This window comes from Schistocerca cancellata, unplaced genomic scaffold, assembly GCF_023864275.1.
Source record: "Schistocerca cancellata isolate TAMUIC-IGC-003103 unplaced genomic scaffold, iqSchCanc2.1 HiC_scaffold_718, whole genome shotgun sequence".
In the NCBI taxonomy this organism is placed as follows: Eukaryota; Metazoa; Arthropoda; class Insecta; order Orthoptera; family Acrididae; genus Schistocerca; species Schistocerca cancellata.
Window position 1 is genome coordinate 7,086,679 of NW_026046729.1, and position 144,179 is coordinate 7,230,857.

The 144,179-nt window shown below is 43.0% G+C and overlaps 1 non-coding gene across 1 annotated transcript; it reads right to left on the reverse strand.

Annotated features, from left to right (window-relative positions):
- Window positions 1-139,449: 139,449 nt before the first annotated feature.
- Trnas-uga (transfer RNA serine (anticodon UGA)) lies at window positions 139,450-139,524 on the reverse strand. Its single transcript has one exon. It is a non-coding gene; the product is annotated as a tRNA-Ser (tRNA).
- Window positions 139,525-144,179: the final 4,655 nt, after the last annotated feature.

Below are 144,179 nucleotides of genomic sequence, written 5' to 3' on the forward strand. Positions count from 1 at the left end.
TGTGTTGTCGAGTGGTGATTCCTAAAGCCGAATTGCTCCGGTCTTAGGGTGTCGTTGGTGATGCAATGCCTAGTGATACGTTTTAGTATTACCTTCTCAACAATCTTGCTGAGCGAGCACAGCAGACTGATGGGTCGGTAATTTTGTGGGAGGGAGTGGTCTTTCCCTGGCTTCCTGAACATCAGGACCTTGGCCGCTTTCCAAAAGTCAGGGAAGTGTTGGTGTGTGAGGATGGCATTCGTTAGGTGTGTGAGGTATTCTACGGCTTTATCCGTGAACTCCTGGAGGACACGGTTTTGAATGCCATCAGGCCCATGGGCTTTTCTAGCGTTGGTGTGCTTGATAGCCCATGTGACTTCATTTGTGCTAGTACGTCTTATTTCGTCGCGCGAGGGCTGGGCTACAAGTCGTGTAACCTCCTGGTCCGTTTCAAGTGTGAATGCTGGGTCTGAAGGAACCAGATTCGGCATGAAGGACGCTGCAAGTGTTGTGGCCATAAGCTCTGCCTTCTCCGTCGCGGAGTAGGCTGGGCCGTCTGGTCCTTGTAACGTGGGAATGTAATGTTTCTCCCTGGTGAAGTGTCTGGCCAGCTGCCACACGCTAGGACGTGTGGTATCCAGCCGAGCGAGTTTCTGTCCCCATTGTTCGTTTCTGAATGTTTGAATTTTATTCCGTATTATGCCCTGGAGTCTGTTGACGTGCAGTTTATAGAACGGGCGCCTGGTACGCTGCCAGTATCTCCGGAGGCGGTTCCTCATTGAGATAAGGCCCAGGATTTCCTGGGGCAGGGCCGTCGAGTGTTGTCTTGGTGTTGTAAATGGAATGGCGTCAGTCATTGCGTCTTGGACGGCAGTTGTGAGAGCCTCCACAGCCTCATCGATTTGCTGTGTGTTGTTAATTTCGTGGGTGTCAGGAATGCGACTATCAAGCGTTTCCTTGAACAGTGTCCAGTTCGCACGCTTGTAGTTAAGCATCCTGCGTGGTTCGATGTCCTGCAGTGTCTCTTCCATGTGCAGTAATACAGGCATGTGGTCTGAGTCCAGATCGTTTTGTACTTTGTGCTGCAGCGGATGGCGCAGTGAAGTCGGCCAGCTTCAACTGCAGCGGTGGGGTGGCTCTTCAGGCACCAGGGGGAGATGGCCTCTGGTGGTGGCGGACCAGTGCACTGCTACTGTATTAACAGTTGAACCATTCATAAGTCATTCATTCAGGTCAAGAGACATAAGAAATAAGAAGGAAAAGAAATTTTTAAGGGAAGGCATCATAGGAGATATTATTCCAATCTGATGTAATGAAAAGGGAATACGCTAAAACTATTAAGTAGAATGAAAGAGTAAGGATGAAAATGACTAAAAGCGATTAGTAAGAGATTAATTCTTAAAAATTACGCACTGTAAAAGAGGTATTTACGGTGACAGATCATTTGATACGTGAGTGAAACGACAAGACTTACGGAAATGATAAAGAGGCACGGGTAACTTCCTAAGTATTCTTACCACATAAGCAGGATTATCTCCAAGTGGACAATGCCAGAGTTGGAGCGTCCCCTTTAAACCCGTTTTCGAAGGGGAAGGTATGAGGTACCCGATATGATATAATAAATGAATGTGAGAGGACGTGTTCGCAGTGCTGGACATTACACAGTGTCTGGGCGGACCTGTGTCTGCGACCTCTGCAGCACTGGTTACTTGGCTTGTTGGTCTCGATACAGAAGGACGAGTTTCAGAGTTCAGAAAGATGACATGATGTGAAGTATAAGCTCTCACTTTTCCTTTTTGGCGGTCAAACCTGACAGCTTCTTGAGCCATTCCCCACTGCAACCTACCTTTCAGGACATCCGAATGCATCCTCATAAAGCTGGTACTCCGTTCACGAAGGATTTAGGCAATAATTATTTATTAGTGCGATTTGTTTGAGATTTGCATTAAATTGTATTTCTTACACACACACACACACACACACACACACACACACACACACACACACACACACACAGTTCAAAGGCGTTCTTTAGAACTGTTTGCAGCCTGTTTGTTAACTTAAGAGGCCAATTTATTGTTGTAACTTTCTAAGACGCTATTTGTTTGGACCGGCTGTAAAGGTGAAACCAACGTCCAATAAGTTATTTAAAGTGATACGTCTCTTGCCGTACTTCTACGTGCGTGCGAGTCCACTTGGTAGTTAGCTTGTGCAAGCTGCCTGCCGCTCTCGCGAACTTAACACACACACACACACAACCAAGCAAGCGACTCTGTGCTCAGACAGAAATACATTCGTACAACTGTTAAACAGTGCCAATCCAGCTGAAGTTTCACTATACATAAAGTAAAATTTAATGCAATTCATGTAATTAAAAGCGACCCAGCTAACATTGCACATTAAAAGAAATGCATAAGTTTCTCGTAACGGTACCTTTGTTACATTGGAAACTGCTTCGCTGCGACTGCAATGCAGTAAACTAAATACCTCTCACGATATGCTTTTAACGTAAAGGATCATTTCATGGGATGGTTGTGGAAAGAAATGGCGGACTGAGAAAAATTTATCTTAAAAATACTTATTTATTTGCTCTCAGCCGGTATTGTTCAAGTAGACATTAGACTCATTTAAATTAATTTCGTCGAAAAATGTAAATAGCAATATACACTCCTGGAAATGGAAAAAAGAACACATTGACACCGGTGTGTCAGACCCACCATACTTGCTCCGGACACTGCGAGAGGGCTGTACAAGCAATGATCACACGCACGGCACAGCGGACACACCAGGAACCGCGGTGTTGGCCGTCGAATGGCGCTAGCTGCGCAGCATTTGTGCACCGCCGCCGTCAGTGTCAGCCAGTTTACCGTGGCATACGGAGCTCCATCGTAGTCTTTAACACTGGTAGCATGCCGCGACAGCGTGGACGTGAACCGTATGTGCAGTTGACGGACTTTGAGCGAGGGTGTATAGTGGGCATGCGGGAGGCCGGGTGGACGTACCGCCGAATTGCTCAACACGTGGGGCGTGAGGTCTCCACAGTACATCGATGTTGTCGCCAGTGGTCGGCGGAAGGTGCACGTGCCCGTCGACCTGGGACCGGACCGCAGCGACGCACGGATGCACGCCAAGACCGTAGGATCCTACGCAGTGCCGTAGGGGACCGCACCGCCACTTCCCAGCAAATTAGGGACACTGTTGCTCCTGGGGTATCGGCGAGGACCATTCGCAACCGTCTCCATGAAGCTGGGCTACGGTCCCGCACACCGTTAGGCCGTCTTCCGCTCACGCCCCAACATCGTGCAGCCCGCCTCCAGTGGTGTCGCGACAGGCGTGAATGGAGGGACGAATGGAGACGTGTCGTCTTCAGCGATGAAAGTCGCTTCTGCCTTGGTGCCAATGATGGTCGTATGCGTGTTTGGCGCCGTGCAGGTGAGCCCCACAATCAGGACTGCATACGACCGAGGCACACAGGGCCAACACCCGGCATCATGGTGTGGGGAGCGATCTCCTACACTGGCCGTACACCACTGGTGATCGTCGAGGGGACACTGAATAGTGCACGGTACATCCAAACCGTCATCGAACCCATCGTTCTACCATTCCTAGACCGGCAAGGGAACTTGCTGTTCCAACAGGACAATGCACGTCCGCATGTATCCCGTGCCACCCAACGTGCTCTAGAAGGTGTAAGTCAACTACCCTGGCCAGCAAGATCTCCGGATCTGTCCCCCATTGAGCATGTTTGGGACTGGATGAAGCGTCGTCTCACGCGGTCTGCACGTCCAGCACGAACGCTGGTCCAACTGAGGCGCCAGGTGGAAATGGCATGGCAAGCCGTTCCACAGGACTACATCCAGCATCTCTACGATCGTCTCCATGGGAGAATAGCAGCCTGCATTGCTGCGAAAGGTGGATATACACTGTACTAGTGCCGACATTGTGCATGGTCTCTTGCCTGTGTCTATGTGCCTGTGGTTCTGTCAGTGTGATCATGTGATGTATCTGACCCCAGGAATGTGTCAATAAAGTTTCCCCTTCCTGGGACAATGAATTCACGGTGATCTTATTTCAATTTCCAGGAGTGTACATACAATCATAAGATTTTTTGAACTAACGTTATGATAATGTCGAGATTTAAAATACTGTATCGGTGCAGAAGGCAGCCGAATACTCTGTGGAACACTGCAGGCTGAGATGCAAACGACTTTCCAAAGTGTGGGCAACTCACAAAAGGAACACATACCGGATAGCGTCGAATTTTGGATCCTAATATGATAGAGTGGTGACGTTAAAAAGCTTTCACAAGTTTTCGAAATACGCCCGCAACTTGTGAGCTATGGTTTGCAGACAGCGCGTGCGCTAAGCTCAACACTTACTACAAAACAGCTAACAGAGGGTCAAATTGAAGCCGGGCACCAAACAACGGCTCTCCGGCGAGGAGACACTAACCGTCGCCGTATGCTCGCCCCAGAAAACGGGCTACTGACTCCCTGCTCTGACACTCTTCTCTAATTTACTGTAGGAGGGGACGAGATCCTACACTGCAGCTGGAAACCTTCCTCTCTCTTCCTGTCAAGAGCGCCCATTACCGAGGTCGAAGAAGGGGCCACCCTTCCCCCGCTAGCTTTTAGGGAAAGGCAGAAATATTATACAGTCAGGTACTTTTCTTCCGAGAAAATGATATAGTAGTATTATGTAGGTTTTTAACAATGTCGGAAACGGAACTTTTTTATGGCAACTAACAAGTCTCCGTTCCTCTTCCAAAATAGTGAAAACACTCCATAGCTCCTCTGTGTAGCCCCCCCCCTTCTCCCCCCCCCCCACCTAAACACACACCAAACGAACTATCGTGTGAGGATCTAGCTTCCTCCATGCAGGGGAAACTTCCAGAATTTTCTCCTCCAGAGCTCTTTGTTCTTTCTTTCAACGAAATAAAAGTAGGCAGTGTACCTGACACGCTATTAGACTGATTTCCAAAACGTTTCCGTTCATCAGTGCATATAACAGGTACTTGAATAATGGACGTGATATAGTGTAACTTTTGAAGGCCTGAACTATGTACTTAAGGCTGCAGCATGACTATAGTATCACATATGTCTTTTCTAAAAGAGAGTCTGTGATCCTAGTACATGACTTAAGAGATTATGTGCAAGTCATCACATTATGACGAAAAACCTTAAAGCAGTATTCCTATACGATGTGTGATCTTAATGCAATAAAAGTAACGTAAAAATATATTTAATCAGAAATGGAGAGGGAAAAAAATAGGATTTTTTCATTCATACGACTATACGAGCTTGAATCGATATTTTTGATTCGTCTACATCTATATCGATACTGTACCCTGTACCACTATTTGTCATTTCCCTCCCTGCTCCACTCGCAAATACAGCGACGCCAACATGACTGTCTGTACGCCTCCACATGTGCCCTAATTTCTCGTATCTTATCTATGTGGTTCTTACGGATGTGCGCGGGAGCAGAATCGTTCGCAGTCTGTTTCAAATGCCGTTTCTCTAAACTTTCTCAGTAGTGTTTCCCGAATTGAAAGCCGCCTTCCCTCCGGGGATTCCCATCTGTGTTCCCGAAGCATCTAAATGATACCTACGTTTTGTTAGAACCTACGGGCAACAAATCTAGCAGCCCGCCTCTTAATTGCTTCGATGTCTTCCTTAAATCCGATCTGGTACGGATTCCAAACACTCGAGCAGTCCTCAAGAATAGGTCGCACGAGCGTCCAATATGTGGTTTCCTTTACAGGTGAACCAGTCTTTAAAAATTCTCCCAATAAACCAAAGTCGACCATTTGACTTGCTTACGACTGTTTTCACTTTCTCATTCCCCATCATTTCGCTTTGCATCGTTACGCCGAGATGTTCAAACGACTTGACTGTGTCAACCAGGACACTAGTAATGCTGTATCCGAACATTACAGGTTTGATCCTCCTACTCATCCTCATTAACGAACATTTTTCCACATTTAGGACTATATTCCATTCACCACACCAACTGGAAATTTTGTCTAAGTCGTATTGCATCGTCCTACAGTCACTAAACTTCAACGCCTTATCCCACACGACGGCATCGTCAGCAAACAATCGCAGACTCCTGCCCACGCTGTCCGCCGAATCATTTACGTATAGAGCACAGCGGCGGTCCTATGACACTTTCCTGGGTCACTCCTGACGATAGCCTTGTCTCTGATGAACACTTTCCGTCGAGGGCAACGTGCTGGTTTCTACGTATTATATAAAAAGGCCTCGAGCCGCTCACATATCTGTGAACTTATTCCATATGTTAGTACCTTGGTTAACAGCCTGCAATGGAGCACCCGGTTAAAGGCTTTGCGGCAATCTGGATATACGGAATCTGCCTGTTGCCCTTCATCCATAGTCCTCAGTATATAATGTGAGAAAAGGGCAAGATGAGTTTCGAAAGAGTATTGCTTTCTGAAACCACGCTGATTCATGGGCATAAGCTGCTTAGCCTCCAGGAAGTTTACTGCATTGGGACTGAGAATGTGTACAAGGATTCTGTTGCAAACAGAAGTTAGATATATTAGTCTGTAATTTCGCGGGTCCGCTCGTTTACCTTTTATACTGGAGTCACCTGCGCTTGTTTCCAGTCGCTTGGGGCTTTGTGCTCGTCGAAAAATTCACGATAAACGAAAACTAGGTAAGGGGCCAATGCCATAGGGTACTCTTTGCAAAAGCGAATTGGTATTATATCCGGATCTGATGATTTATCTGGTTTCAAATCTTTATGTTGCTTGTCTCCGTCAGGTTTTCGTCATAAACGCATTTCTATAAAATGGGCGAAATAATAATATTGACAGGTCTACAACTTAACATTGAGAGGAAACTTTGAAAATTTAGTCCAAAATAACACGAACCTCTTTATGCGGAAAGCTACTTACAAACGTTATTATCCTGCAAAATTACAGTTGATTTAATGTAACTGAAATGGCCGTACGGCGTTTTGGGTCGGGAGACTCCACCTGAGATTTTTGGGCAGCCTGGCGCAAGTGATTTTATTGCACGCCACATGGGCGACGTGCACATCGATGACAATGAAAGTATGATGAAGATGTCACAACACCCAGTCCTCTGTTGGACAGAATCTCCGGCTAGGCCAGGAACAGAACCCAGGGCTCCCTGATCCAGCCACGTTAACCACTGCACCAAGTGCTGCGTAGAGTTCATCTACTAAAAATCATCGTAATGAGGATGTGTGTGTGTTCTTGGATATCACTGCGTTATAAAATGTTGTAACAATTATTCCTTATTTCAGCGGTATTTTTCTCTATTCCACACAGACGTCTCCATACAGATTTGAAACATTAAAAAGTGTTGACAATTAAACCGGATTCTATCATTCTCTGTCTTTTGCTTGTGCCTTTGTACCGCATCTGCACATGCTCGGTGCGGTTATTAACGGGTGAGGCGAGGTCAGCTTAAGGGGTGGTCGGGTGCCCCTCCTGTCGCCACCCTGTCAGCCGCCCCCCTCCCGCCTAACCACCCACCGTGAGGGAATATGTGTAGCTCAACTGTCTGCGTGTAGAGTTAATCATGTGAATCTGAACGGACTTTTTCGAAAAGTTTGTGAATCCAGTACCTGAGGCGGAACTTTCTAGCACATGGGATATGGGAAACCGTCTAAAAACCACATCCAGGTTCGCTGGCTCAGCGACCCTCTTCGGTAATCCACAAAGTGGATCCGATCTAGAGTGGCCAAAGCTACTCTTCCCGAAAGCGACACTCTAAACTCACACGACTGTGTCACTTTGTGGCATTAATATAGAAAGTATAGCTAATTTCATTACTATTAGAAATCAATTATGTGATCCGATGTATCGTACCTTCCTTGTTGCTTTCGTCATCTGTTCGTCGTCTCTTATGAGAGTTGTCTGAGTGAAACAGGTAGCGTCATTATTCGTGCTAAGTAGACCACAAATGTTGATAAGCAGTTGATGTTTCGTATTCGCTGCAGTTGTTCTCAGGTATCAACAAAGATTTTGAAGTTTATTGCAACGAAATGATCATAGTTTGCTCTTTGAGCGTACGAGTATTCACATGATGTAATAGCTGATCGAGCGGTCCACTTACCGTATCCATCGAACTTCGGTAGGAGATATAATCTCAACTGCAAGATGAGTATATAGAAATATGAGGAGTAGAAAATATATCTGCGGAGAGAGGACGTGCATAGGATACGGTCAACATTTTTCACGCATTTCTGAAAATGATTAGATAACCTGACAAAGGGCGCAAAGCCCCTGTGTCCCTGGTGTTGTGCCTAACTTCCGGTCAGTTTGCTACAGTGCTACAGATGCAGTATAATAACACACATTCCGTTGTATTGCGTCGTCATCATTTCGAGAAGGCTCTGCTCTCTGACGCCTTATCAATCAAAAACTTCCTAAAATGTTTTACTGCAGTGTGTAACCAGCAGGAAATCTCAGGATGTCCGTTTACATATGTTTACAACAGTATTCGAATGGTGCCGGTATGAGTGAACTTATAATAAAAAATTAACATGTAGTAAGCCTTGAAAAATGTAGAAAATGGAAAAAAAACTGTTACACTATAATACAGCTGTAAAATTCCAGGCACTCTTTGGAGACATATCTGCTTTAGAGCTCGAATTAACGTAAATAGAACTAATGGAAAGCGAAGACAAAATTTCTGAGAGCGAAAAGAAGGAAATGTAGCAACCTGTAAAGAAGGTTCAGTACTAGCTTTAGGTCTCTGTAAATACGACGGTTGGTCATAAAGTTTTGGTATCACCTCTGAAAAATAAAGTTACGTAGTTAATTTTTTGTGTATTTTCAGGTGCATGCATGCAGTCAACGTACACGGCGAAGTCTGCGCTCCATTGATGAAGTGCAATATCGAGAGATATTTCATTTTCATGTCGCCGAGATCAAGTTACTGCATCAGTGGGCTAATGCTATGGCGATTTACACTACTGGACATTAAAGTTGCTACACCACGACGGTGACGTGCTACAGACGCGAAATTTAACCGACAGGAAGAAGATGCTGTGATATGCAAATGATTAGCTTTTCAGAGCATTCACACAAGGTTGGCGCCGGTGACGACGCCTACAACGTGCTGACATGAGGAAAGTTTCCAACCAATTTCTCATACACAAACAGCAGTTGACCGGCGTTGCGTGGTGAGACGTTGTTGTGATGCCTCGTGTAAGAAGGAGAAATGCGTCTCATAACGTTTTCGACTTTGATAAAGGTCGGATTGTAGCCTATCGCGATTGCGGTTAATCATATCACGACATTGCTGCTCGCGTTGGTCGAGATCCAAATACTGTTAGCAGAATATGGAGTCGGTGGGTTCAGGAGGGCAATACCGAACGCCGTGCTGTATCCCAACGGTCTCGTATCACTAGTAGTCGAAATGACAGACATCTTAACCGCATGGCTGTAACGGTTCGTGCGGCCACGTCTCGATCCCTGAGTCAATATATGGGGACGTTTGCAGGACAACAACCATCTGCACGAACAGTTCGACGACGTTTGCAACAGCATGGACTATCAGCTCGGAGACCATGGCTGCTGTTACCCTTGACGCTGCATCACAGACAGGAGTGCCTGCGATGATGTACTCAACGACGAACCTGGGTGCACAAATGGCAAAACGTAATTTTTTAGGATGAATCCAGGTTCTGTTTACAGCATCATGATGGTCGCATCCGTGTTTGGCGACATAGCGGTGAACGCATATTGGAAGCGTGTATTCGTCATCGCCATACTGGCGTATCACCCGGCGTGATGGTATGGGGTGCCATTGGTTACACGTCTCGGTCACCTCTTGTTCGCATTGACGGCACTTTGAACAGTCGACGTTACATTTCAGATGTGTTACGACCCGTGGCTCTACCCTTCATTCGATCCCCGCGAAGCACTACATTTCAGCTGGATAATGCACGACCACATGTTGCAGGTCCTGTACGGGACTTTCTGGATACAAAAAATGTTCGACTGCTGCTCTGGCCAGTACATCTCCTGATCTCTCACCAATTGAAAACGTCTGGCCAATGGTGGCCGAGCAACTGCCTCGTAGCAATACGCCAGTCACTACTCTTGAAGAACTGTGGTATCGGGTACAAGCTGCATGGACAGCTGTTCCTGTACACGCCATCCAAGCTCTGTTTGACTCAATGCCCAGGCGTATCGTAGCAGCTATTACGGCCAGAGGTGGTTGTTCTGGGTACTGATTTCTCACGATCTATGCATCCAAATTGCGTGAAAATGTAATCACATGTCAGTTCTTGTACAATGTATTTGTCCAATGTATACCAGTTTAACATCTGCATTACTTCTTGTTGTAGCAATTTTAATGGCTAGTTGTGTATGTTGGCTCTTGTAGCGGCGTGCTAGGTTCCTGCGGTGCGGCGATCTCAGAGTGCACACACAGCCTATACCTGTCAGCAAACAAAAGCTTAAAGAAAAAATAAGTCTTTTCAGACGCACCTGATCACTTTCTCACTGCGGGAGTATTTGAAGCGACATGTGGCTCTGATGAAGCGTATTTAGGCGAAACTGAAAGGACAAAAAACGAGAACGGTTGACGAGTTTAAAACAAAAGTGTGAAATGTGATGCAGTGAATCATTAGCAGAACTGCGGTCAGGATGTAAATTCCAACAACAAAGACACCGTGCTCTAGACAAGGAATGAATCATTTTTAGAAGGAAGAGAAGTGGTTGCGACTTTTTAAGTTTTTCAGTAGGAAGACTCTATGACACTTGTGCGGAGTGACGCTTGTACGGAGATGGAATGTGCTGACATTTCTACGGGCCCAGGATACTTCAGGTGGTGGTCAGTGCAGGGTTTGCAGGAGTAGCAGACACCAGGCTGTCCGTCGCTGACTGCGATGTACTGCTGGGGAGGTCGCTTCCTGCACAGAGAACACACACTGTTCACTGTTTCGCCGACAGAAGACTGTGGTGGGTGGCTTCGCCGCATAGGTTTTTAATAGTTTTCACAACGAAACTCCGACTCGAAATCTGGCAGAAAACCCCAAATACCTCCTCTGGTGCGTTAAGTGCGCTAGCGGCAAGACGCAATCAGTACCGTATCTGATGATGATGTCACAGAGCTACTGAACACAGTTTTCCAGACTTCGTTCACCAACGAAGACGAAGTTAAGATTCCAGAATCCGAATCAAGAGAAATTGGCATCATATGTAACTTAGACGTAGATATCCTCGGCGTAGGGAAAGGCAAGGTCTCCAGTCCAGATTGTATACAAGTTACTTTCGGAGTATGCTGACAGAATAGCTCCATACTTGGCAGTCACATACAAACGCTCGATAGTTGAAAAACCCGAACCTAAAGACTGAAGTATTGCACAGGTCACACGAATGTTCGAGAGCGATTTGCTTAGTATAAAATGCATTGTGATTTGGTTTTCTGCATCTCGGCTACATGCATGAAGGGTATGGTATTTTAATTTTTTTCTTCTAATGACTTTCCCAAGACATTACTTAACCTACAACTTTTTACCACAAATTCGGCTCGTCATCATGTAAGTTATTCTAACACATTGCTTGGAAAGGATTACAGTTATTGTGTGCTCGGTTTAAGTCAGATACTGTTCCTCGTCTCCAGTTTGCTGTCCGTTTTTCCTTGCACGTTTGTAGATATTTGTTTTATTTATTAATCGTCAGTTTTCTCCCTGTAATGTACTTTATGAAGTCCAGGCGCGTTTGTCTTTCACATTAAGACATCTTCAGTCGATTTCATATCGACTACTAACGTTTCACTTTTATAAGCGATGCGCATCGATTAAATGACAGTCAACATCGTAATTTTCGCATAGCTATATTATTAATGTTTTTATTTCTCCGACCGAAATAAAAGTTTCCTCTCATCTGGTCATAGGTTAGAGGTTACACTATCACTTCACTCTCACAACATAGAGACATTTTCACGTCACTAACTTTCTGTTTTGCAGTTTTCTTACAATTCATAGAATAATTGTTGTGGAACGCCACTAAAGGTCTCCCATTGACTGCAGATCCTTCTTACGAGATCTGTGAGTGATATCAGTCTCAACTTCGTGTTCACTTAGTGTCTTAGAAAGCTAAGAACGTTTCTTATTAGCCATCCAGAATGATTTGATAGAACTAGCCTTGTCAGCACGTAATAATCAGCTGTTGCAAACAGTATATCAGCTATATATATAAAAGACGTTTAGAGTAAATTAAAGCGCATAATAGAGAACAGTGCCAGTTGCTAATACACTTGTTAACACGTAGATATATAGTTATCGGAATACTTGATTATTTAAATGAATCTGTAAGTACATTGCTTACTAGTTAATTGTGTATACATCCTTACATACATTCACAGTGTACAATTACTTATAGCTAGTTGAAGCAAGTCTTACGTAAGTCTAATTGTATAAACGTAACATCCAATTTTATTGACACACACAGATACATTTCTTTAACATCACTCTCCATAAATTCTCGCTCTCTCAGCAAAGTTCCTAAAACTTCCTTCAATTTGTGTAAGGGAGCCAAATGAGCTGTTTTTGGAGATTTTTTTAAGAATTTAAGGTTCAAATTTTTATGGGTCGTGTGTGTGTGTGTGTGTGTGTGTGTGTGTGTGTGTGTGTGTGTGTGTGTGTGTGTGTGTGGTACAGTAAGTCTACCATTTGGCAATTTTTTGCACTGGGTATATGAACATTATTTCTTAGAGTAATTGTGTTTACGTTTTCTTTATCATAAATTAGACATGTAGATGTAAACGCTGGGGAATATCAACATGTTAAGCGTTCTGATCTGACTTCTGCATGTCTCTCTGGGAGTCATTTAATGACTTTCGTCTGCCAGTCACGAATGTTACCTGACTGGTGCATTTTCCCCACAACAGTATTCTGTATTACAAGTGTGAGTGGAAGGGTGCATACTACGTCTTACTGACATTTAGTCTTTACTTATGTAACGAAAATAAACCTGTTTCTTGTTTGCTGCTTAAGTAATATTTTTGTGTCCATTCCATTAACGATCAGAATTCGAAGTAATTTCGCGTTCATAATTGTTTACATTAGTGATGCCACCATAACGAAGTACATAAGGCAAATGTAGGCTTATTATAGTTCATTTCTGTTCTCTCTGGATTATAGAACGGAGGAACTCATGCCTGCCAGAATGGGTAAAAGGTTTCAGGTACGGTAATTGGATTACTATATTTTTGATTTAGAAGTTACACTTTGGGGAGGGGGGGGGGCGGATATCACAGAAAATGGAAAATAAGACGAAAGGCGTTGTGTGACACACTCATGATCATCCGTTTGAACAGTATTTTACTATTTTGTCTGTAAGTAAAACGTAATTTGTTTGTCATGTACACCTGACCACTCAAATTGGGATTTCTTTTTGTTTCAGTTTTTCTGTGTGTTAATTTTCTTGCAATTATAGATGGTGTCTTATTGGCTATTCTGACTTCTCTGGAGGTTAGCTTGCGATTATTATTTCTGGGATGCTCCGTCCATTTGACTGCTCTGTTTCATACTTTCAGGCTCTCTTGCGTTCCTTTGAACTGACATGTCACTTTCTAAGTCAACTTGTTTGCACAACATACCTGCCATTACATAAGTTCCATTGTAGTTAGTATAGATATGCTTTCATGTGTAAACTTGCGGATTTTGTCGGTTTTGGAATGTATTTCTTTATAGAATTATCTATTGTATATGCTTTGTTTGTACCTTGTGTTTTGGTAATTTTGTGTGCAAGTTTGTGTTTGTAAAATATCGTGTACCATCCTGGTCTGCTCTTACATTTCCCTAATTGTTCTGTGTTACGTTATTCAGTGTGTTAGGGAGGGGGGAGGTGGGTGATTGGTTTGTTTAATGTTACTGTTATTTTTATTTTATTGCTAAGCTTGGTGGCTGTTACTATTCCATACATTGTTGCTGGCTATCTGCTTTATGATGTATAGTTCTTTTTGGTAATTTTCCTTGTTGATTGGCCCTGTGTTGAATCTATGAAGCATGGGTCAAAGTGTTGCTTGGTTTGGGTAGTTGGAGGACTGGTGCATGATTTCATCAGTTGCTGTGGGTTTATATTAAATTTAGAATATGTGCTTGTTTTTTGACTTATCTCTTGAAAGTTAATTTGACTATCATATTCTTTTGCAATTATAAATTTATCTTTATGTACCTCCTAAATGGCCTCAAGTAGTTTTTCAATTTCGGTCTGTGGTTCGTCACTTAGGAAGAGGATGGTGTTCTATATATACAATACAATACGGTTTATTATTTTGCAACTACTTTTATGAAAATGATCTGTCAAACATGATTTATGAAAGGTATTTACTAAGTGTCTAAACTGTTGATCCCATTGGTAACCTATCCCATTTTACATAAAGTTAACTGTTCAAATGGAAGTAGTTTTATTGTGTCGTAGGCATTACTGAAGTGAATATTTTATTAATCTCGTCACCATTGAGTTGGCTGTGTTTTCAGATTTTTGTTGGTGGCCAACCCTCTGGTAACCAGATTAATGAAATACTAACGTCAGTAATGTTGCGATTATTAGTTCTAGTTGAACAGTAAATTCTATTTATTAGAGGGTATCTTACCAAGAAGACCCCATTCCACGAGCTTTAGTAAATATTTTTTGTGAAGCATGTCAAGTAGACAATTTTCACAAAAATAGTTGCAAAGTAGTACAATATATTTTACTGAATCAGATATATGGATGACATCCTCTGCCTACGAAATGAATGACAAACAAAAATTGAGAAACCTCTCACTGACCTTTAACGACGTACATAAAGACAGAAAATTTACAATTGAAACAGAACATAATAATCATAATTTTCTAGACACATCAAAAAATAAGGATGTATTAGAAGTTTGCTGTAAATCCACAATAACTAACATTGTCATTAACATCTCATCGAACCATCCACAAAAACAAGAAGCAATTCGACATTTGTTCTATAGACTCGGCAAATTGCTACTCAACAAAGAAAACTATGAAACGGAACTAGACGTCAGAAAGCAGATAGACACAAACAATGCCTACAGTATTAAAACGTCCACACAGTATGCAATAAGCTGCAGTGCACACCTGTGGAAAAACAAAAGACAAGGTTTCGTTTGTGTGTCAATTGAATTCCCACTTAAGAATTTGAGAATGTTAGTGAAGCTAAGATACGTAATGTCAGTCGATTGCTGCAATTAAATGGCAATGAGAAGAAAGAATTTCAAAAGACCATTTACAACTGCAAACAAAAGAGATTGTGCCTTGAGCAGATGCTGAGCTGCGAGAAATGGGAGAGGAGTGTGCATCTCAGCACTGGTGGGTATTATTCACATTCATTATGAGAAACTGAACTGAAGATTGGATGAGAACTTGGCCGAGTCTAAAAAATATGTACAAATATCTGCTTGTATACTGTTTTTTGAGAAAACGGAAATCCATTGCGAAATTATGCTGGAAAAGATCCGTTGCAGTTACTTTCGTGCAATACCTTTAAATGCAAGGGCCTCATTAATTTTCTACCACTCAGCGGTGCGACTGAGTGACCACACGTCTTGTTATATGTGTGGTGTGGAGGTACCTCCGGTTGTCCCTCCTCCTCCTCCCCCCATGACCACAATCATCTAAGAGCGGCCAGCAAAGCTCTCGCATTGGTCTGGCATGCTGCCAGGATAATTATATCTAGTACCAGCCACAAGAAATCATTACCATGTCACCAAAGGCCAAGTCATATGGGTGAGATTTTGTTTCCTTTCTACCCAACAGGAACAGTATATTTTTGCTTATGCTACTCAGCAAGCCGTGCAAGGAAAGCACGCCAGTGGAGCGTAAACTCACGTCTTTGTGCGTGCAGAGGCAGAGGAGTTCGGATTCCAAGAATAGGCAGGGAGTTGACAGGCATGAGTATTCGGAATAAAACTGCAGGGGGAAAGCATCTCCACCTGTTTTGTTTTTTGATTTTTTTCCTTGCTTCAGCTGATCGTCTGATATACTGTTACTTTTGTCCATACTCGTTCGAATCCGCCTCAGTGTTTCTCTCAGAACCCACGTGCGTCGTAATTGGATGCTCGTAGGTTGTGTGATAACACACTAGGTTCCGATATCCTGATTAACTACGTGTGTTCGTAATTTGCAGATTGTATTTATTAGAAGTAATGTGATAGTGTGGAGTCTGTACCGTTCTCCGTTGGATTCACAAGAGCTTTGATCTTGTCAGCTATCTCGTAATACAAATTTGCCCATGGATGTAGAGTACCATGTTGTGTTTTTGCTTGTTGGCCTTTTTAGTATTTGTTACTCTGTCATTTCGTCCCTGCGTCTATGTACTCTCTCCCGTTCCTTTGACTTGCTGCCTCCGCCATCTCTTGGAAATATAGCGTTCGTGTTCTTTCTTTTGGAACTCTGAAATTTCCGTTATAATTGTGTGTGTACAACATTTACTGCATTGTTCAGTATTCAGCGACACTCGTCTGCCGTGCACTGTCAGTGCTTCAGTACACGCTATACAGCCCAATCTCGTTTTATGTATGTCAGTTGCGAGGTACAATTTGCATTGCCTCTACGAACTGTCAGCTTATTTACATTTGGTAAGTATAGTTTCTACGTCTATTCTTGCGATTGGAAATATCCTGTATATTTTCATTTCGTGCCACTATGTAACCCTCATACCTTTTGTTTGGTACTAAATTGTTCTCATTTGGTAGTTTCTTGTAATTCCACACGCACTTCCTTCCATATCGCGCTGTTTTTCACCATGGACCTTGAATGAGCCTGTATAAATCTGTTGTCGCTACCTGCTTCCTGGTCAGTTTTTTCGGCTTAATACAGTAAACTTACAGCCTGCGCCGTCCTCGTGATATCGAACTTTTACCTGTCTTCCTGCATCCGTCTTTCTTTAGGTATACATGGTCTATTATATATTGCATGATACTTGCTTTTCGCACCCTCGGCAGGCATCGTCAATTTTATAAATGGGACCTGTACTATAGGAGACGCCGGTGGCCATTTGCAGCAACAAGCATCAATACTCAAACTAAGGTTTTATTCGGTGGTTTTGATCAAGTTAGAATTAGAATATTATTATAATGCAGTTTTAATACCACCTTACAGAGTTTGTTAAATGAAATATGCTCATGAGTGGGACATAGACAGGTGATTAACTGAAATACGCGTACCAAATATTATGTGAAATGATAAGGGAATATGGTGTGGCTGGGAAAAGTCACTGTAACATATTTATATAATAACACAATCACATTTATTCAACAAACATTACCATCTCAAATATTCCCTCTCACTTATCACGGAATGCTGGCGTGATACAAATAGTATAATATCTAAGTAAACTTAGTTAAACATCCGGCAAACATGTGCCGTGAATCGACAATGACTACCGCCTGCACATTTCTATCATCATTTAGCCACACACACACACACACACACACACACACACACACACACACACACACACACACTCTATCCATTTTATCTAACAGATAAAAGAGGAAGGTTCCCATACACCAAGTGGGACAACAATGGGAGAGAGCACATGGTTCCAACAGTAACTTTGATTCGGGCAAGTCCCGTCTTCACGTTTAACAAACTCCACGAGTTTCACTGGATATTATGAAGGAACAATTAAATCACACGCATGAATTTACGTAGAAGATCCAGCTCGATCACGAAATGTGATTACGTCGAGCTGAAGCTTCTCTCCAAGAAATGCATGGGGTCTGCGGACCACGTGTTACTAATCTCTCCACAATCAGTAGTCAATAAACACATTTAAACAAAATACACTTTGCATGTATACTTCACACTCACACTGAAATGCAAATTAAGCAATTCTGAGTATTACTCGGCAATGAGCGCCTGTTCACTCCCAAGTGCAGTGAACACAAATTCCCATGAAATTACTTGGCAAAAGAAATCATCTCCCTATCTCTCCTAACCGAGATGATTCTAGGAAATACCATAGTGGCTTTCCTCAGCAGGGAAGCAGCTTCCAAGTTCAAAGTGAACATGGAATTCTAAATCTTCGCTAACTATCGGAGCGATAGAGCAGAGCGTGCTTACTCACCCAGGTCTTCCCAGCAACAACCCCGGTACGTTCTCCCTCGTCCGGGTCCACACATCGTGGCCGCAAGGACTCAGAGATACCGCACACGGTTATTTGCCAACCTAACGAGCGCTAATGACGCCCGTGGAGCTTATGCCTCTGGTCCAGTGCAGTCGCGCTCTACTAGATTCGAGGTTGGCTACACTTCCCCTATGCCTATAGCACACCCACAGCCGACATCTCACGCATACCTCATCATACGTTCGCATTCACACTTTTCAGGCAATTACCATATCTAATATTAAAATGATCGTCTATATTTAAATAACGCTATCTTACTAATTATCATCAGGCTCTTCCCTGAGTGTCGGAAGGGCACTCATGTGTCTTTAGTTGTGGGGTCGAGCCATGTAGCGGCATACTTGGAGCCGTTACATAACCCTCCCCTTCTGACGAAAAAATGGGCAGGAAGTGTCCATGCTTTTGGAAGGGCACTTTCAAGCCTTTTTTTATTTAAACCTAGTGGTCGGAGGTGTGTCATTTATCTGATTATTTACTGAGTTTATTACACATCCTCCTCATCTGTTCCATAGAACATAGTATTCAAATTCAAAACTCAGGCTACAAAATTTAGCATTCAAAACCCTCACACATGGTTATCTTCTTCTGAGAGCATTATGCAGCTATTAACACATAAACATATGGGCCTATGCCCCTCTTAAACATCATCATTGAAACATATACAATTTACCATTAATATTTCAATTTAACACCAATTTTACCTATCATCTAGGCCAAGCATCCGTTTTTGAAATGTAACATGAGTGAAAACTTTAAATTTTTCGACAAACAATCAGTTCTTATATACTAGACATTTAAATCTTTGTGGGCACTTAAATTATTAAAGTCCTGTTGCCAGTGTGTCCCACTTTGAAATATTTCACAAGATCTGTCAAAACACAAATTCTTGAAATTGCACAATTTAAACAAATTCTATAATGAATTGAATTTCATGCAACATATAGATAAGTTGGTATTAAGCTTGTGGGCATTTAAATTCTTAGCGTCTTTTCGCATTTGTATCCCACTTTGAAACATTTGCGAAGCATAGAAAACATCCAAACCTATTAGTAAGAGAAATTTTCAGTAAATCACATTACATCTTTAAGCAATTTCATTCGTTCACTTCTGGATTGACGTGTTAAAGTTTTTTCTTTATCTCTTTCCATATTTACTTTAGTAACTAGCCATAATATATGCAATATCAGTTCTGCTGAAAAGTAAACACACGCGCTACATATTGATTGTACGTGGCTGTTTCAAACACCTTGCACTTCACTATGGGATCGGGGTACTTTGAGGACCACAGTTTTGGGCTACTTGGAGGACAGGGGAGGAAGTTATTCTGCAGGTGTCAGCGACTGCAGGCTCTCCGCCGATCATGTCGGCCGCCACCTTGCATCAGGCCGCTCCCTCACCTTTGTCAGCTCTCCAGGACCCATGTTGCCTCGCGTCGATGGCTGCCTCAGGACGTAGTGGCACGCGTTTCCGCGTCAGGTGGGCGTCGACCTCCAGGGCAGAATAGCATCACCCTAGCAGTCGTCGCCGCGTGCCGCATCGTGAGCGCCCGGACCCGTCTGGCTACCTCTCGTCGATATGTGAGCATATCCGCAATTATTGCCGACAGCCACACTCCTGACGTCACCCCCTCGGTAACGTCACTCGCCTCTCTTCCCATCTGCAGTCCCGGCATGTCCGACTCAAGTGGTGAGTTTGACATGCCTCTCGAATCGGTACTGCGGACGTCGTAGGTGTGGTGGTGACGTTGACACGCCGCTACTGGTGCCACGCCCCTGGCGCACACCGGTTTTCCTTCCTCGATCTGCTGCACCGCGACGCCTGACCTGGATACGCCAAGCTCGCCTCTTGCGGGTGCTGCAGTTCCCATCCCGGGTTTGTTTGTGACGATGTCTACCCGGCGTGGCAGCGCGCCACCTCACGGGTCGTCCATACGGACTGCCCGTTACCATCTGCTGCCGTGCGGCGCCCTCAGAGTTGGGGGTGTGTCACCTGCTGGCGCGGGCGCCCGGCATATGTAGGTCACCGCCGCTCGCTGTTCGTCTGTTCCGTGACTGCGGCCGGCTACCTGGGTAGCCACCGCCTTGTTCCTGCATGTGGGAGGCCCGGTAATCGCCTCCGGCGCGTGTTGACACAGTCGCGGACAACGGCCGTCACTTAGGGAATCCCAAGTGCCGTGCGCTCGCCCGACGTCTAGCCGCTAATTGCTTGCATCGGCGACCCGGTCTCCTCGGCTGCATTCTCCCCTGGTTACTAATCTAAACTCAGGGAAACTTGGCTATACCGATACATTTCGTTTCAGACAAATTTTCCATCACAGTCCCCAACTGTTCTCAGCAATCCATAAGATCTTCCTACATTACTCAGAGTCTATTTCTCTCTCTCCTTCTACTGTGCCTTATGGGCGTTATCCTTCCAATGATATTTTAACATGGCTTTTAATTTAGCCGCCTTTTCATACATGAATCATTATCCTATAAATTTACAATTTTTTATTCCTTATTTGATCCCTCAGTGGCTTTATAATAGGGATATTTTAATCAACATTCAAAAAATGGTTCAAATGGCTCTGAGCACTATGGGACTCAACTGATGTGGTCATAAGTCCCCTAGAACTTAGAACTACTTAAACCTAACTAACCTAAGGACAGCACACAACACCCAGCCATCACGAGGCACAGAAAATCCCTGACCCCGCCGGGAATCGAACCCGGGAACCCGGGCGTGGGAAGCGAGAACGCTACTGAACGACCACGAGATGCGGGCAATCAACATTAATCTACGATATTTTCTTTACTGATGGACAAGAAATGGATGGAACTAGAATTCCATTTGTTTTAGATTATGATCTATAGTATTCTTAGGACTAACTTATCACACTTCCACGTCCTTCAGTCATTCATTTCTCACTCTTCTCACATAAATGCAACATACACACATAGGCACTCTTTACTAGCTACATAGCAAGCATTCCTTGTGACATCACACATTTCACATCCAAAATTTCTCATTTAGGGCAACCTTCCCCTCTAGTTTACAGTCCATGCGCTACTGTAACAGGTATAACAGAGAATTAACTACAAAACATGCACTATTGTAACAACTACGACACATATAATTAACAACCAAAACATGCCTTATAGTAACAAAATCCTACACACACAATTACCGCTACTCCCACTACAACCGGTTTCTACGATAACTTACACCCTTTTTCCTTTGTACACCTCATTTGAGGTTTTTGCATCGTTCCTCTTCATTCTGGTTACCGCTCCTTCCTGTAACACAACAACTTCTGGATACGGATTAATCTTTCTCCTTACATATTTATCTCCTTCTGGAGTAATTTCGCCCTTACTCTCCTCACTTTCATGTGCGACTTGTCTGCTCATTGATCACATGGTACATCTTATTGCTCGGAATACAATTTATCCTAATACATTTTACACACAACATATACAATATACTCCAAATCTATTTTACCTATATTTTATTGTTCCACAGTTTTTATTCAATGAGGGGTTTCCCGTTTGATACGTGATGAAGCCCTCTCGATTTTCTCGTCCTCAGTGTCTGTACTTCTATTGCGTTCGGATGAGGGATACGGCACACACGGTACGGACCATTGTACAGGCTTAGGAACTTCTTGCAGATTCCCTTACCTCTGTTTGACAGTTTGTGTGACTCAACCCACACCTTCTGTCCAATGAAGAATTTTATTTCTCTCGTTTTCTTTTGGTACGCCTTTTGCCTCCGGTCTGCCGCACTCTTGATATTTTCCAGCGCGAGATCAACGACCTCCTTGTGTCTTAGTTGTCTTTCCTTTGGCCAAGGTACGACTTCCCGGATTCGATTAGGGGGCTCCTTATTCTTTAGCACTAACACTGGTGGCAACATCGTGGAGGCATTTGGCAATTCATTTAAGATCTCCTGAAACCCCGCCTTTAGGTGTATGTCCCACGTGTTATGCTTCCCATAACAGTACAGCCTGCACAGCCGCCCTAATTCCTTCATTATTCTCTCGGCGGGGTTAGACGACGGGTGGAACAAGGATATGAAATTCGGCTTTATTTTCCTCCGCCTCAACATCCGCAGCCAATGTTTAGATCGGAATTGCGGTCCGTTATCCTATAGCACTCGTTTCACCGGCCCGACCTCGCGCACCAAATCGTTCGCGAATGCCGCCGCCACCGTTTTCCCCGTTGCTTTCCTCAGCGGAGTAAAGCAAACGAACTTCGACGTCAATTCCACGGCTACAAGAATGAACGCGTAGCCAGATTTCGTTCGAGTTATTGGCCCGAACAAGTCCACCGCGGCGACCTCCCGCAAACTGCTTGGAATGATCGGGTACATCGGTGCAGCAAAAGATGTGGTGGGCGGTTTCGTTCTTTGGCATGGTTTACACACTCTAATTACCCGCTGTATCCTCTTTAGCATGTTATTGAAGTAACAGGCCTCTCGTAACTTCTGGAAGCACTTCCGTGCTCCGAAGTGTCCGTAACTTAAGTGTATATACCACACTAGCTTATTTATTAGCTCCTCAGGTATTACCACCAGCCATCGCGGATCTTCTATGCTCCGTTTCCGGAAGAGGATCCCGTTCTCTATTCGGTAGTACTGCCGAATAGCAGCTTGGGACCTGTCCTTCCACTTCTCTTTCACCTCCTTTAGTATCGGGTCCTTCTCTTGTTCGCGCCCGACATTCTTTAGTGAAATCGTCACAAAGTTTTCGAACGTGACGTTTTTCAGGTAAAGAATACTGAAATTATTCTCGCCTGGGTCACCGTCTATGCCATGTTTTAGGCCTATCGGAGCCCGAGGCAACGCATCTGCTATCAGGTTTTTTTTTTCTCCTGGAATGTATTTAATTGCGAAATCGAACTTCTGTAGATACAGCGCCCAGCGAGCTAACCTGCCGTGGGCCAACTTTGCCGACATCAGAAACTGTTATGCCCGATGGTCGGTGAACACTTTAGTATTTCTCCCATACAGGAAGTACCGAAATTTGCTAAACGCAAAGACGACAGCGAGTCCCTCGAGGTCCGTCACCGAGTAATTTCTCTCTGCCCTCGACAGCACTCTACTCGTGAAAGATACGGGCTTCCATGTCAACATATCCTTCTCGTCTTCCCCTTGGAAGAGAACCGCGCCGAGGCCGTTTATCGAGCTATCAGTCATCAGATAAAATTCCCTACTCAAATCTGGATGCGCGAGAATCGGTGCATTCACCAATGCTTTCTTTAACCTCACGAACTCATTCTGTGCTTGCTCGTCCCAGTACTACATCGTGTTCTTGCCAGTAAGCGCGCAAAGACGTGGCGTGGACAGCACACATAGGTTTACAAATTTCTTAAAGAAATTCGCGACTCTTAAGAATCCTCTTAGTTATCTCTTAGTCGTGGGTTTTGGGAACTCCACAATTCCCTTGATTTTGTCCGTGTCCGTTTGTATCCCGGACGCCGAAACTATATGTCCCAGGAACTTTATCATCTGGCGCCCGAACTGCGACTTTTCCAGGTTTACGCTTATTCCTGCTCTTCGAAGGCGTCTAATAATCGATTTAATACTTCATTATGTTCCTCCCAGGAACTTTCCGAGATTAATACGTCGTCGACGTAGACCGTAATTCTTTCACGCAGGTCTTCCGGAAGGATGCTGTTCAAGCCTCGTATGAACGCCGCCGCCGAAACATTCAACCCGAACGGAAGCCGTTTGAATTGCTAGCAGTTACCGTAGCATAAAAACGTGGTATACTGCCTACACTCTTGATGCAACACGATTTGCCAGTAACTAGCTAGCAGGTCTATGGAGGATAACACCTTCACTCCATGAAACCGTTGCAATAATTGCTCCAGGCTTTCCGGTCTGTCTGTTTCTGCCTTCATTACCGTATTTATTTGCCAAGAATCCAGCACCAACCTCACCGATCCGTCCCTTTTCGGTACTACTAGGAGTGGTGAGTTGTATGTACTCACGGCGCGTTCTATAACGTCCTGTTCTAACATCTTCGCAATCTCCTCCTTGAACTTTTCTTTATGCGCTAGTGGAATCGGGTATGGCCTGACGAAGAACCTTTTATGTTCTCGTATTTGGAATTTGTAATCGAAGTTCCTTATCGCACCCGGTGCGTCTGAGAATATTTTCTCATGGTTCCTCAGAACTAATAATCGTACACGGGCATCCTCTGGCATGCCTCTTACATTGCGCATGCTTTCCTCAATTATTCGCTCGAAGACCTCATCCTTTCCATGCGTGGAGGACGGTAAACTCACGCCATTTACACAGTTTATGAGGATCTCCGGCTCAGGGCGCAATTCCGGGTAAGTGAGAATTCGTAGGCAGCTAGTTTCCGCTCCCGTCCCGTAGGACCCAATTATTGAACTTTAATTCTACGGGGTTTCCATCTCTGTTCAGAGACATGTGCATCCACCCAGGTCTACAATTGCCTGGTGAGCGCTCATAAAATCCATCCCGAGAATCATTTCTGTGTTCATTAGGGGCACAATGAAGAAGTTTGCCTCGAACTCTTCGCCCTGGCATTGGAACGTAACCCTAGTCTGCCACTTTACTTCTACACTTTTCCCGTGTATCGCTCCCTTCACCTTTGTACCTCGCAACGGCAAAGTCGGCAATGTTCCCGTCTCCTCGCATTTCTGGAATGCGGCCTCACTAACGATCGAAACCTGGCTTCCCGTGTCGACTATGCAGTCCAGTGAAATTCCTTTCACCGAGATCGCAATTACTGGGCTCTTTTTTTTGTTTGTGGTTTTAGGGCGCAAAACTTCTAAGGTCATTAGCACCCAGCCCGTGACTTAAGACAGTAAAAAACCGAATTTTAAAACCAGCAGCAATGGGAACAAAGTCAGAAAATTGGAGAAACTAAAAATAGAAGAATGCTTAAAAATCCACTACAGAAAGGGGGTGATTGTCCCCAAAAAAGCTTCAAATGACTGACGTCATTTCACTGTCACTAATAAACTGGAGAACGCGGTCGGCGGAGCGCGTGTCATCTGCTAAAATCGACGATAGATCAGGCGATAGCTGTAGACGGGAGCGTAACGGATTAAAATAGGGGCATTCAATTAAAAGGTGTCTTACCGTCCACAGCTGAGAGCAGTGGGGACAGAGTGGGGGAGGATCGCCGCTTAAAAGATGTCGATGGCTAAAACGACAGTGCCCTATCCGGAGTCTAGCTAAAATTACCTCCTCCCGACGACGCGTTCGGGAGGAAGAGGTCCAAGCGCAAGGAAGGGCTTTCACTTCCCGCAATTTATTACAGCGAAGTGCCGACCAATGCGCATGCCATAAATGAGCAACTTGGCGACATAAACCGCTCCGTAGATCGGTGAAGGGAAGCGACCGAATAGCTGGCCGAGGAAGAGAGACTGCGGCCTTGGCCGCTATATCAGCCGCCTCATTCCCACAGATACCAGCGTGTCCCGGGAGCCAGAGGAACGCCACCGAGACGCCCCTCAGGTGGAGCAAGCGCAGACAGTCCTGAATCCGGTGGACCAGAGGGTGCACAGGGTAAAGAGTTTGGAGACTGAGGAGAGAGCTGAGAGAATCTGAGCAGATAACGTACTGTATCCGCTGATGGCGGCGGATGTAGTGGACAGCCTGGAGAACAGCGTAAAGCTCCGCAGTATAAACCGAACACTGGTCGGGAAGCCGAAAGCGATTTGGGGTGTCGCCAACAATATAGGCACTCCCTACACCTAACGATGTTTTCGAGCCGTCGGTGTAAATAAATGTGGCCTCCGTCATTTCTGCACATAGAGCAGCAAATGCCCGACGATAAACAAGTGTAGGGGTACCATCCTTGGGAAATTGACAAAGGTCACGGAGCAGGCAGATCCGGGGACGGAGCCAAGGCGGTGCTGTACCCCAAGTTGTCAAGAAGGTTTTAGGAAAGCGGAAGGAAAGAGAATGGAGCAGTTGACGGAAGCGGACTCCCGGGGGTAGTAGGGAAGAGGAGCGGCCTGCATACCCTACATCAAAGGAGGCGTCGAAAAAAAGGTCATGGGCTGGATTAGTAGGCATGGAAGACAGATGGCTAGCATAACGACTCAGGAGTACTGCTCGCCGATTGGACAGCGGAGGTTCAGCAGTCTCAGCATAAAGGCTTTCCACAGGGCTAGTGTAAAAAGCTCCAGACACTAAACGTAATCCACGGTGGTGGATAGAGTCGAGACGCCGAAGAATAGACGGCCGAGCAGAGGAGTAGACTATGCTTCCATAATCCAATTTCGAGCGCACCAAGGCGCGATAGAGGCGGAGAAGGACCACTCGGTCCGCTCCCCAGGAGGTACCATTCAGGACACGGAGGGTGTTAAGCGATCGCAGACAGCGAGCCGAAAGATAGGAAACGTGGGAGGACCAGCTTAGTTTTCTGTCAAACATAAGACCCAAGAATTTAGCGACGTCTGAAAACGGAAGGTTGACAGGACCTAGATGTAAGGAGGGCGGAAGAAACTCCTTACGTCGCCAAAAATTGACACAAACGGTCTTACTGGGTGAGAAACGGAAGCCAGTTTCGATGCTCCACGAGTGGAGGCGATCGAGACATCCTTGAAGACGTCGTTCAAGAAGGCTGGTCCGTTGAGAGCTGTAGTAGATCGCAAAATCGTCCACAAAGAGGGAGCCCGAGACATCAGGAGGGAGACAATCCATAATTGGATTTATGGCGATGGCAAACAGTACAACACTCAGCACGGATCCCTGGGGTACCCCGTTTTCTTGGGAGAAAGTACGGGAGAGAGTAGTGTTCACCCGCACCCTAAAAGTGCGCTCTGCCATAAATTCGCGAAGAAAAAGGGGCAGCCGGCCTCGAAAGCCCCAAGAGAACAGTGTGCGTAGGATGCCTATCCTCCAACAGGTATCGTATGCTCTCTCCAGATCAAAAAATATTGCTACCGTTTGGCGTTTCCAGAGAAAATTGTTCATGATATAAGTGGAGAGAGCAACAAGATGGTCAACTGCAGAACGATGCTTTCGGAATCCGCATTGGGCAGGTGTTAAAAGACTGCGGGATTCCAGCCACCAAGCTAAACGGTAATTCACCATACGCTCCAAAACCTTACAGACACTACTCGTGAGAGAAATGGGACGATAGCTAGAGGGGAGATGTTTGTCCTTTCCAGGTTTCGGAACGGGAACGACAATAGCTTCCCGCCACCGTCTGGGAAAGGTACTGTCGGTCCAAATTCGATTATAAAGCCGAAGGAGGTAACGCAGACTATGGGTTGATAAATGCAGCAACATCTGGACATGGATTCCATCCGGTCCTGGGGCGGAGGAGCGAGAAGAAGAGAGGGCATGTTGGAGTTCCCGCATGGAGAAAACAGTATTGTAGCTTTCGTGATTTGGAGAGGAGAAAGCAAGATGTCGCACTTCTGCTGCACGTTTCTTCGGGAGAAACGCTGGCGGGTAATTTGAAGAGCTCGAAATCTCAGCAAAGTGCTGACCCAATGAGTTACAAATTGCGACGGGGTCCACTAAGGTATCATGAGCGACAGTGAGCCCAGAGACCGGGGAGAAACTAGGCGCGCCTGAGAACCGTCGAAGCCGACTCCAAACTTCCGAGGAGGGAGTGAAGGTGTTAAATGAGCTAATAAAGAATTTCCAACTTGCCTTCTTGCTATCGCGGATGACGCGACGGCATCGCGCACGGAGCTGCTTATAGCGGATACAGTTGGCCAAAGTAGGATGGTGACGGAAATTGCGTAGAGCACGTCGCCGCTCACGTAGTGCGTCACGGCATGCCTCGTTCCACCAAGGAACTGGGGGGCGCGGGGGCAATTCGGAGGTGCGTGGTATTGAACGTTCCGCAGCTGTAAGAATAACGTCGGTAATATGTGTGACCTCATCGTCGACGCTGGGAAAGCGACGGTCATCGAATGTCGCGAGAGACGAAAAAAGTGTCCAATCGGCTTGGGCAAATTTCCAGCGTCGCGAGCGCATATATGGCAGTGGTGACTGCAGTCTAAGGACACATGGAAAGTGGTCACTCGAGTGTGTATCATCAAGGGCGAACCATTCGAAGCGCCGAGCTAGCGGAACAGTACCGACCGCAAGGTCCAAATGAGATAAATTTGTCGTGGAGGCAGACAAAAATGTGGGGACCCCAGTGTTGAGGCAAACTAGATCCGCTTGGTGGAAGACGTCTAGCAATAGAGAGCCACGTGGACAAGGATGAGGAGATCCCCAAAGCGGGTGGTGGGCATTGAAGTCCCCAACCAGCAAATAGGGGGGTGGAAGCTGACCAAGAAGATGAAGGAGATCGGCTCGTGCCATTGGTGTAGATGATGGAATGTATACAGTACAAAGAGAGAACGTGTATCCAGAAAGGGAAAGACGGACAGCGACAGCTTGGAAGGAACTGTTTAAGGGGATTGGGTGATAATGGAGAGTATCATGGAGAAGAATCATGAGTCCTCCATGGGCTGGAGTGCCTTCAACAGAGGGGAGGTCATATCGGACGGACTGAAAGTGAGGGAGAACAAAGCGGTCATGGGGACGCAGCTTTGTTTCCTGAATACAGAAGATGACCGGCGAGTAGGAGCGTAAGAGGACCGACAATTCATCCCGATTGGCTCGAATGCCGCGGATATTCCAGTGAACAATGGACATGGAGTGAAAAGAAAATGCAATTACTGGGCTGACAGCCGAAATCCGGTTATCCGTCTGCTCCTCCAGTAATGTTTCCCTAATGTCGTCCTGCCCAATGTACCTTATCTCGCGGTTATTCGTTATCGGGGGTCGACTACGGTTGTCTCCCTCGATTGGCACAGGTCATAATGTTTGATTTCCTCCTGGTTCTGGAGCATTCCTCCGTGGATTGGCCGACCTGATTTCTACGTCGTCTGTGATATTTTCCCTTCTTTCTCCCTGTGGCCTGTTCGCTTCCTTCACCCCTATTTTGTGGTGAATTCGCACGATTCCCGTGGTTGTTCCTACCTTCATCCCGGTTATCGTGCCCGTCGTGCCGGCCATTGTGTCCCTGGGCTTTGTAGTAGCCACGCTTGTTACCATTTTTCCAATTCGCCTTGTATGGCTGGAAACTGGTATTCGCATGCTCCGCTACATGGGAGCTTGTAAGCTTCCGCGTTTTACTGCGGCCGTGACTCGCTCTCCTATTTCTTCTTACGTCCTCTCCTCCTGCGGTCTGTACCCTTTCCGGTATACATTGTCGTATATCATACTCCAATTCTTGTAGGAGTAATTTAAACGACTCTAAATCGTCCTTACAACGCCCGGCTAATATGATATGGCGAAGCTGCGCTAGAAGCTTCATTATACACAGCCTTATCAATTCGCCCGGACTGTAAGGGTTGTACAAGAATTGGTTATTCTGCAACATGTTTTCAAACAGTCTTGCAGGACTCGCGAAACCGGATTGGCTAAGACTCGGCAGCATCATTATCTGGTGTTTGACCCGATCTTGCGCAGCTTCGGACCAACATGCCGAGAGAAATTCACGCTGAAATTCCTTCACCGTTTTACAATTTCTCGCTATGGCTCTCATCCGTACTGCGGGTTCAGCCTCAAGATGCCCGCACATGAACTCTATTTTATACTACTTCCGGCCAACTGGGCGGAAGACAGAATTGGTACTGTTCCAAGAAAGCCCGTGGGTGGATTCCGTTCACAGAATTTCTAAAGACTTCGAACTTCCGTACGGAGAGAAAGTGCTTATAGTCGAAGCCTTCCACTTCCCTCCGGTATGGATCTGCGCACGGTTTTAGGTGTCGTTCCCGACACCTCCCTACATTTCTGCGTTCGCTAGCCTCCTCGTAATCGTCCTCGTGTCCGGAATCGCGTCCCTCGCTTTCGCACGCGCCCTTGTGCACATGGTCCTCCCTCTCGGCATCGCAAGTGAGATTTTCCACGTGGGCCATGCCTTCACATATGTCACTGGTAACTATCCGTTGCCGCCTATTGACTTCGCATTGGCCTTCTTGAAATTTCCGCAATGCCTGTATCTCCTCGTTATCCCTCGAGTTCAGAATTGCAGCACTCTCGCTTCCCTCTGATATTGATAAATTCGCAACCTTCTCCGCGAGTTTTACTATCTCCTCCTTTACTTTTTTTGTCTCCTCGCTATTTATCTATCTTTTCCTCAAGGTCCACAATCGCCCTACTGTTTTCATGAACCTTTTCTTGCGTTGCTTCTACTCGCGCTATTAGCTTTTTCTTTTCGGTAATGCATCGTTCCCTTAAAGTTTGGAGCCCCTTTTCTAATTTTTCTCCGCGGGTTTTCATTTCGATCCTAACTTGTTTTTGTTCCTTTTCGAGGGCGTTTAGTTTACTGCCAACCTCCTCGAATTTTTCATTGACGTCCTTTCGAACCCCTTAGATTTCGGACATCATGCCCTCGAATTTCGCTTTCTACCTTTTATTATATTCTTCCTGCTTTTTATTATTTTCTTCTAATCTGGAATTTACTCCGCTTAAGATCGTTCTCGCGTTCTTTTCCATCATTTTGACCAATTCGGTCATCCACGTGTTACTATTTGTGTCTGCATTGGTCGGCGCATTTTGGATACTCGTTGCATTCTCTAATTCATCTGCGCTCGCGCTCGGGTCCGAAGTCCCGCTATTTGGTGTGGAATTGGCCTGCTCATTTTCCAAGTTCAACATTGCCGTAGCGCCGCTGAATTCTTGGTAATTCCCGTTGCCTGCCTCGTCTCTCTCCGCAGCTACCTGATTGAGGATAACTTCCTCCTCACCCGGCCGGTTTTCCCTAGCACCGCTCCTCGAGCGAGCACGTGTCTCCATTCTGGACACTAGGCTTACGTTTCGGGCTAAGTGCCTAAATAACGGCTTCGCTCGAGGAAAACAGACTTCCTACTTTCGCTGCACGAATCGCGACAAATTCTCATAGCTTAACGTAAGTTAATTTCACACGCAACCTACTACATTTATTTGGTCACACGCAGCCTAATCCGTTTGAAATTCCCCAAAATACATGGATAAATACACACAAAATTGCCCCAAAACTCACAAATAAAATCACAAGCAACGCAGTATATTCAACGCCGTATTCTCAACGCTGGTTCTATTCACAAATAGGAATTGTGAATCCTGTGGAAATTTAATTTTGTTAGCACATCCTAGCTATCTCCCAGCATCACAAAGGGTTCCTAAACTGAACGAGATCCTAGGCTAAAGGGTCGTCATTATGCATGATACTTGCTTTCCGCACCCTCGGCAGGCATCCTCAATTTTATAAACGGGACCTGTACTATAGGAGACGCCGGCGGCGATTTGCAGCAACAAGCATCAATACTCAAACTAAGGTTTTATTCGTTGGTTTTGATCAAGTTAGAAATAGAATATTATTATAATGCAGTTTTAATACCACCTTACAGAGTTTGTTAAATGAAATATGCCCATGAGTGGGACATAGACAGGTGATTAACTGAAATACGCGTACTAAATATTCTGTGAAATAAGGGAATATGGTGTGGCTGGGAGAAGTCACTGTAACATATTTATATAATAACACAATCACATTTATTCAATAAACATTACCATCTCAAATATTCCCTCTCACTTATTATGGAATGCTGGCGTGATACAAATAGTATAATATCTAAGTAAACTTAGTTAAACATCCGGCTAACATGTGCTGTGAATCGACAATGACTACCGCCTGCACATTTCTATCATCATTTAGCCACACACACACACACACACACACACACACACACACACACTCACACACACACACACACACACTCACTCACTCACTCACTAACATTCACTCTATTCATTTTATCTAACAGATAAAAGAGGAAGATTCCCATACACCAAGTGGGACAACAATGGGAGAGAGCACATGTTTCCAGCTGTAACTTCAATTCGGGCAAGTCCCGTCTTCACGTTTAACTAACTCCGCGAGTTTCACTGCATATTATGAAGGAACAATTAAATCACACGCGTGAATTTACGTAGAAGATCCAGCTCGATCACGAAATGTGATTACGTCGAGCTGAAGCTTCTCACCAAGAAATGCACGGGGTCTGCGGACCACGTGTTACCAATCTCTCCACAATCAGTAGTCAATAAACACATTTAAATAATATACACTTTGCATATATACTTCATACTCACACTGAAATGCAAATTAAGCAATTCTGAGTATTACTCGGCAATGAGCGCCTGTTCACTCCCAAGTGCAGTGAACACAAATTCCCATGAAATTACTTGGCAAAAGAAATCATCTCCCTATCTCTCCTAACCGAGATGATTCTAGGAAATACCATAGTGGCTTTCCTCAGCAGGGCAGTTCAAAGTGAACATGGAATTCTAAATATTCGCTAACTATTAGAGCGATAGAGCAGAGCGTGCTTACTCAACCAGGTTTTCCCAGCAACAACCCCGATACGGTCTCACTCGTCCGGGTCCACACATCGTGGCCGCAAGGACTCGGAGATACCGCACACAGTTATTTGCCAACCTAACGAGCGCTAATGACGCGCGTGGAGCTTATGCCTCTGGTCGAGTGCAGTCGCGCTCTACTAGATTCGAGGTTGGCTACACTTCCACTATGCCTATAGCACACCCACAGCCGACATCTCACGCATACCTCATCATACGTTCGCATTCACACTTTGCAGACAATTACCATATCTAATATTAAAATGATCGTCTATATTTAAATAACCCTATCTTACTAATTATCATCAGGCTCTTCCCTGAGTGTCGGAAGGGCACTCAGGTGTCTTTAGTTGTGGGGTCTAGCCATGTAGCGGCATACATGGAGCAGTTACAATATGTGACTATTCTTTCTGCCCTTTCTCTTTCACTAAGCTTCTTCCGTTTTGTCAGAGAGAATTCTATTCTTTCAGCCATGCAGAATGTATTTAATTCTTTCCCTATTTCAGAATTATTTATCTGATCTCTCAGATCACATTCTTTTACTTTCCTTATGTATTTCATTTTAGCCGACTTCGTCCTTCTGTGGTCTTCATTAGTTACTGTCCAGGTCGCATTTCTGCGTGTGAGCACAGGTCCTGCCATTACTACGAAGGAATCTGTGTGTGCCACGCGGCATTAGCCGAGCGGCCTGAGGCGCTGCAGTCGTGGACTGTGCGGCTGATGCTGGCGGAGGTTCGAGTCCTCCCTCCGGCATGGGTGTGTGTTTGTCCTTAGGATAATTTAGGGTAAGTAGTGTGTAAGCTTAGGGACTGATGACCGTAACAGTTTAAGTCCCATGGGATTTCACACACATTATGTCTGTCTTGGCTGATGTTCTAAGTATAGTGCCACTGTTTGTTAGACCTGATATTCTCTGAACTAGAAGTGAATTTATTTTTCAAATGGTACTGAAGCTCAGCAAACTCATGTAGAAAATTCAATTATTTTGTAGAATGTTCGGTCCGTGACGGGTGTTTTCCAATGTTTTGGACAATTGCAGTTGCAGTACCGCAGTAAGCCGTTATTGGGGCCAAAAAAGAATGGCGCTGTGAATCCACATTTTAAGATTGGAATGTGCTATTCTGTTTTTGCTGCTGGAGTGTCGTGCTATTGTACTCTGGCCCTCGGATTCGTATTTGTGGGACGACTTCATACGTGTACCTGCGAACAGAGGCTCAGGTACTTCATTTTTGTTAAGGTAAAAATGTGTCGCTGACCCACAATGGCAGGTCTCTTCAGAGGCTCATCATTATGTTAACATGAACTACAGTGATGGCCAATTTCGTGGATTTTTGTGTCAGTAAGGAAGCATAACGGCTATGCTCATTAAGGTACACGTGTCACTGTAGAGTTAAATACATTTTACTATTAGTGGAATTTAGTCGATGCCTTGCAGTTGTGCTATGAGTATGTGTGGTGTCACCGCCAGACACCACACTTGTTAGGTGGTAGCCTTTAAATCGGCCGCGGTCCGTTAGTATACGTCGGACCCGCGTGTCGCCACTGTCAGTTATTGCAGACCGAGCGCCGCCACACGGCAGGTCTAGACAGATCCTAGCACTCGCCCCAGTTGTACAGACGACTTTGCTAGCGATGCTACACTGACAAATACGCTCTCATTTGCCGAGACGATAGTTAGCATAGCCTTCAGCTACGTCATTTGCTACGACCTAGCAAGGCGCCATTTATCCTTTGCTATGTATCTAATGAAGCATGAACCATCCGACCGATGTACACCAATTATGGATTAAAGTTAAGTATTACATCAACTACGTACTTTATTTATAAGACTCAACTCCTCTAGCAACACGGTTTTGGCTCTTCTGCCAACACATCAGTATGTAACTGCTACTTTTGGTTGATAATGTTACACTGATCTTGTTTTTCATTCGACAGGAGGCAATGGGCCCGCGACCAGACGAAACCTCCGTTCGCAACAGATTCGATAGGAAGGCGTCGAAGCGGCAACGCACTGCAGAGGCCTCAGAAGGCGAAGAGCCAAGGAGGAAGGTCGCTCGTAGGGCGGACAGTCTGCCTCGCTCTGCCGAGTCGCCGAGTGCCGAGGGCTAGGCGGAGGCGGTAGTGGTGCGGCAGGACAGCAGCAGTGCCTACGACCCGCGGCGCCAACAGGTGGAGCAGTACGTGCCGGAGGTCGTGCCCGAGTGGCGGCGCCGCCAATTCCGCGCCTACTGGGCCGACGCCGAGCAGAGCTGCGGGGAGGAGCAGCCGTGGGGGCACCTGGCCAGGGACTGCCCCAGCGACGACAGCCCTTTCGTCGAGGTCTGCCTGCCCGACGACGACGACGAGTCCGTCGCGTCGCTCGTCAGCAGGTGGCGCAGGATGCTCCATAGACCTGCCGCTGGATGCCTGGCTAGTGAGTGCCCGGGTGACGACTGCGGCTGCGTCCCCGTCTTGCTGCCAGACTAGGGCGCGGCCAGCGAGTCTGCTGCCGGGGCTCTCCTCCCAGAGGAAGGCTGGTGGTAGCTGGGAGCGGAGACTACACTGGCTGTACCAGGGCGCCAGGTGAGCCTCTCGCTGCAGTATTTGCCAGAATTAAACATCACATCAATTCCAGAGCGGCGAACAAGATAAAACGCAGAGCCAGCATGGCACTGGTGAGAGAGAGGATTCGAGATATGCGCCACAGGTTAGATGTTGTGGCCAGGGAGCTGTTACACATTCATCTGTACATGGCAGCCTCCTAAACAAGAGAAGATTGGGATTGGGCAGACCGTGCCTCCTGTTCTTTAGCTGAGTGTGCTAGAAGGAATGCCTGCAAAGTTTAACCGCATGAGCAAGAAAGCACAGCAGATGGAAGAGACACGCACGGTGACGAATCTGAGTGGCATACAGTTTGATGATACAACCTTAAAGGTACTCAGCAAGAGTCTCAACTTTGCTACGACCCCTAGAAACGTACCCATTTCAGGTTTCGTCAGTGCAGTAGAGCAAGTTGCAGCCACACTTCCACCTAATGTGGCAGAGGAAGTCCGCCGAGAGACCTGCAGGGCCCTCACCAAGGCCAGGCCGCCGAAATCGAACATCACAACCGAGGAGAGGCTTGCACTCAAGAAACTACGGGAAGACAACAGCATTGTTGTACTACCAGCAGACAAAGGGAACTCCACTGTCATCTTGCAGCGGGTGGATTATGATGACAAAGAACGCCAACTTCTGGAGGACCCTGCATACTGAATTCTGGAGTGTGACCCCACGGACAAGGTGGCCAAGAAGACTAGTGCTCTCTTGAAGGAAACAGGGATGCCCGATAAGATCATCAGACAACTACGGGAAAAAGCGCCAGTGCCACCTAGACTGTATGGTCTACCTAAAGTACACAAGGAGGGCGTGCCCCTACGTCCTATTGTCAGTAATATTGGGGCACCTACGTACACAACAGCCAAGTACTTGAAAGGTCTCCTGTCTCCATATGTGGGGAAATGTATTCACCACATCCGCAACTCAGAAGATTTCCTGCAACGCCTCAAGCAACTGTACATCACAGACTCGGACATCATGGTTAGTTTTGATGTGGTATCGCTGTTCACCAGGGTCCCACTGAAGGACTCACTAGAACTGATTGCAGAGAAATTTGACGGTGCTCTGTTGGACCTGTTCAGTCATACACTGACATCCACGTATTTCCTGTGCAGAAACCAATATTACGAGCAAACTGAAGGTGTAGCTATGGGCAGCTCACTGTCCCCTGTGGTTGCCAACATGTTTATGGAGAGTTTTGAGGAGAGGGCATTGGAGACAGCCGCATTTAAACCCACATGCTTCTTTAGGTATGTGGATGACACCTTCGTGATCTGGCCACATGGGATGGATAGGCTCAATGAGTTTCTTGAACATCTTAACTCATGCCACCCTAATATCAAGTTCACCATGGAACTGGAGAATAATGGCCAGCTGCCATTTCTGGATGTACTAGTCCAGAGGAAAGCAGATGGATCAATTGGCCACAGTGTGTACCGAAAACCAACACACACTGATTTATATCTGCAGGCCAGCAGTTGTCACCACCCTGCACAGAAGAATGGGGTTCTGAAGACTTTGGTCCACAGAGCACGTGCCCTGTCAGACCAAGAGAATCTACCCATAGAGATAGAACGTCTCAAAACAGTTTTCTCCAAGAATGGATACACGGACAGACAAATTGAGAGGGCACTCCGACCAGCCACTATACCACAGGTTCCTGAAGAAGACCAAGATGAAGCAAAGAAGGTGGCATATCTGCCCTATGCTGGTTCTATTTCTGCCAGAATCAGTAGGATCCTCCGTAAACACAATATCAAGTGTGTTTTCTGTCCATCCAACAAGATCAGGGGACTGCTGGGCAGTGTCAAAGACGACCTGGGGTTACGAAAACCAGGGATTTACAATATACCTTGTCAATGTGGCATGTCCTACATTGGCCAGACGACAAGAACTGTGGAGATCAGGTGCAAAGAACATCAGAGGCACACTAGATTAAGACAGGTGACTAAGTCAGCCGTTGCTGAACACTGCCTGGAACTAGATCATGCCATGAACTATGAGGATACCAAGATTCTAGCACAAACACCCAGATTCTGGGACAGTGTTATAAGAGAATCGATAGAGATTAAAATGGCTGACGATCTTATGAATCGTGACACAGGGTACCAGCTAAGCAGACCCTGGGATCCGGCTCTGGAATTGTTAAAGGAGCAACGGGGCCAGCTGCAACACTACACAAACAGAAGAACCAGAGAGATGGAGATGGTAAACGAGCCCCTGACGGACTGCCAGGCGCACCAGACCGAAGATGGAACACCCAGAAGTGGGACTGGTGGGCGCGGACCGCAGAGGGAACATCCAGAGCCGCAGCGGACGAAATACGGAGCGGCAACGCTCCAACAGGTCGTGGTGAGCGGGCGCGGACCGCAGGGGGAACGCTTGGTACTCCAGACCGTAAATGAAAGCCCCAGGAGCGGGTTTAGTGGGCGCGGACCGCATAGGGAACACCTAGAACCGCAGCGGACGGAAAACGGAGCAGCAACGCTCCAACAGGTCGCATGGAATGGGCGCGGACCACAGAGGAAGCGCCTGCAGCCGTTGGTGGAGGGGGAAGGCCATAGGCATAAATACTGGACCAGGTCCACTCGAGGAGCAGTCTCAGGCCGCACCTGATGAAGGTCTCGAGCTACGTGACCTAAATATCGTGCAAGTACGACGCTGATATCCGGCAGAACACCCGACAACCCAAGATGTCATTAGATCGCCGGGAAAGCCTGAAGAGTTACAAGACTGTAACTGACAAACATTTTTCTTAAAATTCAAAAAATATAAAAACCTTCATACCTACACCTTACTTAAGTAAGGGAGTGAAGATTAATACCTAGTTTCACTGTCTATTAAGAACCCTATCCAGATCATGCACATACTACATGCCGATTGAATATGAACTTCGTGTAACAGTAGTAATCATAATGCTGTAGCATGCCTTCGTCTAGAAAGCAGATAGAATAAGAAATATTTTGGAAGCGCTAGTAACAACAACATTTAGCCAAGCTGTACATATGTTCTCACGAGGCTCAGATTCAACAAACCGGCTGTATCAGTAAAAATCGCAGCAATCATTAGCGCGATTATTTTTTGACTTCTAATGCGGTTTAGTGAGGTCAGACCGGCAGTACGTATCTATATTTTATTTCGTCGCCAACGACTTTCATGATGAAATGGAGACGTTTCCTACGTTATAAATGCTACTGCTTTATCAACCAGGACGCTGAGCCTTCCACAATTTTTGTGCCGTTAAAGCTTAAGTTTTTTGCGTTAAATTTGTGTTTCATATAATGGCAAGTTAATTACTGATATGATTTTTACCAATACAGCTCATTTGTTCAAAGGCTCAGTCCTGACGTTGGTGTTAGCTTCCAAGTCTTTCTTATCAATGCTGCTTTCTACATGAATGCACGTGACACAGTGTGTCTAATAGTGTTGTATTCAGCTCGTGTTCAACCCTATCTCGTACGTGAGTGATCTGAATATTGTAAACACTGTCTGTAGTAGGCTATGATGTGATTTTTTAATTGAACGTGCGATTAGCTTATTTCCACTACTTGTCATTGTTAGTCACGTGTAAAACAAACATGGAAAAGCACTACATTGTCTGCATACATCGTCATGTATAAATACCATTTCACACACCTCACATTAAGGTAAAACATTACTGCACAAATATATTAAAACTACATGGTAATTAGCTGCTACTGGCAGTTACCGTGTGGTTGTAAGAAATTTATGCACTAATGTTTTACCTAAATGTTAGGTGTGTAAAGTGTTATTCATAACTGGTGATGTATGCAGACAATGCAGTGCATTTCCATGATGGTTTTACAGCGGCTTGACAAAGCACGTACTCTAAATTAGCTACTCGCATGATTAAACAAAAATCACATTACAGTCTACTACAAACGATGTTTAGCTTTATGAAACATCTGGAGGCTGTGGATCCCCAAACATACAAAATTTGATCCGAATATGATTGCCACTCACTACGGAAACTACCTAGCCATCTTAGTTACGTAAACCCCGGCTAGGCGTTTAAGGATTTTTACATTTTGTTTTGTTTTAATAAACTACGCAAAGTGCGCTTTCTCCATTCTTGATTTTGTTAGGCATTTCTAAGAACATTATTTGTTAAATGATCTCTTATCAACAGTGAAAAAATCATTGTCATTAGAGGATAAAGATAGAGTTGCTTCTGACGTTATGTGACATCCACTGGAAAAATAATTCCCGAGAGGTTCAGCTAAAAATGTTGTATATACTGACTTGTGAACGTTGTTAAATCAGTTTCGATGTATACATTATCTCTATAAAAATATCGATATTTTAAAATGTTTGCACGGTGTTTTTGCAATTGTTTCACTTTTCAGCAATTCGTATGGTAGACTTTTTAAAGAATACAATTAACCAGTATTTCTACTTTGCCACAAGTAAACTTTGTCATGGGTTTTCCCCTAATTCTGATAACATGGTCGGACTTTTTTGTGTCATGGATGATACTGTATTACCTATCACCATTCAGCACTATGGTATGCGAAGAGGCGTCGTCTTGTTGCACCGCTATTAGACGGTTACATCGCGTTCCGTTGACGTCCACCTTCAATCGGCTTTTAATAGTCGCAAAGTCTCTGGGGGGCGACATTGTGTTGCGTGGTCTACTACTTGCCCTAGGTCATCTAATAGAGCTTGAACTTGACGGAGATGTTATGTATGAACTTACAATTAATTGTATCGGACGTGTCAAGGCTGATGCCTACTTGTGAACGTGAGTTTTCCTTGTTATAAGGACCGCTCGGTGTCAGCGCTTTGTCCTCGCGGTGATACCTGTCCATTAGCAGTATGTCGCTGACCCCATTAACATTCACTTTACCTAATTTAACACACGCCAGAGTATTTCATAGTGTATTGCCTCAAGCCTGTGACATATTTTCGCTAAAAAGCAGCGAAATCGAAATTGACGCGTTGGTTGCAGGTATAAATAACTCTCGATTCGAAGTTCCTTTAGCTGTCAACGGCTGGCCCTGGCTTGCAGGACTAAATCACACTGCCGCTCTTTCAGGACCCGACCTGACGTCTGCGTGAGGCACACCGGCTGCACTGCGATGCTCACCATCGTTCTTTGGTTTGTTTGATGTATAAAGGCTCCCCGTGGATCGTCCGTTAAGTTGCTGTTTACGTTTTCCTTTCCATTATTAAATTTGGAATAAACTTCTACAGAGTTGGATTGACCAGCGTTTTTTGCGTTCACATTCGGTTGCACGTATTTCCCCGCAGCCAGTGCTAGTATCAGACTTACGTCCACACAACTGATGCTCAAAACTACGTTCTGTCTCCATTCTCATGTGAGAATTGATGCATGGAATTTTCACTGCTACGGGCGCGTTCATGTGTTGCGTGGGCTCTCCCGGTCCACTTCGTTGTTCCCACACCTTTCCCCTGCCTCAGAGCTTCTGATTTCGATAATTGCGTATTTTGATGATAAATGCTTCAACTGAAAATTTAGCACCTCCTGTTCTTTACAACTGCAGCTTCCGATCCACGTAATTAAGTATAATTAAAAACATAGGCGCTAATAGATCATTATGATGCGCGGTTTATGGAATGCGTCAACGTTTCCCTTTTCGGTATGAAACTGTTTTGCCTGGCGGACATGACTACGTCTAATAACGAACTGTAACAAAATTACTCATACGCCTCCTTTTTACAGGTGCCTGGCATTTTTCCTCTAGACGAAGACTCCCCGGAGCTGACGTGACAAGATCTCCACTTCTGATATCAGTTCACACATTTTTATTACGCATTTTGTTATATTTTATTCATTTTATTACATTTTATTATAAATTTCATTATATTTTATTATATTTTGTTCCATTTTATTAATTTAAATAAAAAAATTTTGTTTGTAACTTTGTATCTCTTATTTGTAATTACACATTTTCATCTTCGATCGTTATGTCTCTACATCGTAACATGAAGTTGATCTGTCTGACCGAATAACGTGCACAAGAATCCGGCTTCCGAGCAGTGGGAGAGTTCATTACAAATTTATATGGATTGCATGTTTTATTTCCACGTAACGTAGAATAGTTTCAACACCTATGACTTTCTAAGTTGTGTTAGTTACCTGTCCGACAACCACGATCGGTTTTAAAGGTGGTTAAGATACATTATTAACTAATTAATGAATATGCACTTCGACGAGTTCAGTCATGTACAAATGCATCAGGCGTGCTACAAATGATTATAACTCACACCTGGAATATGAAGGATCGTCTAGGGTTCCCCATAATATTTTGTATGGACATAGATTTAGTAATCATGGTGTGCACATCGACATTCTCGGATGGTGTCTTATTTAGCGTACTATGACGGCATGTCAGTCTACAACACAGTTCCCGAGCCAAAAGAAATGATCTTGTTATAATTACTGTTTTTCCTGCACCATTTCAGTGCCTACCGATTTTTTCAGTCGACAAAAGACTTACTCAGAGGACATTTCCAAATCACATATAAGCCTATCTTTCATACAGTAAGCTACTATTTTTTTTATTGACGATGTAATAGTTTGTACCTTATTCCTGCTGTTGGCTAACTCGCTTTGTTTTCTATCTACTGAGTCACGCTTTCATGCTACGGCTGCAAGAAGACGTAATTTCCACACATATCCGACACAATACTCTCAGCACAATGTGATTCAAATGTATGTTAGAACACTTAGTTGTTAAAGTGATGTAAGTACCCATGTGGTCACAGGGATGGAATGAACATTACCCATTTGTTCTATGGAATCTGCTGGACGAAACGGAATTTGTCCAGTAGTGAAGTTGTTTGTAATCGTTGAAGTCTGGTATACTGAACTATGTACAATAATTAAAAGTGGTAAACGTCACGACAACGAAAGTCTTTCAGTTAACAGACGTTCTTCATGAATAACATTACCCATCATTACCCAAGGGTACTCGTGTAATTAAAGATAACAAACAGAAAATGAAATTAAGTCAGTAAGTATACACGCACTTTGAGTCTGCACCATACAAGCAAATATCGCTAAGTGTTCAATACGTATTCTATTAGTGTGACAATGACACTAAATAAAAATGAGACTATTTTAACACATTATTTCAGGCGTAATAGTTATGAATCTTGTCTTCAACCTAGATAATTTAACATCGTTCATATTTATTTTGAAAGTTTTTAAGCTACGTTAAGAGATTTTCATTCAGTTTTGTATGTCGTGAACCATTAAGAACCTTCTTACATGATGCATTAGAATACGTGCTATCTTGATGTCATTGCACTTTGTATGTTGCTATATTTTATAAGAAATGTGACATAAGCGTGCTCACGTACAATGTGCGCTCACGTACAGGAAAATTATTGAACACGGAATTGTCACTGATACAATGAACCTTCTTTCCTGAGGAAATTACACTATAACTATCTGGATAATAGTGAAAAATATGTGACATAGACTTTAAAGGTACGTAATTGCTTAATACTGTACAGAAGGCGACAATGAGCGTGATAAAGAATAGAACTTAATCCTACTTTCGGAGTGAGACGTCTGACAAAAAGTTACATCACACTACAATACTAGAGAATATCTGTAGGGCGTCTATGACTTTAAAATGTGTGCTAACCACTGTTTTCGTTTTTAAAGTGAGATTCTGACTACAACAGCCAATGAAATCATTGCGAAGGAGTAGCTGCTCATGGATCACAAATACGTGATGTACTTCAACTTTCTTTCATTACCAGAAAAGGAGCAGAGTGCTGTCCCATTTACATATTTCATTCTATACATGTTACGCGTATCCGATACATGGGTGACTTGTGCAGTATGGATGGGACAGGATTTCACGATTTTTGTGATTTCATGTTTCTTAGGAAAGTTTCACGTCTTACATACCGCTTTGGTTGACGTATTTTTGTATTTGAATACGTAACAGTTAAGACCCGAATGCGTAAACCAAACAATGTCAGTACAAGACCGTCGCAATCTCTCAGAGATAGTAGTTGCATCTCTTTGGTTGAAATAATCTTTGCTGGAAATGATTTGTAAAGGAACGCTGCACACTCAGCCACACCTCTTGTCTCATGTTTGTGCATGATTCCTGTCAGAACACACTGGAGCTGGATGCCGCGATATGCCGAGGGGGCGTATTACCTGCTACTGGAGTGTATGCAAACCCTGGACCCTGTTACAAGTAGTGGTGCGGGACACGTTTAGCTCCAAGCTGGAAGACTTGGAACCGCTTTGTGAACAAGCCAACATTCGTACAATGCACAGCTACAGTTGCGTAACACAGGTTACTCCTAGACTAATCACCGACTGTGTTACAATACACGAACAAATAATTTATACATAGGTAAGTCACTGTTGTGCTTCTGATTTTGCAAGAGTAGAATTTTTCAACCCCTTCAAGAATGTAATCGTCTACCACTAAGAGCAGTGAATTATTGATGCAACACAAATATAAAAATAAATTGTGTGACTGATCGCCCATTTTCGTCAAGGGATTACAGAAGCGTCCGATTCCACCCGCCAGCTTTGACCCCATGACATCAATGGGGCGGAAACGACCATTCTCAGTGTCTCCAATACAGCGCCTATGACGGCACTGCATAAACTCTACAACAAACACGAAATACATATAAATACGACAGTAATATCTCCCTACAAAAATATAATCAAACTAACGCGAAAACCGCGATAAATTGATGGTTTTAGGGTGGAGTCAAGCTAAATACAAGCACGAGCACAAGAAAACACACGACACGATCCCAAACTACACAAGACGACAAAAAAAATTATCAAATTCCTCTACATCCACAAAATCTACACAAATCTATCACTTCCCTTGTCTAGGTAGCTCAACCGCAACTGTCGATCCCTCAAAGAAAACACCAACAACTACAAAAATAGAAATTAACACGTCCGTTGACTTACATAGCTCAACCGCAAATATCGAAGTCACAAAACCAACAACTAAAATAACAATTGGAATCGGATGCTTCCCTGAACGTGTACAGGTCAACCACAGCTGACGATACCAAAAATGAAACACCTATGATAAACAAAACCAATCGCCCAAGACCTCAAAACTCAACAAAACATTATAGCCCGCGAACAATAGACACAAAAAAGAACTACTTACCACCATCAAATTCCGATGCTACACACAAACGTGGTCACACCAGTCAACCACGCAAAACAAACAGAAAAAAGCTTCCCAACCACCTACAACCTACCAATCACCCTCCCCCCACCCCCCACAAAAAAATCTGCCAACAAATAAAAACCAGAAAATAAACGAGACTCAGTCACACATTACAACTCAAGAACAGCTGCAACAAAATAGATCCTCTCCAACATAATGATAATACAAGCTCTCCCCCCCCCCCTCCCAACCCACCCATCTAAATCCACAACCATTACCCACAAACGATCCGCTGCACGTTCTGAAATTTTACAGTGTGTGGAGTAAAAGTTGTTTGATGCTCAGTAAATGATTAAGCATGTACCTACCGAAACTGGACAAGTCTAGTTGTGCAAAAAATTTCAATTTCTATTGTGCCATTTTCTATTTCACGTTACGTACAAGTAGAGTACATACAACCCTACATACGGTATTTTTAGCAGATAACACATTAGGTGGGATGAGAGTTGGACCAGTCACAGGCATATTTTCTCATCAGCCGATAGAGTCTCAGTTCCATGCAACGATGGGAAAGCATAGAATTCAAATACACGAGGAAGATATTCAAGACAAATGATGATTCGCAAACCTCATGTGAAGGTTACAGAGCCGGAGGTGCTTCGCCAGGTATACGTCAGATAGTCTCCCACAGCAGTCGCAGGGTCTGACATCTGCGAGGCTCTGCCGATGGTATCCCAGCTGGCCCACACACGACAGGCGTTTAGCACGGCCGATTTCCAGGGCGGCCTTCTCAACACTGCTGTCGCCAGTTTTCACAAAAAGCACATGCGTGATAGCACACGCGTGACACATCATAGGCGCTACATAATAGTAAGGCAGCACCACGAGATTCGTTTCTAGCAATAAGACTCACACAGACGCTTTAATTAGTCGCAGTAGGAAGCTGGAACGCAAAATTACGGACACGCCTATACTCACGAGGAAGGACAGGAAACTCCTCGGTGGTAGCACAATACAAACAGACGCGAAAGCGCTGCAACTGACGATTCCCAACCGTGACAGGCAGAGGAAAAACACCGTCCCCTGTAGATGGTTGATGATTCGCTGCAGTCCACCAATCATAGACGCAGCAGGACAAATACAAAGGGCCCTACACATGCACCAACCGACAGACCGACAAGCTGGACATGTGCAGGAGTTTTGGACAACAGATCGACCAATTTTTCTCGTTGGGCGGTCGGTCGAGTATGACCACCCGACAGCCAAACACACAACCGACACAGTTGTCTATGTTCGGTGGAAATGAAGTACTGGAAATGGTAAACCAGGTTGTTATTTTCTCAATTCGTTTTCAAGGTGACAAGGAGGCCCCATAATCACTAACGGAAGTCGGTCGAGACGTGTGTAGACCGCACAATAAACTGGTCGGTCAGTCGTTTGGTGTGGGTGTGGGGCTTCTACTTCTACACGGATACTCTGCAAATCACATTTAAGTGCCTGGCAGAGGTTTCATCGAACATCAGAGGGTTGGATCCCCTCAGTCGGCGACGTCAGGTTGCAACGCCTGGGCTACTCTCAGGTTGTAATCTCCGTCTTCGGCGGTTGTGTCCGTCTGTCTGTCTGTCTGTCTGCCTGCCCGCCCGCCGCTTCCTGCTGTAGCTGTTCGTCCGTCCGTCCGTCCGTCCGTCTGTCCGCCTACCTGCTCGCTGTCCGCCGCCGCCGCTACCGCTGCTGCCTGCTGTCCGTCCGTCCGTCTGTTCGCCGCCGTCCGTCTGTTCGTCGCCGCCACAAGCAGGTGGCCGTCCGTCTGTTCGCCGCCGCCGCCGCCAGCCGGTGCCCGCCGGTGCCGCCGCCGCCGTTGCCGCCTGGTCGCCGCCGTCGCCGCCGTCGCCGCCGTCCTGACCCTGGTCTACGGCCGTCTTCGTCTTCATCCGTCTTCGTCTTCATCCGTCTTCGTCTTTGTCTGTCCCCAGTTTCTGTCCTTTCCTATTCGTTCTTTTCGTTATTGTTTCTCCCTACCGTCATGTCCGCCCCCACCACCACTGCCACCGCTACCACCACCGCCATAGTTTATACTTCCCCTTCCGCCGCCTCCACCACTATCACATGGTGTGCCCAGTCCCACCCCCCTCCTTCCATTCCTCCTCTTCTCACTCTCCCTTCGCCCTCACTCTTTGTCGCCCCCTCTCCAGCTTCTTCCTCTCGATCTGATCCTTTCCCCCCACTCCCCCAGCCTGTCACTGCAGCTCCGGCTCGGGTGGTGGCCCGTCGGGCCACTGTCCATGCCCAGCTCTCCCCGTCGCCTTCGCCATCACCGCCGCCACCGCCACCGCCGTCGTCACCGTCGCCTTCGCCTTCACCGTCACGATCTCCGGCGCCGACTCCGGCCCCGGGACCTGCCTCTCCCCGCCACATTCCAGTTGTTCCCATCCCCCACACCTCCTCCACCGCCGTCAAGCGCCCCAGTGGCACACCTGCCTCCTCTGCTTCCAAAAAGGCTCCGCCTCGTCCTCCTTCCCCCACCCATGATGCCATGGATGTCTCCCTGCCCGTCCCTGCCCCTTCATCCTCCTCCTCTACACCCTCCTCCTACCGCTACCTCCTCTCCCGTCCTGATCCCTCTCTCCTTGAAGCCCGGAACCTCACCCTCTTCCTTCGCCCGCATTGTCCTGGTGCCCCCATCTCCCTCCTCACTCCTCGCCGTGATTCAGTGCTAATCTCCTCCCCCAGCCCTACCCTCCACAGACCTCCTTTCCCGCATCCCTGTCACCCGCTTTGGCCCACATGCCTCCCTCACCCCTGCTCCTTCCCCACCTCTCTCCCGCCAACCCCAACCCCCCCGTCGCCCGCCGACCCTTACCGCCGTGATCACTCGGCTCAGTCCGGCGATCACGGAGGAGGAGGTGTTGGCGGAGCTTCAGGCCCATCCCCATCTGGAGGTGCGTGCGGTTTGTCGCATCCACAACGCTGCCGGCCCCAGCCGCCTTATGCGGGTTTTTTCTGAGCACGCCCCCTCCATAGACCGTCTCCTGAAGGAGGGTGCCCTCCTTTTTAACCAATGTTACAAAGTCGACCCCTCCCGTTCCCCTCCTCAATCCCTCCGCTGCCAAAGGTGCTTGCGGTATAATGCGCACCCAACATCTGAGTGCCGCGAGGCCACCACCTGCCCGCACTGTTGGCAAGCCCACTTTTTACGGTAGTGCCCCAATCTCCAATCCCCCCCCTCCTGTAATACCTGTAACCTCCCTCATCCCATGTACTCCCAGAAGTGTAAGGCCCGACCCCCTCCTACCACTCCCGAACTCACCATTCCCGTCTGCCCTCTGGACGCCCCCACCCCTCCCGGCAACTCCCTTCGCCCACCCCCTACCGCTGAGGACATCATCAGATTCCTCACCATCGTCCTTCAGAATGTCCATCCTTTTCAGCGCCTGCACACCCTCCAACAGATCTCCCTCGCCGCCCGTTCCGTTTTCCAGCTCAAAATGTACGCCACCTACTCCAACAACCAGGCCCATTTCACCTTCTCCCGTCTTGACACCCTCGTTTAAATCCCTATCATGGCGCGACAGCACCGTATCCTTTTCAACAACATACGCTCCCTTCCCGCCAACAAAAACCTCTTCCTGCACACCCTTGCCACCCACCGCATGGATGCCTTCCTCCTCAATGAAACCTTCCTGCAACCCCACCACACAGTCCACACTTCGCCCTACCTCCTCCACTGCTCCGATAATCCCCTCCCGATTGCGCGTGGCGGAGTTGCCATTGGGCACCACCGCCAGATCCCCGTTCGGCTCCAACCTCTCCTTCCCGACCCCACCGAACACCTGATCCTTAGTGTCTTCTTCCCCGGCCTTACCGTTACCTGCGCCACCATCTATGTTCACCCCAACGCTCCTCTTCCCTTCGACTTCCTCTCCCACGTCGACCGTACCTTCTCCTCCTACGTGATCGCCACCGACCTCAACATCCATAGTCGTTCCGCCGCCCAGTTACGGCGGTGGCATCGGTTCCTCTCCTCCCTTCAAGGCGACCTCATCCCCATCCCCCAGCACACCCGTCCCAAATCCAACTCCACTCCCGATGTTATTCTCTCCTCCCCCAACCTCCTTGGTCACATAACGGTGGATGTCCTGGAGCCTATTGGTAGTGACCATCTCCCCGTCCTCCTCACCATTTCAGACGGACGTCGCCCCCGACCCGACCTTCGTAATGACCCTCCCCCTAAGTACGTCCATGACTATTCCCGTGCCGACTGGAATGCCTACCGGGATACCCTCTCCCCCCAGGTCGATAGCCACCCTTTCACCTACCACCACCCCGATGATGTCACCCATGCTGCCTCCTTTCTCCAGCAGACCTTGTCTGAGGCCATGGAGGCCCACGTCCCTACTGTCGCCATCCACCCCCACCGTCCTACCTTACCCCCACAGGCCGTCCTCCTCCTCCGTGAATCCCGCCGTCTCTACTGTGCCTTCCTCCACACGCGTGACCCGGACACACTACGACGCCACCGGCAACTCCAACGACACATTCACGTGATTTGCTCGCGGCTAAGAAACGCCGGGACTGGCGACAGACATGCACCCGTTTAAATGCTACCCTACCAATCAACTCGTCCAAGTTCTGGTCAGCCTTCCATCACCTTACCGGAACTAAACCCTCCCCCTACTATCCTCTTCTCCACGATGATCACCCCTTCCCTGACACCCTTAGTAAGGCCAACCACTTTGCCTCCTACCTCTCCGATGTTTTTCCCATACCCGATGACCCCCAGTTCGATTACTCCCTCTTCCCGGATATCCGCGATTGAACTGACACCTCTGTCCCTCCCCTCGCTCCTGGTTTCCAGTACTTGGACAACATTACACACATGGAACTCAATGCCCCTATCACTACACAGGATCTCATTGATACACTCCACACAAAACGCAACACCGCTCCTGGTCACGATCGTGCCACCTACCGTCACCTTCGTGAAGCTCCTGTCTCTTTCCTCTTCACCCTGGCCAGGCTCTACAATGTAGTCCTGTCCACCGGTTACTACCCCGACCTGTGGAAAACCTCCCGTATCCTCATGTTCCTTAAACCTGACAAACCGCCGTCCGCCGTCTCCTCCTACCGTCCTATCAGCCTTACCTCGGTCTTCAGCAAGGTCCTGGAATCTATCCTGACCCGACGCATCCACCAGTATCTCCGCCAGCACCGCCTCCTTCCCGTTACCCAGTGTGGCTTTCGGCCGTCCTTCTCTTCCGACGACCTTCTCCTTCACCTCACTCATCTCCTTTCCGAACAGCTTAATTCCCGTCGCTCCGCAATCTTCCTCTCCCTGGACCTCGAACGTGCCTATGACCGCGTATGGCATTCCGGTCTCCTCTTCAAGCTCCAAACCTTCGCCCTTCCCATTAACTACGTCCGTCTGATCGGCTCCTTTCTCTCCCGCCGTCCTTCCTATGTCACCGTCCATAACACAGATTCCTACACCTTTTTCCCCTCTGCTGATGTGCCCCAAGGCTCCGTCCTCTCCCCCCTTCTGTACCTTTTGTACACGGCGGACATGCCGCAACCATCACCACTCATCCACCTTCTCCAGTTTGCCGATGACACCGCCTTCCTTGCCCTTTCCCCCACCCTGCAGCGCTCCCAACACCTTCTCCAATCCCATCTTGACCGGTTCACCGCTTGGTACAACCAGTGGTTGCTCAAGGTCACTCCCTCCAAAACCCAGGCGATCATTGTAGGCAAAACCACCCCTTCCTTCCGCCTCCTTGATTTCTATCTCACCATCTATGGCCGTCCTATCGCCCTCACTCCCACCCTTAAGTACCTTGGCGTCACCCTCGACCGTCGCCTCTCCTGGACTCCCCACCTCCGGACAATCCAAGCCAAGGCACGCTCCCACCTCAGTCTCCTCAAGCTCCTCTCCGGCCGTACATGGGGTCTGGACCCCTCCACCATCCTCCACACATATAAATCCCTCATCCGCCCTATCCTTTGTTATGCCCATCCAGCTTGGATCTCCGCCCCCCCTCCCTTTTACAAATCCCTCCAAATCCTTGAACGCCATGCTCTCCGCCTCGCTTATCGCATCCGTCTCCCCTCCCCCACGCGGATCCTCTACGATCTCATCCCCTTCCCCCACATTCTCCTCTTCCTTGAAAGGATATGGATCCTGTACACCTCCCGCAAACTCGATCCTCCTCACTCGCTCGTCTCCCCGCTCCTCTCCCACCCCCACCCGCTGCCGCACCTGTATTCCCACGTCCCACCCGGTCTCCATCTCTCCACCCTCCTTACCCTCTCCTGAGGTGGCTTCCGCCAGCTCCCCCTCCCTGATGATGTCCTCCTCCCTTCCATTTACCCCTCCTATCAACTTTGATCCTCCCCCCACTCCCTGTTTCCTTTCCTTTAGGCACCCTCCCTCCCTTCTCTTTCCTTTTTCCCCCGTCCTCCACCCCTCTTCCCCCGGGCTTCCCCTCCCCCCTCCCCCCACTCTCCCCTGCCCATGGCATCTCTGCTCTCCCCTCTCCCTCTCCCACTCCCCCTCCTCCTCGTCCTCTCTTGGCAGGTCCCCGGACTCGCACATGCTCTGTGAACATTCGCGCGCCAGAGATCGTCGCCATCAGTGTCTCGTGTGTGTGCCTTCGTCTGTGTTTAGTGTTCTTTCGTCGTCACGCCTCCTCTGTTCACGTGTTCCGTCGCAGCCGTCCGTGTTTTGTGCGCCGTGTCAACTAGTGTCAGTGATGTTTTTTCGTCAGGCGTGAACGACTCTGTTTTTTTTGTTATTTGGTGTCTACATTGTTATGCCCACCATTTTTGATTGTATTCTCTGTGTCCCCTCTATTTTATTGTAAATCTAAAGGCTGAAGAGCGGCGTCCTCAGCTGCTGACAGCCCACCTTATGTAAGGTGTTAAAAATTACAATAAAGAAAAAAAAAAAAGTTTCATCGAACGATGGCTGCTATGTCGCCGGCGGCGGCTGCAGCAGGACCGCCCGCTTAATGTAGTGTGGCTGGCCTGACCTGACGCTGGAACATCTACATCTACGTGATTACTCTGCTATTCACAATAAAGTGCCTGGCAGAGGGTTCAGTGAACCACCTTCAGAGCTGTCTCTCTACCGTTCCATTCTCGAACGGCACGGGGGATAAACGAGCACTTCAATTTTTCTGTGCGAACCCTGATTTATTTTATCGTGATGATCAATTCTCCCTATGTAGGTGTGTGCCAACAGAATGTTTTCGCAATAGGAGTAGAAAACTGGTGATTGAAACTTCTTGAGAAGATCCCGTCGCAACGAAAAACGCCTTTGTTTTAATGATTGCCTCTACAATTCACGTATAATGTCTGTGACACCTCCCCTATTTCTCAATAATACAAAACGAGCTGCCATTTTTTGTACGTTTTCGATGTTATCCGTCAGTCCCATTTGATGCGGATCCCACACCGCGCAGCAATACTCCAGAATAGGGTGGACAAGCGTGTAAGCAGTCTCTTTAGTAGACCTGTTGCATTTTCTACGTGTTCTGCCAATGAATCGCAGTTTTTGGTTTGCTCTACCCACAGTATTATCTATGTGATCGATCCAATTTAGATTATTTGTAATTGTAATCCCTAAGAATTTAGTTGAATTTACATCCTTCGGATTTGTGTGGCTTATCGCGTAATCGAAATTTAGCTGATTTATTTTAGTACTCATGTGAATAACATCACACTTTTCCTTATTCAGTGTCAATTGCCACTTTCCACACCATACAGATATCTTATGTAAATCATTTTGCAAGTCGTTTTGATAATCTGATGACTTTACAAGGCGGGAAATGACACCATCATCTGCAAACAATCTAAGACAGCTTCTCAGATTGTCTCCTATGTCGTTTACATAGATCAAGAACAATAGAGGGCCTATATGACTTCCTTTGGGAACGCTGGTTATTACTTCTGTTTTATCGATGATTTTCCGTCTATTACTGCGAACTGTGACCTTTCTGACAGGAAATCACAAATCCAGTCACACAACCGAGGCGATATTCAGTGGGCACGCAGTTTGGTTAGAAGACGCTTGTGAGGAACGGTTTCGAAAGCCTTCTGGAAATCTAAAAATATGTAATCATTTTGACATCCCCTGTCGATAGCACGTAACATGGGACACTAGGCGTGCGGCAGAGAAAGTGTTAAGGGCGATCGGAGTTTAACAGACAGTCGACAACAAAGTAACAAGAGACTGGACCCAGACTTGCGTTGGACGGATATGTGAGTACACGAAATATATTCGCAGTTGCGGATATGGACTACCGTCAGCTGTACAATAGTATGATGACAGTGAAAATATATGCCGGACCGGGACTCGGACACGAATTTTGCGCTTATCTCGAAATTTCGCCCTACCATTTGGCTATCCGATCACGACTCACCGCCAGACCCAAACCTCCATATATCGTCAACCATGTGTCCACAATCTGTACTCGTACGTACACCGGGTATGTATATTCCTGTAAAGGAGGGACATTCTAGTCTAAAGTCTGACCGGTGTCGGCGGGTGAAGAAGATATTGCAGTACCTGCATGTCCGATGAAACTTTGCATCGTCATCCACACACTGTAATGTCGTAAGTAGATATGTGAATGGGAATCGGCGGTGGTCGTGTGCAAGTCGCCATTGTTGTAGGACCTCCATTTAATTAGGAAAATCCACGAATATTCTTGTGCCTGCAGCTTAATTACCACCCACACTAAACGCGAGTCCAGCTGAGATGTGACAATGAAAGTACGGTGTAGCAGAAGGTGACGGCAGTGCCCGTGGAAAACGGACCGTGGTGGAGCCCACAGCTCGATGCTTCTTGTGCAACTTGCGCTTGTGGACAGCGTACTCCAGTTGCCCAAATGCTGTGTCTTATACTCTCATTGGGCACACTTTCACATCTGTAAATCCCACTTATGTTCTCCCAAAAGCTATTCACTCTAGTTAGTCTCTTTAACAGAGGAAGTTTCACAGAGATATCGCGCTCAACAAGACATGGCGATGGATGTTTACTCGGGAAAACTGATTCCCTCGACACGAAACTAGAAACCAAAAACGACTGCTGGAGTTAGCAAACTGATTAGAGACAACAGATAGCCGGCCGCTGTGGTCGAGCGGTTCTAGTAGGCGCTTCAGTCCGGAACCGCGCTGCTGCTACGTTCGCCGGTTCGAATCCTGCCTCGGACATGGATGTGTGTGATGTCCTTAGGTTAGTTAGGTTTAAGTATTTCTAAGTCTAGGAGACTGATGACCTCAGATGTTAAGTCCTATAGTGCTAGAGCGATTTTTCTAAATCGATATGGCATTCCTTTAGTGGGTGACAGCGCTCTGCAGATGGCAGAGTGTGTGGATCCGATCACAGATGCCCGTCAGCCTCCTCTGAGAGGAAAAAACAAAGAATCTTTTACTACATTTCGTAAAAGGATTTGTAATTAGACGTCAAATAGATGAATATAATTTCAAACATGTAAAAGAAATTGTAATATCTATCCAAAAGATTGTAACGGGTTTTCGTTTCCTACACTCGAAATCGATAGGATGTTGTTGTAGAGGGTGAGAATGATCTGGAAATAGCAGACTACATGGATCCGCTAGAAGATGCCCGTCAACTTGCTGACAGAGGAAAAAACAAAATCTCTGTCACTGTTTTTCGTATACAGACCTGTAAATTTGACTTCAGATAGGTGAATGTAACATCAAAGCTCTTCAAAAGCCGTAAGTACTCACCTAAAGATAGTGAGAAGTGTTCGGTCCCACATTCCAATTTCAATAGGTGACAGTAATTTCACACACTTAAAAAGTTGTAGCTACTCAGAAAAAGATAGTATGATGTGTTCCGATCACACATTTCAAATTCGAAATCGGTATGGTGCTTTATAGGGGACGATAATGCTCTGCAAATGGCGGGGTACGGGAATCAGTTCGCTGATGCTCGTCAACATGCTGAAAAAAGAATAGACAAAAAATCTAATACTACATTTTGTATTTGGATCAATAACTTTGACATCAAATGGTCGAATGTAATATCAAGGATCTAAAAATGTAGGAAGTACTCTCAAAAGGCCGGCCGGTGTGGCCGAGCGGTTCTAGCCGCTTCAGTCTGGCACCGCGCGACCGCTACGTTCGCAGGTTCGAATCCTGTCTCTGGCTAAGATGTTCAGACATCACAATTCGCGTCTTGAATATTCCTTGATGCCTTACAATCCTGCCTACGTTATCAGCTTATCCCTTCTGGTAGACAGGGTTTACGGTTTTAGCTGTTTCCATTTGTGGCTCTTGAGACATGGTGAATGGCAGTGTTGCAAAACACAAAGCCGAGACGAATGTTTGACAGCTGAGTTTGTGGTGTTGATTAGCTCCAGTGGAGCGTAGAATTCCGACTCAGGCTGTGTGCCCTTTAGGCAGGCAGTGCGTGGGTGGGACAGCGGCACCTGCTGCTACTGGTATCTAATACTACATTTTGTATTTGGATCAATAACTTTGACATCAAATGGTCGAATGTAATATCAAGGATCTAAAAATGTAGGAAGTACTCTCAAAAGGCGGGCCGGTGTGGCAGAGCGGTTCTAGCCGCTTCAGTCTGGCACCGCGCGACCGCTACGTTCGCAGGTTCGAATCCTGTCTCTGGCTAAGATGTTCAGACATCACAATTCGCGTCTTGAATATTCCTTGATGCCTTACAATCCTGCCTACGTTATCAGCTTATCCCTTCTGGTAGACAGGGTTTACAGTTTCAGCTGTTTCCATTTGTGGCTCTTGAGACATGGTGAATGGCAGTGTTGCAAAACACAAAGCCGAGACGAATGTTTGACAGCTGAGTTTGTGGTGTTGATTAGCTCCAGTGGAGCGTAGAATTCCGACTCAGGCTGTGTGCCCTTTAGGCAGGCAGTGCGTGGGTGGGACAGCGGCACCTGCTGCTACTGGTATCTAATACTACATTTTGTATTTGGATCAATAACTTTGACATCAAATGGTCGAATGTAATATCAAGGATCTAAAAATGTAGGAAGTACTCTCAAAAGGCGGGCCGGTGTGGCAGAGCGGTTCTAGCCGCTTCAGTCTGGCACCGCGCGACCGCTACGTTCGCAGGTTCGAATCCTGTCTCTGGCTAAGATGTTCAGACATCACAATTCGCGTCTTGAATATTCCTTGATGCCTTACAATCCTGCCTACGTTATCAGCTTATCCCTTCTGGTAGACAGGGTTTACGGTTTTAGCTGTTTCCATTTGTGGCTCTTGAGACATGGTGAATGGCAGTGTTGCAAAACACAAAGCCGAGACGAATGTTTGACAGCTGAGTTTGTGGTGTTGATTAGCTCCAGTGGAGCGTAGAATTCCGACTCAGGCTGTGTGCCCTTTAGGCAGGCAGTGCGTGGGTGGGACAGCGGCACCTGCTGCTACTGGTATCTAATACTACATTTTGTATTTGGATCAATAACTTTGACATCAAATGGTCGAATGTAATATCAAGGATCTAAAAATGTAGGAAGTACTCTCAAAAGGCGGGCCGGTGTGGCAGAGCGGTTCTAGCCGCTTCAGTCTGGCACCGCGCGACCGCTACGTTCGCAGGTTCGAATCCTGTCTCTGGCTAAGATGTTCAGACATCACAATTCGCGTCTTGAATATTCCTTGATGCCTTACAATCCTGCCTACGTTATCAGCTTATCCCTTCTGGTAGACAGGGTTTACAGTTTCAGCTGTTTCCATTTGTGGCTCTTGAGACATGGTGAATGGCAGTGTTGCAAAACACAAAGCCGAGACGAATGTTTGACAGCTGAGTTTGTGGTGTTGATTAGCTCCAGTGGAGCGTAGAATTCCGACTCAGGCTGTGTGCCCTTTAGGCAGGCAGTGCGTGGGTGGGACAGCGGCACCTGCTGCTACTGGTATCTAATACTACATTTTGTATTTGGATCAATAACTTTGACATCAAATGGTCGAATGTAATATCAAGGATCTAAAAATGTAGGAAGTACTCTCAAAAGGCGGGCCGGTGTGGCAGAGCGGTTCTAGCCGCTTCAGTCTGGCACCGCGCGACCGCTACGTTCGCAGGTTCGAATCCTGTCTCTGGCTAAGATGTTCAGACATCACAATTCGCGTCTTGAATATTCCTTGATGCCTTACAATCCTGCCTACGTTATCAGCTTATCCCTTCTGGTAGACAGGGTTTACGGTTTTAGCTGTTTCCATTTGTGGCTCTTGAGACATGGTGAATGGCAGTGTTGCAAAACACAAAGCCGAGACGAATGTTTGACAGCTGAGTTTGTGGTGTTGATTAGCTCCAGTGGAGCGTAGAATTCCGACTGAGGCTGTGTGCCCTTTAGGCAGGCAGTGCGTGGGTGGGACAGCGGCACCTGCTGCTACTGGTATCTAATACTACATTTTGTATTTGGATCAATAACTTTGACATCAAATGGTCGAATGTAATATCAAGGATCTAAAAATGTAGGAAGTACTCTCAAAAGGCGGGCCGGTGTGGCAGAGCGGTTCTAGCCGCTTCAGTCTGGCACCGCGCGACCGCTACGTTCGCAGGTTCGAATCCTGTCTCTGGCTAAGATGTTCAGACATCACAATTCGCGTCTTGAATATTCCTTGATGCCTTACAATCCTGCCTACGTTATCAGCTTATCCCTTCTGGTAGACAGGGTTTACAGTTTCAGCTGTTTCCATTTGTGGCTCTTGAGACATGGTGAATGGCAGTGTTGCAAAACACAAAGCCGAGACGAATGTTTGACAGCTGAGTTTGTGGTGTTGATTAGCTCCAGTGGAGTGTAGAATTCCGACTCAGGCTGTGTGCCCTTTAGGCAGGCAGTGCGTGGGTGGGACAGCGGCGCCTGCTGCTACTGGTCGGCCGCACGGCCAATGCCGGTGCCCTCCGTCTGACGTCACAGCCGGTCACGTGGCGACCACGCACTCGCCAGCGCTGCCCTGCTGCCATGTAGGTATCCCAGTGGTCTGCAAGATAATGCTGTGTGCAAGGGAGAGAGGATCTATAAACTTGACTTCAAATGGGTGAATCTAACATCACGGATCTAAAAAAGTTGTAAATACTCACCAAAAGACTTCAAATTCTAAATCGTTAAGCCATTCATTGTGGCCGAGCGGTTCTAGGCGCTTCAGTCCGGAACCGTGCTGCTGCTACGGTCACAGGTTTGAATCCTGTCTCGGGCATGGACGTGTGTGATGTCCTTAGGTTAGTTAGGTTTAAGTAGTTCTAAGTTCTAGGGAACTGATGACCTCACATGTAAGTCCCGTAGTGCTCAGAGCCATTTTTACTCCCAAAAGATAGTAAGATGTGTTCGGTCCCGACATTCGGCATTCAAAATTCGAAATCGATTTGGTGTTTCTTTTGTGGGGGACCATGCTCTGTACGTAGCAGAGTTTGTGGGTCCATTCGCAGATGCCAGTCAAGCTGCTGAGAGACGAAAACACAAAGAATCTGTTACAAAATTTTTTAAATGGATGTGTAAATTTGACGTCAAATAGGTGACAGTAATTTCAAACACTTAAAAAACATGTAACTGCTTAGAAAGAGATACTTAGATGTGTTCCGATCCCACATTTCAAATTCGAAATCGAAAAGGAGGTGCTTTTTAGTGGACGCTAATGGGCTATAAATAGCGGAGTTAGTGGATCTATTTGTAGATACCCGTCTACCTGCTGAAAGAGAAAAAGACAAAATATCTGTCTCTACATTATGTATTTGTATCTGTAAATTTGACTTCAAAAATAGTTGAATGTAATATCAAGGATTTTTAAAAGCTATAAGTTCAAATGGCTCTAGTCACTATGGGACTTAACATCTGAGGTCATCAGTCCCCTACATTTAGAACTAGTTAAGGCTAACTAACCTAAGGACATCACACACATCCATGCCTGAGGCAGGATTCGAAACTGCGACCGTAGCAGTCGCGTGGTTCTGGGCTGAAGCGCCTAGAACCACTGGACCACAGCGGCCGGTAAGCCGTAAGTACTCTCCTAAAGAGAGTAAGATGAGTTCGGCCACACATTCCAAATTCGAAATCGATATGGTGTTCTTTTCGGGCCGACAATGCTCTGCACAAACCCAGTGTGTGGATCCATTCGCAGATGCCCATCAACCTGTTGAAAGGAAAAAAGACATATCCAGGGAATAACGAGAAGGGACTCGTTAACCAGAATCGACCTATTGACCTATAAAGGTCAATTCTAGTTACCGATTCCAAGATTTATTATTCTCCAAGTTTTGAAAGGACGTGTTTGTAGTGTTCTTTATAGGATTCTTGTTTTTGGTGTTACTTTTTGTACTACTGTTGTGGCATTAGGTGCCTACAGCACATTCATCGGGAAATGTCATACATGATATCACTCTGTCATTTCTACGTTTCGTTACTTTTCGTGATTTTTATTGGATGTGAATTATGTAAGGATTTAACATTTTTGTCTCGCTCCTATGGTGCCGAAAAATCACGAAAGCTCAAAAATCTTGGAATGGACAACTAGACTCACCTATACAGCTCAAGTACAGAGACAAGATGCAAAAAGTTAAACCGCAAAAGAAATAACGAAACATACTTAATGAAAAGTCAAAAAAATAATTTGACAGCAACGCTCAAAGCGGTCAGCAAGCTACACTTCTGGATACGACACGGGTTGGTGGTGAATAGTATCGTTTGTATTTAGTTGTCATATAGTTTTTAAGTGGGAGCTTATTTAATACCACAAAAATCGAGAATAGCTATAAAATGGCACCGCATTTGTTTTTCTTTAGTATCCTGCGAGGTAAGAAACGGTACATCACAGAACAGTTTATTTACAATTCTATTGAACCTGCAAATATTATCTGAAGGACGTTGTTTTCTTTCAAGAACAAAAAAAGGGCTTGTTTACATTGGAAGACCTCGCCTTTTGCAGAAAGACGTATTTGTTCAACATCTGAAGTCTTCTTCACTCCCAGTCAAATCAGAGGATATGGGTCGTAGGAAACTTGTATGGCATGCAATGTCTGCATTATTTAACGTATGAAATAAGCTGTCACAACTGCATCGAAAGGGAAGACCACACAGACGAGATAATATTACATCGAATGTAATAAAATGTTTCGCAACACAGAAGAATCCAATTCCAGTTGTTGCTACATCTTAGCCACAAACGGCAAGAATCACCAACGCATTCGCTTTTGAAACCAAAATGCTTACATTTACAAAAATATTCGTGCACTGTAAAGTGGAGTGAAGTGTAAGAATGTGCGAATCGTTAGACCTAATACAAAATTACTGCGTGTCAAGGATAGCGCCTATCATAATAACAGAAAATAACAGAAGTATATGGTCCTAACGCATGAGATACGGGTTTATTCTGTCTTTATTTCAGCGGTATAAGGTGCTATTATACGCATACTCTAAACTATTCTCGAAACTATTTCTTCATAGAATAAATTATAGCTTATGGCTCAGAATCAAATGAGATTCCGCTGTTTTCACATTTATTTCATTACTATTCATGTCTCTCGATAATTTTACTAACGCTTGGAGCGCTAAAATATAATAATTATGTACCTATTTCGTAAATTAAGTAGAAGAATAATAGAAAACAAACAACCTTACCGCTGCTTTCTCGTCGCTAGGAGCGCTAGTTCAGTTCCAACCGTCAGACGATAACAAATTTCACAGCAGTATTGTCACGGCCGTGTATGTTAGACTGTGGTTTACGTCGGTTACTAGGGCAACCACAAATAACATTTAATGACAGCCTACTTACCAGTTCCGTCCATACTCTTACATCCTTCGCATCGTTAACTCATTATTTTACACAGGACGTCACCGGTCAAAGCTGATAGGTGGAATCGGACACTAAATCAACACAAAATAGAACTCACGGCTTGAAATTGATCTATAAACGAGTACAAAAATATTATAACATGTATTATTTCTTACCGATGTTCCATGTAAGTCGTGTGTTTCTAGACAACATGCAGCTGTACTAACCATCTCGAGCATTATCTAAGTGAACGAATTCGGCCGGCACTTGGCACAGCAGTTTCGAAGGAAGATTTATAATTTGTAGTAGCGCGGTCTTCCCACAGTTACAAGATTCACAAAATTAATGTTTCTACTACTGCCTTAAATAAACAGTTATAAATAGCTGGACGACTAATTTGCAAAATTAAATTACTGATTCACTGAACATACACGAATGCGACAATTAAAGTTATGCATCCGCAGAAAGTTGCAATCGATTCGATGCCTGTTTTTTTGGCAGAAGTAAGATGCTATTTGCTGGCTCACCGGAGTCTACTGTCACTTCCCCGTGCCCTTACCGCGTTTCACGGTTATTTTTAAGACTGCCACATGGAGACACGAACAGTCGTCTTACTCGTCATTCGGCTCGTCTCGAACCGTTGCTAAGCTACGGCGTGGGCCGTTGAAGAGATCCCTGTATTGTTGATAACTACGTCACGACGCTATTTGTCTTGTTTACGCGAAGAGGGTATGAGGACAGTTACCACGGGAGCGAAGGTTCCATGGACGTAAATGGGCTCTGGCATACTGGTCAACCCCGCCGAAAAGAAGGCACCCGGAGGAAAGAAACGAAAGAAATAAGCAAATATTAAAACAGGAAGAAAAACTGGATAGAAACTGTAAAATCGATCAGTCAAGACTAATCAACTAGGTTAAAGTAGTGCAATCACTTAATTGTTTTTATTTTATTATACACAACTAGTTCCGTAGCACCAATGCATGGTGCAAATCTCCATGCTAATGGAACAAAGCAGTACATCAAATTAACATCAGCAACGTTAATAATAGACAAATTTTACACGAGCTCCTGAGTAACATCAAGCATAATCAAAAAGCTACAAAACTGGAATCTGCTTAATTTTTATCCAGGAACTCTCCGACAGTAGAGAAGTGTAGAGCCATGAAAAATCTTCAGCTTGGACTAGAAAGTACGTAGATTACTGCTAAAATTTATTTTTTATTTATTTATTGTAGTTATTGTGATTTCTTATTGGAAATGAGAAATACTGCACGCTGTTATTCACAAGAATCAAGGAAGTGCGATAGAGATGCATATTGCAATTCTCCACAATATTGAGTGAAGGCTACTAACTCTTGGAATAAGCTCGTGTTGTTGACAACACCTGGCGTAAAAGAAATTATATTTAGAATGGCCAGTCGCAGAATCCACAGAGTCTAGAGCAGGGGTCGACAAGAGTCTCGCGAACTTACACCACACTTTGCCCGAACTGCTCTTTCGTGAGCCGAAAATACTCTGAGAATGGGAGTAGTTACACCAGAATAACGTCGTATGTCATAAGACAATGAAAATAAGCAAAGTAGACTAATTAGGCTATCACTTATTTGAGATTCTATTCCAATGGTAGATACAGCAGCACGAAGTTTTTGAACAAGAGACTGAACGTGGGCCTTCTATGACAGCTTACAATCCATTTGAACAACTAAGAATTTGAAATGTTTAGATTCACTAATCGTATGCCTATTTTCTGTAATCAAATAGTTCAAATGGCTCTGAGCACTGTGGGCTTAACATCTGAGGTATCAGTCCGCTAGAACTTAGAAATACTTAAACCAACTAACCTAAGGACATCACACACATCCGTGCCCGAGACAGGATTCAAACCTGTGACCGTGGCAGTCGCCCGGTCCCGTACCTGTAATCAAAATGTCAGTTTCAGCTCAATTGTGTGTTAGAAACTGTAAGAACTGAGTCTTAGCTTATGTTTGTTGCCTACAAGAAGACTGTGGTAGTCGTCGTGGGGTTGTGACCACTGCGGCTGTGCCGGGGACGGAGCGTCGTTTCTAGGTCCCCGGTTAACTTACAACACAATACAACTCTTGAGAGAACGTCTGTGGCAATTACAGATGTGAAAGTGCGCCAATTGAGTGTATAAGACACAGTACTTGTGCAAGAGGAATAGTTTGTTCGCAACAGAAAATTGCACAATAAACTTCGAGCTGTGGGCTCCTCCCTCATACGTTTTACGCGGGCGCTGCACTTACCTTGTGCTGCACTGTACTATCATACTGCCACATCACAGTTGGATTCGCATTTGGTGTGAGCAGTAATCAATCTGAAGGCTCAAGAATAATCGTGGTTTCCTCAATAAATAGAGGAAATACAGTGAGGGTGCCATGCACGCGGCCACTGCCGATTGCCATTCTATATTCACGAAGATGCAAAGCTGGTACATTTTCCCGATGATACAAGTTTAGCTATTTCACCCAACAGACAAGAATTAACTGGTGAAATTGTAAACGATGTTTTCCAGAAAATCATTAAGTGGTCTCTGCAAATGGGCTCTCATTAAACTTTGACAAAACACAGTATATTCAGTTCCACACAGCAAATGGAATGACACCTTTAATAAATACAGACTTCGATCAGAAATCGGTAGCTAAGGTAGAATATTCAAAATTTCCGGGTGTACGAATTGATGAGGAGTTGAAATGGAAAAAAACACACTGAGGATCTGCTGAAACGTTTGAGTTCAGCTACTTATACTATTAGGGTCATTGCAAATTTTGGCGATATACATTTGAGTAAATTAGCTTACCACGCCAATTTTCATTCTCTACTTTCATATGGTGCCATATTTTGGGGTAACTCATCATTGAGTAAAAGAGTGTTCATTGCACAAAAGCGTGTAATCAGAATAATTGCTGAAGCTCATCCAAGAGCATCCTGCAGACACTTATTTAAAGAGCTAGAGATCTTCACTGTAGCCTTGAGCACAATAAAGAGCTAGGGATCTTCACTGTAGCCTCACTATATATATATATATATATATATATATATATATATATATATATATATATATACTTGTGTCTGTGTATGTGTGGATGGATATGTGTGTGTGTGCAAGTGTATACCCGTCCTTTTTTCCCCCTAAGGTAAGTCTTTCCGCTCCCGGGACTGGAATGACTCCTTACCCTCTCCCTTAAAACCCACATCCTTTCGTCTCTCCCTCTCCTTCCCTCTTTCCTGATGCGGCAACAGTTTGTTGCGAAAGCTTGAATTTTGTGTGTATGTTTGTGTTCGTTTGTGTGTCTGTCGACCTGCCAGCACTTTCATTTGGTAAGTCACATCATGTTTGTTTATATATATATATATATATATATATATATATATATATATATATATATATATATATATAGTGAGGCTACAGTGAAGATCCCTAGCTCTTTAAATATGTGTCTGCAGGATGCTCTTGGATGAGCTTCAGCAATTATTCTGATTACACGCTTTTGTGCAATGAACACTCTTTTACTCAATGATGAGTTACCCCAGAATATGGTACCATACGAAAGCAGAGAATGAAAATAGGCGTGGTAAGCTAATTTACTCAGTAAGACTGCCTTTTAAAAGGTATATATATATATATATATATATATATATATATATATATATATATATATATATATATATATATATTCACTTATGAAATTTGTTATTAACTATCCGAATATTCAAAAGTAATAGCAGTGTACATGGCTACAACACTAGGAGAAAGGATGATCTCCATTACTCAAGGTTAAATCTAACTTTGGCTCAGAAGGGGGTAATTTACGCTGCCACAAGTCTTTGGTCACTTATCTAATAGCATCAAAAGTCTGACAGATAGCCATGTAGCATTTAATAGGAAATTAAAAGAATTTCTTAATGGCAACTCCTTCTGCTCATTAGATGAATTTTTGGATATAGTAAGTGGGTAATTTCCCCAACCCCCACAAAAAATAAAAATAAAAATATAAATAAAAAAATAAAAATAAAAATATTAAGTGTCATGTAATTTTTTGTGTAATGTATTATCTTGTTTCGACACCTTTTATTAACCTGACACGTTCCACATCATTACGAAGTGTCGTATTCATGATCTATGGAACTAGTACAAACGTAATCTAATCTTCTCGTATTTACGATATTGCAGTGGCTATGTTATTCCGAATTACGATGCAAAGTTCTTTTGACCATGCATGCATGTCCGAAGGAACTTCATATCGTAATTCTTAGTAACACTGGCGCTGTAATATCGTATTTATTCGCCGACACTCTGCAAGCGACTTCCAACTGAAATGTCTCCCATGTACGAGAATACACATAAAGCATATAGGAGAACAGGTATGTGGACGGATGTTTGACGACATACGGAAGTTTGGTCATGGCCGTGAGGCGTGCTCAGATCGGCAAATGGCAAAGCGACCGCTTGCGAAAAGCGGAAAATCCGGGTTCGAATCCCGTCCCGGCACAAATTTTCACTGTCGTCATTCCGTTATACAGCTGATGGCAGTCCATAATCGGAACTGCGAATACAGTTCGTGGACTCGCATATTTGTCCAACACAAGCGTGGCTCCCATCTCTTTTGACTTTATTCTCGACGTGTTCAGAGCCCTACACCTCCACCAACCGACCGACCGACCAATTTCTTGTGCTGCCTACACACGAGTCGACCGACTTCGTCCAGTTATAATAATGCCGCAGTGTCACCTCGAAAACAAATTGAGAAAATAACAACCTGGTTTACCATTTCGAGTATTTTGTTTTCCCCCTCACATAGGAAACTGAGTCGGCGATGGACTTCGGTATCAGGTGGTCGTACTCGACCGACCTCCCGACGAGAAAAGTAGGTCTGTCGTGTGGCCCAAACGCATACACATGCCCAGCTTGTCGGTCGGTCGGTTGGTTCATGAGTAACGGATCTTTGTATTTACCTTGCTGCGTCGATGATTGGTGGATTGTAGCGAATCATCAGCCATCTACTGGGGGCGGTCTTCTCCCGTTGTCTGTCAGCGTTGGCAGTCGTTAGTTGCACCGCGTTCGCGTCTCCTTGTAGTATGGTGGCGCCAAGGAGGTGGCTGGCCTATATCGTGAGTGTAGCAGTGTCCATAATTATGAGGCCCAACTTCTTATTCCGATCCACTAATGCGGTTGTTTGTGTCTTACTGCTACGAACTAATCTCACAGTGATAGTGGTTTTCCGGCATCGGCCGATTTACAGCACTGCCTCACTGTTAATGTAAAGGCCACGTTGTGCCACGCATGCGCATATTGTGAAAACTGGCCAGAGCAGTGTTAAGATGAACCCCTGGTAGTCAGCAGTGTTGTGCGTCTGCCGTGTATATACCAGCTGGGATACCATCGGCAGAGCCTCGTAGATGTCGGAGGCTGCGACTGCTGTGGGAGAGTATCTGATGTATACCTGGCGAAGCACCCCCGGCTCTGTAACCTTCACATGAGGTACGCGAGTTACCATGCGCCTTGAATGTATGCCTTCTGTATTTCGATTTTGTGTTTCCCCACCATTACATGTAGTTGAGACCGTGTCGACTGATGCGAAAATATGCCTGGAAGTGATCCAACTCTCATCCCACCTATTAGGAGCGTATAACATACTCAAAACGCCGTATGTAGCTTTGTGTGCACCCCAATTGTACAGAACTTGAAATAGAAAATACCACGCCAAATGTTGAACTTTTCTTGCACATCCAGGCTTATCCTGTTTCATCAGCTACGTGCTCAGTCATATATTGAGTCACAAGTTTTACACCACGCGTCGGGAAATGACATAACGTGCGTCAGATCGATAGGGAACGCAGACAATTACACTGCTGTATCGGTATGACACTCATTTTGGAGCTGAAACGCTTACTTTCGCTAGTTACAGATCTCTTACAATGTTCTTGAAATTTTCGGCAGACGCGATCAACCTTTGAAATATATTTCCTTATGCTTGTTTTCATCTATCAGTCGACTTTTACCACGGCTTTCTCCACAGAGCGGTGGGGAGGGCAGCCGCAGTGGCCGCATTCAGTTCCCAGCTGGCTCACTAGACAAGACGTATGCGCAGTTCTTACCTGCAGGATGGCGACGAAGATTTACATTACGGGCTCCAGGCAGAAATATCAGGTATTTACGCCTGCAGCCGTAACTGCAGTTTCTTGCTTCGGCTGCTGTTTCTATCCTAGTATAATACCACTATGCTCACTCGCCTGTAGATTGTTACGTATTTTGAAGCTTATTTAACAAAGTTTTCCGCATTTCTTACACTTGGTCATCTATCACTACGTTGTTTATCGGTGTTAGTAGGTTCAGGACGTGAATGAGAGGCACCGGTGCTTCCATAGGTTCCTTACTACTCGGTTGACGTCTTTAGGAGTTCAATATACACTCCTGGAAATTGAAATAAGAACACCGTGAATTCATTGTCCCAGGAAGGGGAAACTTTGACACATTCCTGGGGTCAGATACATCACATGATCACACTGACAGAACCACAGGCACATAGACACAGGCAACAGAGCATGCACAATGTCGGCACTAGTACAGTGTATATCCACCTTTCGCAGCAATGCAGGCTGCTATTCCCCCATGGAGACGATCGTAGAGATGCTGGATGTAGTCCTGTGGAACGGCTTGCCATGCCATTTCCACCTGGCGCCTCAGTTGGACCAGCGTTCGTGCTGGACGTGCAGACCGCGTGAGACGACGCTTCATCCAGTCCCAAACATGCTCAATGGGGGACAGATCCGGAGATCTTGCTGGCCAGGGTAGTTGACTTACACCTTCTAGAGCACGTTGGGTGGCACGGGATACATGCGGACGTGCATTGTCCTGTTGGAACAGCAAGTTCCCTTGCCGGTCTAGGAATGGTAGAACGATGGGTTCGATGACGGTTTGGATGTACCGTGCACTATTCAGTGTCCCCTCGACGATCACCAGTGGTGTACGGCCAGTGTAGGAGATCACTCCCCACACCATGATGCCGGGTGTTGGCACTGTGTGCCTTGGTCGTATGCAGTCCTGATTGTGGCGCTCACCTGCACGGCGCCAGACACGCATACGACCATCATTGGCACCAAGGCAGAAGCGACTCTCATCGCTGAAGACGACACGTCTCCATTCGTCCCTCCATTCACGCCTGTCGCGACACCACTGGAGGCGGGCTGCACGATGTTTGGGCGTGAGCGGAAGACGGCCTAACGGTGTGCGGGACCGTAGCCCAGCTTCATGGAGACGGTTGCGAATGGTCCTCGCCGATACCCCAGGAGCAACAATGTCTCTAATTTGCTGGGAAGTGGCGGTGCGGTCTCCTACGGCACTGCGTAGAATCCTACGGTCTTGGCGTGCATCCGTGCGTCGCTGCGGTCCGGTCCCAGGTCGACGGGCACGTGCACCTTCCGCCGACCACTGGCGACAACATCGATGTACTGTGGAGACCTCACGCCCCACGTGTTGAGCAATTCGGCGGTACGTCCACCCGGCCTCCCGCATGCCCACTATACGCTCTCGCTCAAAGTCCGTCAACTGCACATACGGTTCACGTCCACGCTGTCGCGGCATGCTACCAGTGTTGAAGACTGCGATGGAGCTCCGTATGCACGGCAAACTGGCTGACACTGACGGCGGCGGTGCACAAATGCTGCGCAGCTAGCGCCATTCGACGGCCAACACCGCGGTTCCTGGTGTGTCCGCTGTGCCGTGCGTGTGATCATTGCTTGTACAGCCCTCTCGCAGTGTCCGGAGCAAGTATGGTGGGTCTGACACACCGGTGTCAATGTGTTCTTTTTTCCATTTCCAGGAGTGTATTTACGATATGTAGTTCGTTAATATTACCTCCACTTCCTGCAGTCACTCAACTCTCGAGACTTCTGCCTCAAACGGCGTCAAGCAGGAGCAACATCATAGAGCAGAGCACTGTTAAATGTACCGTTCACAAGGCATACATTAAACAGAGCATTCTGGCAGCTCATCACTTGGACCGCTTCCCAGCAACACGATTTTCCCCACCTTGCTCACCCACTCTGTGCCACCGCTGACATGTACACTGCTTCTTACCGCCACACTCTCATCCCACTCAGCTAAAAAAATAATTATACAACTTTTAGTTCCTCATCGTCCACGGCAGGCAAACCTGAATCTGTTTGGGTCACCTGCTCCTGCTCCATGACAATGAAGGTACCTGAAACCACTGTATAACTAAAGTCACATACTGACATTCTTGCCGTTTTATCAACTCATAGTATTGTGGTATTAAACCACACACTTGTCCATTGCCATCGTTTTTGAGTGACATGTTCAGTTAAACTTACGTGATCACTGGAGGATACAGTGGCATTCGTGTTATAAGGCGCTTGAATCTTTGTGTCAAGTGAATGATGCGAGATGATTTCGTACGTCTCTATATGCGTCAGCAACGTTTGTTTCATTAACGGAATCTGTTGCTGTTTCATTTACAATATTCTGCCTATAGTTCTTCAGTGTGCCATGGTGGGTTTTCCTGCTTCGTTTGCATCAGACCGGTAACGTTTGTTGGTTTATTATACAATACATGGTCGTTTTGGAATCTGTTTGCAGCAGCAGCCGAGTTGGCTGTAGAAGTTGCATTTTCTCTGCAACAGATTTACGGAAAGTGGAAACTGTTGGCATCCACATGCCAATAAGCGATGTTTACCTGCTATGTACGTGCAGGGACAGAATTAATGGCTTCATTAGGGAAAAGAGAAGGCATGATAACTGAATGGAATTGAATTGAATTGTGGCCCATCACTAGTTCTAGGGTTGGTTGGTTGGTTTGAGGAAGGAGACCAGACAGCGTGGTCATCGGTCTCATCGGATTAGGGAAGGATGGGAAAGGAAGTCGGCCGTGCCCTTTCAGAGGAACCATCCCGGCATTGGTCTGGAGTGATTTAGGGAAATCACGGAAAACCTAAATCAGGATGGCCGGACGCGGGATTGAACCGTCGTCCTCCCGAATGCGAGTCCAGTGACTAGTTCTAGGGACTGGTTTGTGTAGGGTAACCGGCGTATCCGCTAGTAGCGATCATTTAGGGCACAATAGTCGAAATTTAGTTTCGATAAAGTTTGTTTTTAAGGCACATCGCATGATACAGACTGGGTACAGATAAAAAGTTGGTGTCTTTCTATGTACATTGAAGTGGGCAAGAAGGTGAGGAGGCACAGACGGTGTAACAATGGAATGCAATGGAGGCCTGTTATATTCCTGTGAGATTAATAGTTTGGGCTTGTTCGTCTTGGTATTTTTGGTTCCGAGTGAGGATAGAGGAGACTTGGTACTAAAAGTAAACGCGAAATGGGGTGGTTTCACATCACTATTTACCGTTAAAGAAAACAGGAAGTATTTCTGTACGTATTCTCGTCTCTCTGTGGTGTATGAGGGGACCGATGGGTTTAATTGTGTGTATTCGGTTGATAATCATCGCGTGCAGTACAAAATTCTGATCCGGGTGCAACCAGTAATGCTAATAAGCATTGCACTCTGCAGGTCTCATAACATTAGACTTTAATTTTTCGTGACTGGCTCATGGATGTTAATGTCCCGTCCTCCTAAAACCACAAACTTTTCGCTATGTTCCTATTATTCAGTTTTTTAATTCTGAATAATTTCATTAGGAAGCTACAGTTTCGTCTATGTGCGCTATGGGCGTGTGCATTAACACAACCATGTTTGATTTAAATGAGGTACTTACGTTCGCTGTTTTGAAGACGTAAAGAGTAAAACTCAACCGTGTTATTAATCTCTGTACTTCTGCAGTGATCGCTATTAAAAAGCTAATTTTAGACGCTCTGCGTAACATCGAAATGTTATCCTCATACACATCTAGATTTGTTGCAGAAATAATGTAGGTAAGCTATTTTCTTGATGGCAAGTGCGTTTTAAGACTTAAATAGCATCAGTAATGCAAATGCATAGCTGAAAGATCATTCACGAAACTGAATTATTAGTTCACAAATCAGTAGTTACATCGAACCATATGGAAAAACCGACAAATGTACGATTGGTCACACAAATTTTTATTTGTGTCTGTTGCATTAGTAATTCACTGCTCAGTGGTAGACGATTAAATATTTTTCAACGGTTTAAAAATTCAATTCTTGCAAAATCAGCATCGGGACAGTAACTTAGCGATAAACTATCAGTATTTGTCTTGTACCTCAGTCGGTAGTTACTTGTCTGGTGGTAACCTTAGTTGTAAAAGTCGGCGTGCACTGCACTAAAGTTGGCTTCTTCAAAAAGCTGTTCCAAGTCCTCTATCCGGGAGCTAAACGCGTCCCACACCACTCTGTCCACACAGGGTCCAGGGTTCGCACACAGTCCAGTGGCAGGCAGCACCTCGGGGCGTCCAGCTCCACGTGTTCTGACGGGGGTCCCTCACAAACGTGAGTGCCTAATATTCCTCAATCCAACCAAAAAGATAAATCTACTAAACTGTCGGATTAGGACGTTCTACTGACACAATATCTGGTTGGCACATTCCCTTACGTATTCGAATAAAACCTATGTAACCAAAAGCGCGATGTAAGACACGAAACTTCCCTAAGAAACATAATCAGAGAAATCGTGAAATCCTGTCTCATCCATACTGCACATCTCATACACGTAACGTTTATAGAAATACCTAAACGGGACGTATTATGTCGTTTTTCTCGTATTGCATAAACTAATAAAAGGTGAATCACATCATGGATGCGGGAAGAATTCTTTGTTCCAAGAGATAAATATTAATACTCTGGCCAGTACCATACCATGAGCGAATACTTCTCAATGACGCCTTTGGATGCTGCCAGAACCTTACTTCAGAATCGAAAATACTGGTTAGCATACATCTTAGTAACAGGCGCCCTATACAAATTTTCTAGTGTTTTAGTGTGATGTAAGCTTCTGTCTCGCGTATCAATCAGGAAGTTGGATTAAGTTCTGTTCTTTGTCCCACTCTGTCATCTTCTGTATAATATTAAGCAATTACGTACTTCACTAGGTCTGTCACACATTTTACTATCATCCCGATAGCTAAAGTTCGTAATTACGACTGGAGAGAACGTTAATTGTATCAGTGACACTTGGTCCTGGTACGTGAGAGCTCTTTCCACATTGAAAGCATGTCACATCCCATGTAATTTAACAAGTCACTACGTGACCACTGTCTCAACTTAAACAATTTAGCAAAACGTAAAGTGGAATGTCACCATCATAGCGCATACTCTAGTGAAGCATGTGAGCAGTTCCTTACAGGTTTGTGACGTATAAAGCTGATTAAGTATGTCTGACCATAGCTTAAAAACTTTCAGACCATATGTCAACGATGTCAAATTACGTAGGATTAACATAAGATTGGCTATATTTAAGCTTGAAATAATCTGCTAAAATCCCATTTTATATAGCGTCGTTGTCACATTAGTGTTATTATTTATTCATTCGGTAGCCGTTTTGATACACAGTGGATGCACGTTGTATCTTTACAGATAGGCATTATCTGGTCTTACACACTAAAGATGATGGTACATTGTTTGCATATATGGCTGCAAATTAATACTATAATACAGAAAAGCATCATACATGTTAAAATCACAGGTTTTTATTCATGTTAGTCTATAATCATAAAAGCTTATAATTATACACATTTATTCAAAACTTTGCTTTCATCAATAAATTCCTGCATTGAATAAAATGTATTTTCTGTCAATATTGTCGAATACATTCTTTAAATTCATTTACAGTATCTATTTGCGTAATGAGATTTGGAGAACAGATGCGTTCCTGCAAGTATGTATCTAATCTCTGGCTGGTTCAGTGCTGAATTGCCCTTAGTTTCCAGCAATTTCTGGTTTCATATTGGTGTACTTTTTCATTTATTTGGTAGAAATTACTATGTTCTTTTGTGAGTGTTACGTAGATCTAGACATTGCTGTTAGTATGTTCAGTTCTTTGAATTTTGGTCTGAAAGTTGTAAAACTCTTTTGCATCATCACTCTTTCGATGGACTCTTCCTGTATAATAAGGATTCTATTCATATAATGCACTCCCCCAAAAGCAACAGTTTAATTCTAACGTTTCTTTGGCCTTGTAATTTTAAAACAATGAAATTGGTTTCCTTGCAATTTCATACTAATCTCTTATTGCAAAACCATTTACCATAACAAAACCACTTCAGCATTTAGAGCATGTTCTTCTAAATTTCCACTGCATCAGAATATTGGCATCAGCATAAATGCCAGTTTCATTTTGGATGCCATTTGGAAGATGGTTTACATAAATAAAGAGAAATAATGGCCCAAGCACACTTCTTTCTGGTACACTACGTATAAATTTATTTATATGTGAATTAAAATTTGTCATTTTTATCTTACATTTCCATTTTTTGATGCCTGTTTGTCAAATAGGATATAAACAGGTCACCTGCAGTACCTCTTACCCCATAGAATTCTAATTCCTCCAGAAGTGTTTGACAAGTCGCAAAGTATCCCTATTGTAGTTTCCTCCTTTTCAAAAGCATCTGGCACATGGTCGGTGACATCTTGCGCACCAGTAGTGGTGGACTTAGTTTTTGGTAACCATACTGACTTCTGGATAATTTGTGTGTTGTGAAAAAATTTATAAATCTGTTGCACAGAATACGTTCAAAGATTTCTTCTATTGTGTGTATCTCAGCAGGTGGCGAGCGAGTGCCCGGGTGGCGACTGCTGCTGCGTCCCCGTCCTGCTGCCCGACGAAGGAGCGGCCAGCGAGTCTGCAGGCTCGCCGTACCAGTGGCAAAAGGGCACTCCTTCCGAAGGAGGTCGGCGGCAGCTGAGAGCGGAGACCACTGCGAGTGTACCGGCGCAACAGGTGAGGCTCTCGTGGCATTTGGCTCTACTGCTAGCGTATCACCACATCTACAGGGTGTTTCAAAAATGACCGGTATATTTGAAACGGCAATAAAAACTAAACGAGCAGCGATAGAAATACACCGTTTGTTGCAATATGCTTGGGACAACAGTACATTTTCAGGCAGACAAACTTTCGAAATTACAGTAGTTACAATTTTCAACAACAGATGGCGCTGCGGTCTGGGAAACTCTATAGTAAGATATTTTCCACATATCCACCACGCGTAGCAATAATATGGCGTAGTCTCTGAATGAAATTACCCGAAAACTTTGACAACGTGTCTGGCGGAATGGCTTCACATGCAGATGAGATGTACTGCTTCAGCTGTTCAATTGTTTCTGGATTCTGGCGGTACACCTGGTCTTTCAAGTGTCCCCACAGAAAGAAGTCACAGGGGTTCATGTCTGGCGAATAGGGAGGCCAATCCACGCCGCCTCCTGTATGTTTCGGATAGCCCAAAGCAATCACACTATCATCGAAATATTCATTCAGGAAATTAGACGTCGGCCGTGCGATGTGGCCGGGCACCATCTTGCATAAACCACGAGGTGTTCGCAGTGTCGTCTAAGGCAGTTTGTACCGCCACAAATTCACGAAGAATGTCCAGATAGCGTGATGCAGTAATCGTTTCGGATCTGAAAAATGGGCCAATGATTCCTTTGGAATAAATGGCGGCCCAGACCAGTACTTTTTGAGGATGCAGGGACGACAGGACTGCAACATGGGGCTTTACGGTTCCCCATATGCGCCAGTTGTTTATTGACGAAGCCGTCCAGGTAAAAATAAGCTCCGTCAGTAAACCAAATGCTGCCCACATGCATATCGCCGTCATCAAGCCTGTGCACTGTATCGTTAGCGAATGTCTCTGGTGCAGCAATGGTAGCGGCGCTGAGGGGTTGTCGCGTTTGAATTTTGTATGGATAGAGGTGTAAACTCTGGCGCATGAGACGATACGTGGACGTTGGCGTCATTTGGACCGCAGCTGCAACACGGCGAACGGAAACCCGAGGCCGCTGTCGGATCACCTGCTGCACTAGCTGCGTGTTGCCCTCTGTGGTTGCCGTACGCGGTCGCCCTACCTTTCCAGCACGTTCATCCGTCACGTTCCCAGTCCGTTGAAATTTTTCAAACAGATCCTTTATTGTATCGCTTTTCGGTCCTTTGGTTACATTAAACCTCCGTTGGAAACTTCGTCTTGTAGCAAGAACACTGTGTTCTAGGCGGTGGAATTCCAACACCAGAAAAATCCTCTGTTCTAAGGAATAAACCATGTTGTCTACAGCACACTTGCACGTTGTGAACAGCACACGCTTACAGCAGAAAGACGACGTACAGAATGGCGCACCCACAGACTGCGTTGTCTTCTATATCTTTCACATCACTTGCAGCGCCATCTGTTGTTGAAAATTGTAATTACTGTAATTTCGACAATTTGTCCGCCTGAAAATGTACTGTTGTCCCAAGCATATTGCAACAAACGGTGTATTTCTATCGCTGCTCGTTTAGTTTTTATTGCCGTTTCAAATATACCGGTCATTTTTGAAACACCCTGTACTTCCTCACGTAATACTGTTTGCACTGCTATGGTCTTCACGCAGTGCTGCTTGTCTGTTAACACTGACAGCTCTGTACAAATGCCGCTGCACTGGCTAGTTAAGTGAGTCCTTCTGGCACTGCATTGGGCTTCGTGAAAGTTACTGTCAAATTCGGTATTCTCGGCGAACTATTGACACTGTATATCTCCAATTATTGATTTCGTAGATTTGCGAAATCTAATGTTCCATGTGTCTAGCTATAACTACCATTTCGCGATTAGAATGTGTTAATTTCCGTAGTGCGGTCATAATCGTGTGTGAAATCTTTTTCATATGACTCACCTGTGTACAAACTACAGCTCCGCCAATGTATTGCCATTTTCTACCATGTGTACGCGATATACCGCAATCTGTGTACGTGCATATCGCTATCCCGTGACTTTAGTCATATCACTGTGACAGTGATTGCATAACAGCCAAGGTGAGAAGCAGAAGTGTCTGAAGTTTTTAGCAACAGGTGGCTGATGGCTGTACTAAAAGTAAAACGAAGAGGTGTCTTGCATAATGTTACAGTAATATGTGACCTCTGCGACTGAGCAGAGCACTTTGTTGTCCACAGCGAACCGACGAGGGCTCAGGTTCGTGGTAGTAGAACAAGCGGCAATAGCAGGAGTGCAGCCGGCGGTTGCGCCTCGAGCGGCAGGCGCTGCTGCGGTTTGCCATCCCCAACAGCGCGGGAGAATGCGCCGCACGCTACCAGCACGTCCTCGGTAACAGCCCGGGCTTCTTCAGCAGCCAACCGTCTGCAGAGGTGCCCGCAGTTGCCGCCGCTGCGCATGCGCCTGTCGCTGTAACTGGGCCGTCGTGGCGGTGGGATGACGCCGTGGAGAACCTCTTCAAGCTAACCGTCGAAGACTGAGGAGCAGTGACAGCGCTGTAGAGCTGGCAAAGTAGTTTCGGACGCTGACACAAGCCCAGGCAGCGATTCCTCAGACAGCGAGGCCTCTCCCGGTGACTCAGACGACAGTGAGGACTTCAGCAGCTCCTCTGACAGTGGGTCAAACGACTGTATCTTCAACGAGATGTCTTGCGAAGTTCCCAGAGCCATCAATAGGATGCGTCTGGAGTAAATTTCGTCAGAGGTAAGTGTTATTTCTCTCAGTAACTCTCATCATCATCTCCTTCCATCATCACACAGCTTTTCATTTTTGTCCTGTAATATCTGTTTAGATAGCTTAAACTTACGTTCGATAATCTAACTATGCAGGTTCAAAAAACCCATCTGTGTAAATTTCTTAGATCGTCGCTGAGCAGCGACCACCTGATATTTCAAAGAATACCTTACGCGCCACGGCGCGGAATACGAATTGTTCATAATGTGTATCGATAGAGATATTTTGTTATTTTTTGACAGCTGAAGAATTATAATCCTCTGTTAAGTGTCACGATATTTTTTAAAAGACGATTGACAAATGTATGGCGATGTCCGCAATCACTAATTAGTTATTATAAAATATTACTATGGTGCAGTACTATGCAGGAATTTGTGTGCAGCTAAGATGAAATGTCGAAAATGTTAAAGGACTTTATTTAAAGAAACAGCTAGCAAGGTATAAAATTGAAATGTACCGATCCTATTGTTAGAAATACTAAGATAATTAAATTGGTTATTGTGCTCTCAAACGGTGTAGTGCCTACTTATTACTTAAAATATTTCTATACTAGCCATATTTTATTAACGGCAACAGAAATAACGATGTTTTTATAGTTCTCATACAGCTACTAGGGACAGACTGCATGTCGGCAAACGTCATAGTTAAGGCAGAAGGCGCATTGCTATTTACCTTATTTGTGATGCAAATCCATCTTCTTGTAATGTGTGATGTAGTATAGCAAAGAATTTCCACCTCTGTCTGGCCCTTTAAGTTTCTCTGTGCGTACTTGCTATGTATCATATCCGGCCGTGATCGGACATGATCACGACACAAAGTGGCAATGAGAACTCTGTTCTTAATCTTGAGAACGCTACGCCTTCTGCAAACATTTTCAGGTGAAATATAAACTACAACTTACAGTACTAAAGTTTTTTTGGCAAGTCTTTGCTCTTCCCGCCAAGAAGTGGTGCAAAACTAAACAGATTTCTGAATCTTCACAAGAGAATAGTAACTTGATCTATATATAGTTTTTATAAGAGTCCCCCGTATCTCCTGGGGATTCCTACAGCTTTCGCCAAATCCCAGATACCTGTCGCTATCGTTTTCTATCTTCATATTCTTCCCTGTCTTCCCTTATTTCTTTTTAAGACCTCCTTTAATCCAGATCTGGACAACCTTCAGTCTTCCTCTTGTTCCCTGAGGTTACCTACTATTATATTAGTATCACACGTTCAACTTCTATGTAGTACATATAGCAAAGTCTAGCAGTTCGCGTGGCGACCGTAATTCCTCAGCACGGCACTAGCAACTCGTTCCTCTTACCTTCCGCGCTGTTCCATCTCCTCAACCTTCCCAGTACCCGGACCGCAGCCACCGCACACGCTCCGATGATACACTCGGCACCTCGTGGGTTGTGTTGTGTTGCCAGATGCTATAGTTACTAGATGTTGGAGACAAACGCATATAAGCGTGTCGGATGCCGAAAAATTTGGCCGTCAGCGTGAGCTGCTTCCTTTCGGTCATTGGTGGTCCCCAAAAGATGTTAGAAATAATTTTTCAGTATACTTAAATAGATTAATTTTATTTTTCGTCAGTAACTTTTTCATTCACCCCAGGATCCGGATAACATTTACGAGGGCCATCTTCTATTGCTTGACAAAGGCTGACAGGAACATTTTTATCGGAAAAATTGATTGTTCGTGATTTTAACAGGTCAGACCCATTTTTGGCATTTTTTCCAACTATTTCCCTGAACTGAATTCACAGTAAAATTCTCAGATTTCCCATTCGAGAAGTTCGTAGGCAGATGAATCGCCATGATATTTTTTCTGATTGTCACTTTTCTTTTTGTCGACAAGATATGTTTAGCACTCGCCATTGATTGTTTGAACTTTTACAAGTCAACCGTGCAAAAGAACAGTAGTATTGTCTAAGCCAACGAAAAGACACATGCAGAAATATGCTTGTTTAGACACATCGTCTACAAGGAACGTTGTTTGACGCACTGTTGACGGCTGGGTCGTTACATGCACACCACAAACGCGAATCGGACGAAGACGACTCAATAAATCAGCCGCGGAATTAGATGTAAATCTGGGTGGCCGGCAGATTCGTGCTTTTTAAGTGAAGCTTGTTTGTAATCTATAAACATCGAAATGCAGAGAGATAATGTGTGTCCATATACCCACAACAGCCATAGTAGATCTTCATAAATAAAGACTGATGGAAAACTGTACTTAAACTGCAGTGAACTTAAGACTGAAAAACCAATAACAATTGATCGTAACAGATGTCGAAGATGACTCCAGCAAACGTATTGTGTACTTACTTATTGCTTGATAGTTGTTATTTAACTGGCTCCTCTTTCGTTTACCAGACCTATGTACACTAATGGTTCCCAACCCCAGAATATCTCATGATCACCTTACATTTATTTCTGTTATTTATTTAATTTCTTTCCAAAACTTTTGACCATAATCTGCAATCCGTATTTTAGTAACAGGGTTAACAAATGTAGTGATACAAAACTATAGTGTTTCAAAGAACTTCGAACCCGTAAAAAATTATAGTTTAGTTATTGGTGTTCAAAAAAGCAGTACCTCTATTTTCATTCGATATGTTGTATTTCACATGTGTATAGTGGATTTTTCAAACAGTAGTTGGTATGTTCAGTCAGAGACGTTTTCACATACAAGGGCACAAACACCATGATCATTGTCGTTGCAGTAAGCATTCCAATTGTAAGAGCGGCTGGTGAGAGTCGGGTGTTGACTACGCTACTGAGTCGATAGAAATGGCATGTTCAGCAGAGATAGAGATATAGAGATGGCTGAATTTGCAGTAGTTAACCAGTATCTTTAAATAGCACAAGTAATCATATCTAGTCCTCTAATTCTGATACTAGAGCTCACACTTCGTATCATGTTTGATACTGCATTACTTTACTATCACGTTTCAGCACTGCTGTATGTGAAGTGGCGTCGCCTTGACCTTGCGTTCACTGTGAACGCACCACTATCTGACGGTTATACCTCGTTGCGTTCCTCTCGGTTGACGTCCACCTTGAAGCGGACTTTAACAGTCGCACGTCTCTTGGGCGATCTTGTGTTGCGTAGTCTACTTACTTGCCCTAGTTCGTCGAACGAAATATCAACTTCACAGCGAGGTTTGAATGAATGTATATTGAAAATCACTTGGTCCACAAGTGTCAGGGCTAAATCTAGCTGTGAACATTGTTCTCGTAACAAGGCCCGTTCTGTGTCACCATTTTGTCATGGAGACAATTGTCCGTTAGTAACGTTTAGTTACATAAACTGGATGTAGTTCCCCATTAGCGTTCATTTCACGTAATTTAACAAACGCGTGGGATGCTGACTACAAATACACTCCTGGAAATGGAAAAAAGAACACATTGACACCGGTGTCAGACCCACCATACTTGCTCCGGACACTACGAGAGGGCTGTACAAGCAATGATCACACGCACGGCACAGCGGACACACCAAGAACCGCGGTGTTGGCCGTCGAATGGCGCTAGCTGCGCAGCATTTGTGCACCGCCGCCGCCAGTGTCAGCCAGTTTGCCGTGGCATACGGAGCTCCATCGCAGTCTTTAACACTGGTAGCATGCCGCGACAGCGTGGACGTGAACCGTATGTGCAGTTGACGGACTTTGAGCGAGGGCGTATAGTGGGCATGCGGGAGGCCGGGTGGACGTACCGCCGAATTGCTCAACACGTGGGGCGTGAGGTCTACACAGTACATCGATGTTGTCGCCAGTGGTCGGCGGAAGGTGCACGTGCCCGTCGACCTGGGACCGGACCGCAGCGACCCACGGATGCACGCCAAGACCGTAGGATCCTACGCAGTGCCGTAGGGGACCGCACCGCCACTTCCCAGCAAATTAGGGACACTGTTGCTCCTGGGGTATCGGCGAGGACCATTCGTAACCGTCTCCATGAAGCTGGGCTACGGTCCCGCACACCGTTAGGCCGTCTTCCGCTCACGCCCCAACATCGTGCAGCCCGCCTCCAGTAGTGTCGCGACAGGCGTGAATGGAGGGACGAATGGAGACGTGTCGTCTTCAGCGATGAGAGTCGCTTCTGCCTTGGTGCCAATGATGGTCGTATGCGTGTTTGGCGCCGTGCAGGTGAGCGCCACAATCAGGACTGCATACGACCGAGGCACACAGGGCCAACACCCGGCATCATGGTGTGGGGAGCGATCTCCTACACTGGCCGTACACCACTGGTGATCGTCGAGGGGACACTGAATAGTGCACGGTACATCCAAACCGTCATCGAACCCATCGTTCTACCATTCCTAGACCGGCAAGGGAACTTGCTGCTCAAACAGGACAATGCACGTCCGCATGTATCCCGTGCCACCCAACGTGCTCTAGAAGGTGTAAGTCAACGACCCTGGCCAGCAAGATCTCCGGATCTGTCCCCCATTGAGCATGTTTGGGACTGGATGAAGCGTCGTCTCACGCGGTCTGCACGTCCAGCACGAACGCTGGTCCAACTGAGGCGCCAGGTGGAAATGGCATGGCAAGCCGTTCCACAGGACTACATCCAGCATCTCTACGACCGTCTCCATGGGAGAATGGCAGCCTGCATTGCTGCGAAAGGTGGATATACACTGTACTAGTGCCGACATTGTGCATGCTCTGTTGCCTGTGTCTATGTGCCTGTGGTTCTGTCAGTGTGATCATGTGATGTATCTGACCCCAGGAATGTGTCAATAAAGTTTCCCCTTCCTGGGACAATGAATTCACGGTGTTCTTATTTCAATTTCCAGGAGTGTAGATTAGCTCAGCCTGTTGCATCAAGCGTGCGATACATTTTCGCTGAAAATCAGCGAAACTGCAGTTCAGGTGTTGGTGGTACGAACAAATAACTCTCGCTAGGATGTTCCCTTAGCTGTCAATGACTGGCCCTGGCTAGCAGGACCGACGCACTCCAGTACCGATCCGACCTCTCGGAATAAGTTGCACTGGTTGCACCGCAATGCTCACTATCTTTCTTTGGTTTGATGTATGAATAAAGGCTCCCTGTTAATGGTTCGTGAAGTTTGTTTCTTGCCTTTATTACGATTATTATGTTTGAAATCACTATGTAGAGTTTAATAAACATTATAGGCCGTAGTGCGATGCTTGTTTAATCATGCGATTAGCTGATTTCGAGTAACCGTAATTGTCAATTGCCTATAAAACCAACATTAAAAAGCCTTCAGCATCTTTATCCTGGCGCCCGCCAAAGAGTTGTCCATCTGTTGTTCATCTGTAACTTAGTGTCCCTTATTTGGAATTATAGATTTTCACCTCCGATCAGTACGTCTCTACACAACAACATGAAGATGACCTATGTGACCTTGTAACGCGCTCAAGGACCTGGCTGCAGAGAGATACAGTCCATGACAACTGTAGATTTTATTTCTATGTAACGTAGAACAGTTTCAACATCTATGTCGTTCCAAGTCACATTTGTTACCTGTCAAACTCGTATCGGTTAGTATTTTAATGGTACTCAAGAATACACTATGCACTAATTAATGCGTACAGTTATCGACAAGCTCAGTCTTGCAGAAATATCAACTGTAATACAGATCGTAATTACGACAAATCTGGAAAAGATGGATCGAATGATGTTTCCCACAATACTGAGTACGAATATACATATAGTCATTGTATTGTGAACAATGACATTCTTGGATCGTGTCTGCCACAGGGTTCCAAAACCCAAGAAAACTGTCTTGGTATTATAATTATTTCTCGTACATCATCCCAATGCCTACAGATTTAGTTGCCGAAAAATTTACTCATAGGACTTTTTCGTGTTAGATGTGTGGGTATCTTCCACACAGCTGTTTGTCTTATTATTGACGATGTCATAATGTTCACCGAATTTCTGTTGTTGGTCGACTTGTTCTGTTTACCGCCTCCTAAGTAGCTCTTCTATGCTGTGGCTGCAGGAAAACATAATTCCTTCACATTTCCAATATATTATCAGCACAGTGTGTTGCACAACTACCTTAGAATACGTAGGTGGTAATATCATTGAAGTACCCATGTTATCGCAGAGACGCCACCAACACTACATATCAGTTCCGTGGGAATCTGCTGGACGAAACTGAATGTGTCCAGCAGTGAAGTTATTTTTAATTGTAGAATTCTGGTACAGTGAACTTCTCCACGGTATGCACAAGCAAGGTTTGAAGACAGACCCCCAACAATTACAGAGGCATATCACTGCTGGATATAACATACAAGACACTTTCTAAAGTCCTTTTGAACAGGGCAGACCTGCAATTGGACCCGCATATCGGGGAATGCCAGGGAGATCTTAGAATGGGTAGATCATGTTCAGAACAAATACTAAACCTAAAAAACATCATGGAATGCCAATAATAAAGGGCAAAGACATACGTTATTTCCTTCATTGATTTCAAAAAGCATATGATTCGATTGGTAGAGAACCTCTGTCCTGGAAGAAAAACTATTAAAAAAGCGACCCTTACAAACACATTTTCGAACGTTAAATTTATGGGCGAATTATCAGAACCTTTCGAAATAAAAACGGGAGTGCGACAGGGGATGGGCTCCCACTAGTCATCGTGGATTACAGTGATACCTTGCGCTTTAACGTATGATTTTGTTTGGAGACATGCATGTCGAGCCGTCGCACGCATGCGAATCCGAGTACGACAACACGTCGCTGCAAGAGCCAAAGCTGAATAGAGCAGCCCAATCTTAAACTGGGGATTGAAAGCGCCATTTTTTTTACTCCTATAGCGCATCGCTGCGATGCTATCGCTGCACACTAAAATATGCAATAGGGCGTACTCCAGTCAAGACGCCATTAATAAAAGGATGCCCAAAAAATTGAATACTCATCACAGACCGCAAATTCTACAAAATAATTCAATTTTCCATATTATTGTCCTAATATTTAACAGCATACGAAGAACAAATTCACTTCACGTTAAGTAAAATGTCATTTTATACCAGATACAGAAAGCAGTAGTGCTAGACATAGATCGTCAGCCAAGACACAAAGAATTCTTTAAACTAATGGCAAAACCTATGCTCACGTACGGAAGTGAGTCGTGGACAGTAACTAACAAAGGCCAGAGAAGAGTGAAGTCGGCTGAAATGAAATGTTACAGCAAAGAAAAAGCATGTAATCAGAGATCAAATAAAGTATTCTGTAATGTTAAATGAATTAAATACAAATGTGGATTTCATGAAAACGGAACAGGCTTTAAGCTCCCTCTACGAAGTTGAGGGATAAGACCAGGCAGCAGCTTTTAACATGAAATTTGTGCAGTCCGATACAGGATCCATGCAGCATAACACCTCACGTAGATAAAAATTGTAATGGTGTATTCCTTGACTTTTAATTGCACTTACACACTGTACGTAAAGAACCAAGCAAACGTGAAAAACAGTGCGATACATAAAGTGCGTCTGGAATTGCAGGAAACTATAAAATGAAAAAAATGGCAGTACCAAGGAAAGGATATGAGGAATACCTTGTGACAGGAAGTAAAAACTTCGGTATGTCAATTAGCTAGAATATACATAAAAATACACTTAAAAGATGTAAATACACTGGTTGTTCATAAACACACAGGGACTGTTCGTTTTAGCTGTGAAACACAAAACGAGCTTTCGCTGTACAGTGTGTACTCAAGCACTGACCCTTGATAGTAAAGACGAACGTCGCTGAATATTGAACAAATCAATAAGTATTGTACATGCTTCGTAAGAGAAATACAGAATTATAACGGAAATTTCAGAGGTACCAAAGAAATAACACGAACAGAGCATTCGCAAGAGAGGATGGGGCAGAAAGTCAAAGGAATGGGAGCCGAGTACAGAACACAACAACGAAATGGAGCAGTAAATACTGGAAAGGCCATCAAACAAAAACGTAAACTCCCACTCTACATACATGGCCAAATTTATATTGCGAGATAGCAGAGATCAAAGCTCCTGAGACTCCAACGGAGAACTGCAAAGACACCATAACATCACATTACTTCAAATAAGTAGAATGTGTAAATTACGAACACCTGCAGTTTATCAGGATATCGGAACCTAGTATATCACACACAAACTAAAAACATTTTCTTAAGACGCGTGTGGGTTCTGAGAGACGCTGCTACGAACCCGTTTCAGTATTGACAAACGCCATAGCATAACATATTAATCTGCTGAAGGACTTGAAACCCCAAAATCACAAACAATTGAGATGCTTTTACCCCGCAGTCTTATTCCAAAATACTCGTGTCCGACAGCTTCCTCCCTCTCCCTCTCCGGTCTCCGGTCTCCGGTCTATTTACTTATAAATTTGCTTATATATAAAGCTGATGTGTTATTTGTAGCAAACTGACGAGACCTGATGTCTAGCCATACTGAATGGCTAATAACAAACATTCTAAGCTTCCTAAGAAGAGACCAAGTAAACTTAAAGTAGCGACAGACATGACTCACAGCTCTTGTAAGAAAAATCTGCAGTTACACACTCCTCACGGCCTCCCCTTCCCCAGGGGGCTCTCCACTCTTTGGCGGGTTCTTGCTTGGCTACCATGGGGCTCCAGCCTTAGCAGCATTTTTTCCCTTGTGTGCTGTATGTCTATCCTCTTGCTATTCTTTTTCCCCTCACTTGGGAAACATGTCTGGGATGTTATTGGGAATGTTCTGCAGTGTCTGTCGCTGACGTAAGAACAGTCTCACCGCTCCCTTTTCCTTTCTTTGTTCCCCTTCTCCCCTAGTTCCTCCGCTTGAGATTTCTCCTTTTCTTCTTTCTCCCTGTGCGCTCCTGAAGGCCGGCCCACGCGTCTTACGTGTAACAGTTGACTGGGTAACGCGTAATTCCTAGCCCTGGGTCGATAGGTAGGGTTTGCGCGTACCCCTAGTACAGGGACAGGCCCAGGGAGTGCTGATTGCCTGAGCTGCAACCTCCCAAATTGCCGATTGGTCTCTCCGTCAGGTGTTTGTTTGGGAGGTGTGACCTGAGGTGTGAAAGATCACCTAAGGCGAGTGCGCCCCTTTGTGAAGGGAGCCACCAGTTGGAAGGAGCGCGCCATACGAGACGCTGGCAATCGTGGGGATTTTGTCGCAATGTGTCAATCATCTTCCCAGTCAGCGTCTACGAAACGCAAACGTAATGAGACTAATGATTGAAAGACCCTTCACGCACTGAAGACGGTCAGTCCTTGTGAACGGTAAATCCGTGTGTTATTCAGAAAGGTGTTGACGCAATTGCTGGCCCTGTGAAATCCTGCTCTCGTTTCAGGAATGGCACTTTGCTTTTGGAGACTACTTCCGATTCTCAAGCACAACTACTGCTTGCTGCCTCGCTTCTCCACGGCTACCTTGTTCTTGTTGAGGGCTATAGATCTTTGAATTCTTCCCGTGGGGTAATTTACACCACGCTGCTCGACAGTTTAACCGAGGCCAAAATCCAGTCTTACCTCTGTCATCAGTTAACTACTGTCTTGTCACGGAAGCTTCTTTCTTCATGTTTACTCGCAATGATTTAACAAAAATGGCAATACAACCTGCGTAGAGAAATAGCATGAACACCGTTCAAAGATGAAAATGCTAGAAAAATGTAGGTAGTTCTTGAACAACGCTAAGCCAGATTGTCAGAAATCCTACAGGAATATCCTATAGCAGGGCTCTTCGGTTCAGCAAAGAAAACACACAAATTGTATAACTTTCTGGAAGTTGTTATACCGTACCTATATTGCAACTAGTCTCTGATTTAGCACCTTCTAATTTTGTTTAGTGCTGTTTTGATTATTTGTATTTCGGATTCCTATTACTAAAATGTTAATAGTGCATAACATTGTAAAGTAAATATTACATGCTTTTAAAACACAAATTTTTGCTATATTATATTTGTTAAATAAAATCAAAATGGAAATCCGGTTTTCGGCACTCAACTCTCTAAATATCATTGTTGCTCATTCGCTCACAGCAATTTCAGCTGTGGTCTTATGTTCCTGCCTCGCCATAGCCATAGAAATCGCAACATAGTCGAAGTAGGCTGTAAAATATTTGTGACAAGTGAGAATTCGTTGCTGGTCTCGGAATACATTCCAAACGCGAAGTAAAACAAAATCGCATACAACACTCGGGGAACATGTGACTTTAGAAACGATAATACGGTGCCTCTAACCACACGGCCACATTAAACATTGAGCAGAAGTATCAGTGCAAGTGTTTATCTCCTAGTGACATTTTCCGTCGATCCATCGTTAACTGATATTTAATTATAAGAAATGCTGCAAGAATGATAAGTTTGTGATAAATCTTTAATGCATCGAAAAAACCTTGGTAAGGTAAGGAATGTAATCCTGTACGCGAGTGAAACAGCGCTTTCTCATTGGCCGTCCAGTTCTGACTTTTAATTGGCCTCTTGGTTAGAGCTCTCAGGACGTGGCGGGGATAGCGCAGAACCCCGTCTCATTCCGCTCTCGCACTTCTGAGCGCACCACACGCTTGTTGGCGGCAGTCAACCGCAATGCAAGTATAAGCCGGTGTGAGTCTCCTCGGGTACACGCTGTGACGTAGTGTGTCGTCAGCTAGTCTGTTACCAGGACGTCTAGAAAGGCGATCACTCCAGACACCGGGACTCCAATGGTAATTTCCAGAATTCCACAAAAACGGATCACTGTCACACTGGTAGTACAGTTCTCATAGAAACGTCTGACTTCTGAGACTGTGTCGGTAAGCCTTTGCCACACAACTACGTGTGACAAAATAATCCGTGCCCAAGCATACATATAAAAGGAAAAATGTAATACGTGCACAGAAGCACTGTCACATGAAACTAACATGCAGCCACACACAATCTATCCGCATGTCGCCTTGCAGTGCAGTGCAGTGCATTGCATCACACCGGCGCCTTTCACAAGCGTACTCAGTCGCTTGAAAACGCGCACATGCACCCGCACACGCACGCCCCTAAAAATAGACAATACTTTAACAGAAATTTCAATCTCTGTGGGCGTCTTCAGGTGTGACTTCATCTGGAATGTAATAACGCAAAGCCCAAACGTAGATACTGTTGATAAAATGTGATTCCAAGAATACACCCTCCCATTGAACGAATTCGTAATAGGAAAATGCCTACAACTCGATAAATTAGTAGTAGCTGCATGGCTAGTTTCGAAAGCATTGTGGTAGATATAACGTCACTTTACACTCGATGTAATCCCGCGTGGTTTAGCTCATGCTTGTTATTTATGTTTCGGGAAATGGGCCAAATACTATGCTTAGTCGAAGATGAGTTTTAGGATAATGTGCCTATCGAATAGACCTACGTCTGCCACGTGTGTTGGCCTGACTTTCATTCGCGTCAGTGTGACTCCAAATGCTTACGTATGGTCCGCATTTGTTTCCATTACCCGTCGGAGTATGGCAAGGCGCTAGGTGGTCCGTCGATATCCAACCAAGGGATAGTGGGTACATTCTTGGTGGGGCCTGAGATCCCGCACTTAGTCTAACAAGGGAATGGTCAGACTTGTCATACCGAAACATGTATTGCTTTTTTAGAACTGTTATTTAACTGTGGAAAAGGTCCATATGCAAAATTGTAGCTGCTGACATGAACCGGAAGTCACCTAAAAAAAATCACGAACGTGGCTGTGTTTCCTACTTGGCGCTTGCAGCGACCCCTGGTTCAAATGGTTCAAATGGCTCTGAGCACTATGGGACTCAACTGCTGTGGTCATAAGTCCCCTAGAACTTAGAACTACTTAAACCTAACTAACCTAAGGACATCACACACATCCATGCCCGAGGCAGGATTCGAACCTGCGACCGTAGCGGTCGTGCGGTTCCAGACTGTAGCGCCTTTAACCGCTCGGCCACTCCGGCCGGCAGCGACCCCTGGAAATGGCGAGTCGCGAGCGTTGTGCGCATGGTCGGCAAGTGCGGCCGTCTTATCGCGGCGTTCACTAAAGAGGAATACAGCTGCACGGTTTTGGTGGAAAGGGTTCAAATGGCTCTGAACACTATGGGACTCAACTGCTGTGGTCATAAGTCCCCTAGAACTTAGAACTACTTAAACCTAACTAACCTAAGAACATCACACACATCCATGCCCGAGGCAGGATTCGAACCTGCGACCGTAGCGGTCGTGCGGTTCCAGACTGTAGCGCCTTTAACCGCTCGGCCACTCCGGCCGGCGGTGGAAAGGGGAAACTAATATTCGTTTCTGTGGCATGCACGTCCTTTTAATTTCTGGTACGTATTTCGAAACATACCGTCCTGAAACTGGTTAGAGATGTGAAAGATGTTCTGTACATGTTCATCTATACTCCGCAAGCCACTTTACGGTGAACATTCGATCTCCCCTCACAGGTGATGGCGAACCCTGTAAATGTTTTGCTGCTTGCCATGGAGATACACCAGACGCCGAATGAAGCAATCAAAAGAAAACACGCGTGAAGACTGTGTGTTGTGCGACATGGTTGTTAAACTTCTAGACGAGCATGCAAATGGCGCAGACATGTGGCTACAAACAACTGAAACAACCAATATTGCAGACTGTGAACCCACAGACGGCGAACACACCGACGCAAGTAGCACTCGAGAAGACTCTTCGAGTGATAGTGCCACGTACCATCATCAATTATCTCCGAAAGTAACACCAGCAAATACAGTTACTTTATCAGATAAAGAAAAAGCGGTGACATATTGGTTGAACGAAAGTGGTAAGAAACACCTACGTGTCAGTACTGTTCAAAATAAGCATCGCTGTGTCCGTTCATAACGTGAATTGTATAGATGGAAAAAGGAAGTCGCTGGACGACGTAAGAGTCTACTGGAAATTGGGACGGAGATAAATGCGCGACTTTTTGAGCTATTTACCGATGCCAGACAAGTCATTTAGTGTCAGCCGTACAACTTTGCGTGGTTGGGCGTTAGAGATTGCCAACGCGATAGGTGCTAAAGAATTTACAGCTTCTCAGAGTTGGATTAGTCGCTTCAAAAGATCACATAAAATTGTGGCAAGAAAAATAACAAAATTTGTATCGAGAAACAGGTCGGAAAATGAAGTGACACAAATCGAAATGATAGCTTTTCTTACGAATGCAAAAAATAAGTTAGTTTTGGTGAATCGTACGTGCACAATGCAGATCAGTCAGGCTTTTCAAAAAGAAATGCGTGCTAAAAGAACACTGTCATTCAAAGGGGAAAAACATATTGAGGCGATTGCTCACTCCAAAATTGCTTTCACACATTCATACAGTATAATGCCCATAATTACTCTGGATGGTAAATTGCTGCCGAAACTATATGTGTGTCTTCAAGAACCAACTGGATCTTTTGGACCACGTGTCAAAAGAACAATGTTCTACGCAAACAATCTTGTGGTAGACGCATCCAAGTCTGGAAAAATGGGAAATGAAAACGTTACACTTTTCATGCGTCATGCTTTTCTTCCGCTCTGCGGGAACAAATCTCTTCTCCTTCTAGATTCGTGGTCAGGTCATAAAAGGTCTGATTAAATGGAAGCTGTATTTCGAGCCCACCCTGAAAAAGAAGTAGAGATACTCCACATTCCACCCGGCACGGCGAACGTAATTCAACCTTTAGACAGAGAATTTTTCCGTCAGTGGAAGGCATTTTGCAGAAAACTAACAGAGAAAATTGTGTGCAGATCACTGCAATTTCCTGTCTATCATCGTGACAATATTGTCAAGCTGCAATCAGTAGTACATTATCAATTTTCCTCCGCGGTTTCAGAGTTTGATTAAATATGCGTGGCACTCCTCGAAATATACTGATACTAGGCCTGATTCACTCCTAACACCAGCCCAATTTTGTCTACGGACGTCTAACAAAGTCTGTGATTCGCAGGGCTGTCATGTCGTCTTTGCTTGTATGTTCTTGGTGCACAAAAACCTATGTTTTGAACATTGTATCAATATTTCGCATTTTTACGATAATTACAAGAAATAAAATTTGGACGTGTTCTAAACCGTATATTTATGTGTGTATTTCATCGCTATTTGGAAAGAATGTTGTAGATAACATAACAGCCATATTTGTCAACGAATATTTATCACACGATCGCTTACACTGGGGGGAATTAGCTCTCTCACTGCTGTGGCAAGAGCGCGGCGAGCAGTCCCTAGATGGCGTTGGTATAACGTAGCGAGAGAGGTCAGGGTTGTACAAGAGGCAGTTATAAGCGCGGAAACTATGCGACAATAATGGCTTACTTCACAAACTTATTTACAGACTTCCAGGTCATGTTAGCAGCTAAAATTATGCATACAGGTTTCTTGCAGTGTTAACTCACAGTGGTAAAAAAAAGCAACACAGGTTTCTATATGACAAGTCTGACCATTCCCTTGTAAAAAAGGGAAGACGAAGTCCTACAACTGACGAACTTCGTGGACAGGCAGAGTAACAGCACATACGCCACCGACACGCGTCCCAGGGCGTGAGAAGAGGGTGGAGCAGAGTGTTGGCGAGAGGGTGGAGGATGAGAGACTGGCCGCCGAGCGAGGGTACGTTGGCGGCTGGGCGGGTTGGCACTACAGAGGGGTAGTTCGCGAACGAACGGGTGCAAAGGAACGGTTCACCAAGATGAACGAAAGGACCGAGGAACCATCGGTTCATAGTTCACTTCGGTCGCGGCGGTCTACTTAGTTCCCGGGAACGAGGAACGATCGGTTCATAGTTCACTAGTTCACTTCGGTCGCGGCGGTCACTTGGGCAGTTCTCGTTCCAGCCTCGGTCGCGTGCTCGTCTGTCTCGGTCTCCGCTGGCCGCACTCGTCGTTCTTCGCGTGACCACCTGTCTCAGTTCCACTGCCGACTGCTCCTAGTTAGTTCAGTATCCAGTTGTTCGTTTCGTTCACTGCGCTCGCCTATTTTACATGTGTTCCAAACTGTTCTCGCACTTGGTTCTGGCTATTCAGCGTCCACGACTGGTAATCAAAAAGTATTTTATAGTTACGTAAATTACATAAAAATTACGTTGTATGTAACAGGTATGTCTTTTCAGGGAACAAAAGGGCATATCAGCTCACTTCATTATATCGAACATCAGAAGACATACTTATAACAAGGCAAGTTTTTTTGTTATTCATATTTTTTTTTTTTTTGGTTTCATAGACTTGATTTAGCAGCTAACTTTAAATAATTTGCTTAATTCTCAGTGTAAGAAAATTCATATAAAATGATTTTGGTGTATCTTTCATACACACATTACATCTAGGAAGGCTCCAATTATTTTTAAGTTTGATGGTTTCCAATTTGCATTACCTGCTAGCTTGGGTTCTTTGAAAAAAAAATGAAAAGGTGGGTTGTGGGTCATTTTTGGCTCAGTAGGAAAAGCAGTGCCTCTCCATTTGAAAATACATAGATTGCCATAAAATCGTATTTACTTATTACCTAAAACATTTGTTCAGAAGGAGCTTTCAAACCAAAAACTTTATTGCTGCGAACGTAATTATTGTTGCTGCATTAACTTTAATAATGCAACATAAAAACCTAATTTTTACTAAGCGTATGACGCAAGTGTGAGAAAACCACATTTTATTTTATGCTTCCATAAACGAACTCAGAGACAACATGAAGTATATATAGGGTGTAAACGATTGTTTACAACGTAGCATAGCTATGTAGTGGAAGTCGAAACGAAGAGTTTTATACAAGACACTTGTGGTCTATTAAGTTGGGAAACAACCACCAATAGGTTTACAAGACTACGTGAGCTATAGCCCATGCACGTCGCGTGAGATTTTCGTGTTCTCTCCTCGAGCTCTCTACACATCGTCATCCATTGTTTCGCAATTGTTGCTCCCGTTAGCTTATTTCGTCACTGCCTAATTATTACATGTTTGTCTGTTTGTTGTATCTGCTCATAACGGACAACACATCGTCCGTAATTGGCAAGCAGTCTGTACTCGGGGCCGGTTTCCCGTGCGCCACCGTATATTATTTCCGAGATCAGCGACACAAGGCTACAGTTGGCTAAACGAGAGGTTCTTCAGAATCACAGAAATTACTTCTAAAAGTGTGTAAGAATTCTGTAATGACTAAAAACTCTATACTCCAGGGCGAGGCAAGTGCCCTCTCTTGGTGCCCTCAACCCTTCAGTCACCTACACTACTAGTTTTCAGTTTTCATAAGAACCTTAGACCAAGCACAAATGAATGGTGAACGAGTAAAAATGAACGGTTCCCAAAAAAGAACGATCGGCATTGAACTAATTCCCTAGGATGAGAGTTTGCCTATCTCTAGTCGCCACAGTCGCGCGCATTCCGGGTTCAGGATCCCCCGCGCAAGGACGTGAGTGCTTTACTCCATGCTCTCCTCCGCTCAGCCTTTGCCCAGCTTCCACAGACGCGCCGTCCGCTGATTGGCCGATACTCCTCCCACTACGCAGTGCGCTGTCCGCCGATGGTGATAGCGCCCAGGGCGCCGCCCGCGCTTTAAGTAGCGCACCGCCAGCCGAGACGCGTGCTGGCAGCCATCACCGAGAACAATCCACTGCCCGTCAGTGGCTACTGGCTCGCCAACGCCACGCCACGCCGAACGCAACGTCAACCGCAGGCGATTGAGGATAGGGGCAGCAGCCGAAGAACATAGGAACAGAGTGGGCAGACTTGGTGCTCAACCCCGACGGTGCGCCTGGAAAATAGTGAAGAACCTCCTGCGGTGCCGAGAGGCAACGAATACTTGACTGAGCGAGATGCAAAAGGCAGCGTGCTGGCCGCGGCATTCACCCCTAACTTCACGCCAGTGGTCGACGTCCTGGACGGAACACACAGCAGTCGGGTCGACGAGCAACTCCCAATCGTCGTAGCAGCTAGGAATCGAGGAGATGCAATGGAGCCGTTCACAAAGAAGGAAGCTGCTACGCAGTTCATTCCCTGAACACCAGGACAGCATTTAGCTATGTGTTCAACGATATGCAGGCAACTACGCGGCAACGTGGAAAGATGTTGAAGTTGTAGCCGTCCCGGAGACCGGCAGAGCTCCACGCCAGATCACCAGCTACTGATCCATCAGCCTCCTCCTGGGCGTCTCGAAGGTTTCAGAGAGGCTGTACGCGAAAAGGCTGATGGAACACGTCATCAGGAGGGGGTTATTTCAGAGAGGCGGTTTGGCTTCCGTGGCGGTTTGGCTTCCGTGGCGGTTTGGCTTCCGTGGCGGTTTGGCTTCCGTGGCGGTTTGGCTTCCGTGGCGGTTTGGCTTCCGTGGCGGTTTGGCTTCCGTGGCGGTTTGGCTTCCGTGGCGGTTTGGCTTCCGTGGCGGTTTGGCTTCCGTGGCGGTTATTCTACCTCTCACCAGCTTCTGAGATGGTAGAGCCGACGATGAGAGCACTGGAAAGAGAATACTTGATACGTACAGAGTGTTAGATTGCGTCTGGCACGATGGTCGTGAGTAAAATCTCATTGTACCCCAGACTCGGACATCGCGCACAGTTCTCCTCAGATTATACTTAGCGGAGAAAACGTTCCACGTCAAAGTAGAAGATGGTACGTCCACAGACCGAAAGACACGTGCTGGGGTGTCACAGGGAACAGCGTTCGACCCCTTGCTATAGTACATACGGTGGGTCGCGCCCGTCGAATTGGCACTCAGCGCTGATGACACAGCGCTGTACACTCACAGCATGAACGTTCACACGATGCAACTTCGTCCGCAATACGGGTGCGGAGCTCTGGGTTCGTGGTCAACGAAATGGCGGCTGAAATTCAGTGACGCAAATAGCCGGGCAGTGATCTTCACCCTGCCGCCAAGCCTCCCGCCCATGGAAATCGTGTGAGTGTCTGTCCTATGGAGCAAGACAGTGAAGTACCTAGGTGCCACCCTGCATTAAAGACCCTCCTGTCATCCTCATATCCGAGGCGTCAGAAGCAGAGCCTTAGGGCGTCTTCACTCTCTTTACTCGCTGCTGTACCCACAGCCGACACTGCCGCCGCAACACAGCATCACGCTATACCTAACTATGGTCCGACCAATGTCAGAATACGCAGCTGTGTTGTGGGGAAATGCCTGTAGATTCACTCGTCGCAACACTGCAAAAGGGTCGAGAATCAAGCTCTGAAGAGCTCTCTACGTCTTACGAGGTAATATTTCACTCGTCTGCGGCACGAGGATACAGGCGTCCCGCTCCTAAAGGACAGATTCAGGATCATCTCGAGATCCTTCTCTGAGAAGATCAGGGTATCCCGTAACCGGCTCGTTCATGGCGTAGCCCACCAACCACGCCGCAGGCCAACAGAACAGGGTATCACCGCCACATAGATTCCTAAGGATAAGGTTATTCATTTTTTACCCCCACAAGAACAGCAATTTCATGCTAACACTGCTCGACACGCTGTGCAAGTAGAGCTCATCAATGGAGCGACAGCAACAGCGCTACAGCTCAGTCAAGAGGTTGTAGCAGCCACGTCGGTAGCTAGCTTCCTCCTTCAGCTCTCCTTATCCCCAGGGGTTTCTGCCACATCAGTGTCGTGAATAAACCTTCCTCCCCAGACATCGCCACCGCTGCTGCGAGAAAACGAAGAAGAAGAAGAAGAAGAAGAAGAAGAAGAAGATCGCGAAATTAGATATACCAGCGAGAGCTCATCTCACAGAACAACTTCTAAAGCAGAAAGAAGAGAGTTCGCCGCCCAAGATCACATGTTGTGTGGGAAAGCACGTCTGTCGTGAAAAGTCTTTGACTCGCAGCTCCTGCAGCTTGCTACGAACTCTCTTCACCTGTGGCTGCAAATTGTCAGTACGATCTGCAGTTCACTTAGCGCGGTTGCCCTGGGAATTGTTCAGGAACAGTTGGCAGGACTCCTAGGGAGTGTTGGGAGCGTTGTGATCCAGGGCCCCTTCCATGTGAGACCTGCCCGCGGTTACTAGGCCAGATAGCTCGGCCTTCTTTCGTGTCAACTTCCACACGCCACAACGTATATGGGAACATTACCACCTCCCTCCCCGCAGCACGACGACCACCTAGAAGATGAAGAAGAAATCCTGATTGCACTCAGAGACGCCGCAGAAGCTGACGCCTCATCAAACATCGTCAGGTACTCGTCTAGGTGTGTGGTACAGTATCAAAATCCTTTTAAGAAATCTAGAAATCCGGAATCAATTTGAAATCCTTTCTTAATGGCACTCAACACTTAGTGTGTGTAAAGAGCTAGTTATGTTTCACAAGCAGAATGTGTTCAAAATTTGTGTTGATTGTATGCCAATAGACCACTCTCTTCGAGGTAAGTCGAAGCCTACAAGACGAGACAGAAGCAGTCATCAAACAAGTATAATTTCGGTTTGTGCCTGATGTTTTTGTTGAGTATTACATTTTTATTTGTGATACAGTCCAAAACGCAATAAATGGCAACTATTGCAAGTAGTTTGAATGACCTTGTCGATAGACAGTTGTGATTTTGAGAAACATTGTACTTGACGTCTTAATGAAGCTGCTCAGCTGTTCTCGTCTTCAAACACCACACGGATTAAAGCTGTGCAGCAATGGGCGCAACGTCAAGACGTGAAGTAAAATTTCTAAAGACGATTGATCGAAATCGGTTATAAAATTCATTATTCCCCGCACATATTTGAATGTATAATACGATAATCCGTAGGCAAGTGTACCTGGTTGTTATCCACAGCACCACAATTGGACGACCTGAAGTTATTTTCCCCGCTCTGTGCTACCATGCATGCGCAGATCCCATCCCCCTCCACGCTTCCCTGGCACTCTGCTGTTATGCACGGGAGCGCCAACCTACGTGATGCGAGCGATAGTGTCCTGTTGGAGGAAAGTGCGCAACTGCTGTGTTCAGTGTGGACCGGCCCTTCCGTCATCTACGTAACAGAGGTATTGCCCTCCTTGTGTGGCAATGTCTTCATATAATTCACCACACAACACAGATAGGAGAGCTAAGCTATTGATAGATCTTTCCTTCGATGGACGATTAGGTTTCAGATAACTGTGTGAGGAGGGTCTGATATCTGGCGATAGTTTCGTGACCTCCTTCGTGTATGTTAGTAAACAAAAATGATTTCAGCACTCAGGCAACTCCTAAGCCACTCAGCATGATACCGATATTGTTTTCTGCTGTTTCGTTTGTTTTTGTACATTTATGTGCATTTTTGTTTTCTTTTGGAGGTTTTATTATTGTATTTTATTGTGGGATTTTATTTTTGTGATTTGCATGTGACGATTTTTCTAGTATGTTAAACTGCGTTACAGATCACTGCTCTATTCTTCAGTTAGCATGTGAACATCTGTTAAATTGCTTTTTGTATAAGAGATACTTTTCACTGTACAACGTTTTTGCATGAAATATGGATGCACACAGCGAATATGAACTAAAATCAGCTCTATAAAAGAAATCTCGACAGTGAAAATTTGTGCCGAAACGACACTCGAACTCGCATTTCTCGCTTAACTCGAGCGATCACCTTACCATTTGGCTATCCGAGGACGACCCACGGCCAGACCCAAACTTAGACACGTCGTCAGACACAGCATTTACTCGTACGTCCATTATGTATATTCTCGTGGACGGCAGACATTTTTACAGAAAGTCGGTTGCCCGGTGTCGGCGGGTAAGTAAGATATTGCGGTGCCTGTGTTATTCTGAATTAAGATGCAATTCAATGCATGAATGTCCGAAGCAACGTTCTAACGTAATTCAGAATAACACACACAGCAATATCGTGTGATGGATAATTGTGAAGCGGCATAGACGAGTTCACTGCTGGGTTTTCACCTGGACGAGAATGAAATAAAGCAAAGAGGTGCGTCCGCGAAAACACGTGAGATAGTTGATAGTTAAGACAGGGGAATGGCATCGACGATTTACAGCTTAGGCTCCAAGAGATTCAATACTATAAGGATGACCGCGCACGAAAGGCACACAGGGTGCGCAGGGCCATTATAGGCCGCGGACATGCGGCAACAACCGCTAACGCAACACAACTTGGATCAGCGCCCGCGCACAGCGGCGTGGCAAAAAAATTCCCGTCGCCAGCCGTATCCGAATAGCTTGGTCCGCGGAACCGAAAATATCGGAACGACATCGATCGAAATGGTACGAGTGACGGTGGTAGCGACCATAACCGGTAGAGATAAAATTACGTCAACCACTGCAGTCGCCGTGAACAGGGCGTTGAGGACAACAGGAGTGTTGATCTATCAACCAGTGAGGAAGCTAGGCCTACTGTTCCCCGTGGTAATCCACCGGACGAGGGACAAAGGGCACCGCAATGACGATTGTCCGATACGGATGCATAGTAGTGGAGGGAACAATGGAAAAGTGAGTGCGGTGAACGGTTTGTTGCGAAGGAAGACGTATGATGATATGGGAGACTACACGGCTGGTTACAGGCAGCATTCAGTCCCGTGGCAACGATTAGGATTAGGGAGGTACCTCTTGCATGTTTCCTGGACGCTGGAGGTCCCTTTGATCGTTACGGACGACATGGCGTTTCCGAGGTTCGTGGAAGACAGGCAACAGAGAACGGACCGATTCTTGGAAACTGCGTTGGTATATTGAAGCAGACTGGTTTTTTCGTGCCAGGGAAGAGAGGTTGGACTTTCGTATAATTATTCTGATAAATGTGAAAGTTACTTTCGGGGTCAGACTCTGCATAGGGCAAATCCGGGATAGATGCCCATAGTTTTTTGGAAAGTTAGTTTCACTATCAATTAACAAGAAAAACCTGAATTTCCCTAATTTCTTTTCAATTAATGAAAATCAGAGTCGAAATTCGTTTGCAAAGATACAGCAAATTTCATACTTGTTTAAAATTCGTAATAACATGTAACGTTTGGCAATCTTACACGATTATCATGGTTAGATGGCCAGACATGTGAGAGACTGTCATCAGACAGAACACTTTAAAATCAAAGAGGAAATCATAAAGAAAACTTTCGACGCTTTAAACGTATTTTATTGAATCTCTTGTTGTTAAAAATATTTTGATAAGATAATTTGAAATATTCCTTGACTTCTTCACGAGTGGTCCCTGGGCTCTGACCAAAAATGTGCCTTCAGATTTTCACACATTTAGGTCTGGATGCGGTAAACAAGTTGTCACTCATTAGCTGAATCCAAACAAGTACTAAGATACATTGGAATTTGGAATCACAGACGGTCTTAAATTTTCTCTAAAGAGTTTTCCAGGTGATATTAAATTCCATGTAAGTTTTTCTCACAGAATAACCATCGTTGTTCACTTTATCATCATTTTACGGTGTTTTTCATTCCATGATCCACTAGAAGAACTGGCCTTTGGTATGTACGTAGTTGGCACCTGAAAAAAAAATTCGGATATAAAAATGACATGTCTATGGGATGGCCATCCACTGCGATGATGCTGTGGCAGTCCCTCCTGATCAGCCGGGAGACACACCCGTAGCGCGTCATCCAACACTGTGGGCGCAGACACTAAGACGAAACAGACACCGCGATACAGTTAGACCTTAACAACTTTGAAACTAAAGTTTCTGTCGCTACTCCAAGCCTAAGTTACGTTTAAATGGTTACGACGTATTACAAAATTTCATGGTATACTGAAAACTAAAATAGTGGAAATGACTTACTTTTGGTTCAGTCATCTGAAGCAGCAACATTCATTCCCAATACTACCTACTATATTTGAGTGACAGCTCTGTAAAGCAGATTATGGAAGAACTATAAGCCATCTCCCCATAGGGTCTTGTATCCCTGGTTTACCCTATGTACTCCAAGCATAAGTCGGAGGAGGCCACGTTAATTTAATATTCAATGAGTGAGTTTTCAGGACGAGTTCTCAGTGAGCTGCGTGAATTTAGATACTCGGTAACAGATCACGACCAGAACTACAGCTCGTCGTCAGTTATTTCCGACCCCCGTCTGAAGAGCGCAGGAAGGACATCTTAGCTGGTATTGTGCTGGAGATATCAATTGCGTCGGGAAGGCAGTCTGAGCGAATAAGATTATTCCTTTGGATCACGAGCGAGTGTTTTCGGCGCACCATGCACAGTTAGTTTTTGCTTACCAGTCTCAGGTTTGTGAGCATCGGAAGTTTCTTTTCAGAGACTTTCAAAGAGTGAAGGTGTACTGAAGGCTGCTGACGACGAGGAATAACACACCGATATTCATATCTTTTTCGTTTTCTCTGCTGCTTTTGTACTTCTGTAAGTTCGATGTGGGATTCGTTCCATTTATTATTTCGCATTACTTTTGTGGTAGAGAGTAAGATATATTAGTGAATGATAAGCTTCTGCTTTATTTCAGGAGAACATTAATTTTGTACATACGTTTCCATTTCGATTCGGCCTTCGTGTTAAACTAAGTTTCAGACGAGACTGTTACAGGTCTGTAATCGCAAGAGGGTGCCGTGAGTATCAGTAGTAGTTACAGATAAACGTGAAGATCACAACCTGGACACCTGGGCGTGTATGGTAAAAAAAGAAGCGTATTGATGGGGCTGTTGTAGTAATCTAGCCAATCGTGTTCATATGTAGTATAGTCTATTGTCTTTTGTAATTATTTTGAAGTAGTAGTCGACACTCTTGTGCGTTTCATGTGTTTCTCTGTAGTATGAAGTATTTGTTTGTAGTATGAAGTATTTGTTTAGTTAACATTAACAGCAACCCAATCCTATACTGCCAAGAATTTCATTGTATAATTTTTTTTTGATCGTGAGATTTCTGATCAAGTTACTTCATAAGCAAAGTTCTAAGCGAAGAAGGGAAAGCAGAAAGGTAGGAGTATATAGAGGGACTATACAAGGGCAATGTTCTTGAGGACAATATTATGGAAATGGAAGAGGATGTAGACGAAGATGAAATGGGAGATATGATACTGCGTGAAGAATTTGGTAGAGCACTGAAAGACCTAAGTCGAAACAAGGCCCAGGGAGTAGACATTGCATTAGAACTACTGACAGCCTTGGGAGAGCCAGTCCTGACAAAACTCTACCATCTGGTGAGCAAAACGTATGAGACAGGCGAAATACCCTCAGACTTAAAGAAGAATACAATAATTCCAATACCAAAGAAAGGTGTTGACAGATGTGAAAATTTTAATAATATAATAATAAGTTTAATAAGTCACGGCTGCAAAATACTTACGCGAATTCTGTACAGATGAATAGAAAAACTGGTAGAAGCTGACCTAGGGGAAGATCAGTTTGGATTCCGTAGAAATATGGGAACACGTGACGCAATACTGTCCTTACGACTTATCTTAGAAGCTAGATTAAGAAAAGGCAAAACTACATTTCTAGCATTTGTAGACTTGGAGAAAGCTTTTGACAATGTTGACTGGAATAACTTCTTTCAAATTCTGAAGGTGGCAGGGGTAAAATACAGGGAGCGAAAGGCTATTTGCAATTTGTACAGAAACCAGTTAGCAGTTATAAGAGTTGAGGGACATGAAAGGGAAGCAGTGGTTGGGAAGGGAGTGAGACAGGGTTGTAGCCTCTCCCCGATGTTATTCAATCTGTATATTGAGCTAGCAGTAAAGGAAACAAAAGAAAAATTCAGAGTAGGTATTAAAATCCATGGAGAACAAATAAAAACTTTGAGGTTCGCCAATGACATTGTAATTCTTTCCGACAGCAAAGGACTTGGAAGAGCAGTTGAATGGAATGGACAGTGTCTTGAAGGGAGGATATAAGATGAACATCAACAAATGCAAAACGAGTATAATGGAATGTAGTCGAATTAAGTTGGGCGATGCTGAGGGAATTAGATTAGGAAATGAGACACTTTAAGTAGTAAATGAGTTTTGCTATTTGGGGAGCAAAGTAACTGATTATGGTCAAAGTAGAGACGATATAAAATGTAGACTGGCAATGGCAAGGAAAGCTTTTCTGCAGAAGAGAAATTTGTTAAAATCGAGTATAGATTTAAATGTCAGGAATTCGTTTCTGAAAGTATTTGTATGGAGTGTAGCCATGAATGGAAGTGAAACATGGACGATAAATAGTTTGCACAAGAAGAGAATAGAAGCCTTTGAAATGTGGTGCTACAGAAGAATGCTGACGATTAGATGGGTAGATCACGTAACTAATGAGGAAGTATTGAATAGAATTGGGAGAAGAGAAGTTTGTGGCACAACTTGACAAGAAGAAGGAACTGGTTGGTAGGACATGTTCTGAGGCATCAAGGGATCACAAATTTAGTATTGGAGGGCAGTGTAGTGGCTAAAAATCGTTGAGGGAGACCAAGAGATGAATACACTAAACAGATTCCGAAGGATGTAGGCTGCAGTACGTATTGGGAGATGAAGAAGCTTGCACAGGATAGAGTAGCATGGAGAGCTGCATCAAACCAGTCTCAGGACTGAAGACCACAACTACTACTACTACTACTACTACCTAATAAAACCCGATCACGTACTTGATGAGGGTTGTTTTGTACTACGGTCATTCCTTTGTTAAAGAAATTGTTTTTGTTAAAAATTTAGGAACTGAACTTCAAATTGTCAAGCCCAGAATCTAAAGTAACAAGGGCAAGTTTTATCACTATTATTATTATTGGTACATGGAGATAAGTAGATTTAAGACCATAATTTAAATCACACCATGGAAGAATAAACAACGATAACGAAGGTACCTAGAGCAATAACTGCATCATTTCATAGTTTTACTATATTTATATTAATTTTGTAAATGCTTCTGACATAAGCTGAATATACAAATAACTTGTAATTATTTTGAGTGTACTTAGGTATCTGATCCACACAGGTGAACAAGATGATGGACCAGCTGAAGAAACAGGAGTTGGCTTTTACAACAGGAATGACAGAAGTGGCATTGCAAAGAGGAACATGATTGCAGCACAGTGGCAAATGTAAAAGCAGCACCAGATGCCCCATCATGAACATATGGCAACAAATGTAAGTAAAACCCTAACGGATAAAATTATACACTCTGGTTAACAGCTTTAGTTACTATAAATTTGAAGGTTTAGTGTTCAGTGTCTAAGAATCCCATTCATTCATTATCTATTGATCCACTGAATCATTTTGTGTGCAGAGTACTACATGATATGGAACAAGTCATTATACTTTTTAAACATTTAAAAATATAACACCAAACTACATACATTGAGACTTAAACAACTATATAATAATTATAGATTACAGGATATGGTTGTTCAAAATTAAGGTCAACAAGGCCTAATTAAAATTAAAACTTGTGGTTAACTTTAAAATAAATTAAGTACACATAAGCATTATGTAATTTATACTATAGTGAACATTTACTGGATAAATGTAAGTACATACTAATAGATCAGTTGGTTAGGCCTTATTGAAATTTACATGTAAAAGATAAATTATAGTAGAGAAAGGTAAGTATTCAAATTTATTACATATAGTCACATTCAAAACATTCATATAAGTTATAAAAACAGTATTTCAATAATATTGATTTAAGCCTTACTTTAAAATGTGCTGTTTTTTTTATGTTTAGTGGTATATACGAGTAATTATAAGGTTCAATCTCCATACATTTTACACTATCAGCATATAATTTGGTGGAATGAGGAAACTGTGTCAGCAAGTATTTCCCTCCAGTGTTGTGCTGGTGATAGTCCAGATTCTGCTTCAGGCTGCCAATATTTAGCTTGGTAAAGCTTAGTATCTCCAATATGTACTGGCATGGAAGTAGAAGCATACCTAGTTTTCAGAACACTTGTTAACATGAGTCTCTTTGCTTTTTAAATAACATTATCCTGGCAGCTTTAAAATAAAGCTTAAATATTTTATTGGACTCAGAACTGTGGCCCCAGAATATGAGTCCATATGTTACGATTGAGTGAAAGAGCATGGTACATTGATGTAAATATATCTACACTCATCAGTTCCCTGACTGACAGAAGTATAGAACATAATTTACAGAGGTAGCAATTCATTTGGTATTTTTGCCCCCCCCCCCCCACTTTAAATCATATCACTGATGAGGATGTTAGGGTGTGCTGTCACAAACGACACGTGGGAGCTCAAGGTGAAGGAAGCCAACTTCATGCTATGTAGGAAGAATAGAGGGCTGTGCCAGAATAAACAGCTAAGGCATATAAAGGGAAGTAAAAAATTTTAGACACAACTATCTGTTAAAGGATTTCCAGATTAATTGCTTTAAGAAACAAATAATGTTAAGGAATATAATACTGTAACTCTTTAAGTATTTGGTTTCAGCTCAGCTATTTCAGCTATAGGAATGCTGTCTGGCAGTGATATCCAGAGGTTATGAGTCTCTGAAAGACTAAAAATTTTTTAACTTGTGTATGTTCTGTGGATAAGTCACTGCAGTGTCATAATTTTGTTTACAGTTTCTTATTTTCTAATATATACCATATTAGTTTTTGAGCTGTTTTAATCGTATTGGTTTTTTCTTGCCAAGCAGATTTTCTCATAAAGTTGTATGTTATAATTTCTCCTAGATATGATATTCAAATTGCTTCACTATTTTCACCTCTGTTTCCTATTTTACTACTGTCTTACCATCACATTCTTTTCCAGGATATCTGAGATCCTGATTTTGTGCTATATTTTTTCTGTCTCTGGACTTCATATTAACAGCAAGTAATGCTGAATAGTCTGTAAATCCCCAAAAATTTAAGTGCTTGATCTTTCTTGGTTCCAATTGGCATTTTCTTAAGGTTTTTGTTGTATTATTCACTAAGTATTACAAACAGCTGAAGAGTAATGATTGACCATCACCCTGTTTTAATCATAAATGGCTCTGATTGTTCTCAGAGACTTGACTTAATATTTTATGTGTATAAAGGTTAATTTTATAGTTTTGACCAATTTTGAATGAATTCCTAAGTTTGTATGTCTAATATTGCAAGAGATATGGGTGCATTCGTATGTTTTTCCGAGGCCTTCAAAGGTTATAACTTCTTTGACACCTTTAGTAAATATACATTACTAATTTCAGAAAATGTTGCTCTTAGCTTCTCCAGGGCAATGGCCTTACTGCAGTGGATACACCGGTTCCCGCAAGATCAACGAAGTTAAGTGCTGTCTGGCTTGGCCGGCACTTTGATGGGTGACCATCCAAGCCGCCATGCACTGTTGCCATGTTTTGGGGTGCACTCAGCCTCGTAATGCCAATTGAGGAGCTACTTGACCGATTAGTAGTGGCTTCGGTCAAGAATACCATCGTAATGACCAGGAGAGCAGTGTGCTGACCACATGCCCCTCCTATCCGCATCCTCATCTGAGGATGACACAGTGGTTAGATGGTCCTGAAGGGCCACTTGTGGCCTGAAGATGGAGTTTTAGGTTCTCCGGGGTCTGTAAACTCCTTGGGAAACTTAGTTTCTGTCCAACTTGATATGTACAGTGGTTGTACAAAACTGAATAGACTTGATGTTCAGTCCAAGAGGGATATCAATCTAGTTATGAATTTTTTTTTCTTTTTCGTTTTGACACTGATACAGTAGCTACAGTCCAATGTTCTGGTAGTTCTTTGTTCCAGATTTTAACCATGCATTAGTGTCATATCTTTGCTGGTTCTGTAGCATGTTCACACAGTTCTGCAAATAATTAATATTCATAACATGCATTGTTTTTGTGCTCCTTAAGCTTCATACTGCGAGGATCACTGGTGGGTTTATATTTTCTGGTTGTGTTTTTATTGGTGATTGAGTTTATTTGTAGTAATTCTGGGGATCTTAAGAGTTAACTTGTTTTTAAATGTGTTTTAATATTTTTAGGTTGACCACAATTCCTATTCATGCTTTATTACATTTGCAGTGATTAGTGAAAATTGCTCAACTGACTGGATAAGTTTGAATAACATGGAATAATATCAGAATCACAAATGTTATACCAACTGTGGACGCTGATATTTTCTATTTCTCTTATTAGAAATGAAGTTATTCCAGTCTGGTTAAGGTTACATTTTTCTTATTACATACAGCATGCTCCTTAAGCTTCATACTGCGAGGATGTAGTGCTGCTGAATCTGTGCTGATAATGCTTCCGTGAGATCAGATAATACAGATCATAAAAGAAACTCTGTACTATAAATGTCATAGGGAAGTTCTTGCAGAATGGAAATACTTTAGGATTAAAGAAGACCACTAATATTATAAAGCAAAAGTGTTGAATCACTGATATGCATACAGTTAACTGCTTTTGGTAAAAACTTTCTGCTAGTGTCCTATAACTACCCCCCCCCCCCCCCCTCTCCTGGTCTCCTTGACCAACTGGAGTTTAAATTGGTTAGAAAATTACTTCACAAAAAGATGTACCCCTCTCTCTACTGACAATGTCAATTTTTCAGGTAGATTCAGATTTTGTATAGTTTTCATGAATTTAAAAATGTTTCATGTACTGGATGGGCTGTTCCAAGATGTTGCTGGTCCTTCCTGATGGTCATTTTGCTGATATCAACCTTTGGCTGGCGTATTCAAGAAAACTGCAACCGACTACCATTCTACATTTGATCTACAGTGCTTGGCAATTGACCATGAAGTCTTCTCATTCACTCGGCAAATAACTCATTACTGCTATCACTCCCATATTCCCAAAAGAAAAGGAAACTATGCAGCAGACTATACTATGCTGCTGATGATATAACGTTGATTTGGAACACAAACATTCTACACTTGTAAAATATGAACGTATCTTTGAGATTCATACTAAAACTTTAAAAAATTCAATGACTGTGCGGAAGTACCAGACTTTTCTGCAATATTTATTGACATTGCTGCTAGTTTTACAAATGACATGTTTTCCATAAGCTTGGATAATTACTTGTTATTTAGATAATTTCATATCATTTATGTGCTGCTGTTGTGATGAATATTTAAAGAGTACAAATAATTCAGATGATGTAAGGAAGTCTATTTTATGGAATTCACTGTCCCACAGATTAATCCATATTTCACAGTGTGGTTGTAATGTCTTTATGCAAATAAACTTTATATGTTCTGTCTGTATATTTTGAGCTGTCCTTCATTGTATTTTGATGAGAAATCCTAATCATTGTTGGTAGAATCCATTGACAGATTAATCTGTATTTCAGTGTATAATTGCAATGTCATTTGGAAAATAAACCTTACATATTCTGAATGTATATGTCGAGCATTCATTGTATTATGATGAAAAATCCTATATAATTGTGATGCAATCTCTAGAGAATGGCTTGTTGCTTACATAACTGAAGGCTTGAAAATTTGGGTGGACTTGCATTCAGATGAAACTTAGTGATTGAACAATGCCTGAGAAAAAAAATGCTTTAGTATACTTTAGTTGGTATTCGACATAAACGTTTTCTGTGTATGGTACCGCATCATAAGGAAGCTGCTGCAACCATGGCCGAAACATTGGTTATTCTCCAGCAACAGCAGTAGTTTTATACATTATGATGCGGTACCATACCCAGGAAACTTCTATGTTGAGTGATTCTGGCTTTGGAAGCCTACAGAGTTTCATTGGTATTATTCCTTGAAGTATAATGTAGTGAACAGCTGTTGTACAACAGCTGTTGTACCACAGTTGTTGGAATCTGAATTTTGTTTTTGATTTTATGTTAATAAATAATGAACTCCTGTAAAAAGCACTTGCAGGACACTGATTTTACTCATCCATTAATTTTGCTACATAGAAATTATTGAAGCTTTTTACTATCTGAATTTTTGTCTGTCCCTTTGGTTTTGGTCACTTGGTTATGTAAAATTCCCATGTGCCTTACACTGCTCTGTTCTTTACATAAAGATCATTTCTTGATCTAAGATGCCTCAAAATTGAATGAAATATGAGTGTGAATGTACAAAGTATGCACATTATAGTGTTTTGATAGACTTCTCTGTACGGATTATCAGATATGCCATCAAAAACATATGAGAATTTGGTTTTTGTTTTATAATACTGAAGATCTCACCTACTGAGACTGGATCAAGCAAATGCACCTGGTAACAACTTGAGGTCTGATGAAAAGTAGGTGGGGGTGTTGCAGTGATGGTTACTGAATGATTCACATTCTTTAGGGCTACAGGTGACACTATCTACATTCTTAATGTTACTGAGTGACATTTGTTTTTTCTTAAGTGTCACTGTTAACTCTCCACATGGCCACATTCATTGCTAAAGTTGAATATGAATAGGCAGTTGCAGTTTCTTGGATTCACAGAGAACCTTGCTAATTGTTTTATAGTTTCAAATAACCACAAAGACTTGTCTGTAGTTCTGCTGGAAATAAATCAACCAAATATTTTTTGCAAGAAATTTGTACTCAGTCCCACAAGATTATTTTACTTGATTAGATTAGATTAATACTTGTTCCATAGATCATGAATACGACACTTTGTAATGGTGTGGAACGTGTCAGGTTAATAAAAGATGTCTGTACAAGATGTAATATTTTGTGTAATATAATATGACACTAATGTTTAAGTTGTTTTTTCCCCCTCCCTTAATTTATACCTAAAAATTCAGCCAATGAGTTGGAGTTGTCATCTAGAAATTCTTTTAATTTATTTTTAAATGTTGGTTGGTGTTATAGCTATGCACACTACTACTTTTGAACAGGGTTGGATTATTAACAACAAATTTCATAAGTGAATATATATAGTGTGAGGTTACTGTGAGGATCCCTAGATCCTTAGATGTCTGCAGGATGACCGTGGGTGGGCACCAGCAATTATTCTGATTACACGTTTTGGAGCAATGAATACTTTTCTACTCAATGATGAATTACCCCAGAATATGATGCCATACGAAAGCAGTGAATGAAAGTAGGCATAGTAAGCTAATTTACTGAGATTCTTATCACTAAAATTTGCAATAACCCTAATAGCATATGTAGCTGAACTCAGACGTTTCAGCAGACCATCAATATGTTGCTTCCAGTTTAACCTCTCATCAATGGACACAACTAAAAAAATTTGAAAATTCTACCTTAGCTACAGACTTCTGTTCAAAGTCTATATTTATTACTGAAGTTGTGCCATTTACTGTACGGAACTGTATATACTGTGTTTTATCAAAATTTAAAGAGTCCGTTTGCTGAGAACCACTTAATAATTTTGTGAAAAACATCATTTACAATTACATCACTTAGTTCTTGGTTTTTGGATGTTATTACTATACTTGTATCATCAGCAAAAAGAACTAACTTTGCATTTTCATCAATGTGGAATGGCAAGTCATTAATATACATCAAGAACAGTAAAGGACCTAAGACCGAACTCTGTGGGACCCCGTACCTGATAGCCCCCCAGTTAGAGGCATCAGCTGTTTTAACATTACGTGAACCACTTATTTCAACTTTCTGCATTCTTCCAGTTAAGTATGAATTAAACCATTTGTGCACTGCCCCCCTCAAACGATAATGATTTAGCTTATCTACTGTGCCATGTAGATGTAATTGTGACTGTAAAAGCTGTGTCATAACAATATTGCAATACACACACATTCATTTACCTTCCTGCCAACATCACAGGCACTATAAACAACTCTGGTCTAAAACTCTGGTCTACTTTATGGAGAAAATGTGTGTTAGTTCCTACATTCTTTGTAGTGTTATCTTTCTTATACACATTTGTCTGCTTGTGTGTTTGGCACAGATATATTAAATATCAGACATTTGTGATAAGATAAAACAGTAAAATTATGTTTAATCTGCATAATGACAATATTAACAATAAAGCTGTTTATAGCACATAGGGACACTAGCAACACATTTCTGATAAGGCGACTTCCAGGTCTGTGGTCCAAGTCTCGATTTTAAAACATTTTAATGCATTCACACTCCAAATTGGTACTGACAACAATCAGTTCTGGTTTTCTTTTCTAAACAGCCATTAAACAGGTAAATATTATCTACAGAATAGAAATGTTAGGCCTCAATGTGGATTTGTGTGCACTGGATCAGAATAGTATTAGGCCTTTTTGATAGGTTCAGTGTAATAACAAATGAGTACCACATGAGGGAAAAGTTAATGTAAAATTTACACATCTCACAGCAGAAATAGTTAAGTTTTCAGCTTTAACATACCAGTACCATCCCAAAGCTGCTAAAATACCCAAACACTGCTTTAAATACATCAAACATTTGGTTGCTGCAAGTAAATCTACATACAGTGCACCATGTGGGTTGTCTAGAGGGATGGCACTGTATTTAACTATATGAAGTATTTTATGCCAATAGCTTTTCCCTTAGTTTACATTCTTCTCTTAGACAGGAGGCAATAAAATTATCTCGAGTGTCGTAATTCCATATATCTCCTCTGAAATACACGCTACAGTGGTGCACTCATGGTTAGATGTACATTGATAGAGATATTGGGATTGTGAACCCATACCTGGTACTGCAAAATAGCAACTCTTCCAACATGGATGGCAATACATAGAAGGTAAATACCTCCTGGAGGGTTCATAAAGGTGCAGTAGCCCTTTCACATATATAAATTTAACTACACATTTCAAATCATGTAATTTCTTTGAGGTTAGTTGAAGAATGATGAACTTTTCACTCAATTCATAGTTTGGAGTACCCATTCCAAGGTTTGTGCAACATTCATCATAGCCAGTCTACCGCCACTGCATCTATAGTGGGTCAACATTATTCAATGCTCAATGCTTCACATCACATGCAAATATTAAATTTGTAGAGAGAACTGTCCCACAATTTGAACATTAACTGGGCTCACTCATGGGGGTGCGGGATTCTCAAAAGCAATTTACTTTCAATTGTGCTACATAATGTATATGACTTTGCAGTACCCTATATTTATAGCCACTTGGCAGCAACAAGGTACAGTACTACCTAACTGCCTTACAAATGTATTTTATATGAGGACATAGACAAAAACAGTCTTATCAATCTGATTACCAGTTCTGTTAAAGAAGACATTAACTTTCCTTAATTTAAAGTTCCATTCTTGTTTTATGAAGTGTTGGAACTGAGCAAATGTTAACTTATCTAAATTTTCAGTTTCTACTTACTCTTGAAAATTATTTTTTTAAAGCACAGCAACACACATTGAAAAGGCATATAGCAACAACTTCTATGAAGAACTGTGTACCTTGAGCCAGTCCATTTCAACAGCTGTTTTTCAATTTATTTAATTCTTAAGATCGCCAGGCTGATTTGTTTTTATTGCTGTCAAAAAACCATAAACGTTGCATTCTTATTGAAAATAGACATGATACATGAGTTAAGTAGAAGTCTTGCGGCAGTTACAAGAAGTAGTTGTTGAGTGAGTGTCTAAAGAGTAATTGCAAAAGGTGACCCAATAATTATTTTTCCTTCCCCAGAATAAACTAATTGAATACTTTCTGTGGGATGCACTGCAAATGCTGATACATAAATAAATTCATTATAGTCTTCAACTTCCTTTGTAGCCTACTGCAAAAGAATCTCCCAAAATCACTTCAGGCAAATGCCGAGATGCTGCCTTTGAAAGGGCATGGCCGGTTTCCTTCCCTAATCCGATGAGACTGATGATCTCATTTTTGGTCCCCTCCCCCATTCCAACCAACCAACCAGAGGTTTGTGGCCAATTCTGTATAGCAAGGGTCAGCCAAAGGAAATTCATAGGACCTGATTTTTGGGGGGCTGATACATATTGACAATGGTTATGAAATTTAATTTCTTAGAATTACACAAATGGAATGATATGTAATTACATTTCCCTCAAAGCAATATAAATGTTGAGTGGAAGGAGACCAAATTGTAAAGAAACTGGCTGCATCTACTGTAGATCGGAGAATTAAGTACAATTTTACCTATGCGACAATGCAGAAGGAAATTGGTAACTTCTGTGTTAAGTGTCATTCCATTCCTGGAAACTTTTTAAATTAGTTAGTAAAATATTTAAGGCATGTATCTTCTATATCATTTTGTTTCCCAGTTAATTCCTCTCCACAATTTTTCAGGAAATGCATGAGCTGGATTATTGTATTATGAGACAAAGTTTATCTGAATTATGTCATTCAATTACCTGAAAGTATTTTTTCACACAATGATTATAAGAAAGGAACATCAGCTGTTAGAGAAATTATATTTATGTAGAAAATACATGAAATTTGTTGTATAATAGTTCTTGGTATTTATCCACAAAGTGAAAAACAAAAGGCTCCATTACTTGTGGAAGTACCCTAGATTCAAAATGGATGCCCAGACGTTGTGTACACATAGTACGCATCTATAAAGCAAGACAAAAATGTGCAGGAACATTTGCTAAATGTCTTGTTCATTCATACTCACATACCCACTAGCTGAAGAACAGCAGTCATCAATTTGAATATTGTTTTGAATACAACTATACTTTACTTTGCATGGTCATGTTTGCAACATGCCATTGCCTTCCACCTACTTTTGAACTGACAGGAGGACCTACAGTTTACAATGGACTAGGGATTGAGCCAGACACTTTTGGATTTTTAGTCTGGCCCAACGAATTTTCTGTTTCATAATATCAATCTTTGAGAGACAAATGTCAACCTAAAAACAATTACAGTTTATAATCACAATCACTAATCCTCCATTTCTCTTCACAGATGTGACATCTGATGCCCTCAGCTTCAACCTGTAAAAACAACAAGCCAACACTCTATCATTTGCATGACAAGATGTTGAGCTCATAAGTTATTGAATTTCCTGTTTCAGAACGAAACAAAATTGGTAAATCTAAAACATGAAACAGTTACAAAAGCACAGAATATGGATGACATGTACAAGGTCCTTAATAATAAGAGTAAGGAAACATGGTCATCATCCTAGCAGTGTAGCCAATGATCACATAGAAAATGTCAGTGAGGCAAACTAGACTGTATCTGATTGGCAGAACACTGCAGATTTCACAGCACTACAAAACAGACTGCTTACAGTGCACCTGTCCATCCTCTGCCACAGTACTTCTTCACTTTATGGGGTCCTTAAGTGATTGAAGACCCCAAAAAAGTTTAAAGGCAGCTCGTTTTGTGTTATCACAACAGAGAGTGGTGTGTCATATGCAAGTTTGGGTGGCAACCCTTAAAATCAATTTACTTTACTTTGTGGTATGAGGATGTCATGAAATGACAACTTTCTCCCATAAATGGGGAAATATTGTGTGCAGCTACATAGAAATTAATATGAGAAATCTGAACTCACACTGATGATTCAAGTGAATCTTTCCCCACATGCTTCGAGTGAAACAGTAGAGGAAGTGGTTCAATGAACTATCTGCCAGGCATTTGAGTGGAAACTGCATACCAGTCATGGAGCTGTATGTCAGTCCCATAGCTTACCTGAAGGTGGGAAGATAATGAACATTAAATTACCTAGCATTTGCACCTAATTTTGCTGTACTATATGGAGAAATCTCTGAACAGTAACCACTGAATCCCACAGAACAATCTCTGAAAATGGAAGCTAATTTACATCCAAAATAGGCACCCAAAATTTTTAATGACTGATTAAATAGGTCAAAGTTCAATTAACTCAAAAGACATTTCAAGAAATGAGTTAAAAAAAATATCAAATTGATACACAAAATAGGACAGAATGAATGCAAAGATAATTTTACAAGAGTTAAAACAACTGTGCTTCACTATGAATGGCATTTATAAAGTAATGCCTAGCAGTTCATTGTAATCTAACCTATCTAGAAACTGCAAGAATAAAATATTTTAGCAAAGCAGTTTTGTAAAGCAAATGACAAAATATCAAAAAGAGTAAAGTAATTAAGTTTTTGGGAGTTAAACAGGACAAATGACAACAGCCTAAGAAACATATGTACAGATATATGGGAACAAATGAACAAGCAGTTCCTTAGCAGTTAATTATAAGTAAAAGTAGCTCTCCCCTTCCCCCTCTAAGTTTTCAAATTTGGGATTCCAAAGGCAGAAGCATTCATCAGTGTGAGCTGTTCTGAAGGGAAGACATGTTGGGGAGAAAACACTGGAGGAAATATAGGGCAATGAAAGAACGAATTGCCACACAGTCCTGAATTGACCAAAGTAACAATTTGGGGACAGACATTTGATTTAAGTGTCTTGGACAGGTGGTTAACGGGTGAAACAGCAGATTTTGGTTTATTGGTAGGAAACAGAGGAAATCCAATCAGTCTACAAAGAAGATTGCTTATAAATCACTTTTGTCACCCACCCCAGAATATTGTTCAGGTGTGAGACCCAATTTCTTGTTGTTATGGTCTTAAATCCTGAGACTGGTTTGATGCAGCTCTCCATGTTACTCTATCCTGTGCAAGCTTCTTCATCTCCCAGTACCTACTGCAACCTACATCCTTCTGACTCTGGTAAGTGTATTCATCTCTTGGTCTCCCTCTACGACTTTTACCCTACACGCTGCCCTCCAATACTAATTTAGTGATCCCTTGATGCCTCAGAACATGCCCTACCAACCGATCCCTTATTCTAGTCAAGTTGTGCCACAAAGTCCTCTTCTCACCAATATTATTCAATACTTCCTCATTAGTTACGTGATCTACCCATCTAATCTTCAGCATTCTTCTGTAGCACCACATTTCGAAAGCTTCTATTCTCTTCTTGTCCAAACAATTTATCATCCATGTTTCACTTCCATACATGGCTACACTCCATACAAATACTTTCAGAAATGACTTCCTGACATTTAAATCTATACTCGATGTTAAGAAATTTCTCTTCTTCAGAAACGCTTTCCTTGCCATTGCCAGTCTACATTTTATATCCTTTCTACTTTGACCATCATCAGTTATTTTGCTCCCCAAATAGCAAAACTCCTTTACTACTTTAAGTGTCTCATTTCCTAAACTAGTTTCCTCAGCATCACCTGACTTAATTCGACTACATTCCATTATCCTCGTTTTGCTTTTGTTGATGTTCATCTTATATCCTCCTTTCAAGACACTTTCCATCCTGTTCAACTGCTCTTCCAAGACCTTTGCTGTCTCTGACAGAATTACAATGTCATTGGTGAACCTCAAAGTTTTTATGTCTTCTCCATGGATTTTAATACCTACTCTGAACTTTTCTTTTGTTTTCTTTACTGCTTGCTCAATATACAGATTGAATAACATCGGGGACAGGCTACAACCCTGTCTCACTCCCTTCCCAACGACTGCTTGCCTTTCAAGTCCCTCGACTCTTATAACTGCCATCTGGTTTCTGTACAAATTGTAAATAGCCTTTCACTCCCTGTTTTTTACCCCTGTCACCTTCAGAATTTGTTAGAAAGTATTCCAGTCAACATTGTCAAATGCTTTTTCTAAGTCTACAAATGCTAGAAATGTAGGTTAGCCTTTCCTTAATCTAGCTTCTAAGATAAGTCGTAGTGTCAGTATTGCCTCACGTGTTCCAAATCCAAACTGATCTTCCCTGAGGTTGACTTCTACCAGTTTTTCCATTCATCTGTAAAGAATTTGCATTAGTATTTTGCAGCTGTGACATATGAAACTAATAGTTCGGTAATTTTCACATCTCTCAACACTTGCTTTATTTGGGATTGGAATTATTACAGTCTTCTTGAAGTCTGAGGGTATTTCGTCTTGCTCACCAGACAGTAGAGTTTTGTCAGGCCTGGCTTTCACAAGGCTGTCAGTAGTTCTAATGGAATGTTGTCTACTCCCTAGCCTTGTTTTGACTCAGGTCTTTCAGTACTCTGCCAAACTCTTTATGCAGTATCATATCTCCCATTTCATCTTCATCTACATTCTCTTCCTTTTCCATAACATTGTCCTCAAATACATTGCCCTTGTATAGACCTTCTATATACTCCTTCCATCTTTCTGCTTTCCCTTCTTTGCTTAGAACTGGGTTTCCATCTAAGCTCTTGATATTCATACAAGTAGTTCTCTTTTCTCCAAAGGTCTCTTTAATTTTCCTGTAGGCAGTAATGCGATCTTACCCCTAGTGAGATAAACCTCTTACATTTGTCCTCTAGCCATGCCTGCTTAGCCATTTTGCACTTCCTGTCGATCTCATTTTTAAGACGTTTGTATTCCTTTTTGCTTGCTTAATTTACTGCATTTTTGTTTTTTCTCCTTTCATCAATTAAATTTAGTATTTCTTTTGTTACCCAAGGGTTTCTACTAGCCCTCATCTTTTTACCTACTTGATCCTCTGCTGCCTTTAGTACTCCATCCCTCAAAGTTACCCATTGTTCTTCTACTGTGGTTCTTTCCCCCATTCCTGTCAATTGTTCCTTACTATTCTTCCTGAAACTCTGTACAACCTCTGGTTTAGTCAGTTTATCCAGGTCCCATATCCTTAAATTCCCACATTTTTGCAGTTTCTTCAGTTTTAATCTACAGTTCATAACCAATAGATTGTGGTAGAATTCACATCTGCCCCCGGAAATGTCTTACAATTTAAAACTTGGTTCCTAAATCTCTGTCTTACCATTATATAATCTATCTCAGACCTTCCAGTATCTCCAGGGTTCTTCCATGTATACAATCTTCTTTCATGATTCTTAAATGAAGTGTTTGTTAGCAATGATTAAGTTGTGCTCTTTGCAAAATTCTACCAGGCAGCTTCCTCTTTCATTTCTTATCCCCAATTCATATTCACCTACTACGTTTCCTTCTCTCCTTTTTACTACTATCAAATTCCAGTCACCCATGACTATTAAATTTTCATCTCCCTTCACTAACTGAATAATTTCTTTTATCTCATCATTTATTTCATCAATTTCTTCGTCATCTGTAGAGCTAGTTGGCATATAAACTTGTACTACTCTAGTAGGCATGGGCTTCATGTCTATCGTGGCCACAATAATGCATTCACTGCGCTGTTTGTAGTAGCTTGTCCACACTCCTATTTTTTTATTCATTATTAAACATTCTCCTGCATTACCCCTATTTGATTTTGTATTTATAATCCTGTATTCTCCTGACGAAAAGTTTTGTTTTTCCTGCCACCAAAATTCACTGATTCCCACTACATGTAAGTTTAACCCATCCATTTCCCTTTTTAAATTTTCCAACCTACCTGCCTGATTAAGGTATCTGACATTCTACGCTCCGGTCTGTAGAATGCCAGTTTTCGTTCTTCTGATAACCACTTCCTCTTGAGTAGTCCCTGCCTGGAGATCTGAATGGGGGACTATTTTACCTCCGGAATATTTTACCCAAGAGGACGCCATCATCATTTAACCATACAGTAAAGCTGCATGCCCTCGGGAAAAATTATGGCTGTATTTTTCCCTTGCTTTCAGCTGTTCACAGTACCAGCACAGCAAGGCCATTTAGGTTAGTGTTACAAGCCAAGATCAGTCAATCATAAAGACTGTTGCCCCTGCAACTACTGAAAAGACTGCTGCCCTTGTCAGGAACCACACGTTTGTCTGGCCTCTCAACAGATACCCCTCCAAGTTACCCCTCCATTGTTGTTGCACCTACGGTACAGCTATCTGTATCACTGAGGCATGCAAGCCTCCCCACAAACAGCAAGTTCCATGGGTCATGTGGCAGGTGACACCCATACCAAACAGAAAGAGGTATATTGAATATACAGAGACTGCCTGAACAAATGCTCACATGTTGGATCCATGAAAGTGTCACAGAAGATTTAAATGAACTGGTAGACTAACAGTCACAAAGTGTCACAAAAAAGCCTACATACAAAGATTTAACAACTGGCTTTAAATGACTGTATTATTCCACTACATATAACTTCTGTAGGGATCAGGACAACAAGATTAGACCAATTACAGCTCACACGGTGGCATTTAAACATACAGGAACATAATGGGAAAATCTAATAACTGGTATGAGTCACACCCTCTATCATGCATTTTAGCAGCAATAGAACAAGTGGTAAATACCTATCAAATTCCCACACTTATCACTAACAAACCTCTATTTAAAGTTGAGTTATCTAGCAGAGAGTTCAAGAGATAATTAGCAAAATTTTCCATATATAAATTACAAAAATAGAAAGGGCACAATATAAAGGTAAGATTTCAAAATGAAATTTAGAATGACAGCTCATCAAAGCCTTGAAATGCTTCCTGAGGAGCATATTACACTCTGCACATTGCTTACTGGCTTCCAAAGTTGCCTCCAACAAAGCACATTTCACTTCCAGTCTTACATGTTTAAACTCCAACTTCTTATTTTCCCTCTGGTCTCTTTTTTTGTCTTTACTGCTCCATCTCAAGCCTCTCCTTCAAATAATTGTTCCTCTCTTCTTAGGTATCTCTTTGTGTACGACTCATGACCTTAAGCTTCTTGCAGGGGGGAGGGAGGGGGGATGGATATGTACTTTCAGAGAGTACTTAAATATGAACATGCACATGCATAAGAATTGTTCACATGCTCCTGCATAAAAGTTATTTACATACTCGTACATATTAATTATTTATATGCTCATGCAGAAGTGTGCAATAGAAAAGTATTCCATCATAGTAATGTTAGCACTTAACCAGCAATGAAAATAATTTAGTACATGAAAGAAGGCACTAAAAAATATGTCCTCATGTATATTTGCAACAGATAGAAATGACTAATTCTTCAGTGTCTCAGAAACTATTAGGTTATGTGGCTGGTATCTTGAAATAAGATATACTTATTTTTGATTGACTGAACTATTCAAATCCATCTGTAAATGGAGTGTGTCCCTTTCATCTTCCCACCCCGACCTTCTAAACTACCATGTATAAAGTTAGATGGATCAGTGCTTGTCAGTCTCAAGAGGTAGAAAAAGATGCTTTCGAAGTTCTTCCAGCAAATACGCTAACTCCAAATTATACATTATAAATTAAATTAAATTAAAAAAAAGTAAATTAAATAAAATAAATTAAAAGGAATCCAATAGTTTTAAGGTCCCCTTAGCTCTTTGAACATGGATAGCAGTTCTATAGAAAGTTGTTTCCAGATGGACATAGGGAAACTAATACTATGACTAAGACGTCTTAATATATTTCTCTTATTACCTACTACTCAGTAATACAGAAAATGGTTCAAATGGCTCTAAGCACTAAGGGACTTAACATCTGATGTCATCACTCCCCTAGAGTTACAACTACTTAAACCTAACTAACCTAACGAAATAACACACATCCATGCCTGAGGTAGGATTCGAACCTGAGACCATAACAGCAGTACGGTTCCTAACTGAAGAACCTAGAACCACTTGGCCACAGCGGCCAGCAGTAATACACATAAGGTAAGAGATTTTCGTAAGTACTACACAACCAAACAGCCTGATGCAATAACTTTGTGCTCATTTGTGCATAAGTGTCAAATGCTTCGGCAGGTTCTCACATAACTCGCTGTTATTTTCGGTTGCTGCGACGAGCCGTGGCATGAATTCTGTCCAGGGACAGCATCTGGAGAATTGAACAGAGCATCATGTTACCAGATAGTACAAAAGTTTTTGAGAACATATAAAGACATGTCTCAGTAGCTATTCGAGCGGATGACTGTTAACTTGTTTTGTTCATTTCAAACTTTGAGTGCTAATCCTAATTTGCATCTTCGGTAAAGAAACTTGAGGCTATCTGCAGTTCATGTATCATGCAGGAATAATAAATTCAGTACAATAGTTGGTTTGATATTCATGGTGATTATTTTGTTAAATTACTGCTCTGGAGTTCAAAAAGCCACAAAACTCCTGGAAGTTCACCGCTTCAACGTAAATGTCGTCTACCACAGCCATCACAAAGAGACTGGTAAAGAGCCCACTCACTGATAGAAGAGTGAACAGGGCTACTGCGTCCTCAGCCTTAATCATAAGAACTGGATGGAAGGCACTGTAGCCCTGCCAATGTAAATGGTAGACTATTTGCTTTTACTGTTGTGCTATAGCTTTGTTGAATGTTGCTTCATACTTAATTACAGCTTCATAAAGTCCTTGAGATGTCAATGCTTAAACAACTTACAATATTAGGTATCACATCTGGGAGGATGAAGGTTCGATCCCATGTCCGACCATCCTGATTTAGGTTTTCTGTGATTTCTTTAAATCGCTCCATGCAAATGCCAGGATGGTTCCTTTGAAAGGGCATGGTGGACCTCCTTCCCGCCCTTCCCTAATCCACTGAGACCGATGACCTCGCAGTTTGGTCTTCTCCCCCAAACAACTCAACTCAATATTAGGTGTAATGAAACGTATTTCATGAGTTGGTAGTATTGTGTTGTGATAAGCACACAAGCTGTTAGTATAGTCTGTCTCTAAACTTAAGAACAAGCATCACTTCTGGCTAGGAAAAGAGGCCTGTAGTGGAAGGTTGCTTATCCTGCCTTCAAGCAGTGTAGTGAAGCACGAGGTGACTTAAGTGGATTGTTTTGATGTGCTTTCTTGCTGTTAATTACTAATTTCTGTATTCCGAATGTTGTTAAGAGTGTTTGAGTACTGCACTGTAGATCATTTAAAAGGCGCCCTGCGGAAGACCCAGTAGAGCCTGTAGTTGCTCCTTGTGGTTTAGTTGGTCGGAGTGGGATAGAGGGAGGGGGTAGGGGGTAGGGGGCGGGAAGGAGACACGACCGCTCACGCTCCAGCATACAGATGGACTGTATAGTAAACATTCACAGCAGGAACATTAGTCAGCTTTAGAATTCCATTTTCCAAAAGATTCAGTATGTATTACATGCCAGTGATTTCTTCATAATGAAGTGAGGCACTGAATTTGTCACTGTCATTGCTCAGCTGTGTAGCTCGGAGTCATTATTAACAGATGTTGGACAGATCATTGATCAAACACCTTTATCTCTAATGATCATAGATATTTATAAAAGGTTAGCACCGAAGTAATTCTGCTCTGATTCCTATTTTAGTGAGAGTAACCTACTGTTGTTGTTATGGTCTTCAGTCCTGAGACTGGTTTGATGCAGCTCTCCATGCTACTTTATCCTGTGCAAGCTTCTTCATCTCCCAGTACCTACTGCAACCTACATCCTTCTGAATCTGCTTAGTGTATTCATCTCTTGGTCTCCCCCTACGATTTTTACCCTCCACGCTGCCCTCCAATACTAAATTGGTGATCCCTTGATGCCTCAGAACATGTCCTACCAACCGATCCCTTCTTCTGGTCAAGTTGTGCCACAAACATCTCTTCTCCCCAATCCTATTCAATACTTACTCATTAGTTATGTGATCTACCCATCTAATCTTCAGCATTCTTCTGTAGCACCACATTTCGAAAGCTTCTATTCTCTTCTTGTCCAAACTATTTACCGTCCATGTTTCACTTCCATACATGGCTACACTCCATACTAATACTTTCAGAAATGACTTCCTGACACTTAAATCTATACTTGATGTTAAAAAATTTATCTTCTTCAAAAATGCTTTCCTCATTTCCTAATCTAATACCCTCAACATCACCTGACTTAATTCGACTACACTCCATTATTCTTGTTTTGCTTTTGTTGATGTTCATCTTATATCCTCCCTTCAAGACACCATCCATTCCGTTCAACTGCTCTTCCAAGTCCTTTGCTGTCTCTGACAGAATTACAATGTCATCGGTGAACCTCAAAGTTTTTATTTCTTCTCCACGGATTTTAATACCTACTCCGAACTTTATATCCTCTCTACTTCGACCCATCATCAGTTATTTTGCTCCCCAAATAGCAAAACTCCTTTACTACTTTAAGTGTCTCATTTCCTAATCTAATACCCTCAAAATCACCCGACTTAATTCGACTACATTCCATTATCCTCGTTTTGCTTTTGTTGATGTTCATCTTATATCCTCCCTTCAAGACACCATCCATTCCATTCAACTGCTCTTCCAAGTCCTTTGCTGTCTCTGACAGAATTACAATGTCATCAGCGAACCTCAACGTTTTTATTTCTTCTCCATGGATTTTAATACCTACTCCGAATTTTTCTTTTGTTTCCTTTACTGCTTGCTCAATATACAGATTGAATAACATCGTGGAGAGGCTACAACCCTGTCTTACTTCCTTCTTAACCACTGCTTCCCTTTCATGTCCCTCGACTCTTATAACTGCCATCTGGTTTCTGTACAAATTGTAAATAGCCTTTCGCTCCCTGTATTTTACCCCTGCCACCTTTAGAATTTGAAAGAGAGTTACCTACTACGAGCATCAAAGACCTGTTTCCCACAGTATTTTGTAAATTTGAGTTTGGTTCATGTGATTGTGATTTTACACTTGACAGTGTATAGTTTTCCTGCTTTGTAATAACAGATCACCGAGGGGTTATCCGTTAGAAGCAATTTTATCCCGCTATACCCTGGTGAACCACGACTGGTGCTTCTGATGGTTAATCCATTGCTGCAATTCGTTTCCCCTTCTATAAAATTGATACCACTGGCATACGAGTGCTGTTTGTGCAATAAATCCTGCTGCAGAAACCAATGTTAATACAGTTGTCTGCAGGAAATAGGTACATACTCATAATTATCGATTATTTCTTAGAATTTCTATTAATTATAGCAATTCCAGACCATTAGGCCAGTACTGTGGCCTAGGCATTAGTTAACAATTGCATATTGGAGATTGGATTGTCTCATAGTTTAGTCATGGATCAGGGTACAAATTTAATCTCGGAATTTACGAAACAGCTATGCCATGTGTTGTGTATTCAGAAGTTATGAATGAGGCTTTTCTACCCCTAAATGAACAGTAGGACAAAGCATGTTCTTAAGACCATTTTGAAAATGTTAAGCTTCTACTTGAAAACTGGTACACCACTCTCTGCATCTGGTTAGAGCATGCTACCCAAATGTTCATACAGTGACAGGCATATCACTATTTGACGTTCTGTACAGAACAAAATGCCATTCCTCTTTGATGTTTCAGATCCTAAAGATTGCCAAAATGCTAATCAGTGAATAAGTTTCTGAGAAGAATACCATATGAGAAGTATGAAAAAATGTACAAAAGATTAACAAAAAGGCTCTGGTAACGCCAAGAACATCTATGGAGGTGCATGGGCAGACTACCACATTATTATATGGGGCAAAGGGTGTTAGTCACTAAACCCTATACACCAAAGTGAAAGACAAATCAGTTCTGGACCATATATCATGGACTGTATAAAGTCATGGAGATGAGTTCACCAGTTAACATAAGGGTACATTTCCTGCCAAAACATCTATCATGGACCTCAGTCAGGTGAAACCATTTAAGGGTATGGTGAGTGCAGTACCAGAATCAGATGTGACCAACCTGATGTGGAATGATGCAGTAAACAGAAAGAATGAACCTCTAGAAGCTAGGCAGTACAAGAGCTAAGATATGCCTTATTCTTTGTAATGTTATGCTGGTGTTAGATTTATTGCTGATATTTTTGTTAGCCTATACAAACATTTTGTGTTTTGCTTTGTTTGGGTGGATTTAGATTTTATGTCTATGTCATGTGAGTATTTCTTTTATTATTGTAGGGTTATTGGCAGGTTTTTGTTGCCATTATAACTTGTTTCTATTTGCCATTACTTACTTGTTTCAGAACAAGGAGGATAATGGGTGGTTCCTTTCCTCAGATGGTGAACTTGTGAGGACATCCTGGATAATGGGAATCGTCCTGGGTTGGTCATACTCCATCATAAGTGGAGCAGAATGTTTACCAATCGTTCAACCATTAGAATCAGTTGTGTTGTTATTGAGGCATTTGGGTGTCTTGCTTACAAGACATCACTGGCCATTGGAATCAACAGTAGAGATACAGGAAGTAAGGAAAGAAATTTGGAGATTGGATGATTTTTTAAATTGTGTGAACAGGCTCAAGGAAGCAATGTTTTTACAGAAATGCCAGGGGAATACGATGAGTAACAGTTTACATATCCAAAATTAAGAGCACAGTTATCACAGCTGGTGGATATTGTGCCAAGGCCATAGTTCGGAGTAAGAGGTTGTTTGAATGCAGAAGGTAAATTACTACAAACAGTGCTTGGGACAGAATATGGGGAAGATTATCCACTTGATTAGTCCAGCATGTGACAAGTTCTATGAAAGGCATTGTAGAATGGCGTGCAATCTGATAGTCTAGTTTAGAGCAAAGGAGTATTAAGCAGTAAAATGTTAGTTTGGGAGCTAACTCTGTATACCAGTCCTACAAAGAACATTTTGAATAATGATCTGTGGAAGATACATGGACAATTAAGTTTACTCAATAATAAGTTGACCATTGCAAGGTTGCTCCGTGCATTGCCAGACCAGCTGGGTGACACAAGGAGTGAGGTGACAATACTGCAGGAAGCAATGTATCATGCAGTAAATGGATGGCTCAGTAGAGTTTTGATTCCAGTACCGGTGTTCATGTTAGGATTGTGTCCAATGGAGAAACAGTTCCCAGCAGAATTAAAACACAGATCAGAAGTGATAGAAGGAATTTAGAATTTTTATGCCCAGGAAAAGAGTAAGATTGGATCGAATAAGGGTGCATTTCCTGCCAAAACATCTATCATGCACCTCAGTCGAGTGAAACCATTTAAGCAAGGGTTAGTTTGAAATTTCTGTGTTACACATTCACACATACCCAGTTAAATAGTGTTAGTAGGGAAATGGATACAAATGAGGATGCAAAATGTTTGTTGATTTCTGATAGTAGGGAAGCTCATGTGGTTATGTCGTTAGAAGATTTGGAGAAGTGTGCTGAAGGAATGTTGATGTCTCTCCAGACAGACTGGTGCAGTCTTATATGCAGACATGTGAGATGAGTATGTTTTTAGGTTAAACAAGTGAGGCAAATTTCAAAAAGGAAACAATGCTGACATAGTCTTACTGCCATAAGGTAGGGAGGTATTGGTGGTATGTCTTCTCGCCAGAAACTGTGTTGGCAGATTGCTATGAGAAAGGGAAACCTTAGAGGTTGTGAAAACTGAAATTGGAGGGAAGTCATATTATACGGCTTGTGAGTTATGATGACAGATACAACTGCTTTGACACTAAGATGGAATAAAGGAAGGTCACTAAGTATATTACCCACTGAGAATTTAGCTTAGCATAATGCTACCCTCAGCCCTAAACTAAACCTTCATTTAACAAATTCATCAAATCACACCAGGAGAAAATTTCAGTTAAGTAAATGATGCAACATGTTCAAAATTTTCAAGAGAATCATCAGCACAAGTTTGTATTGACAAGCATTTCAGTTACAAGTTGTAGCCTGTTTCTACTAGGTATTTGTATATTTGATTTCAGTAATAAATGCAGACATGCACAGATCCAGCTGATTAAAGTAAAGTGTATAAGCATTAGATTAACGACTGTATTACAGTAAGGTCCTGGAGGCAACCATTTTGTTGTAAACTTATATTAGTAGTTGATAAGGGAGAAATCTTTGTAGGACAGCTCATGGGTGAAGCTGGGTGTTGGTGTCAGCCTGGTGTAGAGGTCTTTTTCTTCTCGTTTTTCTTTTTTCTTTCAGAATAATTTTGTGATAAACAGGTCTTGGAAAATTTTGGATGAATCTTTCGAAGGAGGGGAGGAGTGCTTCTCCCCAGAAATGTTGAGTACACAAACTATGAATTTTTAAATTTTTATTCCTACCATGGCCAGATGGTAGAGGCACTCCTGGCCAATATGCTAATCAAATAAGTAACTGGGCAATATTGTTAACATTATGACAAAGCATTCCAGCAGAGAGGAGTTTGTGACACAGGTCAGTGGTCATGCTCACAGAAAAGCCAACACAGTGTGACCAATATTGGGTAATATTTTGTAACTCAGATACTAGTGTGGTACACATTGCAAATTAACCATGCCTAGCAAACCAAGCTCAGGGCAGAATAAGTTGGGAAAAGCTGACAGGAAAAGTAATGGGAAATGAGCCTTCTCATCCTCTTCAGTAGAAATAGGTAAGCTGCTTATCTATAAGGGTATAAATAATCATGGTTATCAACAATGTAGGGAAATATAGATTGCTACTTTCCACAAAGAAGACAGGTCAAGTCACAGAAAAGCATGATTCAAAGACACTCACATATAGCTTTTGACCACAGCCTTCATCAGTAAAAATACGGGACAAGGGTTGGCGCAACTGTGGCATAGCTGCTCTGCAGTTAACACCAGTTGTTGGCTACTGCACACAAGCACATGACATGAGGACCATGAGTAAGTACAGGGATGCTAGACACTGGAAGACCTGATCATTAAAACAACAACATATCATTACCTAATGCTCCCTTTGAAATCCTCAGTAGCTTCTGGTTCTTTCCAATCGTCCAGGTCCCATCTCCTTAATTTTGTTACTTTTTGTAAATTTTTCAGTTTTTATATATATTTCATTACCACAAATTTCAGTCATTTCAGTCAGAGTCCACATTGGCTCCTGGAAATGTCTTTTAGTATAAAATGTAATTCTGGGTTTTCTGACATACACATATGAAATTAATATATAATCAACATGAAACCTTCCAGCACCTCCAGGCCTCTTTCATGTATACAACATTTCTCACTTTTATTAAAGCAAGTGTAAGTGATGATTAAGTTATGCTTGGTGTAAAGTTCTACCAAGTGGCTTCCTCTTTCATTACTTTTCACCACTTCATACTTTCGTACAATTTTTTCTTCTCTTACTTTTCCTACTATCAAATTCCAGGCCCCATTACAATTTCATTTTCCTCTCCCTTAATTATCCAAATAATTTATTTTTTCTAATCATACATTTCTTCAACCTTATTATCAGCTGCAGAGCTAGTTGGTACTTTAACTCATGTACTGTGGTGGGTGTTGGCTTTCTGACTTTATTGGCTATAATGTTGTGGCCACCAAGCATAGTAGCTTACCCACACTCCTATTTCCTTATTTTGTATTAGACCCACTCCTGAGTTATCCCTATTTCATTTTGCAGTTATACCCTTGTATTCATCTCACCAGAAGTCTCATTCCTTCTGCCACTGAAGTTTGCAAGTTCTCACTGTATGAGTATCTAACATCAACATATTCATTTCACTTTTTAAATCCGTTAATCACTTAACTGATTAAGAGAGCTAACATTCTGAGCTCAAAACCATAGAATTCCAGTATTGTTCTGTCTGATGATGAAATCCTCCTAAGCAGTACCAGCCAAAGAGCCAAATGGGATGGTATTTTACCTCCAGAATATTTTACCCAAGAAGAAGACCTTTGGAAAATTAGTTCTAGTTTCTCCTTGCTTTCAGTTATTCACAGTATCAGCACAGCGAGGCCAATTTAGCTTCTGTTACAAGGCCAGATCAGTCAATAACCTAAACTGTTGCCCATGCAATGACTGAAAACATAGCTGCCTCCCTTCACGAACAACATGTTTCTCTGGTCTCTCCACATACACACTTCTGTTGTGGTTGCACCTACAGTACAGCTATATGTATCACTAGGACACAGAAATCACTGTGTGTGTTTGTGTGTGTGTGTGTGTGTCAATTTGTAGTCTGGCTCAATAAATGATTTATTCAGTAAACTCAAAAATATTATTTCTCTTCTGTATGTGCGTGTCAACAACTCAATGCTACTGCTATTAGTGAAGGGCTCTTCTTTATATTCAAATGCAAAACTGGTTTGATGCATATGTGAGACTGCAGATTAACAAATAGATATTCATTTCACTTTTTAAATTCGTTAATCACTTAACTGATTATGAGAGCTAACATTCTGAGCTCAAAACCATAGAATGCCAGTATTGTTCTGTCTTATGATGAAATCCTCCTAAGCAGTACCACCCAAAGAGCCAAATGGGATGGTATTTTACCTCCAGAGTATTTTACCCAAGAAGAAGACCTTTGGAAAATTAGTTCTAGTTGAGAAAAAAGGCTTTAAGGGATATTCAGTGCATAAAAATGGTGAGAGTTCCAATGCAAACAAAAGTGTGACACTACAGGGAAACACAAAACATTGATACTTCTGTCAGTTGTGGTGTGAATGGCCAAAAAACTTTGTAGCTGGAGATTTATCTCCTATTGGAGTGATGTATAGTTCTGACCAGGAGAAAAGATAACACTTATGTGCAGTAACAATATTAACCAGCACACCAGATTTGAAAATAGTGAAAGAAATGAATAAGTGGGAGAAAACAAAAGAAGAAATTTGCAATGCCAGTTTTGAAAAATAAATGACTTTACCCAGAAACATACATCTCAGGAGACATATTTATGGAGATGCCATCTGATCTGTAATAGTAGAACACAGGATAAAGTTATGTCAGAGTCAATGCTAGGCTCACTGTGCTTGTACCTATGTTTCCCTTTAAGTAAAGGACTTTATTTGTGATATTTCCAAAGAATGAAGTCATTTCAGATGTATTTAAGTGACACTCAATGTTATTTTAATTGTGATATATTTTTATAATTTGATCTGATTTGTGAAAATTTTGACACAGGCCAACTAAGTGTCATATCAAGATAACTATTTATTTCTCTTTTCCTTCATCCTTCTCAAAAGCTCTTTCATTTCCTCAGAATGATCTATTTCTTCTCATCTGCCCTTCTTGCTTTCATTGTTTTTCTGTTTTATTTATCTTCCTGAAAACCTCTGAAGTTTTTGACTTTTAATCTGAATGTGTCTCAGTTGCATAAGGACTCCTGCTTAATCTGCATTTAAGTTCTCAAACAATGGAAAATCCAGGATGGAATGTAACAATACTGTGAAATGGAAATGTCTTTTTGTTGTGCCTATCTCCATCTCAGTATCTCCACTGTATGGTGAGTGGCAACTTCCCTTTGCACTTAAATTTTTTTTCATCTTGCCTCCATGGCCATTTTCTTTGTCTGTTTTTCTTTTTCAGAAGACTATGTTGATCATTTTTGTTAATCTCTATTCATTTATTCTCACTAGATATCCACAGAGTGTAATACATTGTGGCAGCCACTATTCCCATGGCGAATTGTTGAAGAAAGGCAATCACCAGTACAGAAGAGATCATGCAGAGACAATACTTTTACTGAAGTCAGCACAATACAACAGGATGTGTAACACATACAGTGGTGTTTGAAACCAGACTGGACCAAAGATAACTATGAATCCCCTCTCAGTAGTTCATGTTACAACTGATCTTCATATTTTTGATGTTTCGTGGTCGCCACACGCACCCCGCAACAATACAGAGAATGGCGGAAGAGACAAAGAAGAGATGCCAAGGTGTGTGATGTGACATGGCAGTCAGTTGGCATCAAACATCATGTGTGGAAGATTTCATGACCATTTGCATTGTGGCTTGTCCAGAAGAGGGTTGTGGCTGGACCATTTCTTGTAGAAATGGATGGAGCAGAGCTGTGTAGGTCCGAAATGACATAGTCTTGAATTCATGACAGGGGCCACACTGGGTAGCACAAGGGACAGGGATCAACTGGTCCTGCATCATTGTAGTTTTGTGCACGACAAGGCCCATGCTGATTGGAAGGCAGCCACAGTTGTTAACTGAAGCAGTCTTCCTCCATGTTGGGAGGAGGGGTGAAGGTGTGCAGGAACATGGCATGGTGTATAGAGTCACGAAGCACACAGGGGGTCTCATGGAGAACAAAGAGAGGGCCATAATATAGCTTTAAGAAGAGATACTTGAGCAGGAAAGAGGAGATGTTGATGTTAATGAATGTGATGCAGGAGGAAGAGAGACGTACAGGAAACTTAAGATGAGTGACAGTAGGAAAAGTGTCAGAGAGAGGGTGGTCATTTGCAATAACCAGAGCTCTCAGATCACATCAAGCACATAGATCACATGTGTTACCAGAGCTGGGAAGTAAGACAGCAAGTAAGGAGGAGAAAAGTTGCAAGTTATGGTATCAGATGCTCTGTTTCAGAGAAATTTTGACACCTGCGAAAAATACTAATGTAAGTCACAGACTCTGAGATATGATTGTTCAAAAGCCACATATTGGTCAACTTATTTGGAAAGGAACTACATAGTTTCAGTTTGGACACAGGCATACATACAAAAGCGAGACACATAAACAGGGAATAGTAAGCGAGTGATAACTGAGATGTCAGTGATGGTCAAAGTGAAAGGATCAGGTAGGTGGTTATAGTGAAGAAATGAGGGTAAATGCATTGTACATACATGTAAATAACATATCACACATTCACACACACACACACACACACACACACACACACACAAAGTTTCTCAGCAAAAAGCAAAATGCGCACACATGTAATGTTGTATTTATTATTTCACGTCCCTTGACACAAAGGTGAATGCAATAATAGGACAGGTATTTGTACTTGCATTTCATTCTTTCTGAACCAATAATCTGAAAACATAAATGTGACTATGTTTCAAAAACTGAAATATTTCAACACATATAACAATTACATACAGTATTCTCCATATCTTTGTCTTTGTTTACCCTTATCCCCACAACAAGTAGGTCTCTCTCAACCTAGAGTATAAGTGATCTCACCTTCCATTTTTAACCTATCAAAATCCATCCCTCTTGCCTCCTAATAGTTCTGAAAGCTAGGATAGAATACATTATTTTACATGTCTGTCAGAAGTACTGTTGTCCAACATTTTTGTCTCTAAATATATGATTGACTTCTTAAATACACAATCATGTGTGAAAATTGCAACACCCAGAAGGAATTGTCTCAGTCACTCCAAAATCACAGGATGTGCAGAACAGTGGAATAATACTAAGTGATTAAGAGACCAGAGAGATGACATGTACATAGTCCCAGAAGTGCCCTCTTCTGCGTGTCTCATCAGGTCAGTGTTACACCACACCCAAAGTGGAAACATGCAATGAAGTACTGCTATGCCTCACTGCTGTCAAAAGATGTAACTCAGCTTGTGAGTGAGTTTGAATTGAGTAGAATCATTGGTCACTGAGAAACAGATTTATCAAACAATGCCATGCAGCCTCTGTGATGTATATTGCTGCAACAGTGATACGAGGTGCAACAATAAAGTAATGGGACTGATTTTCTTTGCAAGATGTGGCAACCCTTGCATAGGCACAAAATCTTTGACCTTGATCTATAAGCTGCTTCTAATCCAAGTGGCACATCGATGCAACTGCTCAGTCATGGGTTGTGTTGTAATAAGTTAACACATGTTTGTGTCTCTCATCACAGAAATAGAACTGCATAATCTTGAGCAATGGTTTGGCATTTCTTTTTTCATTAAACTGTATGAAAAAATGACAACTTACGGTGAGCTTCAGAAGGCTTTTGGAGAGGAGGTTATGTCAAAAGCTCAAGTTTTTCATTGGCACAAAATGTTTAGAGAAGGCAAAATGATTGTTGAAGATGAAGACAGCAGTGGAGGACCATCAACCTCACAGATGGATATCAACTTGGCCAGGGTGCGTGAACTCGTATAATCTGATTGAAGATTATCCATGAAAATTATTGCAGAAGAACTGAACATCAATCGAGAAATGGTTCGTCTAATAATAACTGAAGATTTTGGTATGAGAAAGATTTGTGCAAAAATGGTCCCCAAAAGTCTCACACCACAATATTTTTTGAACAGGCAAGAACCTTTCCTAAAGAAAATTGAATTTTATAGGAGATATGTAGATCACACACTACTGTTAGTGCAAAGGGATAACAAAAACATCACAGACATTCTAAATTACTTCAATAATCTACATGAGAAAATTAAATTTACAGTGGAACATGAGCAAAATAAAAGCATCATCTTGCATGACCTAAATATTACAAGACACAACAACACATGCACATGCAAAATTCATAGGAAAAAGACAATGACAGACACCACAATCCCTGCAACCACATGTCACCCAAATATCCATTGACAGGCAGCATACAGGTCAGTGCTACATAAGGCTACTAAAATACCATTGAACCAAGAAAACATGCAACAAGAAATAGACACAGCGAAAAAGATTGCAGTTGCCAATGGGTACAATGCTTCCATAGTTGACACAATCCAAGACAAAGCAAAGAAAGAGCCAGATACAAACTGCACCACATAAGAAAAAGTGAAAAACAAATATTTATCTAGTATCCCATACATTGGCAGTGTATCACAGAAGATTGCAAATATTTTCAAAAATCACAAAGTAAAAACTGGGTTTTCTACATCTAATAAACTACAACAAAAACTAATAAACAATATAAACTGTAAGCGTCATCCATGTTCAGACCATGAAATATACAAGGTCACATGCCAGGAATACTCCATGTTCTACCAAGGACAAACAGGCCATAATTTCAACACCAGGTAGACATAGCACACACACACACACACACACACACACACACACACACACACACACACACACACTCTCTCTCTCTCTCTCTCTCTCTCTCTCTCTCTCTCTACATCAGCCATAGCAACACATGTACATAATATAGGACACCCATTTGGTAAAATAGTGCAAAATGTCAAAGTACTCCACTGACTAAATAATGAACATAAAATGGATTTGCTAGAAGAACTGGAGATATATTCACATTACAGAAAATATGAAGATGAAATATTAAATGCAAAACTTGAAAGTGAATCGGTGAAGTTCTTCAGATGTTTTGATAGTATATGTAGTGGACTGACCAGACAGCCAATCCACTAGGACAGGTAGCCGAATAGCACACGTTTAAGCTCACGCAGACTGGCGTGAGGTCTGGAACAGATTAAAGGAGTTGAGTCTAATAAATAAAGTACGGAGTTGATGTAATACTTAACTTTAATCCATAACTGGAGAACATCGCTCTTGTTGATACATTATATAATCTCAATATAAACTGGTAATGGTGCCTTGCTAGGTCGTAGCAAATGACGTAGCTGAAGGCTATGCTAACTATCGTCTCGGCAAATGAGAGCATAGTTATCAATGTAGCATCACTAGCAAAGTTGGCTGTACAACTGGGCGAGTGCCAGGACGTCTCTCTAGACCTGCCGTGTGGCAGCGCTCGGTCTGCAATCACTGACAGTGGCGACACGCGGGTCCGACGTATACAAGCGGACCACGGCCGATATAAAGGCTACCACCTAGCAAGTGTGGTGTCTGGCGGTGACACCACAGTATACGCAAATGAAAATAGTGACACATAGAAATAAGCACAATTGTAAAATAGACGTAAGTAAATTATGATCCAAATTCTTAAGGTAAATAACCTCTGTACAAAAGCATATCATACTCTGGGGAAGACCTATAATGTTATCTTTGTTGACTACTCGTAAGAACATCTGTGTCACTGTTTTGTTTATGTAAAATGTTTTCGATGTTAAAAAGTGTACAACAAGTTGTGTGTGATGTTTAGTGAGTGTAAGACTCTTCACAAATGGACCATAAGGAAACTGTAAGTACAATTTCTTATAAATTTCACCACAAACTTCACAAAAAGATTGAAACCAACTAACTATCACTTGTTTTCTTGTATATTGCAGTAAAGTCAACTAAATGAAGCAGAATCTCACACATCAACAACATCATATAGGAATGACATAACACAAAAAATTCACTTGAAAATGGGAATCATTTTCCGAAATTCATCATGTGAAAAATAAAGTAAAGAAAATAGTAACTGGTAGCAGATGAGTTGTTTGTATACAAACCAATTAAAAACTGTTACAATAAAATTTTCATGGTGAGTGATAACTGAAATAATTTTGTGTTAGAATATGCAGATTCACACAAATTTAAAGAATCCCAACTGCTCCACCATATATGACGTACCATCTACTAATCAGGCCTGAATGTTTATTATTTAAATTTTACTAGTGAAAAAGTTTCAAACAAATATTTCTCACTACAAGTAATTTTAGCGTGTGTGTTTTTAACAACTGAGTAAATGAAAGATTAATTATTGAAATTTCCAAATATGTGACTTACAGTTAAAAAAGTTAATTACAAAGTGGCTTTATATGAAATAAATTGTCATATTCATACATAATGACTGTAACTGTGAATTTTGGATGACCTGTTTTCCAAATTTATTACTCAAAAAGACTTCCAGTAAAAACATCAGGAAAATTATTTTCAGAGGTAGGAAAACCTTAACAGATCCTTTATAATCATGGTACACAATTTACATTCCAGTTCAGGAAATCTTTTTATGAAGATGAAAACATTGATCACACACTAATATGAGCATACCATCTGTCGAGCATTTGGGAACAAGCATATTATTTACAGCCCACTGCAACAAGAATCATACAAACTGGATAGAACATGCACAGAGATAGTAGTTAGCTTCAACATGAAGTCTTTATTCACGAATGTACACTTACAGAATACCTTGAACAGGGATGCATGAAAACTGATATCTGCAATCTAGTGCTCCACTCTTTAACGTTAACCTATTTCAGATGGAAAGTGGAATTTTATGAAGAGAAAGGTGGAGTAGTAATGGGCTCCCCTCTTTCACACACTTCAGCAGATATCTTTATGGAAGAATTTGAAGAACCAGTGCTCCAGTCTGCAGCATTACACCCAGAATGTTGGCTATGATATATTGAAAATACTTTAATTATCTCTCCACATGAAGAGGAAGAGCTACGAAATTATCACAAGCATCTCAACCAGCAGCACGGGGAGTCCAATTAACGATGGAGATGGAAAAGAATTGGGTGTTGCCTTTCATCGGTGTGGATGTTTACAGAAAGCCTGATGGTAAGCTGGGCCATAGAAAACATAATAAGCCAACCTGTAAAGGCAGGCACCTCCATGCCTCCTCCCAGTATCACTATCCACAGAAGAAATCCACTCTGCAGACTTTAACCAAGAGGGCTCTCAGCATCAGCGATGAGGAACATCTAAAGGATGAACTACAAAACCTCAAGTCCATTTTCTGTGAGAATGGTTATGGAATGAAAGTAATAGATAAAGCTATGGGGACAAAAAATGAAAGCAATTGAGGATAGAAAAAGGAAGCACAAAACATCAATCTGTTACCATATGTTCAAGATGTCTATGAACCGGTGAGCAATATTCTCCATCGAACAGGCATCAAACAAATTTTGCGAAGCTGTAACACAATGAAAGATGTTCTTAGTAGAACATTAGACACAGTTGACAAACTACATGCTGGTGGTATTCACGAAATCAGGTGCAAATGTGGATTAGAGTAAGTGAGATAGGGCGAACCATCAGCACATGTATATCAGAACACGAAAGACATATCAAAGTATGACAGCACACCAGGATGAGTGTGGAAAACAGTTAATTTTTGTAAAGCAAGCCTGCTGCCAAAAGAGCCTCTTACTTCCAGGAGGAAGATTAGAGAGACTATAGAAATAGTCAGGCGACTGGCCAATATGAACAGAGATGACGGGCAGTGACTTCCGATGTCTTGGCTGCCAGCAAAGCACTATGGGACGACAGCTAATGTGAAGCCACACATAGAGCCTTATGGGAAACTGCAGTAGCTAAAGGTCAGGTTAGGTTAGGTTAGGTCACATCTTACTGCCATGCTGCAGCCAGCACTAAAATTCAGGGAAACAGTGCCACGTCACACTTGCTGCCTGGTTTTCCATTAGCGGACTTCCATAAATCACAACCAGTAATGCAAATACAAATCAAAACATTGGGTTTCAACCAATGAAAACGAATAATAACAAAACTAATAAAGATTTATAACATCCCTCCCATACATCCTAAATAGCCTATCAGTATTAGAGAACAGCCAAGTCTGCAAGTATATAGGAAACAGAGGTTTCCCACTCAGCAGTAAACAAAAGCACCCAGGAGAAGGCCACATGCAATGGGGACTGAAACCTCGGTAGTCTTATATTTATTGACAATGTGGTCACAAACCCACAGACATTTCATTGAATGTTTTACAAACAGTCAAAGGGAGGAACTAAAAGGTATTCTCCTGAGCAACTGTAAGGAATTCTCAGACAGACAAAGTTTGGTAAAAGATTTTCACTGCAAATTAAAGTTGAAGGATCATGAACCGTTTGCCAAGCACTCTTTCAATATTCCATTTTCAAAAAAAACAAGTAGTGTGAAAAAACATTCGAAAGATGGTCTCATGGGCGATAACTGAAATGTCAAGCAGCAGGTATAATAACAAACTTGTAGTTTAAAGAAGAAGAAAGGTGGTGCTAGGTTGGTTCTACATGCCAGTAAGTTAAATGAAACTGTAGCAGGAGAGAGTGACAGATTAGCTAACATAGTTGAAATTTTGATAATGTTTCACTGATGTAAATTTCTCACTTCTTTTGATACAACTTGTGGCTATTGGATATCAGTTTGGCCAAGGAATCTAGGTCATGTAGAGCATTTTTACATGAAAGTTAGTGTTATGAAAACTGTGTGATGCCATTCTGTCTGTACTTATGCATGTGTGTGTTTATCAGAGCTGTTGACAAGGTTCTATGTGACATATTAACCAATGAAGTAACGGTCTATATAGATGATATCCTCGCAGTGAGTGCAGAATGGTTCAAGCACTGTAAGATTCAGAATGAAGTATTCAGAGATATGTATAGAGGAGGTATGAAACTAAAATTAGCAAATCTGAATTTGGAAAGAAGGAAATTCCACTTGTGTATCACAGGATTAAAAGGAATGCACACAGCCTGATGCAGGAAAGCTTCCTGCTACTGCATGTTTCTCACCACCCATGCTGGAGAACAGTTTTCATTTAATATCTTGAAAATATTTTAGTCCCAGACGATATGTGTCATTAAGACGTAACCTAACCTCACCTAACGTGACCTACAGCTACTGCAGCCTACTGTGCTGCTCTGTGTGTGGCTTCACATGAGCTGTCGTCCCGTAGTGCTGTTATTGCTGGGAGCAAAGACATCAGAAGTCGCTGCCCGTCTTGTCTGTTCATATTGGCCTGTGGCTTGGATATTTCTATTGCATCTCTCATCTTCTTGCTGAAAGTAAGAGGCTGTTTTGGCAACATGCTTGCTATACCAAAATCGACAACTTACTGCACTCATCTTGGTGTGCTCTCGTACTTGGACATGTCTTTTGTTTTCAGATATCCGAGTTCTGATGGGTTGCCCAATGTCGCCAACATACACTAATCCTCATTCGCACCTGATTGAGTGAACTTCAGCAGAATGTAGTGGGTCAACTGCATCTTTCGTTGTGCTAAGAACATCTTTTATTATGTTGCTGCTACGCAAAATTTGTTTGATGCCTGCTCGACGGAGAATATTGCCGACCAGTTCAGTAACACCTTGAATATATGGTAAGAGGATGATATTTTGTGCTTCCTTTTGCTATCATCTATTGCCTTCATTATATGTATTGTTTTGTCTATTACTTTCATTCCATAAGTGTTGGCACAAAAAATGGACTTGATGTTTTGTAGTTTTAGATACTCCCCATTGACGATATTCAGAGCCCCTTCGTAGAAGTGTGCAGGGTGGATTTCTTTTGTGTAGGGTGACACTGGGAGGAGGCATGTAGGTGCCTGTCAGTACTGGTTGGGTTATTATGTCTTCTATGGCACAGTTTACCATCAGGCTTTCTGTAAACTTCCACGTCAACGGAAGGCAGCAGCTGACTCTTTTCAATCTCCGTGCTGCTTATTGTGGCGCAGGTGGTAATTTTGTAGCTCTTACTCTCCATTTGGCCAGACAATGAAAATATTTCCAAGATATCGGAGCGAAAATTCTGGGAGTAATGGTGCGTACTGGAGCGTTGTTACTTCAAATTTTTCCATAAAGAAATCTGTAGCATTAGAGGGGAGCCCATTGCTACTCCACCTGTCAGTTAATAATATTCCCCATTCCACCTGAAATATGTGGTCATTAAAGAGTGGAGCACTAAATCGCAGATATCGGGTGCCATGCACCCCCATTCATGATATCTTGTATCGGTACATTCGTGAATAAAGACATCACGCTGGAGCTGACTATCATGTCTGTGGCCAAGATACAGTTTTATTGTAAATGTTCCTCAAAATGGGTGGAACCCATAATTTTCGAACTTGTGTGGCCCACCAAATGTTGGAGCTTTGGTGCCAGTTCTTTTGTTAGACCATACGTTGGTGAATGAATGGTACTCATAATCAGTTTTAAAGGAAAAGCCTCTTTGTGGACCTTCTGTAAACAATATATTCTAGGTTCCTGTTGAACTTGTGTGATTAGTCTTCTGGCCGTGTTGAACTTCATTCTAGTTCACATTAGTAAATTTTGCATTGATTTGATTTTCTTTGCCGTCAGATCTCCATTAAGTTTCTGTATATGAATTCATTCAGAAGATACCCCATTCGTTTGTCATAACATTCTGTATCCAACACAATGGTTCCATTTCCACTGCCTGCTCAGGTTATTATTAAATAAAAGCTGTTCTCCAGCCTGGGTGGTGGGGAACCTGCAATAGCAGGAAGCTTTTCTGCATCAGGCTGTATACATTCCTTGTTCATCCTGTGACATACAAATGAAATTTCCTTCTTTCCAAACTCAGATTTACTAATTTTAGTTTCATACCTCCCCTACACATAGCTCTCAATACTTAAATCAGCCGGCCGGGGTGGCCGAGCAGTTCTAGGAATTACAGTCTGGAACTGCGCGACCGCCACGGTCGCAGGTTCGAATCCTGCCTCGGGCATGCTTATGTGTGATGTCCTTAGGTCACTCAGGTTTAAGTAGTTCTAAGGTCTAGGGGACTGATGACCACAGCAGTTGAGTCCAATAGTGCTCAGAGCCATTTGAACCATTAGAACTTCGTTCAGAACATTACAGTGCTTGAAACATTCTGCACTCGCTATGAGGATATCACCTACATAGCCCATTATTTCATTGGTTAATATCTCAAGTAGAACCTTGTCAACAGCTCTGATAAACACAGACATAGACAAGTAATAGACCAAATGGCATCACATAATATCCGTAAGCCTTACCTTCATGTAAAAATGCTGTACATGGCCTAGATTCCTTGGCAAAACTGATATTCAAATACTCACAAGTCATATCGAAAGAAGTGGAAATTTTGCAAAATTTCATTCATGCTAGCTAGTCATTCACTCTCTCTCACTACAGACTGATTTAAGTTCCTGCATCCAGAACCAACCTGACACCACCCTTCTTCTTCTTTTAAGTACATGTGGGTTATTGTACCTGCTGGTTGGCATATCAATTATCCCCCATGAGATTATCTTTTAAATTTTTATGTCATTCTTGTTTTTTTGCAAGCGGAATAATCTAAGGCTGGATGGAAAACAGTTCATGATCTTTCAACTCCGATTTCTACTAAAAATCTTTTTCTATCCTTGGCTGTCCGAAAATGCCTCACAGTTGCTCAAGAGAATACCTTTTACTTCCTCCCTTTGACTATTTGTAAAAGATTCAATAAAATGTTCATGGGTTTGTGATCGCATTGTCAATAAATATAGGACTACTGAGGTTTCAGTCCTCATTACAAGCGACCTTCTTCCGGGTGCTTTTATTTACTGCTGAGTGACAAACCTCTGTTTCCTAAATACATGCAGACTTGGCTGTTGTCTAATTCTGATAGGCTCTTTAGGATGAAGGGGAGGGATGTTAGAAATCTTTAGTGTTGTTATCATTTGTTTTCTTTGGTGGAAACCCGATGTTATGATTTGTATGTGCATTACTGGTTGTGATGTATAGAAATCAGCTAATTTAAAACAAGGTGGCAACTGTGATGCGGCGTTGTTTCCCTGAATTTTAGTGCTGTCCAAGCATGCCAGTAAGACGTAACCTAACCTAACCTGTCCTACAGCTACTGCAGTCTCCCATGCTGTTGTATGTTTGGCTTCATGTTAGCTGTCATCCTGTAGTGCTGTTATTGGTGGCAGCCAAGACACCTGAAGTCGGTACCCATCTTCTCGGTTCATATTGGCAAGTCGCTTGACTATTTCTATTGGCTCTCTAATCTTCCTCCTGAAAGTAAGAGGCTGTTTCAGCAGCATGCTTGCTTTACCAAAATTGACAGTTTACTGCACTCATGCTTGTGTACTGTTATACTCGGATATGTGTTTCGTTTTCAGATATTCAAGTGCTGATGGGTCACCCCATCTCACCTACATACACTAGTCCACATTCTCAGCTGATTTCGTGAACTCCAGCAGAATGTAGTGGATCAACTGTGTCTTTTCTTGTGCTCAGTACATCTTTCATTGTGTTGCTGCTTCAAAAAATTTATTTTATGCCTGCTCGATGATGAATTTTGCCCACCAGTTCGGTGACACCTTAAAGGTGTGGTAATAGCATGATGTTTTGTGCTTAAAGGCAGCACCTGATTCTTTTCTGTCTCCATAGTTAATTGGATTCGGCATTCTGCTGGTTGAGGTGCTGGTGAAAGTTTCGTAGCTCTTCCTCTTCATGTGGTAAGATAATGAAAGTATTTTCAGGATATTGGAGTCAACATTCTGGGTGTAATGGTGCAGATTGGAGCGCTGTTTCCTCAAATTCTTTCATAAAGATATCTGCTGCAATAGGCAAAGAGGGAAGCCCATAGCTACTTCACCTGTCTGTTCATAAAATTCCCCTTTCCACCTGAAATAGATGGTCTATAAAGAGTCGAGCACTAGATCTCAGATATCGGATGCCATGTGTCCCAGCTGATGCTGTCTTCTAACAGTACATACTTTACATCAGTGCTAATCATCATGTCTGTGGCCTCTGTGGCCAAGATATAATTTCCTTTTAAAGATTCCACAAAATGGGTGGAGTCCTTAATGTGTGAATTAGTGAGGCCCACCAAATGTTGTAGCTTTGGAGCCAGTTCCTTTGCTAGACCGTACACCGGTGAATGAATGGTAACCACAATCGGTTGATACAAGAGAAGATGGGTACTGACTTCGGATGTCCTGTCTGCCAGCCGTAATAGCACTAGGGGATGAGAGCTAATGTGAAGCCTTACATAGAACCACATGGGTGACCACAGTGGCTGTAGGTTATGTTAGGTTAAATTACATCTTACTGGCATGCCTTGGCCGGCACTATAATTCAGGGAAACAACGCCACATCACAGTTGTCGCCTTGTTTTAAATTAGCCGATTTCCATAAATCATGGCAAGTAATACAAATACACATCAAAATGGTGAGTTTCCATCAATGAAAATGAATAACAACAACACTAATAAAAAACTTCCTGGCAGATTAAAACTGTGTGCCCGACCGAGACTCGAACTCGGGACCTTTGCCTTTCACGGGCAAGTGCTCTACCAACTGAGCTACCGAAGCACGACTCACGCCCGGTCTCACAGCTTCATTTCTGCCAGATTTCTAACATCCATCCCCTTCATCCTAAACAGCATATCAAATTTAGACAACAGCAAGTCAGCAGGTATGTAGGAAGCATAGGTTTCTCTCTGAGCAGTAAACAAAAGTACCTGTATGAAGGCTGCTTGCAATGAGGACCAAAACATTGGTAGTCTTACAGTTATTTAAAATGCCGTCATAAACCCAAAAACATTTCATTGAATGTTTTACAAACAGTCAAGGGGGGGAACTAAAAGGTATTCTCCTGGGTAACTGTAGGGCATTTTCAGACAGCTAAGGTTTGGTAAAAGATTTTCAGTGCAGAATAAAGTTGAAGGATTATGAACTGTTTCCCAAGCAGCCTTATAATATTACATTTGCAAAAAAACAAGCAAAGAGAAAAAACAATCAAAAGAAGCTCTAATGGGGTATAAAAAAAAGTTCAAACAGCAGGTACAATAAAAATCTTGTACATTAAAGAAGAAGAATGGTGGCTTCTGGTTGGTTCTGGCTGCCAGGAAGTTAAATGAAACTGTAGTAAGAGAGAGTGACACACTAGCTAACATAGATGAAATTTTGCAAAAGTTCAACCAATGTAAATATCTCACTTCTTTTGACATGAATATAAGTTTGGCCAACGGCCAAGGTATCTTAGCCATGTACAGCATTTTTACATGAAGGTAAGCATTATGAATACTGTGTTATGCCATTTGGTCTGTATTTGTCAATGTGTGTGTTTATCAGAGCTGTTGACAAGGTGCTACATGAGATACTAACCAATGAAATAATAGTCTATGTAGATGATATCCTCGTAGTCAGTGCAGAATTGTTCAAGCACTGTAATGTTCTGAATGAAGTATTGAGAGATATGTATAGAGGAGGTATGAAACTAAACTTCGTAAATTTGAATATGGAAAGAGGGAAGTTTCACTTCAAGGTCACAGTATTAACAAGGAACGCATACAGCCTGAAGCAGAGAATTATGCTGCTATTGCAGGTTTCCAACCACCCAGGGTGGAGAACTCCTTTTGTTTAGTAATAACATGAGTAGACAAGGGTAATGCAACCATTGTGTTGGACACAGAAAATTACAACAAACGAATGGGGTATCTTCTGAGTGAATTTATTTACAGAAACTTTATGGAGATCTGATGGCCAGGACATTAAATTGTTGCAAACACTACTAAAGGAAACTAGAAAGAATTTTGACACAGCCAGAAGACTCATGCTACAAGTTCTACACTCAACTATAATAAAAGGTGTACAGGAGGTCCACTAAGAGGTTTTTCCTTTACAACCAATTATGAGCACCATTCATTCACCGATGTACGTTCTAGCAAAGGGTCAGGGTCCAAAGCTCTGACATTTGGTGGGCCACATGAATTAGGACATTAACGACTCCACCCATTTTGTGGAACTTTTCAAAGAAAACTGCATATTGGCCACAGACATGATGTTTAGCTTCCACTTGAAGTCTTCATTCATGAATGTACTGATACAAGACACCATGAAGAGGACACATAGCATCCGATATCTGCAATCTAGTACTCCACTTTTTAATGACCACCTATTTCAAGTGTAAAGGAGAATTTTACTAACAGACAGGTTGTGTACCAACTGGCTGGCCTCTTTCGCTTATTTCAGAAGACATATTTATGGAAGAATTTGAAGAAACAGCGTTCCAGTCCACTCCATTACACCCAGAATGTTGGCCACATTATCTTGAAAATACTTTCATTATCTGGCCACATGGAGAGGAGGAGTTAAGAAATTTTCACCAGCACTTCAATCAGTAGCACAGAGAATCCAACAAACTATGGATATGGAAATTAATTGAGTGCTCACTTTCCAAGACTTTGAGGTTTAAAGAAAACCTGATGGTAAACTGGGCCATAGAAAACATAATAAGCCAACATGTACTGACAGGCACATGCATGCCTCCTCCCAATACCACTATACACAGAAGATATCTGCCCTGTACATTTTAACCAAGAGGGCTCTCAGGATCAGCGATAAGGAACGTTTAAAGGGTGAACTACAAAATCTCAAGTCCATTTTTTTGTGCCAGTGGTTATGGAATCAAAGTAATAGATAAAACTGTGAGGACAAAGATTGAAGGCAATGGAGGATATCAAAAGGAAGCACAAAACATTGCCCTACTACCATATGTTCAAGTTGTGACTGAACCACTGGGCAAAATTCTCCATCAAGGAGGTATCAGAAAAGTTTTCTTAAGCCGCAACACAATAAAAGATGTTCCTAGCACAGTGAAAGAAACAGTTGACAAACTACATGCCTGTGGAGTTCACAATATCAGGTGCAAATGTGGATTAGTGTATGTATGCAAGATGTGGCAAACCATCAGTATAAATATATGTGAACACGAAAGACATATACAAGTATGACAGCACACCAGGATGAGGGTGGCATACAGTCGATTCTTGTAAACCAAGCATGGTGGCCAAAAAGCCTCTTACTTTCAGGAGGAAGATTAGAGAAGCAATAGAAATAGTCAAGCAACTAGCCAATATGAACACAGAAGATGGGTTCCAAATTCAGATGTCTTGGCTGCTACCAATAACAGCACTATGGAATGACAGTGAACATGAAGCCACACATTAAACCACAAGGGAAACAGCAGTGGATGTAGGTCAGGTTAGGTTTGGTTACATCTTACTGGTATGCCTTGCCCAGCACTAAAATACAGGGAAACAATGCCACATCACAGTTGCCGCCTTGTTTTAAATTAGACGATTTCCATAAATCACATCCAGTAATGCAGATACAAATCAAATCATTGGGTTCCCACCAATGAGAATGAATAATAACAACACTAATAAAGATTTCTAACACACCTCCCCTTCATCTTAAACAGTCTATCAGAATTAGACAACAGCCAAGTATGCACATATATAGGAAACAGAGGTTTCTCACTCAGTAGTAAACAAAAGTACCCAGAAGACGGCTGCTTGCAATGGGGATCGAACATCGGTAGTCTTATATTTATTAACAAAGTGATCACAAAACAACAAAAATTTTACAAACAGTCAAAGGGTTTAACCAAAAGACATTTTCCTGAGAACACTGAGGCATTTTCAGACAGCCCAGGTTTAGTAAAATATTTTCAGTGCAAAACAAAGTTGAAGGATCATGAACTGTATTTCAAGCACCCTTATAGTTTACATTTGCAAAAAAATATGTGGTGGAAAATACATTCAAAACATGATCTTATGGGGGATGATTGAAACATCAACCAGCTGGTATAATAAACCACTACTAGTTTAAAAATGAAGAACGGTTGTGTCAGGTTGGTTCTGGATGCAGCAAGTTAAATGAAATTGTAGCAGGAGAAAGTGAATGACTAGCTAGCATGGATGAAATTTTGCAACACTTCCACCGATGTAAATTCCTCACTTTTTTATATATTTGTTGTGGCTATTGGAATATGAGTTTGGCCAATGAATCTAGGCCATGTACATCATTTTTACATGAAGGTAAGTGTTATGAATACTATGTAATGCCATTTGGTCTGCACTTGTCAATGTGTGTGTTTATCAGAGTTGTTGACAAGGTGCTACGTAAGATATTAACCAGTGAAATAACGGTCTATGTAGATGATATCATCATAGTGAGTGCAGAATGGTTCAAGCACTGTAAGATTCTGAATGAAATACTGAAAGCTATGTATAGAGGGGTATGAAACAAAAATTAGTAAATCTAAATTTGGAAAGAAGGGAATTTCATTTGTGGGTCACAAGATTAAAAGGTACACATCCATACTGATGAAGCAAAGCTTGCTGCTATTTCAGGTTTCCAACCACCTACGGTGGAGAACAGCTTCATTTTCTAATAACATGAGCAGACAAGGGAAATGTGACCATTGTGTTGGATACAGAAGATTATGGCAAACAAATGGGGGATCATCTGAGTGAATTCATTTACAGGTACTTAATGGATATCTGACAGCAAAGACAATCAAATCAACACAAACACAACTAAAGTAAACTAGAACAAATTTTGATACAGCCAGAACACTCACCCCATATGTTCCACCAGCACCTAGGATATACAGTGTACAGGAGGTGCGGAGAGAAGCCTTTCTTTTACAACTGATTGTGAGTACTATTCATTTGCCTATGTACGTCCAAGCAAAGGAACTGGCTCCAAAGCTCCAACACTTGGTGGGCCACACAAATTAATACATTAAGGACTCCACCCTATTTTGTTCAACTTTCAAAAGTATATTTTATCTTGGCCACAGACATGATGGTTAGCTTTGACATGATGGATGTACCAATACAAGACACCACGAACTGGGACGCATGGCAACCGATATCTGAGATTTAGACCTCCACACTTTATAGCCATCTATTTCACGTAGAAAGGGGAATTTTATGAACAGACAGGTGAAGTAGCAATGGGCTCCCTTCTTTTGCCTATTGCAGCAGATATCTTTATGAAAGAATTTCAAGAAACTGCATTCCATTCCGTACCCTTACACCCAGAATATTGGCTCCGATATCTTGAAAATACTTTCATTATCTGACCACATGAAGAGGAAGAGCTAAGAAACTTTTACCAGCACCTCAACCAGCAGCACACAGAATCCAATTATATAAGGAGATGGAAAAAAATCAG